At 44.0% G+C, this 125,590-nt stretch overlaps 3 protein-coding genes across 5 annotated transcripts; 1 reads left to right on the plus strand and 2 right to left on the minus strand.

Annotated features, from left to right (window-relative positions):
• Nucleotides 1-1,130: 1,130 nt before the first annotated feature.
• On the minus strand, nt 1,131-42,533 carry LOC104258862 (sodium- and chloride-dependent GABA transporter 2). 3 transcript variants are annotated; one of them, XM_059817226.1, is made up of 16 exons: nt 42,195-42,533; nt 34,080-34,148; nt 32,287-32,505; nt 27,559-27,693; nt 26,381-26,521; nt 25,687-25,771; nt 22,560-22,692; nt 18,345-18,479; nt 9,008-9,111; nt 5,995-6,119; nt 5,287-5,399; nt 5,003-5,140; nt 3,780-3,882; nt 3,040-3,140; nt 2,427-2,597; nt 1,131-1,250 (listed from the first exon to the last, which is right to left on the minus strand). In XM_059817226.1, the coding sequence occupies exons 3-16, from the start codon at nt 32,498-32,500 to the stop codon at nt 1,131-1,133; spliced, it is 1,818 nt and encodes a 605-aa protein (XP_059673209.1). In that variant the 5' UTR covers nt 32,501-32,505; nt 34,080-34,148; nt 42,195-42,533. The 3 variants fall into 3 exon arrangements, with proteins under 3 accessions (XP_059673209.1, XP_059673211.1, XP_059673210.1); XM_059817228.1 differs by lacking the exon at nt 42,195-42,533 and adding an exon at nt 34,251-34,285; XM_059817227.1 differs by lacking the exons at nt 26,381-26,521; nt 27,559-27,693; nt 34,080-34,148; nt 42,195-42,533 and having other exon boundaries at nt 32,287-32,500.
• A 5,450-nt stretch (nt 42,534-47,983) lies between these two features.
• On the minus strand, nt 47,984-100,263 carry KDM5A (lysine demethylase 5A). Its single transcript, XM_059817326.1, has 28 exons — nt 100,099-100,263; nt 98,072-98,149; nt 96,904-97,026; nt 94,524-94,694; nt 93,632-93,766; nt 88,248-88,353; nt 87,609-87,697; nt 84,392-84,550; nt 81,866-81,985; nt 80,663-80,821; nt 78,883-79,064; nt 76,926-77,088; nt 75,962-76,081; nt 73,654-73,848; nt 73,369-73,550; nt 72,972-73,096; nt 72,572-72,722; nt 69,337-69,451; nt 65,684-66,039; nt 65,029-65,167; nt 63,907-64,086; nt 62,232-62,393; nt 60,626-61,177; nt 59,686-59,829; nt 56,157-56,316; nt 55,643-55,863; nt 52,689-53,099; nt 47,984-50,494 (listed from the first exon to the last, which is right to left on the minus strand). Exons 1-28 carry the CDS (start codon nt 100,261-100,263, stop codon nt 50,282-50,284), a joined length of 5,076 nt encoding a protein of 1,691 aa, XP_059673309.1. The 3' UTR covers nt 47,984-50,281.
• A 3,658-nt stretch (nt 100,264-103,921) lies between these two features.
• CCDC77 (coiled-coil domain containing 77) lies at nt 103,922-116,721 on the plus strand. Its single transcript, XM_009816091.2, has 11 exons — nt 103,922-103,968; nt 105,387-105,603; nt 106,887-107,029; nt 109,141-109,237; nt 110,559-110,625; nt 111,395-111,489; nt 112,801-112,949; nt 113,302-113,545; nt 114,416-114,541; nt 114,627-114,779; nt 116,568-116,721. The coding sequence occupies exons 1-11, from the start codon at nt 103,922-103,924 to the stop codon at nt 116,712-116,714; spliced, it is 1,485 nt and encodes a 494-aa protein (XP_009814393.2). The 3' UTR covers nt 116,715-116,721.
• Nucleotides 116,722-125,590: the final 8,869 nt, after the last annotated feature.

The following is a 125,590-nucleotide window of genomic DNA, read 5'->3' on the forward strand; positions in this document are numbered from 1 at the left end:
TGCGCTTGGGGAAGCCGAGCACCTCCGGCCGCTCGCTCAGCTCTGCCCGGGCTCCAGCTTCCTCAGGGTTTCCTGGGAGCCATCCAGCTTCCTGGGGTTACGTGTCTTCTGGCTGCCCTCCTCGGATGCTGGGGCTACAGCACTTAAAACACAAGCTCTTTGATTTTTGTTGGTTTTTTTTTTTTCCCTACCCAAACAGCCTGGAAACAAGGGGACCTGTTTGTTGACATAACATGCAGATCCCACTTCAACCACGCAGCCCTTCTTCCCTACACAGGAAAACCAAAACGACTGACTTTAGACCACCTGGAAGGCAGTCAGCACAAAAAAGACATAGACCTGCAGAGATGAGGGAGAGTTTCCCATGATCCTTCACTTGCACAAAAGAAAAACGCAAACCCACGCACTTCCCTCAGACCCCTGGAATAGCCCAGTGACTCATCAGCCGGATGACTCTCTTGGCTGGGAGCTAGCAGTGGCTCCAGCAGAAAGTGGCATTGCACTCTCCACTTCACCTAGGTACCCCAGGCCTACCACTTATGGGGCCTTCCAAACCAGCATTCCCTGCTTTCCTTCCTATCCTAACCAAGCTTCCTCTCCTGTGGCCACCCTCCCATACCAATGTGCCAGTGCAACAGAGATCCAGACCTCAATGCCCAGCACAGCTCCGCTAACACACACCCCACCTAACACACTGTGAGTAAGGGATGCTGGTGAGACAAAACTGAGACAGAGAGGATCTCGAGGGGAAAAACAAGGATTTAATGGAATGAATGGAGAAGCTCCCAAAGTCCACACCGGAGCCACACCTCTGAGACTCTCTGACACTCCCCGTTCCAGAATCAGTCCTTCCTTTCTGCCCACCAGAAGGCTGGGGATGCTCAGGAATACCAGTGCTTGATCTGCCCCGTCAGAGCCCTCTCCAGAGAGAGGATTAAGGTGCATTGCTAACTCCATGCAGACCATCTCCACAGCAGCCTCTTCCTCAGCCCTTCAAATCTTCCAGGGAAGGGAGCTCAGCCCACAAATCCCTCTCTCCTTGGTGAGTGAAGAATCCTTGTGTTATCCAACAGGTGGTAAAGGCTGTACAGAAACCATCCTGGGGGGAGAGAGGGAGAGCCACACTGGTCCTAGCAATGAGATTCAAGATCTGTCAGCATCAGGAGGCCAGCTCTGGTGGAGGGAAGGGGCTGTCCCGTGCCCGGCATGGAAGGCAAGTCCTCAAGTGGGCAGGTGAGTTGGCGGAGCCTCTGGAAGGCAAAGGCAGGCATTGAACACAGCCGCAAGGACAAAAGGTGACCTGGGCCCTCCCCTTCCTCTCATGGGTATCATTCAGCCCGCCAGGCAGAGCTGCAGGTCTGGTCCCTAAGTGCCAGAGATGTCCCAGATTAGGACAGTCGGCACTTCAGAGACTGAGGGGATAAACTCATCTTTGAACCACTTGTCCCAAGACAAGCACTGAGCCCATGAGAGACCTGAGACATGGTAGGAAAGCTCTGTCCTCCATTTGCTCCAGGCCAGGTCTAGAAAGCAGTCCAAAGAAAGGTTGGTACCCAAGTACCTACAGGTCGTCCCCTCCATCAGCACAGACTGCAAAGGGAGAGCCTGTGCACACAGGTCTGGCTTTAACTGGGACAGCAAGTGCTGAAGGGGCTACTCTCCATGTCATGCAACATGGCCCAAGCCATGCTCCTGCAGCTGTGCCCACTCCGCCCTGTCTGTGCTGGACACAGGGGTCGGGGCCCATTGCTGTCACAACCCATTCTTGAGCACTTGTGGGAGGCAGGGAACGGGTAGGATCCTGGGGTTTCAGGACTGTCTGTGAAACCTCCTCCTGAAACCACGAGCCATGGCAGGGACAGGATGCCTGTCGGGAGCAAGGTCTGTTTTGCCAGGTCCCTGCCCTCCCAACGCACATCCAGGGCAGCCAGCAAAGGGTCACAGCAGCTCTGGGAGCTGGGCAGGCCCAGGCCACTGAGGCTGCAATGCAAACTCCAAACTCCTGACGATCCCCTACGCCCATCCCTATAGCCTCAGCATAGACTGGGGAACTCAGCTGCCCACAACACTCATGGGATCTGGAGCTTTCTCGGAGCAAGTCCCCAAGCCTCAGTCAAGGGCAGCCTCCAAACTGATTTGAGGCACTGTAGATCATCTTTATCCTCTCCATCTAATGAACTTTTTCCTAATGGCGCTTGCAAAGAGACAGAAGCAATAAACAAAGGGCACCAAGAGGTAACAGCCAGCTTGGAGCAGCCCTCCAGAACTTAATAAAACCAACAGTCAGTTATAGCAATGGACTCATTCAATCAATTTATTCTAGGCTCCCTGCTTATTAACCTGCAACACACAAATGATCCCCCTGAAAGGCTGGACTTCAACACCAAGGCACAGCCCATGCCCTGATCCCAGAGCACCAGTCTCACCTCTCTGAGGGAGCCTTTGATGGTGGAGAGTTTGTAGACGATCCAGAGAGGGATGCACACCATGGAGGAGAGGGCCAGCAGCCAGCCCAGGGTGTCTCCCCACCATGGGTACACGTACTTCTTGTTGTAGGTCAGCGGAGTGTATTTGATCAGAGAAAACAGAAAGGTTGCCTGGCAAGGTGGAAGAGACCAAGAGAAAAAAAGGAAGAAAATCAACACCATTAGCCAAGAGAGATCTTCCTGGCGAGTCCACACCTGCACAGAGTCTCACGGTAACAAAGAGCTCCCCAGGACAGCAACAGAGGAGACACCAGTCAAGCAAGCTTTGCTAGGACAGCCCCCATGTGCAGCACTGGGCATGGCAGCAAGGAGCTCGCTCCACCAGCAGACACTGTTATCACTACTGAGCCAGGCTCCTCTCCTTGTTGTTTAGCCCCACACCTGGCCCCCAAAGCTACACACACAGAGAACAACAGGCTCCCAAAGTATAGGCCACACAACCCCCTATACATATGCACATCCCTCTGTATATATGTAGGTATCGCTATCTCAGAGGCACCCAGCTCTGCCTGTCTCCCTCCCCACAGCCGCTCCTCCTCCTGTGGGCTCTCACCATGCAAACCGCTGGGGTGATGAAAAGCCAGCAGTATTTGATGATGGGCCATGGCCGGTAGCCAATCATATCTTCAATGTTATCATAGAAACGCTCGGCACCTGCAGAAGAGGGGAAGGATGCCTCACTGCTACCAGGGAAGGAGGGCAGCAACATCTGCATGTCTGGGGGAGGATGGCGAGCAGGGCCCTGCTTCACCACCGTTCGGGTGCTCTCCAGATTCAGCATAGCCAACAGCCCAGTCGGGGAGCTCACCAGGAGTGTGGAAGCTTCAGTCTTTATCCTGGATTAACATCCTATTGCCCCCCAAAACAGTGTGGTGGGTCAGCAGGGCCAGCCCCTCAGCTGGCATCTCTCAGGCTAGGACCTAAACACAGGTGTTACCCATTCCTTGTGAATGTCAAGGCTGAGAGATAGCTCTCAAAAATGTTTCAGGCTCTCAGACGTCTCTATACACAGGCTGGGAAAAGATTTCCCAGCCAGCTCCAAGTCCCAAGGAAGCAGGGCCTCAAAAGCAGAACATAGGAACATGCTGGGGACACCTGCCAAGTAGATCCCGCAGGGCATTACTGTGAGGAAGCCTCCACCAGCTGAGTCCATGGGCACCAAAGCAAGGGTTTTAGAGGTCTGCCTTGCACTGCGAAGCGATTGCCAAGAGAAGCTATGGACCAGCATTTTTAGGATGGACCAAGCGAGAGCCTGAGAGACCAGAGCTGGGGACTCCCCTGGTTCATACTCACCATAGACCCAGGCGATGCAGAGAGTCTCGAAGATGGCCACAAAGAGCAGGCACATGCCACTGGCAGCATAGTAATCAAAGAGCTGGAAGACATACATCCCACCCTGGGAAGAGCCAAGCGGGCAGTGAGGCAAGGTGGGGAGGGAGAGAGGAGAGAGGAATCAGGCACAGGCAAAGAGCTCCAGCCAGAGCAGGAAACAAACTAACTCAACATCTTCCCCAGCGCTGGAGGCACCTTCCTCTCTCCAGGGCAGGGGTTTAGCCAACAGCAAAGGCCACATCCCTAGTGCTCAAGGCTTGATGGAGACATGTAGCAGCCCTGCTCTTTGGAGTCTCTGCCACCCTTCATTCCAGGGCAGGGCAGGGGAGGGCAATGACTGCCAGGGATCGTGGGGATATTTTAGGACAAGACAAAAATGAAGCAACTCTCGTAGCTAGAAGTGAGGGTGGAAACCCCCTTAAGAGACACAATGCATCTGACTTAATGCAGCCTCCTAATTTGCAGAGAGAAGTAGCTGTGCATGCAATTTTGCAAGCACCTGTTGCTGTGGGCCCACAGGCTGGCAGCCTGGCTATTTCACTGCCCAGGTCTGCAAGGCTGTCTACAAAATGGGCCTGCAGGTACAACACCGAAGGCAGCTTTTGCAAAATTATGCCCAAATGAAAACAGAAGATGCAAACAGCATTATGGCAGCATCAATCCCCACACAAATACTGCTAGGAGGAGTTAAAGGTTTTAAACCAGAACAGTTTAACTCCCAGGCAATTAATCACAACAAGGGGAATATATAGGAAATCAGTGTAACAGATATGGGGCACACTCAGCCCCACCAAGTTTCCTTACACCGAGTGTTCATGTAGCTCCATCCAGGAGGAAAGAGGATAAAGGGACTCCCCTCACCATGCAACAGGCTACAGCTGTAAAGGTTTGGCTCATGTAAAGATAAATCTATAACCAAACTATGGGCTGTCCAGAGCTCCAATTATCAGTCTTGGCAGGAGAGGTGTGCGGACTGTGACTGGCACAAGGGGTGAGGGCTGGAAGGGAAAAAGCGAACACCACAGAGAGGGAAGGGCAGCCTCCCCCAGGCACTGTGCAGCAGGATGGGGCTCACCAGCAAGCTCTCAGCCCCAGCACTGACCCCACCATCCGCCACGCCCCCCTCTGTCAGGGGGGCACTCAGACCCAGCAAGCACTGTGCAGGTGGTCTGAGCCCAAAATACCTCTGTGAGCATCACCAACCCAACCAGATAGGAGAGGACGGAGACCAGCAGGATGAGGGTCTCCCGGCGGTTCTTCTTGCGGAAGATGGTGGGGTACATGTCCACAAGAGCTGTGACGAGGCTCTCCACGCAGACAAACTGCAAAGAGCAGAGATCCCACCTCCGTCATCCTGTCCTGACCAGGTCCCCAGCCCCGCTGCCCCCCACTCAGCCAAATTCAAGCCTGTCCCGAAGGGACGGTGGCTTTTGTCTGACAGGGAATTGCCCTGCACCTGTGTCTTTACCTGGCTATCCAGTCCCAGCAAAACAACCATCAGGAAGAAAAAGCACGCCCAGAGCGGGGAGAAGGGCAGCATGACCACAGCCCGAGGGTAGGCGATGAATGCCAGGCCAGGCCCTGCGGGGAGAAGGGCTTTCAGAGCGGGCAGCGGCATGGCAGTGGGAGCAGCATGGCACAGTTGATGCAGACCCGCCTGAGGCAGCCACCCGGCCAAGACACAGCCTGCAGCTATGCAGCCTCTCGCTCCAGTTATACCAGCACTGTGCATGAAACCCAGGCTTCTCGAAGGGTGGAGGAGCCCAGCAGGATGCGAGGGAAAGGGGGCACAGCAAGCTCTGCCTGCATCGCGGACGCGAAGGCTGGGAGCCAGGGAAAGCCTCTGAGCCCAGGGGAGCACAGCACAAGCCTGGGTGTATGCCATGCAGGCACCTCAAACCCCATCGAGAGACAGCAGCTGCCTAACCCTAACTCTGACCCTTATAGTGACTTATATTGACCTCAAGACATGGCCATTGCATCATAACTTTTCACGAGCGTGCATTTGTTTCTCCCTGGTTTTTGGAGGCAGAAAGCAGAGCTACCCGCCAGGATGGGAACCTGCAGCTGCAATACCGTTTGCCCCAGGGTGGGTATCCTGTGGGCATGCTCCCCTTGCTGAGGGGGGGCAAACAGCAGCACCCCCGTGGCCCCGTCCCACCACAGCCCCACTCACCCGACTCGGCCACCTCAGCAATGGGCACGCCCTGCTCCCCTGCCATGAAGCCCAGGATGGAGAAGATGGCAAAGCCGGCCACAAAGCTGGTGCCGCTGTTGAGGAAGCAGAGGGCCACGCAGTCCCTGGGAGGAGGGGGCACAGCATCAGCCAGGTAGGGGGTTCAGGTATGACCCACATCCCAAGGCAGCCCCTCTGGGCAGCACCTGCTCTCCTGCCCCAGCCACTGTGCCCACAGCAGGGCCTCTCTCCCAGCACCCTCACGTCTCAGCTCAGCACCAGGAGCTGCAGGAGGATGCCCCAGGGTGGGCAACATAGCAGGATCTCCCTCAGGCAAAGCCTTCTCCAAGGACAGCATAAAGATGCGTTCCTCACCTAAGCTCCTTGCTCATGAGATAGTCTTGCTACACATCTAAATGCCTGATTTTTTTCTTTTTTCCTCTCTCTCCCCAGGTCCCTCCTGTAGCAGAGTGTACCAGAGATTATTTTTGTCTGAGAAGGGGGCATGGTTTTTTTCCTTAATAGATTTCTCAGACCAGTTATAATCTTCTTGGTTCTCAGCACTACTAGGTATCCCCTGGTCCTTGCAATATGAGAAAAAGTTGAACAGAGCCATCCAATTTATTTTCTCTGATCTATTCCCTTTTGTCTCTGTTTCATCTCATTCTCATCCATCTACTCTTTAAACTAAACATCTCTTATCTATCCAATTCCTTTTCACGCTCCAGTCTCCCTAGTCCTCTTGTGACTGCAACCCTGGGGACAACAATAACATTTGCAGCATCTTTCCAAGATATTCTGAACCAAACTGGACATACCTCTTCTGGCATTTCATGGCCCGCTCTGACTTTAATAAATGATACTCTGCAAAACCAGTGTGATTTTCTGTATCAGTCCTTAGGTATCTAGTGTTTTGGGGGCTTCATGCTCCTCCCTGCACATTAACTAGATCTATTAACGGTCTGCAACCATTTCTAGAGAGAAAGTACAGTTCACGCAGAGCCACTACACAGTACAAATTCAGATTATGCCTTCCAAAGCACAGCTCTTTGCATTGTCAAGGACTGTACAGCACCTAACACCTTTGCTCTGCCTTTGCACTTGGTTTCTAAGGCAGGAGAGACTGAAAGAGGCCTGCAGGGTGAGTCCCCACGAATCTCGTGGCTGGTAAGGAGGGTCACGCTCCACCAAGATCAGCTAACCTAGTGGGAAGCCCACACCAGAACTTCATTTCTCCAGTTGGTATAAACTGTCTGCTCTCCACTCAAATTATATTCTCAGTAATTTTATACAAATTCCCATTTATTTCAAATAGTTCTTCTTCCTTCCTGGTGTTTCTTCCTCTTTCCCCTAGATGTAGGCATGACAGGTCAAACCCTCCTTGGAAAGGCATGGGCTGGGAGGTGCTCTCCAGTCACCTGGCAGGTGGAAAGGGGTGTCGTGGTGGAGGGTAACATGCAGGAAATGGCCAGAGCAATGAGGTCTCTCCAGATTTTCACCCGAAAGGGAGCCAGGGAGTCCTGATGATATCCCTTACTGTCCCAAAAAGCGAGAAATGGTCTATGCCATTTGGCACCATCTTGGACTGCTGCCATACGAACAATGGTTCCTCCTGCCCGCATCCTTTTCTCCTCCAGGTCACCAATGGTTACACCTGGCCTGGGATAACTGAGTGGGTCACCATGCTGGTGTCCCTCTGCCCTGTTAAAGCCTCGTCCTGTCTTCCTAGGCAAACCAAGGCTGCAGAGCACAGGACCGACTCATTAAAACTGGGTCCATGTCTGGGAACAGGTTGATCAGAGGTTTGACACCAAAACTAAGAACAATTTCCCTACCAAAGCCAAATAGTATAAAGGACCTGTGTGCAAACAGACATCTCTCGCCTTTCTACAGCATCTCCCAGCTACAGTTACAGAAGCTCTTAAAAACCTTGCTGCTAAGCAGCCCCTGTCATCATCTTCATGCTACACATCAAGACTGGAGATGCAAAGGGCTAATGCCCAAGGACATGCAGCAGGCCAGAGACAGATCCATTATCTCCTCTTTTCCTAAAGCTTTTTCTCTCAAAACTCCATCTGTGAGAAGGGACATGAAAAGGAAGAGGACTCCCAGCCCAGCTGCTGTTGGAGAGGCATCCCTACAGCAGGAGTGAACTTCTCCTAAGGTGAAGAGAGAGAAAGATGCCGAGCAAGGACCATGTAGCCAGTGGTCTGACTGGACCTTCCATGGCAACAACCACAATTTTGAATTTAAAAGATGGGGGGAGAACCCAGTGCCAGGAGCAACATGGTCAGCAGAGAAAGGGAGGGAACTGAGGTGGGTAGTTTTACCTAGAGGTGGCCTCTTCCACCCACCCTAGCTTTTTACCCCTGGGGATGCAGCCCCAGATGCTAGATACATCTACAGCAAAATGAGTTTATTTTCAGCTGACCACTTCACCTTGACAGCCTGATTCTATTTGGCAACTTGGCCTATCTCTGTTCAAGGGCAGTCCAGCACGGGAAGAGTACGCAAGAAACGGAAGTCATATCTGCAGGCTTATATGTAGACCATAGATAGCACATAGGAACGCAGAGCACTGACAACTGTGCAAACCACTAGGTCCAAATGAACCAAGGAAGGATAAATTACAAGGTGAAAGGACTCCAGTCTAGAGCCATTAGATCTCACAGCTCTGCTTCCCCTATGGCTACTCATGCACCCATGTAATAGGGGAGGTTGGGGTGTCAGCTGGGGTCACAAAGCTAGTGAAGAGGATCTGACTTTGCTGGGTTTCAGCTGATAAGGAAGAGGGGATTTGTCATCCATGACATGGACAGAAAGTTCCCTTGGGTAGAAAGCACAGAGAGCTGGATTTGAAGAGAAAACACCTGGAAAGAGTTTTCTTACACCTTGGGTAGAAACAGAAAACACGACACTTCAAAAAGCCAGTAGCCTCCAGCAGTTCACCAGCCTATGTGCACTGATGTTCAGGGAGGGGAAGGCTCTAGGCAGCAGAGCCATGCTCAGTTACCTGTAGCAGTTGTTATGGTATTTGTTATAGCTGCCCAGAGCTGTCAGGCATCCCAGGCAAATTGCATATGAAAAGAAGATTTGAGTGCCTGCGTCCATCCAGACCTGCAAGGGAGATGCAAACACAGGTGAGAAGACAAGGTCAGCACAGAGCGCAGACACTGCACGGATGCGAAGAGACAGAGCCCCAGAGGCTGCTGTAACCAACAGAAAGGCCAGCGATCAGGAGGTCAGCAATACCCAGCATTTAGACAAGCCTTTTCTAGGGGCAGGTTATATAGTGCCAGGAATTACAGTGTTCAGTGAGGCACCCACGGGGTGCTAAGAGTGCTAAAGGGAAGGGAAGGGATGTGCCGGGAGTCTTGCAAACCCACAGCACGTATAGCTCTTCATCATCATCTGTTTCTTCCTTGGACAAATCTGCAGAACCCTGTGACTCTGCAGAGCCTCCCAGCAGTGAGAGACCAAATGAACACTTTCCACAAGAGCTGAAGGAGCCCTCTGCTAGCAGAGGAGGGAGACTTGATTTGGGCAAGCCTGGTCTCCCACTGGGTGGCACAGCTTCTGGTGGTGGCCCTTTTCTCCAAGACCTATTTTAAAGGCTCCAAAACTTAAAAGAAAATTAACTCAGGAGGAGAGGAGTACTAGAAATAAGCAGAGTTGTTTGCAAAAGACAGCTCCTAAAAGAAAATACAAGAACACTGTTAGTCCCAGGAGGCGCCTTTGAACTCCACTTCACTCTCACTGTCAATAACATGTCCCAGTGCTCCGAGGCTGACATTTGTCAATGCCAAATTTGGTCGGAAAGCCTAGCTGTGTGCAGTCGCCAATGCAGCCACTGACACTGCCTTCTGCAGAGAACAGCAAAAGCAGGAACCAAGTGAGGAATGAAGTAATGACAAAGATTATTAATTAAACGCTGTTTTCTAAGATCTTTCTTCCTAAGGGGTTTATAAAATAGAGATAAGACAATCATTCAACCAATGCTGAAGGGCAGCCACATTCTAGAGACAAAAGAGAAGTTAGTCAGGAAAGAAAAGCAGAAGAAAAGTGTTACTGGGAGAACTTTAATGAGAAAAGCCTCCATTTGGCTATACCCTCCTTCCCCAGAGTAGCAGTGCTGGCGAGCTCTCGGACAAATACTAGCCTTGCCCCAGGATCCCCTCCGAGAAGAACAGAAGTCAATGGAAAGCACCACAGCGGTTTTGATGATTCCAAATCACACCTTTACCTGTCAGCCAAGACCTCATGTCCTGAGGCAATGGTCAGCTGGGCAGCACCTGCCCAACCACCCCTGCTGCTGAGGCCACCCTCACCAATGCATGGTTCTGCCTTTCCTCTTCCTTACTGGCCAAAGAGCAATCATGTGGTCAGAGGTTTTGTTTCATATTTACTTCTCCTTCCTAAGTCAATGGGTCTTACAAAGGAATGTTACGATCCCATTAGCTGTGATTTTCTGGAGGAAATTCTGCTTTTAGCTCAAGGGACAGCTGCACAGAACAAATCATCTCCCTGCCCACCGCTGCAACACCCAGCAGCGCGGTCCGCAGGGAGATAAAGCGAAGTGCTGCTAGGGCTAGCTAGGGCTACATCTGGTGAAACTGCTCTCCCTGACTGTCCTGCAAGCAACTCTGCTAATGTGCAGCCCCACCACTTTCTCTTAGGGCCATGGAAGCCCCGTTCACAATTTCACAGGAAGTCAGATCAAATCTCTGATTTGTAGAATGTGAAGGGACAAGCGGTGAGGTGGGACTGGGACAGCTAGTTTGAGGCAATGGGACATTGGAAAAGTAATTAACCTTGGTGTATTTTACTCTTTTTGGAGGACCTGCGTGGGGAGGTGGGTTTAGAGAGTAGGGTATTAGTCCATTTTTGCATTTCAAAAAGATTAGAAAAAAAACAAAGCCCTTTTTCTAATTAATTCCTAAAGCATCACTGTGTTTGTGAGCAGTAAGGGTACAACCTTCACTTCTCCGTTGCTTTTTAGGCACAGCAAGGCACTGAGGTGAGCTGGATGAGCTGACACCTTTGTATCAATAATGTCAGCATCTTTGCACAGATTGGGGTGAAATGTTTTGTTAGGTTTGCCTTTTATTTTGCTGTTCATTGTTAGAGGTCTGGTTTTTCATCAAATCTGAGCTTGAATCACACCCTCTCATGGGTTTTGGAGCCCTTTTAGTTCAATTTGTCAAGATAACAAGACTGCCTACCCCATGCTTGCCATAACATTGGACCCACCTGGCAAGTTTCAACCAGATTTAACAGTTGGTAGAATCCTCAAGGATATGAACTACCTACGGATTTCACAACAACCAGGGAACAGGAGAAAGACAGGAACTCAGCATCCCCCACTGAGTGGAAAGCTACAGGGAGAAAGAGTCAACCAGTGTTAAATATCAGATAAATCACACAAGCAAGAGACATGAGAAATGTCCCAGGGGCAGGAAAAGAACTGGTGTTTTACCAGCCATTGGTAGAAGCCAAATATCAAGACACCAAGCTTCATTAGCTCTGTGGCTTATGAAGTGGCTCATTTCTAAAACCCAGTGATACCCTTGGCTGTATAGCAGAGACCAACGTGGGGTCTGTGGGGTCCCTGCTCTGCTGCCTGCTCTGCCCAACACAACACCCGTGGGGTGCACACTGGGCTGTGTGGGAGCCCAACCCCAAAGGGGTCTCTTTAGGGAATATAGGACCTGCCTTACTATATGCTCCCATTTGAAGCAAGGCAGCCTGTGGCTGAAACTGTAAATAAAGCTAAGATTGGCTTGCAGAGCTTATGATCCTACTTAGTCAGCATGACTGTGAGCACCAGCTCAGGCTGCATGCACTTTATTTCCCATTTTAAAAGGTTACTGCAGCTCTTGGGCCAAAGACCAAGCCACCTTTGTGTCCTTCCCAGCCCCCTGGCAGTTCCCAAATTGCTTGGGGGTCAATGGAATGCAATGCAACAAGACTGATGCCGTGGGTGCTCCTGACCCACTAGTGATGGAGCCGAGCAGCAGCAGCAAATCCCAGGACTGCAGGATCACTGAGGTCGGAAGGGGCCTCAGCCCATCTGTGATCCACCCTCCTCCTCAAGCCCCTCACAAGAAGCACCACTGCCCACCCAGCCCTGCGGGCTCCTGGGGGCTACACAGACCACTCGTTTCAGGAAAGAACAACCCAAATCTTCCTCCCCAACCTGCTGCCTCTGCTCATTTCTCTCCCTGCGGTGACTCAGAGAAATATTTTTTTCAGCCCTTCCAAGACCCCCCTTTCCCCCCTGTGCTGCTGATCAACAGCCTCTCATTATTTTAATATTTCCACTCTGACTAAAGGGGCTCGCTGGGGTCGGGCAGGGTTCTCTTTCCCCTGCAGATAAATGTGTGCTGCTGTTCTCCGGCCACTGCTCCCAAAGAGACTGGTAAAGTTTATCCTATTCAGATTTCACTGGCACATTGGCAGCATGGGTATTTTGATTTGATTGTTGTCTGCAGTTTTCTAAGCCATCCAGTTTATTTAGTTCATAATTCAATTTCCTTGAACATGTTGTTTACTCCAGTTTGTAATAACCTCCTACTCTCTGTTTTTAGCCAAAGCCTTCACACCTGAGCTGCAGTTATCCAAGATGGTTATGGCCTATAAGAGGACATATCCCTTTGCCCCTTAATTTTCTCAGCAATGTTCGTTTTATTACATGTACTGGAATTTAATAGTCCCCTGTACTGAAACAGAGCCTTCCTTAGGAAGATCTCAAAGCACTTAGAAATAACAGTAAAGACCATTTTCGAGCACAATGTTATTGAACTCCAGTGCATGCCATACATCAAATACAGGTGCCACGCTGAGAAGCACCGAACTGTCCCCATCAGCAAGCAGAGATGATACAGCACGGAGCTGGTACATGCTGCATGGAGGTTTACGCTCGGCGTAATGCAGAGCAGAGAGCAAAAACCGCTCAAGTCTTGAGCTACAGTTCAACCAGCATTTCTTTCGCACCCACCATCATGGCTCACAGCTCAGCCTGGGGCACTGGTGCTACCCACCAGCCACCCACTGCACCATACAAACACGTCGCTTCAGCCCAGCCTTAAAAGGGGAGATCTTGATTCCTAAGATTTCACCTCAAGACGCCCAGGGCACCATTTCCAGATTATTGTCTTTCTCCCTTCATTCAGGACTGGCCCACTGGCCCCAGCCCAGAGACCCAGTCCATGTCCCACAGCACTACAACAGCGCAGTGCTGTGCGGCCCTGGGCTCTGCTACAAAGAGCCCACCGCCATGCTGCACAGCCCAGGCCAATGCTTTCCCTCATCCTCATTTATCCCGGGAGACAGGAGGCAGGAAACGAGCCACTGACATTTCCATAAATTGTTCCTGGTCCTTCTGCCCGCCCTATGCCCAGCCAAGCGTCACGTTCCCAGCTCCAAGCCCCAGCAGCTTGGAAAATACGTCCTTGGGCTCCTTAAGAATCAGGGATGGAGTCTTTGTTTCCCAGTGCCAGCACTCAAGGGCCCCTCGATGCCCTGCCAGTGAGCACCGACCTCATGTAACCCCCACACCTTGGGGCACCCACCGACCCACAGGGACGGTTTACACGCGGGGAGCCCTCCCACCGCTGGGTTTCTGTAAACACCACAAGAAAACAAACAGGTTTCTGGTTCGTCCTGAAGAGCACAGCTGCCTGCCCCAGGGCGGTGCGGAGGGGTGAGGGATGCTCCTCGCTGCCCGGGAAGCCAGGCTTTACAGTCCCCCTTGCCCCACGGACTGCGGGCGGACAGCAAGACGGCTTTATTCCTCCCTGCTATGTCAGCGCTGAGATCAGACTCAGCAGGGCTGCGCGGCCGCGGCGGGCTGGCCACCCGTGTCCCACGCCGGCAGGGCTGCTGAGAGGCCTGGCAGGGGGAGGAGGAGGTAAATACAGCTGTGGCTCACCCCACGCAGATGCACTGGAGGAGAGGGCGCCGGCACCGAGCCCCTCCGACGCGCTGCGGGAGCTGCCAGCGCTCCCTCCCTGCTGCCCGGCGCCCGCCCTCCGCCCCCCCGGCAAGGACAGCAGCGGTGCCCGCGCGCGCAGACCCTCTGCCGGGGCGGGGGGGGGCGCGGGGCCCCGCGGCGGGAGCGCGCGCAGCGTGCCAGCAGCAGCCCTGCCAGCACAGGCATCCGCGCACCGGCGCAGCGGGTTGCCCTCCGGCACGACAACAAACAGGCTCGCCTTCAGAAAGGGGAAGCGGGGGGCCGGCGACAGCGCAAACGGAGCGCGCGGGGTCAAGTCAAAGGCTTGCTGGGAAGAAAATAAATAAGGGGAACAAATAATATTTAGCAGACCCACAGTCGCCCTCCCCTCTTGCTGGGTAGCAGCAGCTCTCACTGGCCATGGAGCAGCAGCAGGAGGGGCCTGAATTTGGAGAGGATGTGGGGGCTCTGTCCCCCTCCCCAGCGTGGCTACGGGGGCCCACGGTTAGCCCAGCAGGTCACAGCCCTGCAAGATGCACGCACCTCCCGTCCTCCCTGCGGTGGCCCGAGGGGCTTATCCTCAGCACAGCTTGGGCAGCAAGAGCTGCTCGGGTGCAAACCATGAGCCGGACCCCGGCAGCCTCCCTCTCCAGCCGCAGGCACAGCAGACAGCCCCCTGAAGAGCTGGGGGCACCTTCATCTCTTGCCTCCCCTTCCTGCCGCATCCATCGGGAAGCAGGAGCCTGTGGGGACTCTGCAGGGCCAAATGCTGCTCCAAAAAGCAACCGCCAGGGAAATGGGTGAAAGAAAGTAAGAGGGATGTAGGGAAGGTTATTTAAAAAGTAGTGCAGATGAGAGAGGGAGACACAACAAGAAGCAGAGGTTCAACGAAGGTAATGCTCGGAATTTAGCCGCGCAGAGCAAGTCAAGGTGTCCCAGCACGGTGCTGTGCAGGGTCGGGTGTCCGGTGCAGCGGTGGGGACTGCTTACAGGGTGTCCCCAGGGCTGCATGTCCTCTGCCGGTCCTCGGCACCACCAGTGCTTCTCTGCCCCCAGGACCAGGGGCACAGCCCCCGCCGGGGCCTTTGGCTAGCCTGGACCAGATAGAAAGCAGCTCATCACAAAAAGTTCTTCCTTTATGTAAAGGCTGGATAAAGTACAAGCACATACAGCAAGGTGGTGGGTTTTCTGGAAATTTCAAGAGGAAAACAGGAGTAGGAGGTTTTAAGAAACATTTGCTGCTTTTCCAGAGAGGGATATGCTCAGAGGCTGCTGAATTTAACTCATTCTCCATTCTCACTCATTAAATCTAATGAAATTTAGCTAAAATTGCTTGCGACTTGATACCAGAGTAAAAGGAGACCATTACATTTCTTCTTTTTAAAGCAAACCCAAACACACAGCCGGCACCTTCTGCATCAAGCCCATCAGTCCTCTCTTTAAATCTGTCTATTAAAACGGTGCCTCTTTGTTGTATGAAAGCATCAAGCAACAGAGAGCCTGCCAGGGCCTGAGAAAAGTTCTTCTAATGACAAGTTTCCCACACTTAAACCTTATTTCTACTCTGAATTCCTCTCATCTCAGCTTCCCGCTAGTGGATCACACTGTGCATCCATCTCCTTAATCATATCTTTAAATCCCCATCGTTATCTACTGAAATAAACAATTGATAAAATTGCTGCAAAGATAATTGCAAAGGGCAGAGTGATCAAAAGTGGAGATGGTGAACAACCCCGAGACCCCCTTTCAGCTAAAGTACAACCCGTGCTATGAAATAAGTAGGAACCTTCTGGAGCACAGAAAATGCAATCAAGGAGGGGGAAAAAAAATTGGGCCTAGTAATGGTTGGCATGCTAACAACATAATACCAAATATTATACAAATAAAAAACAAACTGTAGGGTTGCTTTTTTGGATTTTTTAGTTTGGGGGCACACAGTTCAAAACAGATGATCTCTTCAACAGTTTTGCTGCTATCTGCTTGTATTTGAGCAGAACTGGACTTCATTATTCAAAACTTTTATTTGGCAGTTTCTCTGTATAGTCTGATCTACCTATCAAATGCATTTTATTTACCATTTTAATTATAAGCATTTAATAGATTTAGCAAATGAAGGTGCAGGAAGATTTAGGGCATTGTAGACTTCATGACCAAAAGAGACCACCGTCAATCAGCTAGCCTGAGCTCTCGTAGGCAGGATTTCCCAGTTCTGTCCAAGGTCATTTGGCAGGTGAAAAGCAATGATTTCCACATACCAGTCTGATATTCTGACACTTCATCACATCTCGGCTGCTGCTGCTTCTCTGGTAGAATCTGCTAAATAATTCATCCCCTTTTTTCACCTAGTTTTTCATAGACTTTAAAGGAGTTTTGATTTTGTCTCCTTGTATGTGGTTTGCCCTTTGTTTAAACCTCCCCTTGAGATGCCTTATCATAAGGCTTAGATTGGAGAGGGTATTTTAAAATTTTTTTTTAATTTCCAGAATCCTTTCCCAGGCATTAAAGAATCTTCCATCTTTCTGGGCAGTGAAGGATTGCGGGTAAACAATTACAGCTTGCCGTCCTCTAAGCACAAATCAATTATAATTGACTTGGCCCCGATGGGCTGGCAGGACTCACGCTGTCCCTCCACAGAGAGAGGGGGGCACAGCCACGAACGTCAGGGGCTTGGGGCACTAACCCTTCCCTTCCCTCTCTGATGGGAAAACAGAAGAGAAACCTCAAGCCCTGCTACCCAGTTCACTAGGAAGGTTAAAGCACGCTGGAGGAAGGCAACCACTGTTACCAACTCCTGCTTTTCTCCCGCAGAAGTGAAGCATTCATTGGGGAATGATGGAGTGGGGAGGGAGAAGCAAGTTTTCCTCCCCCCGTTGAGGATAAGCCATCCTCTTGCTCTGAAGGGTTACTCTCCCTTTCCACCAGCACATTAGCATTTTCCAGGCTGCAAGGAAGCTGCGCTTCTAAAGCTCAAGCTGTAATTGGAAAAGTTTGCCAGGATAGACCTAATGAGGACATAGCTAGTACCAGCAAAACCATGCCATGCCTGAAGTGGTTTAATTCAGTCCCCTGGGCGACACAACCACAGTAACAACAGGACTTTTCATAAGTGAATGAGCACCATTCGAAAATGTTATTTCATTTTGTAAGTCTCTTGCACCTCATGAGCACGAATGGAGCCACAAACACTGCAAACGCAGACCTGTCCTCACTTTGCAATCCGCTGCACCCTCACACTGAGGCAGCAGCTGTCCTACCCACCTCCTGTCCACAGGCAAACCAAGAGAGCAAGAGAGCAGCCGACGCTGTAAAACGAGGTTTTTCACCCCCTGCTCAGGCGCAGCCTTGACCAGAGAGTGACTTCCAGAAAGCTGAGCAGGAACTGAGTCCTTCCCATGATAAACACCAGACTGCCTAGAGCTGGAAACTGGACACTCGTGTTTAGCTCCCCAGATCGGAAGCCATAAGTCAAACTGACTTGCACAGAGCCACACCGCACCAGTGGCACAGGCGGGTCCCAGGGATGCCCTGACACGCTGCTACCCACCCCCCCAGGGAACAGGGATCCTTTCTTCTCCATCGGGGGGGCAGGATCAGCCAGAGCTGTTCCTCTCCCAGCATTTATGCCCCCGTTTGCAAAATTAATAACCGAAGCAGCACTGGGGCTAGACCAGAAAGAGTTAATGGGGTTACAAAGGGGTTTTGCTGGCCTATTTTCCAGGCAGGCACCCTTTAATCTCCTTTGGAAACACCTTCACACAAAGGCTGGTACAGCAGCTCAGCTGGAGCCAGGATTTAACGTGGAAGAACTTGTCCCAAAGAGATTAAAAGCAGCAGTCGGGCGCTGACCCTCCTGTCAGACAGGCAGGAATTTCTCACCAGGGACGGGAAGCGAGGAGTGCAGCCAGGTCCTGGGGACTGCTGCTGCAGTATGCCACAGCTCCCGCCATCCATACGCCTGGCATGCTTTCCAGAGAAGCCAGAACAAGTACGCCAGGAGCAGGGCTCATCCCCGCGAGCTGCCGGCATGGTGCAGAGTGGCACTCCATGCACCGGCTGCCTCCGCGGCAGAGGAGTCTCCCCAAGAAAGCAGGGGGACAGCTGGCGCCACTCGTGATGAAGGGTTAAATCCCACTTCCCACGCCGCTGGGCAACTCAGACTCAACTCAGACTAGAAAATACAGTAACAGCACAGGTGAAGGCCAAGGCTGAGAGAGCACGGGGACCGTCAGAGTACACACCAATATCACAGCCCTGCCTTATGCCCACAGAAGGGAAAAAGAGGAGACAGAAAGAAGAAATTGGAAGAAAGAGAGTGAGAAAAGGAAAAGGAGAGAGAGACGACAGCCACAGGCACCCATGCAAGCACAGCTCAGCCATTCGGTGCCCCCCTCCACCTTACCTGGGGGTCCCCAAGGCGACTGAGGTCTGGATAAAGGTAAAACAGGATTCCCTGGGACGCCCCAGGCAGGGAAACTCCCCTGATCAGCAGAACGACCAGCATGAGGTATGGGAACGTAGCTGTGAAATACACCACCTGGGAGGAGGATGAAGGGACAAGCGTGAGCAAGCAGCACGGGCCAGAGCACATAGTGCCGTCCGGCAGCACAGCACTGACCCCCGGGCTCGGGGAGATGGGCAGCAGCGGGGGACAGGTCAGGCTGCCTCGCCAAGCACCTTGTTGTCCTCTGCGGTAGAAAGAAATGCATTTTAAAATGCGCCCAGGAAACTTGTGACGTGCCATGGCATGTCTAGAGCCAGAGAAAACCTTCCTAGTCCTAAGAGACCCTGAGCCAGGCTGTCACCAGGTTGGAGTCAGAGTAGCTCTACTGAAGCCAGTGGGGTAATATCTATGTGCATCAGAGAAGAAGATGCCCCCAGTATCCATCTGCACATCCCTACCCCAAATAGAGGTCTGAGTCACACACAGAAAGTCTCTTCTCCGCAGCATTTAGTGGCAAAGGTGAAGGCGTGTGCTAAGAGATGCACACTGAAACATGATTGCTACCGAAGGACCACCAGGGAAAAGAGTGGGGGTCCCCCACTCAGGGCTGGCACTGGCAACTGGCTTGTGTCCACCGCTCCCCGCTGCGGTGGCTCGCAGCCGCTGCCTCTGACTGACCCCTGTTCAAATACCCAACACGGGCATTTCAGGCAGAGCAGGGCAGCACATCCCAGACTTGCCACCAGGACGCAGACCCAAACAGGACCTTTAACCTGTTTCCACTTGCTTTTTACGCCCCTAGCCCCATGAGCAATGCAGACATACTCAGGTAGGGTTAAAATCCCTCCCTCTAGCAAAGGAGCCACATCCCTTGGGGGAATGCTACAGGCCAGTAACAGCTGATTTTTTCAGGGGCTCCACTCTGGCAAATATAACATTCAGTCTGGGGTTTACCAGGGTACTTTCAGGACTGTTCAGGCTAATTGCTATAGTATGCCACAACAACAACACATTGTAGTCTGTTTCCTATGCAAACAAACTGATATCAAGGGCTCATGCAGCCTCCCCAGCAATTCAAGTAGTGTCATTAATCCCTTTGCATTGCTTCCACACCTTCAAGACTTATTGACCACCTTGAAAAAAAGTTGTTCAGTCCGTTGTATCATGCTAGGCCAAAAAAGAAATGTTGCTCCTTCAGGTTTTTCCTGTGCGGACGTGCTGAATGAGGATTCGCATCAGCACGCTTCACCTGAATGCTACCCTACAGCTCTTTTCTCAGCTTTGGCAGTTACGTACCAGAGACCTAAAGCTCACCTCTGGAGGAACTACAAAATGTAATGATGTGAAATTATCTATTTCTCACCCCTGCCCATCCATCTAGAATGAGTTGTTTCAAAATCCACCTGAAGCCCACCATCCCTGAGCAGGGATCTTAGGCTCTGCCACAGGTATAGGAGTTTCTGCATTAGAGGAGGTCCTACTAAGAATGAGCGTATGGTTTCCATAGACAGTACGATCACCTTCGCTCTGCCCCTGGATAATCCTTAGGATCTGAGTAGTGATTCAAAAGGAGATTTCATAGAATCATAGAATCGTTTATGTTGGAAAAGACCTTTAAAGATCATCAAGTCCAACTGTTAACCTAGCACTGCCTTTTCTTCTGGATCTACCCTGATATACTCCATCTGAATAATGCAATGTCCAAAGCACCTGACACTGCAATGATAGTTCTCCTTTAAGTTGAGATACATACTCTTTGGTGATTCAGTTTTGTAATGCAAGAAGGACAGAAGGATTTGAGAGATATCCCATCCTTGAAAAACCACACTACTAGATTATCATCTCTGCCTGCAGCTCCAGGTTTTCTATGCATTTCATGTGCCCTGCTCTATATATCACGGCAGTGTTGGGTAATGCCACAGGGGCTGGTGAAAAACACTTCCTTGCTGGGGCTCATGATTGCCTGAGATGTGAGCAGATCCATCCCTCTCCCTCTGAATCTGCATCCTGAACATTGAAGGAACCCGGGGACAGCATCCTTCAACACAGGCAAACACCATCATTCATTTCATTCTCAATTTTTCAAGGAGTCTCTGATATAGAGCTTTTCAGTGACAGTTAATCAAACCTGTAGGTCCCGTGAGTTTAACAATCATCCCTGTATTTACCACGCAACCAAATTCTTCCTTCAGGAAATGACAGGATGCAAAATCTAATCTTTCTCAGCTCATGAAAGCAAGATTAAAAACAAAAATCATAAACTCAACACATTGCTTTTGAACCCTTACGCACGTTCTTCCAGGATGCCAGGTTGCGCATTCTTGATTCTTGGCTGGATCTCTAAATAACATCAGTTTTAGGAGCTCAGAACACAAACTGGTAGTTGTCTGGCATACGATTTGCATTCAGATTTTGGTAACATCTTATGTGCTTTACAGCCTGCACGCACTAGCGTGTTAAGCTTTTCACTCAAGAGCCCCTCACATGTGCACTGAGACCAGAGGCCTGAATTTGGAGAATGTTTTGCAGGATTAAGAGTGCCAAACTTCTATGTAACAACAGGAACATCTGGATTCAATGAGATATTACTCAGTGCTTGGCTCAGACCCAATCTTTTTATTTCTCGGGCATTGTTAGCACTAACTACATCACTAGGAACCTTGCCGGGATCAGTGTGATCGTTCTGTCACATGCTGGTCAACAACATCCAGGGTTTTATTTGAATCTGATCCACATGCCTCGGCAAAGTGGTTCCATCTGTGACAACCTCCTGCATCTGCGAGCGCTCCTCAGGGACAGGCAGTCCCCCCATTGGAGGTTGCGAACCACTGCCGCTGTTCCAAGTGGGATAATTTCAGCTCATGGTGTTTGTCCCTCCGCAGGCAAATCCCCAGAACTAAGGTACATGTCTTCCCCAGTGGGACTGTGTTCCCACAGACATCATTTTAACTGGATTATTAAATATGCAGAGGGTTGATAAACCTATGGACACTGTTGCTTCACTGGAAGATGGTTTCTGTTTTCAAGAAGATTTCACAGTCACTAGTCCTTTTTGCTAAAAAGCACTTGCATTTAACCTAGAACTTGTATCTAAAATAGATTGAATTTGTTCTCAGCACTTCCCACACTATGTTTGCTGTATCTCCGTGTCATATTTGCTGTTATTAGACTGCCTCTGCCTTCTTTCACCAGGCCACCACAGCAAGCAGTTGCTCTTTTCTTCTAATTTTACTCCATGGAAACCAGGAAACATCATCTCAGTAAGCTGCTTGATTTCCCTGTCATGTTTCATAATCCCAGACCATTCTGGAAGCCGGAGAAACTGCTAACATCCAGGCCATCAACTTGATGGAAATAGATGCAGCTAAAATTTGTACCCCATCACACATGATGTCTTATTCAAAGCATGCAGAAAAGACACCATTTAGATAACATACTAAACCTTTTCATTTCCATCTATTCTTGCTGGCTCCAGACAAAGCTGTCTGGGAATGGGTCAGTAGCAGAAACTAAGTAATGGGGTCAGTGCAAATGACAGTGGCACACTGCAACAGAGGGAGCATGGGATGGAGCTGGACAGTCACACCAACCCTTCCCAGAAGCATTCAAAGAAATACCTCTGTGGTGACTAGTGTGGGGAAGAAAAGAGACCTTTATTGCCTGGGAATGCAAGCAACTGTAGGAAGAGCTGGGATGAACAAAAAGAAAAAAAGAAGATCCCCATGGTGATGAGGCAGAGAGGGCTTTAAGGCCATCAGGTTTACCTTTGTTACTATCTAATCAATTTGAAGATTTTCCAGCTGCACTTGCCAGCAGAGGCAAAAAGATGCTGCTTGCTCACACTGTGGTGGGAGGGAAGGGAACATGCAACCACCCCATAAATAGGAAGACTGCAGGGTCTCCTGGGCCTGTGGATGAAGAGGGACCAGATGGGGATATACATCTTGGAAATTAATGCTTTGAGACGTCTCAGTGCTCCCATCCTTTCCTACCCAAAACACAGAGCCTGGCTCATGCTCCTGCTACAAGTTGAGCCCCACAGGCTCCTGCCAACTTAATCAGAAGGTGGTTCCCAGGGGATCCCTAGGACCTCTCTGAACTTACAAAAGGTGGGTAGATAAAGCGCTCCAGCTATGATCAAGGGAAAAGGCTTGATCTGAACCAAGGACTCACCTTGCCTGTGGACTTGACCCCTTTCCAAATGCAGAAGTAACAGATGATCCACGCCAGCAAGAGACACAGAGCCAGCTCCCAGCGCAGGCTGCCCAGGTGCTGGATGCCATCAGAAATCTTTAGCACTCTTCTCCTGCATTGGGGCGAAGCAAAGGAACATCCAAGTGTCACTGATGTTGGCCACCAACGTTCCCAACACCACGCTAATTCTCACCACACCTCCACAGCACCTGATGGCTTTGAGGAGAAGAGCTGTCTTACTAACAAGGCCCAGGTCTGAGGCCCTCAGAGGAATCAAGCAGTGCTTCCCTCTTAAAAGTACTACCAGCCTGGCAGATCACACATGGACACTTGCTTCTACACTCACTCCAGTGCTGGCCTGTTGGGCCAAGACATATCTTCTCCTGTCCTCCTCCGACCCTCATCTGCCCCGTCCTCTACGGTAAGAGCTCTCTCTCTGCAAGAATATGCAGCACTTTGCACACACAGGCTCTTCCCAGGCCTTTTTCATGCACGTTACAAAGTCCATCTACATTTCTGACATGGTTCAAACCTCAAAGTGAATGGTACATTGCACTTACCATGCAGAATCCGTCAGGACCACCCAAGAAGTAATGCTGTCCAACCCATTCTCCACAGCACAATTCTGTCTTTAGGAGCATCTACGTATTTCACCTCAGGACCCAGAGCAGCATAACATCCCATACCATGACTAAGACCCAACCAAGACTGCAATAATCCCCATTGCACAGACAGAAGAGGCCACCTTGGGCATCCTCTTTCAGCCAGTGTGGAGATAGGATCCTGGGCTTGATGGACCTTGGTTCAGCTAAGGTCTTACAGTCTCACCCTGGCCATATAGCAGCTTTCCATGTCATGTGTATTGCAAATCTTCCTCATCACTTGCAGAAGTAAGGACTCACCTTCCTCCATCTCCTACACCACACAGATGGATCTCAGCATGAAACACCATGGTGCTGTCCCAAAACCCAAAGCCTGAGGCAGGCAGAGAGGCACATGCACTACCCTGGAGCCCAGCAGCAATGCCCGCCCTGCTGCAAAAGACAGCCATTATCCCAAAATAAAGATCACACTCCTGGAGAACCACAGTCTAAGACACACTGCCTCCTTTCCTGCTCCACAGCCTCGCAGCGGATTGAGATGATGAGAGGGGGCTCAGAAAAATCATGCTGCTCTGCCAGATACTTTTTGACATGTTGCTCTTTGCCTGCTTCTAAGGACGTGGACTCTGTAACCAGTGAAGAAAGGGTGCCAGCCGACTGTAACTAACTCGGCACTGTACTTCAGCCAGAAGGGTTCTCAGAAACGTGCCATCAGTCCACTGGCAGGTCAGCGCTTCTCGAGGAAACAGTGGCCTACTACTTCCCCACCCAAAGAGGGCAGAAACAGATGTCGCATCAGAAGCAAGGGACAGTGGAAATTTCCAGTCCTGTGTGTTTATTCCCCAGTAACACAGACATGGTCACAGCAGTGATGGGAACATCACCTTTCCCAGCAGCCAGCCTCAAGAAGAGCAGTCTAAGGCAGGCCACCATCTAATCACGTGTGAGCAGCAGGCAGAGGGAAAGTGCAGGCTCAGAGAGCACACAGGAGACAAAGAAAATTTAAAAACTTAAGAACTTTGATGTTCAAAAACAGCATGCCTGTGCTGAGTCGGGAATGCCCTGGAGGTACTGTGCACTCCGCGTGTTGACAGCATCCAGCAGTGCTGCTGGGGGCAGGGAGGGCAGAGCCCTCCATCCATCTAAACCCACAAGAGAAATTCACAGTGGCAGCAGAGGGGTAACTTGCACGGTCTATTAGCCAGGGCTTAGTGCTCAACGAGGCCTGTTTTCCCAGGAGATGCTGAGGAGCATCAGAGATACCAAGCCAACAGGCCTATGCCTTCATGCCAGAAATAAAGCTGCTCTGTACCTCAGGGTAACTAACACAAAGGGAGAAAACAATGAAAATATTAGGAAGAAAATTTCAGCGTGAAGTAAGCTGACCCTAGCACTTCATTTCAATTGTGGTGAGCTTCTCTCCTCAGGACAGCTTACATATTAGTCACTCTAAAGTGAAAACATCACCTCTTTTTCTATTTTTAAGATGAAGTCTAGCCCACATATAAAAGTCACCACCCACCATGCCAGAGCCTCCTGGGAACATGCTGGTATCACACAGTAGCACGGATTCAAAGGAAAGAGATCACCTACTGCATCACCGGCATGGACTCCTGCAGTACATCACAGAGCTTTAAGGTCGCCTCTTCAACAGCTGGACACACTACAGCTTGCAAAACATGCAGACAAAAACCCATTGCAGAGCTCCTGCTTTGTGGATCACCACAGATTTCATCCCACTCCCACCTATACTCTTGGCATCTGTGTCCTGAGCATAGTTACACTGGATGCAGCCACCAGGCAGATCGACTGCATGGGGCAGACTGCTCCGAACAGAACAAGAGCAATGGATAATCCAGCAGATATATAAACTGTAGGGTAATGGCCACTATACCCTGAGGGAGTGCCACTAATTTTGTTGAGGTTTGCACCCTAGGTAAGTCTGAACCAAAGCTTCGGGATGGGGAACATGCAGCCAATTCACATATGTTGCAGGAGGAAACAACTGTATAAGGAAGTTCACATCTGGCAATGAAGAACAAGGGAGGAGGCAGGGAGAGGAGCAGCACAAATGGAGAAAAGGAGAGTGCAACAGCAGAGGAGGAATAGGGGAGAAAAGGACAATAAACAAAATATCAAGGACCAGAGGAGGCAAAGCATCAGTGAGGTAAGGTCTTGCACAGTCAGCTAGCCATCACCAAGGTCAATGAGACCAAGAAGCCCAAAAGGTCCACAGGGACAGGAATATGGCATCAGAGAAGAACAAAGTCAGATGACTCTGAGTCATGCCAGCACAGCTCCAGACAAACACCACGAGCCCAGCGATGTTACCCTTGACTGATGGTGCTGCCCCTGAGAGCCTTCACTCTGACCTGCTCAGCTTCCTCTCCTGTGTCCTCTTCTGGCAAGGATGGGTTAATAGGACATGCCACTGCAGGGTTTGTTCCTTGCCCAGGGAAGGTATGTCCCAGAGGAAAGGGGGTACAGGCCTGTCCTTTACTTACTCCCAGAACTCGATGACAGGGGAGGTGGCATTTTCGTTGGTCACATTGAGCGTTGTGTTCGCCTTCTGTAGCTCCATGCAGTTCCCTGTGGGAGAGGCCCAGGGAGAGAGGGAGCGTAAGCAGCAGTCGTTGGAGTACCGGAGGATCAAAAATCTCTCCCTTTCCACCCACAGTGTCAACACTCATTGACATTGACTGAGACAAATTTTGTATAGTCCCAAAGATGCACAAAAGGAGTCCCTCCAGCGTAAGGCTGGCAAGAAACCTAGGACAATTAAGATGATGGCATTTAGTTTTTCCTTCCAGTGGGCACGGTGAGCAGTCCCGACCAGCACTGGGTCTGTAGCTAACACACAGCACAGGATGACTGGAAGATGCCAAGAAGCAAGGTGCCCACATGGCTGGAGCCCAGAGCCGGAGCCACCAGGGAGGTCACCACTGCACAGCACTGGCCAGGTGCTGCAAGTGGTTGGGCAGTGCCAGCACTGGTGCTCTCTAGCAAAGACCCAGATCAGCTGAGCTCCTTCCCCAAAAAGTGCCAGCAGCACTGCAGTGACCCGGCACTCCCCACCCCTATGAACAGCGGTCCCACCCAAGCAGGGACAAGCCACTCTCCTGAGGTTTGGCCCTGAGCAGCAGCAGGTCTCCCTCAGCCAGGATCCAGTGGGGGATTGGGAGGGGGCTCCACACCCACCTGTGTTCCACTCGTGGTCACAGCTGCCCCAGGGGAGGTCGATGGTGAACGAACTGAAGAGATAAAACAAGGCCCAGGCCAGGACAATGATGTAGTAGAAGTTCAGCAGTATGACGATGACCTGTGAGGCGTAGCCAATTCCTGCAGAAAGCGAGCCCCGAAGGCAGGTGACCCACGCGCCGGGGGACAGACACAGGACTCCTCTTGGGAGGTGCTCACCCAGCATTTTCATCTGCTGCTCTGCATTTTGACCGTGCTGCCAGATGAATGCCAGTGCAGCAGCTGCCAGAGCCATCATCCCCTCCCTGAAGCCCACCGTGCCACATCATCGGGGGTCCAAGCAGGGGCCTCAGGGACCCCCTCTTCCTACCACCTCACCGCAGCCTTCCCTGGTGAAAGGGTAGCAATGGGAGGGAGTCTGGGCAGGGGATGGGCAGATTATGGTTGGAAAGTCACCAAAAGAGACAGAAACATAATGACAGTGCTCCACCTGCTAAATAGCACCTCTTCTACCAAAATTCACTGTTTATTTTGTTCACTCATCCCTTTTCACTTTTGTTTGGGAAGCTTTTGTTTTAACACCACATACCTTCTCTGGGAGGTGCTGGAGGAGCATGTGAAGGTTTTGGTACGTGGCGAAGAGGCAACTGAAACTTCCAGAGAAATCACAAAAAGTGGCTTGAGACTGGATGATTGTGCTGAAATCACACCAGAATTGGATCTGACAGCTAACAATTTATTTTAAGTCAGCTGATACCTCTCACCACTATGGTTTTAAACCATCTGCAAACTCTGACATATCTATCTGACATAGCATTGACTTAAAAAAAAAATAGTAGTATGTTCATAACCACCAGAAGTATCTTCACCATTTAGCTCTTGGAGGACAACCTTGATTGGGCGCAAAGCTCCTGGCCAGAGCCATGGCCATGAAGAAGGAAACCAGGATGCAACATAATGAAGGGAACCGTTTGGTGAGGAAGGCGATCAATTTTTGCAGCGTGATTTTGGAAAGGGGACAAGCGGTGGCCCTCCCAGGCTGGTATCCCCAGGGATGGGCAACAGATGTGTGGAGGTATGTAATGATCCAGGCTGTGGGGAGAGGCATCACCGCTCGTCCCCCCAGGGCCCCGCAGTCCCCCTGCCTTGCCATGCCCTCCTGGGCTCACCCCACTCACCTTCGAAGAGGGGACAGATCCTGCGCCAGGCCGTCACCCCTCCCTGGCTGGTGTACTGCCCCAGCGCCGTCTCCAGGAAGAAGACAGGGATCCCGCAGGTGAAGAGGAAGATGAGGTAGGGGATGAAGAAGGCACCTGGCAGATTCAAGCAGCAGATGACAGGAAAAATAAGCCCTGTGGGGTGACTGGGATCAAGCTGTCTCCAACCTGATACCGGGCAGATCCCTCGTGGGTGGGGAACAGCCTAGGAGGGATGGGGGCTGCAGGGGTGGGAAGACCACAGATGGGATGCCAGGAAAAAGGGATTTTCTTCGCGTTTCATCTCCCAGAGTGATGTGATTGCATGAAAAACTCAACACTTAGAAAAGATGGAGAGGAAAGGAAAGTTTCTTGCCTGACTTTTGTGCAGAAAAGGGTGAACCAAGTTCTCATTAGCTATATAGAAATACAGGAGAACACCCTGCTGTAAAACCATTGTGACTTTTAATCAAGTTGGTCATTCCTTTCACATTGATTATCCTGACTGAATAAGCTGACAAGCCCATGGATGACTGAGGAGCACATAGAGACTGACACCTTCACCCTGTCTGTGGGTTTGCTCAATCATTTGCTCACCAAAAAGCAGCAGACACGCAAATGAAAAGCAAGTAGTGCAGGAAAGAATGTACCACACGCCAGCAGCCAGGGCTGCCCTCCTGTTCAAGCCCTGTCATGAAACCAGGTGGGGACAGATAAAATGCATTAGGCTTTTGATTACCCCAGGCTAATGTTAAGTGCAGTAATGGCTTTTACTCCACAGAGCACAGGAGACAGCCCTACAAGATCCACATTCCCTGCTGCACTCAAGTGCCACTGAAGCTGCTCGAGCCCTGCTGCAAAGGCAAGGACACAGGGCAGGACGGGGAGCTGGAGTGGAAAGGGGTAGCCCCGAGTGGAGAGTGGCAGCTGGGCTGCGGCAGGCTCAGAGAGGCACGCAGGGTCGCAGGTGGCAACCCAGCCAGCCACTAACCGCATTTTCCCTGGATAGGCCTCTTCTGTGCCGGTGAGATGCTCACTGGCTCTGGGGTTGGGTAGGTGGGGGTGTACGGGAAATAACAATCCCGGTGCACAAGTAAACTCAAAAACCAAGAGATTTCATTAAGAAGCTTAGCTAGGATGCAGGGGCAGGGAGATGAAAGGGGGGCTTTAGGGACTGCCCAGAAGTCCCAGCCCACGCTTATCTCGGTAGGGTACAGAGCCACAGCCCTCCCCTTCTTGCAAAAAAATGCAATCAGCAAGATAGACAGGTAGAGCATCTTGGCAGCTCCCTGTGGGCAAACAGCAGCTGAAGGGATGCTGATACCTGGCAGCCCTGGGGGAACAACGAGCATTTGCCCACATGCTCTCCCTCTACCAGTAAATAGAAGTTGGTGAGAGCAAAGGGCAGGGGAAATGGTTCTATCAACACCATCCCCTCAACTCCCAGCTTGCATGCAATCGTATTATCACAAACGTGGAGCCTGTTTCCAAGGGAGATTATTCTCGTATAAAAGTTTGTATTTAACTAAACTGTAGCCAGGGGACCCCGGGGAGGTGTCTGAGGTGGCAGGTCGAGCTCTCCAGCCTGGGTTTCCCTTATTTGCAGCCTGTGGTCTGGCCTGTCACCTTCCTCAGCACCTCCGGTTATCTCAGATTTTAGGCAGGTTTCATGCTCTGGAAGTCTAACTGGAGGGTCCTGGCATGCGAGCTGTGAATTAAGGCAAAATTGTGGTGGGGTGAAGGAGGGATTTGCAGAGACACGTTTGGGCCAGGGGCTGTGATCTGCCCGGCTTCCCTCACCCCCAAGGTGGGGGGACAGGCGGGGAGGGACGGCCCCGACGCCAGCCCCACCGCTACTCCCCATCTCATTTCAGCTGGCAGCGGGCTGGCTGCTGCTTGCCCGCGCAGGCAGGAAAGGGCGGCAGACAGGGTGGCCTTCAAGGCAGAGCCGCCCTGCACAATGGCTCTGGTGAGGGGGGCAGCAGGGAGGGCGGCCCGTGGCGGGGGGCTGCGGCACAGAAGAGGGTCCGTCAGCGCAGCAAGCAGCCCCCCAGCACCGGCTGACGTCCCTCCGGCCCAGCCCCATCCGCCCTTCCCGCGGGTGAACCCCATTGAAGGCGAAGGGCAATATGCTGCCGCACATGTCTTCCACCATGGCCCCTTCCCCCTCCGCGTGTGCAGGGGCGGCAGTGGGCCCATGGGCCTGGCCGGTTTGGGGAGCGCTGGGGAGGGGGTGCGGCACCGGCAGCCACACCACCAGACAGGCTTCCCCAGTATTTCCCAACCGGCGGGGCCAGCCTGCCCAGGCAGGGCCTGACCCTGTCACGGGAGGCGAAAGCAAGAGCGAACAAGAGAAAAAGAACTTTTTTTGCTCTTCTTTTTTTTTTTTCCTCCACTATGTAGGACCTTGATATCAGACACGGAGCGCTAAATACTCACTACTCTTTCTTTGTTATGTGGAAATATCCCTGAAGAAAAGTGACCGGCTGCCTCTCTTTGCATAACTCAGATTTTGCAGATAGCTTTTTTGTGAAGAGCCTGATATTTAGGCAAGCCAAGCAAGAGCTGAGAGTTGTTATCACCACTGCCTACACACAATTCAGCTGCGGGAGAAAGAGTCATTCAGCGGGGCAGAGCTATTTCAGCTGGACAGTAATGTTGGCACAAGAGCTAATGGTTGTAGGCTAGCCAGAATTGACCTGGAGCTGGAAATTAAAGGTCCCTCACCTTTATTGAAGTACCAGAGAAGCAAGTGCCTGGACCAGCCTTCCCAAAGGAGTACAGGACAAAACCTCTGGCAGCTTTTAAAATTAATCTTGAGGCATTACAAGGGATTTGATACAGCACCAGCTGGGATAGGCTGGGCTCCACAAGGCAGGAGGGAGCCTCGAGTCCTCCACAGCCTCATCACACTGCCCTGTCACAGGAGAAGCCATATAGGAAACGCTTTCCTCTCCGCACGGGAGTCTCGTGCGCCATCTTTTCTCTAACCTCATAGGAAGGGGGCCAGAGATGAAAAATTTGCCTGAGACTTGGAACTCCTCATAGCCTCTGCCGCTTCACGGGGCTTTGCTTCAGGCCCATTTCTCAGGGGATAAAAGGCTGAGAAATCCCTTTGTGTCTTGCCTCTGCTGTCCAGCCACACACAGCAGCTCCCCTTTCCCCAGGGCCCTCCCTAAGCTCTCCCCTAGCACCCAAGGCAAGGGGTGCCAGGACAGGGTCCCAGGTCCCGCTCCCTCCGACAGGATGCCACCCGGGAAGGTTGCAGCAGTGGGGGCAGACACAGCTCAGCAAGCAGCCAAGAAATGATCCCCGTGGAAAAAGAAAACATGAAAAAATACTCCTTTTTCAACAGGGAAAGAAAATGCCTGACCACCTGGTGAAAAGAAACAAGCGCTGAGCAAAGCACGGCGTGAAAATAGCTAAACAGTGGTTAATCCTCTTTTGTGCCACTGGGATGAAAACAGTTTAGTGAGGCCCATGAGACTACCCCAAGCTCAAGCCAGGGGATTTCAGCCCCAGGTCCCCAGCACTCACTCCCCACCAGCTCCCAGCCAAGCACCATTTCCCCTCTTCCCTGCCCTTCTGGAAAGCCCAATTAGCAATTAATCACCAGACAGGGAAAGCAACTCCCTCTCTCCACATGCCACTGAGCCAAACTTGAGAAAAGTTTCAGGCTTTCATATTTTTTTTAAACAGTTTTCTCCCTTAAAAGGCAGCCACAAACTAAAAGCAGGCACACAAACACCTGTAAAAGCCCACGGCAACCCTACGCCCGCAAAAGTGAGCCCAGCTCTGCCGCCAAGCTCTGGGGCAGCCCTGCCTCGCAGGGGATCAGCCACCGGTCACTGCCGAGCACAGCCTGAGCAGCACCGATGTGCCAGCACTTTGCCAGTAACAGCAACTCCCCGCTCCCTCTCTCTCCATCAAGCACGTCCATCCATACACCTCATAGCCCTGCTGTGTGGCTCAGAGGCAGGGGTCCGCTCTCCCACGCACTCACAGCTCGGGCAGATGCCGGGGGGCACCGTGGGGTGCAGGAAGGGTGCTGTGCTTCTGCACCAAGGCCAGGAAAATCCCCTCACTCTGCCCTGTCCTTGCCACCTGGCTCGAGCACCCAGGGGACATCCCTCCATGGTCAGACCAGGATCTGTGGCTGAGAGCCCCTTGGAGGCCTCCTGAGACTCCAGGAAATGCTGCAGTTCCTCACAGCGCCTGCAAAGAGATCAGTGCCCCATGGCCTCCCACACCGCTCCCTGCTATGCTGCCGGGACCCACCGTCTTATTTGCACAGGGTGCCCAGTGCTCCTCAAGGAAGAGGTGCCTGGAGTGAGTCACGCTGCTCAGAGAGCCGAGCCCCCATCCTGCTCCTCCTGCCTGCCCCTGCAGATGGCCACCCACCCCACCAGCAGGACCAGGGCTCTGCACACCTCAGGGGAACATAGCTACAGCCACCAGAAACACTAGGATATTGCTGCTCGGTCACCCACATCCTACTGGGTCAAAACAACCCTGGCTCGTGGCCCGGATGGCGACACGATGCTGGCAAGTTGGCATCCTCTCTTCAGACTCATGACTTGGGCATTGCTGAGAAGCTGCTGCCAGGGGTGAGCAGGGTCAGACAGAGATGTTGTAGAGGCAGGAGGGACCGCAAAGGGACGCTGGTGACCAGGCGCTCCTGGGGCTGGCCGGGGCCAGGGCTGCACTTACCTCCACCGTTCTTGTAGCAGAGGTAGGGGAAGCGCCAGACATTTCCCAGGCCAATGATCTCCCCAGCCACAGAGAGGACGTACTCCAGCTTGTTGTTCCACTGCCCTCGCTCCAGGGTCTGGTCCTCCTCCTCCTCCTCCTTCTCCTTTTCCATGCCAGGGTGTGCAGGCACCGTTTCGCCATTGCTGACGGCGCCAGGGACTCTGTAATCCATCCCACCTTCAGAAGGAGATTCCTCTATTACATTCAGCACAAGCCACGCAACGAGGCAGAAATTTGGGCTATGGGAGGCAAGAGAGGGGAGAGAACATGCACGCGCACACACACACACGCACCCCCCACAAACCGTTCCTCTCTTTCTCCGTATACCAATTCCTGCTGGCAGCAAGGCGCTAAGAGCACGCATGCGCTTTCATTGCTTAGTCCAAAACTAGTCCTTAAAAGCCACTATCAAGGTTCCTTATTTTTAATTTACTCATCTCAAAACATTCCTGCTTCTGGAAGCCCATCCTTTAAGCACAGCATTACACAGAAGACCCAACAGCTCAGCCAGGCTGGAGCTCCCACCATGACAAATACTAGGAACAGACATAGGGCTGGAGAGGGGTGAGAGCAGGATCAAGTACTTGACAAGATATTTTATAAGGGTTTCTCTTCTCCCTTGTTGTTGCTTACCAAGGTCTGGTTTTACAGACCATGTAAGGAAAGCCACAGAAAGCACAGAAGTCATAGATGTGGGAAAAAGACAAACCAAAATAAGAGGGAAACAAGTTTCTGCTTTCGGTGGTGGCAACTGTTGCTGGCAATCTCTCAGGCTACGAGAAAAGGCGATTTTTCAGGATGGTGCTATCCTTCTACTAGCAGGAAATGAAAGGGTGCAGATGCCATGCCCCGCTGGGATCTCTCCTCTCCCAGGGTCTGCCCCTCCAAACATCTGCCTGTTGCCTGCACAGGCTCCCCACAGTACTGCTCTCGGGAAGCTTTGACACCCCGCAAGAGCTTCTCCCATCTCTAAACAGATCACTGCTAAGTAGAAGATTGGCACAGAGCAGGTGGCACCTCTCCCACTGTCACACCTTCCCCCAAAAACCTCCGAGAGGACACCTCTCCTCCCAGGAAAGCCAGGGCATAGCGTGACTGCTGGTGCACAGCTGGTGCCTCAGAGCACAGCGAGGTGACAGGCACAGGGTAGCATGGGTGGCACCAGCGCTGCTGCAGCCATTTAGGAGGCTCAGGGGGTGTTTGAGGCTGTTCCTTGTGGCCTGGATGCCCTCCTGGCCACCAAGCCCTGTGGGGCAAAGGGTGAAGACTGCAGTTCCCACCAATGCCCAGTGCCAAAGCCGGGATCACTGAGGACCTCGTGCCAAAGAAGGCACCTTCCTCCGGCCCTTGAACCCACTCGTGCCCTGCAGAGGCAGCTCCCCCAGCCCCAGCCTAATGCTGCCATTCATTCTCGCCTGCAATTCCCTTGCAAGGAGAGCAGGAAAAGGCACTGACAGCAAATGACACTCTCCCCTATCTGGGGAAAGAAAAAAAAAAAAGGCAAAGCAGCACTTTCAACCTCTCCCGTCCCCCTATGTAATCCCCTATAAAACACTCGGGGACACGAAGAGGAGCAAGAAACACTGGCAGGCGTTTGACAGCAGCCGAAGGAAGGACTGGGAGGACCCCTCCACGCTAGAAAATGATTAAACAGGCAGAAAGCGCACCATGACTTCTCATCCACAACAGACCCGGGTGGGTGCGGGGCGCGGGGGGAGCAAGGCAGAAGAAAACAGGGGCAGAGGTGTTACCTTGTGGACGGCGCTGTCGGGGCGCGAGCCGACGAAGTGAGACGCGAAAGCAGGACCGAAAGGTGCTGGCTATTTAAAGTGTGGAAAGAAAAAATTCAGCAGTGGTGTAATCCTAGACTTCGCCCAACCCACATTCCTTCCCCCACCCCCCAGGGCTGGACAAAAACCTACACATGACTGATTTCATGGCCAGTGCAAAGGGGCTCATTCCCCCCTGGCCTGCGAAAAGGGCTCACACCGCCTCTGCCAGTGCTCTCCCTCCCAGGCCAGGGGCTGCTTGACTCCCGCTCTTCATCTTCTCTCTGCCCAACGCTGTCCCAGGAGGTGCAGGAGAAAGGGGAGACCACCACACACAGGTGCCTTTGCAGCCCTGCCTGAGGGAGCCGAAGCCCTGAGACCTGCTGGGAAGAGGTAAGAGATGAAATACGCGTTCATGTTGAATTCCCATCACGGGGTCTCTCCTCGGCGGGGAGGACACAGGCACAGGGCAAGGTCCTGCATCACAGCCTGACCCGCAGTGCCCGAGGGGCAGCCGGGTTGTTCCACAGCTGGGAGCAGCGGCAGGCAGCAGAGCTCTGAGCTGGAAATAAACTCCGCTAAACTCTCTGCTGCTTCTTCCTAAGCGCCCAAAACAGCCTCATTCAGAAATTTGGCAGGTTACAAACTCTCTTCCTCATACACAGGGATCTTTGCCACTGGTCTTTCCCAGGAGCAGCACTGCCCATCCCAGGACATCACTGCAGAAGCCACAATGGGAGTGGGCAATCAAGCAGCAGATGAAAAATCACGCAGCAGGGAGAAAAACAGCCCCAGTTGTACATACCCAACACTGGGCTGCAAAATTTGCTGTGGCTGCTTGGGAAGGAGGTCTTAGGATTATTGCAGGTAGTTACCTGACAACACTAGCTCCATGCTTTGAGGCCATAAAAAAGGCAAAGAGAATGGAATATTGTTCATGGTAGATGTGTTACAGCTGTGATGATCCAAGGATGTAAGTGAGGCAAGGTTTTTAAAATATCTGGGGCAAGAGAGAACAAAAAAAAACCAAAAAAAACCCCCCAAAAAATCACACTTTTGCATTCAGTGTCCTGGTATCAGGCCTGCAAAGCAGCAGCAAAACCTGAGCTGTGTACAGGCAGTTTGAGAAGGTATTAGGAGAACAACAGGAACAAAGCAGCAAACACTGTGGTGTCACCACATTAATCTATGGTGTATCCACACAGCACCAGACTTCCTACACGAGAAACAGGGGAAGGGAAGAGGGACAAGCAGAAGTAAGGAACGGATTCAACCAAGGAGTGATCAAATACACGACCACTCCTTGTCTCAGGAAGAGATACGTAGGATAAAAGGAGGGTGACAACAAAGGTCTAGGAAACAAGGAAAAGACAGAGAAGATTAATATATCGTCTGCCGCATCTCATAGTGCAACAACTAATGGCACGCGATGAAATATTCAGATTTAAAACAAAAGGAAATACTTTCTCCTCCCACTATGCATAATTAATTAAACATTGTACCTGTGGCCACTGCCACAGAATATTGTTCGGAAAGGAACCAGGCAAATTCACAAAAGGCAGCTCCTCCACAGCAGCGTTAAAGAGGATGGTCCAAATAAAACAGTCAGCTCCAGTCCTCAAATCAGTGGTTGCTGGAAACCAGGGAATATGTTCCAAAGGAGGAATTACGCGAGATGGTGAGAAGCGGAGGACATCCCTGTGGAGAAACCATCTCACAGTAAATAGTGTAGTTGTTAAATAGTTAGGGTAAGGATATAGGGATTAAAAAACAACATCAAAGTCAAATAATACCTTGCCTTGTGCAACAGATTGGTGTAAGGAGAGAGGAGATTGAATAAGGAAACATTTCTAGAGATTCTCAAAACTACTGTGTGCATCAGCATCGCTGCTCAAATATCCCTGGATAACCACAATCACTACAGCGCACCGATGGCAATTATCTTATCAACAAGGCGACAAGCTAATTGGCAGGAACTAATAGACTGTGATAGAAAACTGTGTACTCAATAAGAAACTATTTGACTTCCGCCCAGTGAGATAAGACTGCGCTGAACACAACAATAAGTTGAAAATGGAAACAAATTTTCAGCGTAAACACAACCCGCAAAGGGAAGTATTAAATCTACAAGTGCAAAAGCAAGCTGGAAAATCCCAAGCGAAGCATATTTAAAGTAAAACGTCACTTTACACATCTTCTGGGGTGAAACAAGAAAAAGTCCATATGGTTTGGGGAGATGTTACTTGAGAGATTTAAAAAAAAAAAAAAAAAAAAACCAAACCGATCTTTTTACTCTAGATAGGAAGAGAACTAACAAATATCACAAAGGATCAGTTAAGACTACAGAAAAAGATGTTTTCAATATGCATTTTTGAAATTGCAGAAAGCAAAGAAACTGGGAGGGACTTTTAATCAGCCCATCAGAGGCAATGAAAATCTAAAGGGAAAAATGCAAAGGATGAAATCTCGATGTCTAGGATTTTGAGTCTGTAACCATATCTCAGACAAGTGGAAGAAGGGGGACAGTCAGAAAGAAAACCTTAGGAAACAGATTTGCAAGACACAAATAAGAGAGATGGAAGAATGTGAATCTTTTTCAAAAAAAAAAAAAAAGGAACAAGCCTAGATAACATGCACACTGTAGTAACAGGAGAACAATTTCATCCTGAGATAATGCCATTTAAAAATATTTGGACAGATACACATATGTGTATTTTATTTATATGAATAAGGAGAATGGCCATGGAAGGGCTTTTGCAGCCGTGTTTGCCACCTGGAGTGGTGCAAGCTGAACCTCACCGGGCAGCTGCAGAGCATCTTTCTCCCAATGCTACAAGTTCTGGCAAGTGGCAGCGCTGATGCTGGCACCTGTCCCGCGTGCATTGCGCTCACGCCACCCCCCAGGATGGCACAAGGGGATAATTTTGTGGGTGGCCTCACCTGTCAGAGGTACAAAATGGGAGGCTGCCTATTTAGGAACCTCCCAGAGCACAGGGCTGAAGACGGTGCCAGCCGGAGCAGCCACGCTCCTCCCAGCCCTGCCACACGTGGCAGGGCCGTAACCCACCATTTATCGGGCCAGCTCGTGCTGGAGCGATGCCTCCCCAAGCAGGTCCTGAAGCAGGTTCCAGGTCCAGGGAGGCTGCCAAGCTGTCTTTGCTGGCACAGAGCAGCGCAGCGTTGGTGCACGTGGCATGAGTGGTGCACAGCTGGCTTAGCCACTTCTCCCCAACACCCGTTTTTGAGAAGATCAAGAGTGCTGGACCAGGGGGGTCTCTGTCAGCATACCTCACACCTCAGCCAGGATGAGGGCTGGAAAATCCTGATCCTAATGGCTATTGATTCCTCTCTTGAAATTTATGTTGTGTTTTGCTCATCTTTCTCTTTACCTTACAACATTTGCCAAGATATCTGCCTGCAGCTTGGTCCCAGTCTTCCACCGGCAGCTGAGGCTGCACTCCTGGGGAACTGCTCATAGCCCGAACAAAGCAAGCCTGGAATGAGCTTCCTCTGGAGATAACGAGGTACTTCGATATTTTCTGGGTCATGCGTGCACAAGAACTGGCCCCAGCCCACCCCATCCTGCACAGCGAGCACACACAAGCACTGGCCCTGCGTGCTCTAGTAGGAACCACAGGACTTACTCCCAGGTCTGGTCTTGCTTCACACCTACATCCAGCTGAGCAGGGAACGAGCGTTAATTAGATTTCTTTCCTCTGAAGCACCCAGCCATCTCCAGCCACTTGGAGAGGGGGCTCAAATATAAAAGAAGGAGGAATTCAAAGGCACTTGCTTAGAGGGATGACGAGGGGAAAAGAGGAGAGGGAAATGGTTACACAATCTCTTAAAGCTCTGCAAGTAGCAGCAACTTTCAAATGAACTTATGCTCCTAACCCACCCAAGCACTTTTAGGAGAGTGGCCAGAGCACAATTGCTGCTGTTGCTTCAGTGTTCCCGAGGTGAAGAAGCCATCAGCTGTGTCTGACCTTTGCTGAGCACCAAGATCAGCTACACTCTTCATTTCAACCTCCCCCTCCGTTCCTCTGCCACACGTGACAAACTGCCTCCACACGTTTCGGGGCCATGTAATCTTGCAAGCCACCTCCCAGCTTCCAGGAACACAATTTGCCGTTATATTATCTGGGAACCAAAGGCCAGAACAAATATGATACATTTTCTCTATCTGATAACCACCCTGCTACTGGCCTTTTCAGCCTGAAAATGTTATTCAGCTTAAGTGACCATGGCTGTAGTAAGAAAATTGTCAGAAATATGCAGAGAAAGAGGATAAATAGAGGCTGATACTGGCTGGCACATATCAGGAACCTGGAGACCGCTCAGCAGAGAAAGAAGGCAAAGCACAAAGGATTGGCTCCTGTTTGAGCCACTAAGGTCCCCCCCAGAAAGGCACATGTATTTTGAAACTACAATGGCAGGAGCCAAAAGCCATTGCAAGAGCCTGCAGTTCCCACAGTGACAGAAGATCCTACTGCAGCCATTTGGACAGCCTCATTCAGATGCAGTCTCCCTAGCAAATACCTGCTTCCAAATAATGACCCGAATGACCAGAATCCCGAGGCAAGAAAAACCCTGTCTCCACTGGACGCCTGCAGAGCTGCAGCGGCCTCACTTTTGTACCCAGGCTGTTTGTGGGGCAAGATACGTCTGTCTGTGGACACTGTGCTCTGCATACAGGAGATAAACGGACGACACTCCTGTGTTAGCCAGAGCTCAGGGACCAGCTTGAACACAGGACAGCATGCTCAGAGCACGTACAGCGCTGGAGAACCCTCACCTGCAGATATCGCTGCCATACCCCCCCGCTCCTCTGCACGCAGAAGCTAAGGGTGATGCTTGCACTGCGCTTGGTGTGAGGCTGACAGCGTGCTGGCGAGTCCCTCTCTATGCACCTCTGATCAAAGGTCAAATGTGGTAGAGCATAGAGGGAGATAAGTTGAGACCAAAAGGACTGTGCCCCCAGACCTGCTTTGGCCTTATTATGAGTTCCCAGCTGCGTAAGGGAGGGGCAGCAACAGAGCTGCTGATTCCCATTGCCGCTATCTCAGCTACGTTCAGTGCTGGTGGTTTCTCCCCCAGAAAAGGATGGAAACAGCAGTGCTTCTTGGATGTGCACTTGTCCATCCGGAACAGCAAACCCAAGACTAAGGCAGGAATGCGCAGGCACTTGTATTACAAGCACAAGCGCAGCAGGTGTGCCCAGGCAGGCAGATCTGCAGTGCTTCGCATCTTACCTCTGCTTTGACTTCTGCTTAGTAGTAGCTTGTATCTGTTAAACACTGGCCCTTTGCACAGAGGAGCAAAGAACAGGGTTTTTTCTGCTGAGAATTCAAGTGTCATTTATGGACAAACACAAAAGCACTGCAAGGTTATGCAGTTATAAGCACATACGTATAGATACTTACATATATGCTTATAATATATAATATAAACAAGAGTTGAGTAGCAAGCAAAGATTCCTGAGTCTGGAGTCCAATCTTTTTAGCATCTCCTTCTGCTTTCCTCCCAACTCCATCAGGTACCACCAGTTCCTCAGGGCTCTTCCCTAGTTCCACTTCGCCAGCAACTGGGCAGCCTGAACAAACCCTTGCAGAGTAACTGTGGGAACAGAGCCTGAGCACATTTTAGGGAGAGGGCAGGAATCACCACCCTTCCGAAGACTAGTCATCGACCTCCTGATGTGAAAATTGATAGTTTGCATCAAGAAAATAGAACTCACTGGTTTGTTCTTGCAGCCAAGGAGCTAATTAGAGGGCATTTTCATATCAAGAACCATATGCCAAAAGGAATTCATAATTTCAGGCTAGTAACAATAGCAGTATTGCTTAAGTGGCCCAGAAGTGAGAAGTATGAGATCAGCAGATTGATTAGGTACAGGGTAGATTGTGGGGTAGAGAAGGACCTGTATATTGGGACCATCGCGATGATGGTCTTTCCTTATGCTCTGCACATCCTACTCCTCTGAGGTGAAGATATAAATCTGAAACAGACTGTCTCAGAAAGAATGAAATCAAAGCCTTTGATAGGGCTAGGATTTACATGCCCCTGCACCCTGTCTGCCTGCAAGGAGGATGTTCCGGCAGGAAAAAGGAAAAGCTTTTCTCAGAGGTGAGACAGGGTTGCACCCACTTAACTGATCTTCCACAGAAAACCTGTAATCTGGTTTTAAACAGGCAAGGTTTAGGCAGTGTTCTCAGACAATCTGTTCATACTTATTTACACACTCTAAAAAAAGTAAAAGGATACTTTGTCATTCAGGAGACCTACTGAGCTGGTAACTACTCAGAATACAAAGTTTCCATTCTGGAAGAAAATCCAACAGTCAGATAGTCATTGGTGGACAGAATGAGAGAAAGTTTTTAAAAGTTTCTCAGAAACAAGTTTTCTAAGAGATGTAAAAACGAAAACTTTGGCATTTCAAAAAAGGTCAATAAGAAACAAAACATGGGCTCAGTTTTTCCGGCTTCCAAAAATCAGAAATACAGCAGATTTTAGAAAGTCCCTGTGCTGCCAGGAGACTACCTCTTCAAAACGTGGCAGGCAGCCCTCATCTCAGCACAAGGAGTGCCCCAGCTGAGCTCCTGGGCCAGCGCAGCACACAGGGATGCTGTGCTTGGAGAGGCACCACCTGGGAGTCCGGAGCCCATCCCTGACATGCCCCCGGTCACAAGCATCCCTGCAAGGCTCCGGAGAGCTTGCCAGCTCCCAGCTGCTGCTCATCAGAAGGAGTTTGTGTCTCTTGTTTTGCTTCTTGTCTTTCTTTCAGACTTAGACACTTTTTCCTCAAAAATACGGGTAGAGTCAATCTTATTTTTCTGTTGGTGAGTGTCAGAGATGAGAAAGCTAAGTCTCAAATTAGATCCACCTGATGACTGAAGAAAGCTAACCCTTCCAGTCAAGAGGAGGAATGGCAGTGGCACAGGGGCTTGGTGCCCAGGCACTAGGCACAGAGATATTAGCAAAGCCACGTGTGTGTTGGGTCTGGCTGGGTCAACCCACCACACACGTGCTAAATGGAGAAGGTAGCTTCTTGGCACTGCTTAAGAGCAGCCTTCTCCAGAGGGAATGAAAGAGGCGCTGTTGCTCACGTCCTTCACTCTTTGTCATTTTTGAATACCAAATTCCAAGCCATGTTACCCTCTTGCCACCATGAATTCAAACACTGATGCCCACCTGAAATAAAACACACAGGGGCTGACCTGACCAAGAGGTCAGAGGGGGAAATACACACAAATGCAAGGTATTTCCACCATGAACATTAATTAATTTATTTCCTTCAGCCAGACAGGCTCAGAGCATTGCTGGTCTTTTTGGTAGAAGACACTTCATTCCTGGCCACTGCAAGCTAAGGCAGAGGGTCAGGTATTGCTTGCCAATCATCTGACAAGTGCTGGAAATGTGGTTTCATTAAGTCAATCACAGCCCAGATGTGAAGTTTTCATAGCGATCAGAGAAAACAATGCAAGCATCCATGGTGATGTGTCCAGATGGTGGAAATAATTTAGAATATGGAACCAATTAAACCTTTAATCTTGGTATACACCATAACTGGGATCTAGGGGGAAAATGAAACTGGTCTTTGATATTCTTATTTACCCTGCAAGTTTCCTACAGCAACGTTTGAACTGCATAGCAGTACCAGCATACACCCTTCTGCTAGAAGAGAAGATGTGGATTTACACTGGAGCAAACCAGAAAACAGCCCTTTTTTATTGCAGTCCAAATCTGGTCCTACTGATGTTAATGGACATGGACGTAGCACTTTGCTCACTGAGGAGGAAAGAGAGGGACTTCAGGAGGGAGCAACTTCCTGGAGAGAGAAAACTGGGCTTTGACCGTGCAGCCGCAGCGAGGAACCCTAGCGATGCCCCACACAGCCTGTTGACTATGACAGCACAGATAATACCTCACACCACTGTCAAAAGTAGTCTGAGGATGCACATGCCTCCGTGCTGTTCCCAAGCTCAGCTCAGGGCTGCCTGGAAGGCTGAGCTGCAGAGCCTCTCCGCTTCCAGCAACCAGTTGATGGAGAAGCTGGAGTATCAGCCAGGGCTGACAGGACAGCAGCAAGGTGCTAGCCTGCATGGAGGATGCTCTGTCTTGGAGGTAGGGAATGGCAGCTCCGCAATTCTCCAGAGTGGGATAAGGAAATACTGAGCTGCAAGGTAGGAAAAGCTCTGGAGAGGCAGTTTGCAGTCTCAGAGCTTCTCTGAAAGCAGACAGGCAGCCCTAGAAGGGTGGGAGGTGAGATGTCCCCTGCTGGGAAGGCAAAGCAGCTGAGGAGGAGCAAAAAGAGCCTGTAAAGGGAATTTGTCCTGATTTCCTTTGGCCTCACTTCCCTCAGGGATTTCCCAAGGTGCAATGGGAAGGCCTGAGGGAAGAAAGCAAAAAACACATGAAGCAATTGTGTTTCTTTGAGATCACGGGAGCTGAGAAAGAAACAGGGACTTAGAACAGCTGTTTCCTAGGACAAAGCAAAGCAAGTTTCTTCTTGCAGAAATCTTGGGTGTTACTTGTGCAGCAGCACTCTCTGCACACTCTGTAAACAGGAGTTACAAAAAAAAAAAAGTGCTGCCTTTCTGCTCCAAACAGGAATCTGACCCATCAGCTTCCTAGAATTGCCTTACTCAGCAAGAAAAAAAGAAAAAAAAAAACAACCAACCTTTAAGTTGTGAATACTTTTCTGTTGCTGTGTATTCTCTTCCATTATTTTTTATTTGTTCAGTTTTGTGTATTCTCTAATTTTCTAACACCCCTAAATGCTGGGGTGTCACCATTCCAAGTGTATTCCTACCAGAAGCCAGGGAAAATCAGTACTCCAGCCTTCAATTCCCTGTGTGCGCATTCAGGAACAGGGCAGGATCCTTTCAGAGCACTATATTGCATCTTTACTAATTCATAACCTGTCATCCATTCCCTTCTAACAAATGCAGCTTGCAAAAATACGGGAGACATGAAAGGCCACTAAAGCATCATAAACATGGGAAGCACTCTCCTAAACTCCTTAATTCTTCTGAAAACCACTTACAATCCACTTTCTTCTGCACTTACATTCCCCGCAGACACAGTGAGTGGTAGTCCAGGGCTTAGGGCATCAGCGCTGGACTATGTCAGCTTCTTCCCTCCTTCACATTCAGTAGGCTTTCCAGACATGTTGATTACCAGGGAAGTCTGTCCACCCCTCAAGGGCAAAGACTCTGCTTTCCCTCTGGCAAGCTACTCCACGGTTTACTTTCATACAGCAGTAATTTTGAAAAAAGGACTGATGATCTGCCAATCTTGGTTAAAAACTATGGAAAAGGCCATAGTGTAACACCCAGAAAGCAAGCAACCCAGCTGTCTTTAAAGCTTATAAGGAGGGATGCAAACCTGGATAATGGTTTACAGCTGCACCATCTTCTAGCAATAGGTGAAGAGCAGAAGTACCATGCACTCACCTGGGGGTTCCATCAGCATTAGGTAGGGTTGCTACCAGATGATTCCACTTCTTTACCAGGTATTCTCAGACACTGGTGTGCAGTGATTGTCTCTCCCAAGAATGTTTCTAGGCAAAGCTAAGATACTTATCTCCTGCCTCCCTCCTGCATAAGAGACTATCAGGAAGGTTGGCAAGGAAATAATGGGATGCGATGCTATCAATACACTGATAATGTCTAGATTTTTATCTTTCCAGCATTTCACTCTGATAATGCCATTGCAAAGACACACACCAGACCTGGCTAGCTGAATTTCCAGCTGAAAAAAGGGAAAAGTTAAACCATTAGCTGACAGAAGTAAACAGAATGTGCTACTCATCTCACATTCCACTAAAATCTGAGCTATTCCTCAAATTCATGATTTGGATTTGTGTAGGCCCTACTGCTACTATCATAGAACAACAGTAAAAACCACCTTATTTCTCCGCAGAGCAACATAGTGTGCCCATTGCCTGATGAGTGACTTGAGTTGCTGCAAGACTCAGCATCAACCTGGAAACGGATGCAGCAGTTTGATCTGCTGGCACATCACCCATCCATTAAAGGCAGATGCCAGGCTGGCTAGTGACAGCAACCGTCTCAGGACCTGCGTGTTCAGACACGGCTGCTCTCCTCGGATATTAATACCCACAGCAGTTCCCTCTGGCACCTGGCTTTAAATGACTTTTTTTGAGGGAGTGGGGGGTGATAGACAAGACTGCCAAAAATTGGCCTTTGAAAAGCCTCCAGCTGAGACACAATGCCCCATCTAGGATTAAAACTACTCACTGCAGCAGGGCTTTTGTTTCAAAGGCATTCATCAGAGCATGCCTCCTTACAAATATTTCTGTTTTTCAATAAATCCTTGCTACATTCATTGCCTTTACCTTGCAACTTAACATTTATTTGTACCAAGCCATCTAATTACATAAGGCTCAATGCTCTCAATCTCTTGCTGTGCAGTTTCCAGCTGTCCTACACACTTATCACCCACCCAAAGCCAGCATGGCTAGAATTTCGATAAGGGCTGGATTTATTGCATCTCCCCACTGCCTCGGTGCTCCAAGCAGAGTTCCTGTTTGGTTCAGGCAGGCTGACCAAACACATTCTTAGTGACCGCAGCTGGAGAGGATTTGAAGGAGTTCCCTGCTTTTCATTTTCGTCTAACTCAAGGAAGCCTCAAATCTTGCTTTTAGCAGATTACAGTTCTCAACTACTTACTGGGGCATTAACAGTGATTTCAGGAATGATTTTAAGAAACTTTTTGCACCCTTTCAAAATCTTTCGTTTCCAACATACAAAATGACTGTTAACGTACAGCAGTTCTTTCAACCAGTCATTATTTTTAAAGGTATGCAACACGTAGAATGACAGCAAGGCAGTTGATGAATATCTGAATATTTTTTGCTTTACTTTGCTACAACTCTGTGTTGCACTTGTTCTAATCACAGTTATTAGAACAACACAAAATAAAGGTGATAGCTATCCTTGGACATCTGCCTAGTAAACAGCCCACTGTTGAATGAACAAGGCTGTAGAGTGTTTCGTTTCTCCTAGATCAGATGCCCCCATTCATGCTTATTTGTATTATGCTTTTCTTCCAGTGTGAAGAACTGTGTGCAAAAGAACCATGCATCAATAACACTGACTTCAACCAGATGAGCTTGGACTTGTATCTAGAGGTAGGGGACTGACATAACTGCTCACTAGCCCACATGGAGTTTAGGTATGAGCAGCACTTGAAAAAGCTGGTTCTGCCATTTAGTTTTCCATGCATCTTACAAACAGCAGTTCAAACAGGTTGTTGGTGGTTTTTTTTTTTCTTCTTCAAATCTTATATGCCACAATGATGAACGAAACCTAGGAAAATGTCTGCATGGAGGATCATTTTCTTGATGGATTGTGATGAACCCTTCTGCACATCACGCCTGTTCAATGAAGAAGAGGAAATGAGGAGTATGCAGACAACTACAGGGCAGCTAGCCTCACTCTGGTCCCTGGGAAGATTACGGAACAAATCGTCCTTAAAGCCACATCCCGGCCCATGAAGGATAAAGTGACTGGTAATAATCACCACTATAGTGCTAGCCCAATCTGGTTGTCATCTGTGATGAGTCCTATGGACAAAGGGAGAGCAGTGGTTGTTTACTCTGACTTACAGCAAAAAACAGAGTGGACAGACAACCTACAACAGGGGTGAAAAATGGGGTGGACTGCTGTGCTCAGAGTTTAGTAGTCAACGATTTGAGATCTAGGAGGTGGCCAGCTGCAAGTGGAGTACCTCAGAGGTTGGTACTGGAGACAATACTGTTTTATGTCTTACCCACCTGGGTGATGGGATAGAGTGAACCCTCATCAAGTTTGCAGATGACGCCAAACTGAATGATGGGGGGAGGATGGGAGCAGGACAACCCAAAACATGGGAGAAGGCTCCCATTCAGTTGAATCTTGACTGGCTGGAGTGATGGTCTGATGGAAAATTTGTTCATCAGTCCTGCACCTGAGAAATAATAAATCAAGGGACCTGGGGCTAACGGTGGACACACTGAATAGGAGTCAGTAGTGTGCCCCCTTGCAGCTATAAAGGCCAACGCTGTACCAGGCTGCATAGTAAGACCATAGCCAGCAGGTTAAAAGGAAGTTATTTTTCCCCCTGTATTCAACACTTGTAAGCTGCATCTGGTGTAAAATATCCAGGTTTGGGCTCCTCAGTATAAAACCAGACACTGAAAAACCTGGAACAAGTCCAGCTGAGGACCACCAAGATTGTTAGAAGGCTGCAGCACATGACATGGCTCAATGGAGGCTGAGCTGGGTTTGTTCAGCTTGGAAATTAAGGCTGCAGGACCTGCAGTCTTCAACTACCTAATGGATTGTTACAGAAGATATGGAGCCAGGCAACAGGCAAGCTACAGCAAGTGAGTATCTGACTGTACATCAGACAAAAGTTTGCACTGAAGATGCTACAAAACCAGAACAGGAAGCCAGAGAGGTTGTTGAATGCCCATCTCTGGAAACACTCAAAATGCGATTGGACACAGCCCTGAAAAACTTGACCTACTCTCAAAGTCAGCCCTGCTTTGGTCAGGTGGTTGACCCAGATGACCTCCAGAAGTCCCCCCAACATAAATTACTCTATGATTCTAAAAGCTGAAAAGATCAATGCAAGCTTCACAGTGTGGCTAACAAAACACACAGACATCTGTTTATCTTATGCTGTGTGACTGGACTGTATTGCAATCCCTTAAGATAATTTTCATAGTATCATCAATTTTACCTTAAGCTCTCATTATCAAATAGACGAGTCTGCACAAGCATTCAGGTACAGATGATGTGTCAAAAGCACGAATCCTAAAAGTAATGGTACTGAAGTTCAGCAGTGATGTTTATCTCTATGCAAATAATAAAGCTGCCCAATTCCGGGCCCTGGTTCTTAAAAAAAAAAACAAACCTTGAAACTACATGGTTTGGATAAGATATACAGCTCAAGTCCTGGCCATTTTTAGTTCCTCACAACAGTTCAGGTCATTTCTTTGACCTTTTGTGTCAGACACATTAAGAGAAATAACATGAACAGTGGCTAGCATCCTTTGCAGAATAGTGTTGACATGTACCTTTCTCGATACACAAGCTAAGATTTTGTGTATACTGAGATTTTGTCCCCAAAGCATGACAGATTTTTCCTACAGCTGTAGCAGACATGTAAGAAAATTATTTCCTTAGCTTAACTTTGGCTTGCTTATTTGCATATGTTTTTCTAAAAATTCAGAACTCTAAGATCTGGAGACAATACCACAGCCGTAGCTTTAGGTTTTTCAACCACTAACTACATATCTACAGATTTTTCCAAAAGTTAACATTTATTCGTAAGTTCATACTATCAGCAATCCTTTGAGAGGAATTATGCTCTTAAAAAATAAGCTTAAACAATAAGATGTAAAGCTAATAATGGTATTCGGTTTATGAACACCTTACCCGAAAGCAGATGAGACATCTGTAACTAGAAAAAGTGTGGCAACCTCTCCTTTTGACAGTGTAATAAAGAGCCATGCAATAATATGAAAAACAGCTACTAAAAATGTGACCTTTTGCACATTATTTGCACATTTCTTTCTGTTTACTTTTTTCTATGCTTGTTACAAGCAGAATGATTGACCGTTGCATCATATAGCTGTTTGTTTCCTTCTCGTTGTAACTAGTGCTACTGTTAACATTCTCCAGCACACCTTCTACTCAGGGAAACAGGAACATTCAATGCAAATTTACTAAAAGATCTCTTTTCCAGTTGATGATAATTACATATAACAATGACTTTATTGCGACAGAGAACGTAGGAATGGTTAAGAGGATATGCTCAGTGGCTAACAGGATATGCTAACCATATTTTCCCTGTTGTGTCACGGATTCTAGGAGTCAGGAAAGAATACAGAACACTGGGATTCTTTAAGAAATCTTGTACTAGTCTACTTCTGGAACGATTAAACATCTGTGACAGATAGTCTATCCACTCCATATAGGGAAACATTTATGTAGTACCATCAGTTAAAGCTTGAAGGAAAGTAACATCTGTTTAAACCAGTTTACCAAAACTAAGCATACATTAAGAAAAAAAAATGTAACTGGAGGCAAAAAGAGGGTATGTCTAGCTATAGCATAGACTCCTTCATAAATAAGTAAACAAATAATACTCTTAAGTTTGCTAGGGTGCCCGTTCAGCCACATGCTTAACCACAGCTTGTTTCTGCTTTTAACACCATATTAGTCTTTAAGGAGCAGGAATTAGAAGTCTGTGCCCAATTTGTACTCAAAGCTCCCAAGACTCTGTATCTTCTGCCCTCCATCTTAGCTCTTTTTCTTTCGCATATCTTCCTCTTCCCAGGCAGCAGGCACAAATAAAACAAACCAATAAAGTTCGTCTACCTGAGCTGAATTTTTTTTGGATGGATAATTCTGCCAGATAAATAAACTTCCAAATATTAGAGAACAAGAGAAGGGACACAGAACAGTCAAGACAGAACACTTTTGGTTTTGTCAATATTTCTTTAAATCCCAATCCAGCTCCTAGTAAGACTGGACACTACTTACAACACTCCTAGAACTGCAGAAGAATGGAAACACAATAGGGAGCGAGTGGAGAGGGGGACAAGACAGCCCAGTGGCTGGCTTCAGACATTCACATACACAAAGCCAGCATCCACTGGAGTCGTTAAGGCCCAGATGCCCCACTAATAGGAACAAACCCAAACACAAAGGTAGCACATGAAATGTATTTACCTATTTAAACACAGGCAGCTGGTCAGGCTAGAATGGGGAAGGTAACTGCTAATTCCTTGTACTACAAGGAAGGAATGGAGTAAAAAAACCCAAGCCCACGGGCAGGTTTTTGCTTTGTGAACCTCTGTCTGTGCTGCTGGTTAACAGTGGTAAGTATAAAAAAATCAAAGAAAAATAATCTATTTATAGAACAAGTCAGTAGTCTGAGACATTTAGAAAAAAGTAAAAACAAGTCCTTCTTTAAAAATGGATTTACTAAAACAACTGTCACCCAGGATGACCCCAAGCCCTCTGGTCCTCTGGCAAAGCCAGGGGCAACTTCAAACAAGAACTGTTGCTGATTGTACACTGGTACACATCCAGCAAAGCCAGCAGGGAGGGGGATTTGCGCTGCCAACAGTATCTGCAGACTGCTTGCTGGTATCGCTTGAGGCCATGCCCGTAGCCTGGTGATACTGGAAATAGTTGTGAGTGAAACTTTTCACAGAAGTACATGTCAGTGTAACCTCTGAGGTAAGTGGGCTGTCTTCTTTCCTTCCCATCCCTGGGTACAGATCACAGAAGCTGGTGCCGTGGGTGCTGTACCTCCTTGCCAGCTCCATCCTGCATGAGACAACTTTAATGTGCAGGAGTGCAGAACTCTAAGCAAAGCCTAGAACAGGAGAGGGCACCCCTGTGGAAAAGGAAGCACTCTGCTCTTCCCAAGCTCTGGTCTAGCTAGACATCATCAATATTTTCTGGCCCTCCTCAGGACAGGAAGATCAGCTGTTCCCCACTAAGGCAAAAATTTTGTCTAGTGGAGTAGAGTTGGGTTTTCTTTTTTGGTAAACAGAACCTTTGCTGATTTCTGAGATCATGAGCTCCTCTGCCCTTTAGCTACAAAAGAGAAATTAAAAGAAATTCATCCACTTGCTCCCATCCTTATAGTGTAGTGCTAGCTGCCTGGATATGGAGGCAACTTAACTCTCCCAAGACACTGCCCTACTCAGTGGGTTGGCACGGCGAGGCAAAAGGTAACTTCCGAAGTCACCTCCTTAGGGTAACCTGGTAGGCATAAAAGCTCCAGCCTATGCCCACCAATTCCAGGGCAGCTCCACTGCCAACATATACTTCTAACACCCTGAAGTGTCTGATCTAACAGCCTCAGGTTTGCTCAGTCTCTAAGAGCAACAGCCACACTCAAAGATGGAAATACTCAAGTCAAAAAACACTGGCTGGAGCTCCTAATCAGGCGGTGTCTGCATAGATGAGTCGGTACCACTGTGCCTTGACGTCCCCATTGTATGAAGGAAGTCAGCTGTAAGGAAGGGACCAACTCTGCTGCAGGTCTGTACATCCTTGGAAGTGAAGCTCAGTGGCTACATTAGCTTCAAACCCTCTCTTTCTGAAGGGTTTCAGAGGTCCATTTCCCAACAAGTTCCAGGCATCGAGTAGTTGCTAACTCGTCTCCTTTAGATCTTCCATTGGTAGTTTGTAGCTCAATAAGAACGGAGGAGGTGGTGCATGAGCAGGGCTACCTGGTCCCTGCATTGGCTTCTTTGCACAGTTTATACAGATGTAATCCTCATTCTCAGCCATTTCCGGAGAGACACCAACACAAATTTGGTGAAACCACTCATCACAGCCACCGTCACACTGCACCCAGTCTACCTGCAAGAGATCAGATCAGCAACACATAGCACATTACATGGAAAGACAGAAAGGCATAGTTCCTATGAAGAAAATACCTTCTATTAAACCCACATGAAATACCTAGAACACAAAAGCTTTTAGGCACAAATTAATGCCCTATAGAGCTTGTTTTAACAAGCTGCTTCAGATTAATAAAAAAATATCACTCTTCGAACAAACCTTGCCCCTTTGCATCCTTAGATCTTCACAATACAAACACACACTGCTACGGAAGATGACACTCAGCTCTCCTCAAATGAAAGCTACATATGCAAGAACACATTTAAAATAGGAGCGTGCTCAGGGACAGTTACTACAGCATAGATGAGAGTCTACAAATGCACATCCTAAATTATATATATCCCCTTAGACTGCAATATCAAATGGTAGCTTTTGCAACTTAAAAATTACAGAAAACAGAAGGACTGGATTAGTGCTTTTGGCTAAAACCCCACATGACACCAGCAGCTTTAATACTTTTCTACCAGCTAGGTACTGGGTATACGGCTGGCCACCAAATGCCAAAAAATGCACACAAACTATAACTCCAAAGTGTCAGAACATTTAAGCTAAAATATTTCAAACTTTGAGCTGAAGTTGCTACAGAACAATTATAAAAAGGCATAAAGAGTAAATTAAAACTTAGGAAAGAAAAAAAGATTAGATTTCTGTCATTCCCTGAGTAAAAATACATGTTAATTTGAGTCAGTGGCCAGAAACTGAGATCTGCAGGATAAGGAACACAGATTCTTAATTTTAATGGGATGCACTGGTATAAAAATTGTTACTGCTGTAGTTCTGCTTTCACCTTACATGGGAATGTGAAAATGAAAATATATTAGAAAAATAACAATAGTGGCAACCTATATAAAATGAAGAAACATTATCAGCTCAAGATTTTACTTTAATTTGTAGGAAAACTGTTCCTGAACAAATTTTTAAAAATTACTAGTAATGGACACTAAGAGCTGCAGCTTCAGTCATTACATTCCTGTATCTGCCATTTTTCACTTATATGGCACTCACCTGTTGAATGTACAAAAACATGTCCAACCTTACGGAAAGACAGTCACTCTATTAAAAGCTTTGATTATACAATCAGGAATTTTACTCAGTTTAATTTATGAAAGTTTGAAAAATTTAGTACAACCTTCTTTATAATATGAACTTTAAGGCACTCTCCTCCCTCTTGCAATCTCAATTTCTGTAAAAATGTACTAATATAAGCTAATTATCATCTGTAAAGTAAAGAGATCAGTGGTACAAAGACTGTATCATCTTTTGAGTGACTGTGTGTAATTTCTAACCTTGGTCTAAGTTTAAGACTTCAAAAATGGTCTTTTAACTGGTCTTTTTAAGTGTTCAAATGATCACTTGAATTCCATGTTTCAATTTTGCAAAACAAGAAATAGGTTCTTGGCATTTGTATTTGTTTCTACTCTCTCTTGTGCAAGCCAGTGCAGTATAGTATCAATCCCACAGTTATTACTGGGAGCCGTTTTTTTCTTCTTTCTAAAATGCAGAAAAAAACATTCCGAAAAAGCCATTTTTTGATCATCAATTAGTCAGTGTTAAAAGCTGACAGTTAGGACAGGCAGTACCATAGAGGGAGGCAGATCAACTTGCTTTTTTAATAATCCAGTCAGGTCTAAAATCACTGATTATTTATCTCCACAAGAAAAATAAAGCACTGCAGTTTGTAGATCCCTCAGCCTGCAGCATCACTGTCCACAGACTGTATGCAAGAAACACAGAAAATTTACTTCATTTAGGAACGTCACACATCCCACTTCTGCTCAGAAACGCACTGAAGTCAGGAACATTTCTAGCTGAGTCGAAGAATTAATCCTTTGAATCAGACAATGTGTGTTGCACATAGCCAGCAAAAAATTACACAGCTTGAAGAAGTTAAACTTCTCAACCAAGACAAGAGTACCTTTTCTAAGATTCTAATTTTCCATCACCTTCTCCTGTTTTAAAGTACCTAAGAGAATAAGGAAGTTCTATAGTTTTATCTACTACACCTGTGTACCTACCCAAGTGCTACTCTATCCTCTCACATTTCTAATCATACCACTTTTGTTGCTCACGCTGTTCAACCTAATTACTAAATTGCACTGGAGTTTTTGATTTCACATGGAATTGCCTATGACAGAACTAAGTGAAAACTCACCTTGTCCTTGCAGGGCCTCTGGCAGTTTTGCGCAGCACATACAGCGTTCTCATCATCCGACTCTTCTGCTCCTGACCAGTCATACTTAGAAGGAATATCTAGAACTTTCTTCTCTCTTTTTTTCTCTGTGCTCTCCTTTGCTAGTTCCACCTTTGCGACAACTGCTTTCTCTCGCTTCTTCTTCCGCTCCTCTTCCTTAGCCAGTTTCTTTGCCAGCTTGTTTAGCTCCTTTGTCTTATCCATGGTGAGTTTTAGCTTCTTCTTCTTGGGTTTTTCCAGTTTTTTCAGCTCTTTGGATTTTTGCTTCATATCGCCAAAGAACTGCTCTGCTCTCTCCAGCTTTCGTTTCCGTTTCCTCTCAGAAGAGTCTCTCCCTCTCATTTTCAGTGGTTTCTCATCCATGCTGTCATCCTTCACAGAAAGGGTGAAAAGAGATTTTTTTTCAAATGCAAATTTCCATATACTGCAAACCTGTGGTTTGAGAGATGTACTTACCTCCACCATTACCCCAACATGGTATGAAGAAACCTATTCAACAACATACTGTTACAAATTCTAAACAAAAAGGGGCTCAACTTTATTTTCAGCATAGGAAAAAAAACCAGTAAGTGGTATCAACTGTGTCAAAGTACAATGAATCAAAAATGTCCAGTGGAAAAAGTAAATCATCAGCAAGGGTAAGGAGGTAGAATAGCCATTATTACAACTCCCTTCTGACATTGCTTCTTAATAAAAGTTGAGAAGATTAATCAATTTGTTAGATGCTCTTGCTTATTTTTCATCCTAGGTCAGTCTTGCCTGTAATTATTTTTGAGAGAAAGCAATTGCTATTCTGGAGATTAAGAAAGAGCAACTGGTGAATTCTTAAGGTGTATCATCAACTCAAGCAAGAGAAGAAAGTAACAGAACCATTATTTGTAAAGCTTTCAAACTGGCACACATTGTAAATATCCTGGTGTTATTAACAAATCTTGAACAGCAGATTCACATCAGAAGCAAGGCTTAAAATTTGCAAACTCTGTCACTGCAGGTAGCATCCAAAGTGACAAGTCCTATTTATATCTGAAAGGTTCACATGTATAGCTCCTTTGTACAAACAGGACTGACTCAATTTCAGTTAATCCAGCTACGTACTTTAACCTTAATAATTATTAATAAATTAAGGACATATTATAAACCAGTAAAAGACTGTTTACTGTACATTACTTAATATAGCTATTCCACCCAAAAACAGGTCCTCTGAAGAATATTTTAGAAAAGTCTACCTATTTTTCATGTAAATAGACATAGAAAAGTATTCAATTCTAAACTGTAGTTCTGGTCAAACAAGTATTCGTAAGGGTTAACCAGAAAATGTTGTAACACACACCTTAGCACCCCACCCCACACCCCCAGAAAAAGCTGTGCTTAACTATAGTGTAACAGTCTGGCATACTATTTATAAATTGCTATTTGCTGGCATGCAAACTGTTCTTCAATCAATTCCATGCCAAAACCATTACATTAAAAGAACATTAAGCTGATGAAGTGAAGTGCTTGGGTCAAACCATGGTAAAGCAGTACTTCTTTGGAGGCAGAGTCTGCTTTGTACTGCTGTCCTAACTGATGTCAGTTTGGCAACACTTTGACTTATCCATTGTATATGGACGGCACTCAGAAAATGAGACAACTGGTTAATATGCTCATCTAACATCACTGCTCACACCATGTAACCTTCCATCTTATATTATTATTAGTGACAGGACTAGAGGAAATGGCCTCAAGTTGCGACAGGGGAGGTTCAGGCTAGACATTAGGAAAAAGTTCTTCACAGAGAGTGGTGAAACACTGGAATAGGCTGCCCAGGGAGGTGGTAGAGTCACCCTCCCTGGAGGTATTCAAGGAGCGTGTGGATGTGGCATTGTGGGATGTAGCTTGATGGACATGGTGCTGTGTGGTGTTGGGTGGGTTGTGGCTTGTTATTGTTGTTGTGTGGCGTGGGTTTTGTGGGTTTTTTTTTTTTTTCTTTTCTTTTGTGGGTTTTTTGATGTTGTGTGTTTTTTTACCTTTTTTTTTTTTTTTTTTTTCCCCCCAGGTTGGACTTGATGATCTTACAGGTCTTTTCCAACCGTACTGATTCTGTGATTCTGTGATTACTGTACACTACCAAGAAGTCAAGAAAGAACCATCTTCAATATATTTCCTGTGCAGTTCAGTAACCCAAAAAGCAATAATATACTCCATAACTACACATGGTCAAACTGACCCCTAACTTCAGCACTTGACAAAGAATGAGCTCCCGTACAGCTCTGCAAAACAAGAGTTTACCTTCTCTTCCAGCACACATCCCTTACCCACTGCATGAATGAGGCTAAGTGATTTGGACTAGACCTCGGAATCAGCAAATAAACCTGCCTCATTCAATGTCAGCTGAGCAAAGTGATGAGCACATATTCACAGTATATTAATAAAAAAATTGCTATGCCTATGTTATTCTGAGGAAGAACAGGAATCAAACCACGTTTTATTACAAAAAGTGTTCTTTCCCCAGTAACAACAAAAGTTCAGCAACATACAAGTATCAAGTTATACAAGCTAAATGTAGACTTTCCATCTTTCTAAATGTTTCTTGTAATTCTTTTGCAGACCAGTTCTGATTCCAAGCATAATCAAGAACAGCGTTTCCTTCCCTAACCTCGTATTTTCTAAAATAAAGTTTGCATATGGAACTGCCTGAGAAAATTGTTCTAAATATGGTTAATTGTGGAGGACAGTGCTACGGCATAAGTGATCAAGAACTGGATTTTTGGATCTCTTATTCTGTTATTTTCTGGAATCTACTACTCCCCAGTTGAAATCCAAACATGTAAAGTAACTAAGCACTATACTACCCAAAATTATACTTTTAAAAAACCCACCAAAATAATGTGGTGCATTTTTTTTTCCATACCAGAATATTTCTTCAAGTTCCATACCTCCATGACATGAAGGAACCTGTCCTCAGAGGGTGGATGAGTAGCCTGCAAAATCCGCCAGATGTGCTGAGTCTCATCCAGTGATACCTCTAGTAGATCTCCTACCATCATTAGATCTTCTAGCTGAGCTTTCGCTCCAGGTGACAGCTCCAATACAGGGGGTTCCAAACTGCGAGGTACCAGTGGACTCTTCCGAGGCTGCTTCCTTGGAGTGCTAGAACCTTTCAGACAGGAGGCAAATCATATAAGGATAAAAGGAAGAGATCAAAACCGAAATAAATTACATACTTTTTACAACAACAATCTAAAAAGGGAGACAATCCCAAGCAAGAAACATTGACACAGGCTTATATATCAGACATCAGGAAATGAACTGCAATGTAACTCTACTGCACCTTCTTACAGACAACATAACCTCTACAACTATCACAGGTATAGAGCAGTTCCCCTCCTTACTGACTGCTCATCCCAGCTATCTGTTCAATTTTATCTCAATGTATACAAAAGCAAATACCTTGAGAGCAGCTTTTAGAAGCAGACGAATACGCGTGTTCAGCACAGAATGAGGGAGCAGTCCACATGTGTGTCACCACTTCCTCTGATTTAATGGGGATTTCCTCATCACAAAACAAATTGGGCTCCAAGCTGCTAGAAGATTTTACACTGGCATTGTCCTGAAAAAGACCCATAGAAAACATGCAACATCTGGATCCAGAAAATACTTAAGACTGAACAGTCTGTTGTTCCTAAAACCCTACTTTGAAGCACCCCACCAGAGACACCAAGACCATATGCAAAAGATACAAGTTACATCCCAACTTAAATAGTGGATAAACACAGCAACTATGGAGATAGGTCAATAGATTTATAGTTAGTGCATGAGAAACACTTGACAAGTTTCCTCACTCAGCAGCCCCTCAAGTATGGTCTTCAGAAGTCAACATTATGAGAAGAGGCTTACTCTTAGCCTACACAATTTTCTTTTTGCTTGAAAAATTTGACTGCAAGACCATAAAGACTGGCATCTTTAGAAAAGCAGGCGTATGCTGAGTAAATAATGGTTACTACAGAAAGAAATGATTAAAGATCTTACAGGTGAGGAAAAAACAGGGTGTTCCAGCACAGCAACAAATATCAACATAATGGCAAACAATCAAACATTGCCCTGGGATTGGGACTTTTATGACAGGCTTGAACCATTTTAAGATAGGACCAAACACTGAAAGGAAGAGGGCTGTAATACTTGAGACTGTTGTGAATATTTCCATTAACAGAATAACAATGGAATTGGCTTGTGCTCAGCTCAATGCATTGTGTAAGACACTCAATACGCTCAATGTATTTTGTAGGATGGATGCTTGACTTTTTAGATACATCACACTCTGAAATGGGATGAATGCCTTCAGGTGCAGGTGGATCCATTAAGAGAAGAGAGATTAGGACTCTCTTAGCAGTAGGAGAAGCTTTGTCTGACTTTGCATTACATCAGGCAGAGAATCCAAAGAAGGCACAAGCCGTCTCAGTAATTCCCTAATGCCCCCTAGTACTAACTTCTCTCTCTTCTTACTTACCCCTGCAGGTGAAATTAATAAAGATAATCTCCTCAACCAGCTGTCTATTTCCACAGCACTTTCCAGAACTTAGCTACCCTGTCACATTTGTGATGAAACTGGACAACAGGTTAAACATACCTAGCATGCCATGTAAGACTGAAATCTTTCAGAAAACAATAAAAACCAAGAAGCTGGCTTCAAAGAAAAGAAAGGCTGTAGAGCAGTTATTGACAATATTTACCTGAAGATTAGCTGTGTCAGTCCCAAAATGGCCAACTCGGGAAATTGTACCACCCAGACACTGTCATTTCATGACATAAAAAGGGAGTTTAAGAATGGTAATCTCTCTCTGGCTTTCAGTTACACGTTTAAAAGGAAGTGAAGTGCACACTAATGATTTCAGTACAGAACTAGAAGTGGGAAATTCAGATTTAAATTGCCCAGATGAAAAGGTAGAATCAATATTTAGTCAAAGAGGAATATATTTCTCCCTACATAGTAAAGGTTATGTCTCGTACAGTATCTTGTTCTGGATATCATATTATACTACATTAAAGAAAGTTCAGGGGCAATAGAGAGATTAATAAAAATATATCAACATTTGTTGGCCAAAGGCAACACAGTTGCAAAGGAATGTGATAAAATACATGAGACAAAAATGAAGGAAATTAAAGGTGAAGAAAATTTACAGTAAATTTGACCAGTCAATCAGTCTGCTTGCAACAAATCTTAAAACAAGTCTAGCTATTGCACTCAAATGAAGTATTTGCTGGCAAGAAGCACGTTTTAATTAGAAGAAGCACAATATAATCAAACAGGCCTTTTCACATCTGTTTTTGTAACCACTGTTGTACCTGAGATGTCTGAGACCATGGTTTTCGAAATAAAGTCTATGGGCCCTCAGGGATGCAAGGATTACTTCTACAGGGTCCACAAGAAGTTATTAAGAGCAAATTCATACATGATGCATCATGATCTATACACTTTTTTTTTTTTAAACACTCCACTGGAAAAACGTTTATAGATCATAAACTGAAAAAAACCAACCCTTGAAAGCCAACAGTATAAAAATAATGAAGCTCTGAGCAACTTTGCTATTTCTTTTTAACTTTGCTGCTTCTAGTTTAGACCTGAAGGATTTGGTTGCCTGAAAATTTGTCTCATATTCCAACCATGTTAGTTGACCTAACAAAAGACATTTCTGGTCCCTATCAGCTTTGCTTCAACAAATTTTTTACTTTTAGGTTTTTACAATTTCATATAGTGATGGACATCCAAATCAAAAGTGTTCAGTAACAGATTTTGAAATCGTGACAACAGAATCATTAAACAAATGAAATTACACTCCTGCAAAACCCTCAGATCCTGACAAGCATATGCCATCTTTCTTGACATATGCTTTATCACAGTCTCAGAAAATGCCACGTTTCAGAAATGCCTTAGTATGACTCCTGATGCAAAGAACAGTTTGGAAATTTTTTTTTTAATATAATAAAACTAATTTAATTAAAAGCTGTAACACCCAATTGCAATGTACTCTTGATGGCATTTCAAATGGGACTGTAAGACAAATGTATGTATTTGCATAAAGCTGCTTAGAAACAAAATACTAAAAATAAAGAGATTGAGGCAAATCATACCTGGAAAATTTGCTGTCCCTTTATAAACCAGAAAATCTGCCTTAGAAGAATTTACATGACCAGACTGTCTTTTAAGGTAGATATGACACTATCGCTAAAAAGAAAACACTGCACAAGAAGAAAACAGTGGCATTGCTTTTGCCTCTACATATATCAAAACGACATTTCAGAAGTTCTGAAGTGAAATACATGACATTGAAAACACTTGGCTATCTCTACAATTGCCTTTTCTCTTGACAGTTCTTCTCTAGTTAAAACGTATTAAAAATTTAACTGCAGTTACAATTTCTGAACTGAATCCAGACACTGATTTTACAACATGATCCAGACATCTACTCCTGAATACTTCCACACATCCAAAATTGAACACATGTACCTCCTTTATATGAGGGTTGAATGAAGAGAAAGGTATATAAAATGTGAAAGAAGCTCTGGCATCAGAAACTTATAGGGCATGCAGTTTTCAAAGACTAATTTTTTGCTGTAGCAAAAACTGATGAAGAGCTCTCCATATAGACAGTTAACTCATTTACGATTCATGGTATCTCTGAATGGGGCATAAAGACAATGTTCATCCTCCATGGTATTATAAATACAAATCCCTTGAGAAGTGTCTTTTTCCTTAGCACTAAAAAGCAGTTGGAAATTTTGAGTAAAAACATTACAAAACTTCCCAATAATCCAGAACTGAGACATTCAGATAAAATCAAGAAGTACTTCTTCTACAATAGGAGCCAGGGCAGAATGTACATAGCTTAAGATACAAAAAATACTCTGAAATAAATTTAATTAATAAAACACAGGTGTTCTGGATTAATTCCATGCAGACAAGCCACACTGGATTACTTACCTTTATGTCATAGCCATACGTCTCCCTGATGTCTTCATCAGAGTCTGTCTCTTCATCATCGTAATCCAAAGTCTGCCGTGGGGACGAGGACACACTCCCTATCACTCTGTTAAAGGCTGATTGCTGGAAACTAGTCAAGTGACCCTAGAAGAAAAATGGAATACGGGAGTGAAACAATAAAATTTCCAGAAAAATCTATAAAAAAAGCTAGAGTTACTGACAAAGAAAACAATGGTTCTTTTGGCCTGAGGATAACTGCCTGGACAGTCCCAGAAAAGCCTAGTTACAGCAAGATGCGAAGAAAGATAGGGAAATACCCAAGAAAAAGGTTCTATTAGATTGTATTTCCACGTTTTTTGAGTAATAGTGACTAGAAATATCTAGATACTGCTGTTCAGTGCTACCAAATTATAGCCTGTGGTTGTACAAACTTCTTCACCACAGCATCATCTTATCTCAATCTCAAGATGATGAGGTCAGCTGTAAAAGTACCAGTGTTTGCCTATAGTCCTTGCTGAAATGTACTAATAAAACACCAAATGCCTAACTAAGAATAACAATCCATGAGAAATTATAAATATTGAGACCTTTGATTCTGTCAAAAGAGATACAGAATTTGGACACCAAAATCACCACTGCTTTACACATCTTCAGGCCCTTAGCCAGCTGTTATATCTGAACTGATGTTTCTTACAAACACCTTCAGCAGTTGCTGACAATGAGTACAAAGCAACAGACCTGTTCCTGGAGCTGCATGTAACTGACTGAAGCCAGCCATAGCCTGAGACTGAGTAGCACAGAACTAGGTAATTTTGGTATGTCTGCTTCTCAGCTTTTAACTGCCCTCTAGTCTCCCCTAAGCTTCACCAAGAAAGATTAGGTATTTTGACACAATGAAGAAGGACAAACACGGTAAAGAGCAAGATATTCACATCTGTACCTGTAGGTCTGGGTTAGCTGCTGCTTTCTGTAGCTCTGCACTGATTATTTTCTCTGTTTTCTCCCGTGCTGCCTGCTCCACCATTCGCTGGCTGAGGACAGAAAGCTTAGCCAAAGCAGAGGACAACTCGTCAGTGGCCAAAGCCTGACGTGCTCGGTCCTGCCAACTCATGGCACGCTCTGTCAAGCACTGCAATGCCTCTCCTTCCGGCAGCCGTACAGGCAGCTTCTGCAGGGACACCAGCAGAGACAGTATTGTCTCAAGCCGTGGCCTTCGAGAACGCATGCAAAGTGGGCACAGAAACTTCACTTCCTTGGCCTGCCAACTAGAGCCCTTCTTCTGAGAACTTGTTTTGGGAAGGGGCACGCAGCCACTATGAAACCAGTCTTTGCACAGCTCACACTGTAGCATGAATCCACTAGCTGTTTTGCGGCAGATACAGAATTTGACTTCTTCGATTCGATCCACCATAGTCATCTTGGCCAGGTTAGCTGTCCTGAGAGCATGCATGGCTTCAATCTCCTTCTGTTCCCGCTCCTTGAATATAGCCACCTAGCCAGCAAAGACAAAAAACAGTTCATGACCTTCACAGCTAAGAGAGATTACGTTTTATTAGCCGTGCAGGAAAAGAAAAAAAAACCAAACCCACAAAACACATCAAGAGATTTTCCTAGTTAAACTAGCCAAAAATTTCAGAATTGTGTGATCTAATTAAAACTTCAGCTAAAACACCTCTTGCTCAATTATGCATTACTCCCCTGAGTCCTTCTGACAGAGATGCTATGTAAACTTTAGATAACTTTCTTCATATCTACAAAATTTCTGAAGTTCATAATTAAATCTGGTCTTAAATAAAGCCACCAGAAGAACAGGTTTTGACTCCAGAAAAGAAGTCAGAATCTGTTCCATTCTTCTGTCTACCAAGACTAAATGCAGCTGAGCATTGTTTCAATGTTGACTCAGCACCAGGAGCATCTGAGTGACCACGTATCTTCCTGAAGCAACTTGCATTTCCTCAATGTCTCCACTCAAGTAACTGTAACAAAGCATACTAAGGTAAAACAGACTATGTACAAGCCACATTAATGAGCCTGCGTGTATTTTCTTTCTTCCTGGAGAAAAAGCAGCCAGATGACAGCAAATTCTTCTGATAAGCTGCATCAATATCCTCCCAACAAGGAGGAATCAAATATAACATTCCCCACAGCCCAGTTTCTATGACCAAGCATTTACAGGCTGCCCTCAAAATCAACCTAACCAAATATGCCTGGGTACTGTTTTAAGGTAGAGCTGTGCCTCATTCCACGTTTTTTTGATGGGATTTCAATCAATGTTAACATTAGACGAGCAGCCACAGATATTAACCCAAGTGCATTTAAGTCTTAGACATAGCCCAATACATATTAAATACCAGCACTTATACTTTGAACTGTACTTCCCTCTACTTTCACTGCAATGAAAGCTGAACTATATTCTTGTGTCAAACATATTATGAGATATTAGTTTCCGTGAGATTCATTTATTAGTTCTTCCATAAGATATCTGCACAGATTAGAGACAAATTAAACCCACGTATCAGAAGACACTAACTTTCACTGCTCCTTACCACAGCTGCAGTGTCCCTGGCCTCCTCCAGCCCATCCTCCAGTTCACTCAGGGATTCCAAGTCAAGATCTTTCTCCTTTTCCTTCTCCATCAACTCCTTCGCCCTCTTCCGCCTGTTCTTACTACTCCCATAAACTCCAATATCAGTCCGAGGGCTCAGAACCTGTAACCACCAAGAAAGCTTACACTGTCAGAGCCAAGGATGCCAAGAACAGAAAAAAACCCTAATCTATAATGTTATGATTTCAGGGACATACATGAGAACATCTAATAAAGGAATTACAACAGAGTCACCAGAGAGCAAAAAATACTCAGCAATCTAACACCTTTGATATCTGTCAATTAATGCTAGGAAGAGGAGAAATAAACAGAAAAGGATACAAGTATTTCATGCATATGGAATTTGCATGTAATCAGCATCACAGTGATGTGGCAGGTCAACTTGAATGTCACTGTGTTTTCATGATTAAATTACAAAATCTATTCAGATTAAGTTATCATACATATAGCTAACCAAAATACTGTAGCAGTCAGATATCAGTATTTTAACATTCACTTCAAGCACCTTTATCAATTGCAAGTCAAAGATCTGCCATGATTTCATATTTCCATCAGCAATTTGGTGGCTGAAAAAAAACTAAAAAATATGCTATAAGCATTTTAATATCAAACATGAGAGGCTGCAAAGCACTTTTTAGGACAAGAATTAAATTTTAAGTAATCTTGATTAGCGGGAAGGCATACTTAAATATAAAATCTAGCAAATTACAAAATATAGTAAAGTTCAAATTGATACATTTAGAAAAAGAGTCAAATGCAAAACCAGAACATATTAAATAACTAGTTAGGCAGAAGAATATAGAGAAAAAAGTTTGAACCTAGAGTGCATCATAAACTGAACCGAAATCAGTGGGATGTTGCAATAGGGGCAGATCCCACTGGGAAACACTAAACAGCAGTATCCCCTTTGAGACACAAGATGTAATTATTGCACTTCACGTGGCACTAGGGAGGCCATAGGGAGGGGATTCTGTCTGGTTTTGGACATCACACTAAAAGTGAAGACAAACCACAGAGAATAGCAACAAGGTAAGAGTATGAAAAATACAGCCTACAAGAGAGTGTTGAAAGAACTGGAATTGTTTTCCCTAGAAGAGGGAAGCCTATCAAGTAGATAAGATAAATCTTCAAACACATGAATTATTTTTATTAAAACAAAGACAGTGACTACATTTATTGAAGTGAAATAAACAGTAGCCGACTTAGTTTTTCTTATAGTTAAACAGCTTATAAAATTAATCTATTTTCTTAGAATTTAAGCAGTGAAACAAGTTAAAACATTCATCAATTAAAGACAGCTTCTATGTCCATTTCAGGCCTACATTTCTACAATTACACAAAAAGAGACATCCTTGTCTTCCCCTCCCAAACAGGAGAGTTTTAATCTGTTTCTTCAGAAGTAACAGCTGAGGTTGTCTACACATAAAACAAGACTAGTCAAACAGACTTTTTGCGTTTTGCATTCTTTTCACCTGAGAACAGCTGAAGTTTTTAATTACAGTCTATTCTCAAAAGGAGCTGCAATCTCTTGTAATTGAACAAGCTGCTCCCTCCAGACTACAGAGGGCCATCAGGATCAGTTTCTGAAGGCTGACACAGAAGTGTCTGCTGCTCACCTGCAACAGACTGTAACTTGAGTTCTTCTTCAGGAAGGTCCTTCCTGTGCGCTCTCTCCAGGCACGTGCTGCAGCTACCTGTGACTCCAGCTGTGGCAGGGCATCAAGACGCACTGGTATTGGGCGGCCCTTGGCAGACAAGCTCTCCAGTTGCTCCAGGTAGGCATAGTTGCTCCCATTCTGCGGTAAAAGAAATTTTTCTAAGGCAATGATTCCACCATTATGTCAGTGAGCACCTTAATTTCAAGACACACACTATTTTGTCACTGACTAAAATAGAGTTCCATAGGAAAGGAAAGGAGGGCAGGGTTTCAATCTTACTGATAGTTTTAAAAATACCTCATACAGTTTTTAGCAGCCATTCTGACATGGCCAGCTGGCTTATGGAGTAAGAAAACGTTTCCTTTCTAGATGGTTGTCTTAAATGCTGTCTGCTTAACAGCAAGCTAATATAACTGAGAGTTGTGCAGGGGCTGATGTGATATCAGTTGGGATTCTCAGTTCAGTTCCCAACAAAAATCTGATAGAAGAATAGCAGTTGCAGTCCAGAGATCTATACCTAGAAGTATCACAGAAGCCATGTCCCCTTTGGATCAAGCTATGTGGGTAGAAAAATAGAAGTGGGGACTGCTGAACTAACAATGTCATAACTTCATCTGTTTCAGCTAGAAAATTTCAGCCATCAGTGCCATTAAATCTTACACCATTTTGGGGAGAACAAACAAACAAAAAACCCATTTCCATAGCCAGCTCCAAAACTGAAGACCCATAAGCAGAACATCTTCCGCTGTGGCTAAGTATTTCTGGTGACAGTATGCAGAACAGTTTCAATACCAAGTAAGGCCCTTTGAGAGTTACATTTGTATCATAATGAATTTGACGACTTTTACATCCCCCACAAAATGCATGAAAGGAAGGGAAATAGAAATTGGATAGCCAATGGGGAAACAGCAACACAGAAAGAAAAATAAATTCAAGCACACAAGCTACGGTAAGCACATTTAACAGCTATAGTAAAGTTTCCCTTCAGGTCACCTTTGTCGGTAGAGGGGCTAGGAATAAAGAACATGTCTAAATAAAAGTATGCAATCAGAAGATTGCAGTCCATGCTGTAACCCCTACCTGAATGGCCTCCACTTTGGCTGTCCAGTCTCTAGCCCGCTGCAGGGCTTCTTTCAGTGCCAGCACATTGGGCAGGTAAGCAGGGATGTTCTTTGCTTCATTCACAATGCCCTCCAGAGCCATCATACTTTGGCGTGGTCTAGAATAAGAAAAACCCAATTCCAGTCTTCTCTCAAAATGCCAGTCAACTAAAGACATAGATGTGACAGGCTGGTGATGCAACTTCATCACTACACTGCAGTGTAAGGTAAACCACGGCTCTGTTCTTGGAGGGTGCTACTGGCTACCAAATAACAGGAGAGGTGAAAAAGCTGATGGAGTTTGCACAATCAAGTTCAAAAGGGCACAGCATCAGAACTCCTTAATATCGAGGAAGCTGTCTTGCGTAGCATACTCAGTGCTTTTTATTGAGGGGGATGAACAGCAAAGACAGTGGCAATTCACAGCCTCCTGCCACTGTGCAACATGACAGGGAATCAAGTCTTCTGCAATTCATCAACAACCTCAAATCCAACTCCTGAGCAATCAAACTGCTGGGACGTAAAAGAAATGCACCACAGCTTCAAAGCCCCTACTTTTCACCATACTCCTCAACAGAGGCTGAGAATCTCTGAAGTGTGTGACCTGTAAGAACAGTTTGCAAAGGAACACTCACCTGGCCTGCAGGCAGACCTTGGCCTTCTCCTCCCACCTCTCCGAGACCGTAAGCAGCTCCTGCAGCTCAGCCATGGCTTTCTCCACAGCATGGTGTGGTGCCAAGCCCACACCCGAGTCAATCAGCTTCTTCATCACATCTAGGGTGACCCTCTGGGGATCCAAGAGGGTGGACCTCACCTCATCCAGCCACCGTGCCTGCTGCAGTTCTTGCTTCAGCCTTGGCAGTTCAGGAAGTTCTACATAAAGTCCAGAGCCCATGTCTATCAACTCCTGCAGCTTGGAAGAGTCTGGGATCTCATCCATCATAGCTTCTTGAGCACGCTCATGAAATTCTTCCACGTCATCAAGCAGATTCTGAAGTAACATACAGTACAAATCATTTAGGAAATAATGCCCATAGAATCAAAAGCGAAAGTTGACTGAGGGATCAGTCAGCTGTGAATTTGTATACGATCATCACATAAGCAGTCCGAGCTTCTACACACACTGCCAGCTAGTTTGTCACAAGCCATCAAGTCTGACAAATATTAAGTAACAGACCGCCTAAACTCATTTGGCCTAATGTTTCATACACTATGCGTATCGGGTGGATGAATCTCTGCATCTAAAATAGTACAACTGCAACTAACTACAGCTGCCAACAAAACAGAATATTAAGCACTGCCCAGTCAACATTAGTTTTAAAATAGTGGGGGGGGAAGGGGATGTTTGCAAAGAGATCATCCTTTCAATCTACTGTCAGAGGTATCACAGGAATGATGGTAATACGTAACAGAACACAACATGCTGAGGAAAAAGAACAAGCCAGAGTTGTATGAGGACATGAATACCAAAAGATTATTAAAATAACAATGGTCAGGTTTTAAAGTACTATTTCCCAAAGCAGGCTCCTAAACACACCTGGGTTTTATCTCAAAAAGGAAAGGAATAAAAATGCAAAACCCTCTAACTAAAGGAGACAATTTCACAGAAATCCAACTGCACTGCTGCAGTTGTCCTCATCCTCATGCTTGGACGCTGCAACAAAAAAATAATCAAAGAAAGCAAACAGACAGGAAAGAATCTCTGCAGGAGATTCATTCAAGGACATTCAACCAGTATATTCAATTGATTCACTCCTGAGTCTTACAAAAAGACAGGTGTTTCTAACAGCAAGTCGGTGGCACAACAAGAGGCAAAACTTGCATTTCCTAACCCTTAGCTTACTGCCCTTTTGTCTTACGCTGCTTTTCACGACTGTCTGGAAACCAGAAGGCATTTACAAAAAAGAACAAGATCCACATCATAAGAATTTTGAGTTAGGGAATATATGCTGAATGCTTCACAGTGACAACAGTAAATTATTACAGTTTAATAATTATAATGCCTTTTGTGTTAGAAAATACTCATCATCCAAGATGACAATTATTTTGCAATTCATTACGATAGATAATTGCATTCAAATGCCCTGCTGAAAGTTAGTGAGTGTTTATGCATAACTGATCATTACCTGACTTCATTCAGAAGCTAAGAGACTATGGTTCGTAACCAGTAAAATTATAATATTTATTTTATTGGTTAGTGATTATGTTGAAGCTTCAAAAACATACACATGCACAGACAGAGGACTTTAACAGAACCAGTTTCCCAAGGCTGGGGGTGCGGGGAAGAGAGACACTAGGTGGGTGAAAACGTTTAGACAAAAATATGAATTAAAACTGTTAAGAGTTTATTGTATGCCCTCAGCTCTGCCATCTACAAATTATGTCTTAATTAGAAGCAGGTTTTAAATACACTAGAAACAAAGAACTCCTTTGAGAACAACGTTATATGTCTATTAATAGATGATGATAAAATTTCATTAATAAACATTAGTAAATATTTCTGGTTTGTATTTGGAAAGAACTATAGTAAAATCTTCCTATCATATGAGGATGATAATGTACTTTCCACTCTATTAGCTGCTGGGAAACACATTAATAACATCTTTGAAGGATAAAGATTAGAGTCAACAGGCCTGGAGAATCTGTATTCTGGAGTTCTATATTTTTCTGAAGGTACCTGTTTTCAGCAACAACATGCCAATATCAAAGATGAGAAGAAAGCCCAATATAAAGTCTCTCCATGGTATCAGCAGTGAACTACCACGGAAAAGTTAATACAGAATTCATGAATGAAGCGTGACATAACCAACACTAGGAAATACTTATGGAAGAGAGGCCTTCTCAAACAAGATTAATTATTATATGTTTGGTTATGTAAGGGTAGCTGCACATATGGTAATGTTTAGAATTTTAGGACGTCAATCTAGCACTATAGAACATTTTTCTTAAAACTGTATCAACAGAGAATACATGGGTTAATAAATGGTTAACATACATCTCAAGAACCATTTCTCAAGGTGAAAAAAATCTTTATTAAGGATGTTTCTTAAAGGAGTTTGCCAGAAGTTGGTTAGTAGGCGAAACACTATTTAACATTTCATCATCAGTGACACAGAAACAAATTAAGATTACTGCTGAAAACACTTGCTATGATACAGACTGCCAGAGTGATAAATGATAACAGCAGCCAGGGGAATCGGTATGATCTGGATTACTTATTAGGCTAGATTCATTCAAAGACAGGCACAAAGATATATATGAACAACAAGAAATGCAGGCCATGCATACAGATTAAGGGGGCTGTAACCTGGAAAGCAAGACTGAGAAGTATTTACTGAACAATTGTCAATGTAGTACTGCTTTCCCTCTCCCCTGAAGAAGCACACCAATATAACCTTCAGAAGTTTCTACCAAAACATATAAAGGGTAGGATTTAACTGGAAATTCCACCACTACAGATAGCATTAAAAATGCTGGAATAAGAGTAACTGGTTCAGAGAGATAAAACTAGGCCACCTGGACAGTGACAGGTGGGAAGGATCTTTTATCTTGATTTAGCTGCAGTGAGACCAGCACATCTGACCATGCCCACTGCAACAGGCACCTTAAAAGGTGTATGCATAGTCAAGTGAAGTGTTCTGTTCAGTTGCCTAAACACTGACCGCCATGTGCAATACCTGACACTGTCTGAGACTGCCACACAAGAGAGCTAAGGTATTCTTCCAGAATGGCAATGGAGGCCGGGTGGAGTATTTTAGAGCATCTCACCAGTCACGAGATATCCATGCTTAGGCTCCCAAATTGAGCTGTACATATTCGGCTGCTATGACTACACTAGCATAAAAGTACAAATGCCATCATTGCCCACTTAGAGACATGCTTGCAAATGAGCAGGAAATACATGTTACCGTTCCATTATGGACAGACAGTAACATGCCATCAGCAAAACTTGAATGACAACAGCACGATTACCCAGTAAAGCAGGGAGACACTGAGCTAGGTTTATCCAGAGTATTTTACTTCCTTTCTTGAGGCCACAGATATCATTGCAAAGCAGCTACTTGCTTTATATTAGAAGCTAGAAATGAAACTCCCCATTCAATCCATCTCCACCAGTACAGGACTGATTCTTTAAAAAAAAAAAAACAAACCAAAAAAAACCCCTTCATCCTTTACATCAGGCAGTATTATCTGTTTAAAAAAACCAAACAAACAAACCACAAACAAAACAGAACAAAGCAAAAAGCACAACACTTAAGATATATCCGAGGAGCAGATGCAAACTTACCTTTACTTGTCGGGCCTGGCTGATAACACAGGGCAGGCTAAACAACTGCTGTACAAATGCTTTAAGCTCTTCCATAGTTAGCTTGGTCCGTGTCCTTCCACTATCTTGGTTTTGTCTGCTGTATGAATGGACATAATTAAACAGCATTACGTGAGAGAGATGATGATGATGCCTGGATTTACTCCCAGTGACAGAAAGCTATCAGGAATACTGAGAAGTTATAAAAAAAATTCCACCACCTGAGAACTCAAAAAACCCAAACTCCGCAAGAATTCCAAATCTTGAAAACTAAATTTAATGTAATTCCTCTAAGCATTTTAAAGAGAATTTACTCCGCTCTTCTGAGATACAAATGTCTAGATGAATTTCAAATTGGGTTTGTTCCAAATAGGTAAAAGAATATAGCCCCCAAAAGCTTGCTTAGGCAGCTCAAGAAGTTGACTGCCATGACAGGCACTGACAAGAATTCTCAGGTATGTAACAGCAACAAGCTCTGAAAAGAAGTCTTATTTTCTAGAGCACGCTTTCTTGTAGCCAGAGAACTGTTGAAATTGGCCTTGCAACAGGAAAAGACTGCTACTGAGTAAGACATGTTCTGCAAAGACATTTCCATTAAGTATCACTTGCAGCAAGTATCACAAGCCTGCTGAATGCAGTAAAAGACTTAAGTGACACACCGCACAAATTAAACACTTGGTATACATACCACTGACACGACAGGCACAACAATTTCACAAGCAGGACGTATTTTAAACACTGAAGAGTTGTTCCCTGCTAATGAATCTACATTTTACTACTACAGAAACATTTAAAAAACCACACCTCAATCTTTCAAACCTATGGACTTAAATATAATTGTAAAACTAAAATTGAGATTAATGATCAAATATAATTACACACTATGTAAAACGGGGTGGGGGGGAGGGAAGAACACTGGAGGCTTTGACTAGCTACAACAGACAGTGAGAAGGAGCAGTGGCTGCCACTGGACCTGCTGTGCCTCCAACACTCCTGCACGAGAGTGAATGGGGTGCGGCGCTCCAAGAGACACCACCGCAGGAGGGCACACTCTGAAACATCGCACTGGCATTCTGTCCCTAGTCCAACCATGGACTGCCACAGCACAAGATGCTGCATGAAAAGATACAACTATCCCTGCCTATGGAAACTCAGAACTTTCAACAGCAGGGAGAGATATAGGATTGGAATATTGGACACATCTTTACAACTACACGTTACCCATTTTTCAGGTTTATATATGGTCAGATGCATAAAGGATAATTTTCTTTTGCTACATCTGACCACGAGTTTATTGCTGCTTTAATCTCTGCCAAATCGTTCTGTTTGAGCACTCATTTTTAATTTGCTTTTTTTATAATTTTATCCTCTGTGTAAATATGATCCTTCTAAATGTATTAAATATGAACATAAACGTTAAAGAAGCTGAACATAACCTCTGTATTTAAATTTCCTAACACTGTTCATCAAAGAGGTTTCAAAAAAAAAAAAATCTTTCTCAAACCTCAATTTTGTAACATATTGCTATTTAGCATACAACAGCCCTCAGACATATACACAAGTCTTTTTTTTGCCCCACGGAATTCCTTTCAGCTTTAGATCAGACACACCATTGAAAGTTGTCAAATCTTTCTACCCCTTGTGTTTCTTGGGATAGTGCTGGAAAGCCACCAAATAATTAACTGAAGGCAGGTCTGTTGAGAGAAGGCTGGCACGCTCCAACAGTGGGAGGAGGAGGAAGCAGCAGACCAGGAACAGCCGGGAGCTACCAAAATAATTAAACTTCACTACAAACAGGGCAATGCAACCCCTGTAGCATCGCTTCCCTCATCCAGACCAGAGTTCTAAGAGACCATACCCTCTCTGTAGTAGTGGGATTCTACAAGCAATAAAAACCAAAACAAGAGAGCCTTCTTTCCCCTTCAAATACACCAAAAATGCTTCCCTATTTTCTAATAGCCTTCCAATTACATCAGGTATGATACTTGGATCTGTGGTGTAACTCTAACATTTCAGTGTTCAAATTCAAGCAATTATGATACGCATTATGTTCTGTGTAGTAAAGTTGGGTATTATAATTAAAAAAGTATCTACTTTTTAGTTCCTCCCTTGAAAAGTCTCAAGTTATACACAAAAACTACACATGCAAAAACCCAACCAACTATAAAGCCAAGTCTTATACCCAACAAAGGAAATGCAAGCTATAGAAGTTTACCATGCAACCGCTGGCACAAGAATTACAGTCACCTGATCAAATTCTTTTCTGAAGGACTTTTATTCAGTGCACAGAATGCACAGGAGAGAAGGAAGAACACGTTGCTGAAGGCTCATGACAGCAGAACAAGGGGACACATTCAGCAGATTGCTGAGGTAGGGCCAGAGGACAGAGTATCTCTGAGGTGGCCACAGGCAAGGCAAGCAACAGAAAGAATGAAGGGAGTCTAAACTGCTGGAAGTCAGAGGCAAGCCACTACTTTTCAGCTACACATCAGGCTTCCATGGTCCTTCCCAAGATGTAAAAGACTGGCTCCAACTATAGACTGCTTTTGCTCTCTGCACTGCTCTGCTCCCCAAGATCCTTTGGTCCCAGTCAATGCTGGCAAGACACATTTCCTTTGCATATTCCAGTAACTCCACCAGAACCACAACACATTCTGCAACTTGAGAACAGCTGGAAAAATTATAAATATTTTTGAGCAATGCTCTACCAGAAGATAGAACTGTACTTGCCTCACCAACTGTAATTAGCATTTCCTACTTTTCAAGCATTTTGCTTTGCAATCTAATGTTTTAACACATTTTCTTTCCATAGCTTTAAGCTATGTACTTAGCCATGCTACCTAAAATACAAACATTTCATGTCAAGACTTACTTTCATCACATTTTTTCCTCTAGTTGTATTCCCCTACAACTCTCCCACACATTCAGAGAAATATCTGATCAGTGATCAAACACACAACTTCTCCAAAGGATTTCACATTTCAGTACATAAGTCAGCTGAAACCAGTATGTTTAACACATTCCAACCAGGTCTGCTTTTTTGGCCCTTTGTGTCACTTTATCTGCCTCCCCTACCTCTCAATAAGTCACAGCACTAAGGGCAGGAAACACTGAAAGAACTGAGCACACAGTGAGAACTCAGGGTTCTTACATTTCCAGGTCCAATCACAGAACAAAACAGACAGATGGAAGCTGTTGAAAAAAATGCCTGACATACCTGTGTTTTTGCTTTTTGCTCAGAAGCAGCTGTGCTACTGAAGCACAAGTCTCTGCTTCTTTCACAGCATCTCTGAGCCTCCGGAAAAGATCATTCTCTGGATATTTCCTGTCTTCAGCATCCTCCAACATGACTCTCAGCTCAATCACGTCTGTATTAACAGTATATGAATAATTTGTATACAAAACAAAAGAGATTTTAGACTCTTTCAAAGGCCTTCAATCAAGGTTCCAACAGGCTAGTTGAATTTGGAATGCACAATGATGAGTTGCATTACACTCTCAGATTACCTCATTTCTTTTTTCCACTAAACAATACAGACAGTTTCTCTCATTTAATAAGAACATAAAACAAATGTAGGAGTTTCAGGACATCCTACTATGAACAATAGAAGTCTGACCTTTCTTGTGGCTGAGACTGGCAGACAGAGCCTCTGTAACTCTACTGACCCAAGTGTCATAAGACTGTGCTCTAACTTTCACTCCGTACAGCAAAGAAGGAAGGTCTTCTAGTGGGTATCGGTACCTGGAAATATGGAAGGAAAATACAGAAAGAGTATTAAGGCCCATACAAAAGCCAGGATATTGCTTATATTGAGTTTTTCCAGCTACAACAAGGCCAGAAAGACAGAACATGTATTATACCTGCTGCCTTGGAACCAAGAAACAAGCAAAGAGGATAAAAATACTTCTTAAATAAAGGAAGAGAAAAGTGTTGCCAAATGTTGCATTTGGTCATTAGTCTCCAGCAAACCATTGGATATGGAAGAAAAGTGGGGAAAAATAAATCCTGTGTACCTTAGACACTTCTTCTGCATGGGACATGGACATAAATCAGACGGATGGTATAAGCATACCAGACGCTCAGGATTACAGGAACATGTAAGAGCTGACAAGAAGCACGTGGTTCTGCAAGCTGTGCACTGACGCTCATCATCTGGAACCAGTTCAAACACCTCTTCTTCAGACATCAACACTCCCTAACAAGAAAATTAAACACTTGCTAAAAACTCTAATCCAGGCCGGGGGATGGGGGAAGCAAAAGTTCTTTTGCAAGCAAAGTAAGAGAGTTGTCTTACTCACCATCTGTACAACAGACTCCCTTAATCGTGTCTCTTCCTCTATCATTAGAGTCATCTCCTTGCAGACCATGGCAGCCAGCCCAACGTCCAAGCACTCTGGATCTGCAGCCATCTTGAAGATCAGCTCTTCATGGGAGAAAACACAATGACGTCCTAGCCTTCGGTAATGACTCACACACTGACGTCCAATAGGAAGCTACACAAAAACGACATCTATCATTCTGGGAAAAGACATTTTCAAGATGATCTCTTAGCTCCCACTTTCCTTCCTTTGACAAAACCTGGGAAAAGACTGAGACTAAGAGTGTTGTATCTTATGGGACAGAGCCAATTATAGCAACCTTAAATCATGTCACAGATGAGGACAAAGAGGATATCCATGTTGAAGGGGCATCTGCCTTAACTTTATGTGCCTAACTTTCAGACACAAGTTTAAGAGCTCTCCTAAGCTCTTTTTACTTCCAGTGAAAAGAAACTGGCACCAAAAAGAGGTCATCTGGTCTACGCTAAGGTGAATAGTTCAACAAGGCCAAGTGCCGGGCTCTGCACTTTGGCCACAACAACCCCATGCAACGCCACAGGCTTGGGGACGAGTGGCTGGAAAGCTGCCCTGCAGAAAAGGACTTGGGGGTGTTGGTTGACAGCCGGCTGAAGATGAGCCAGCAGTGTGCCCAGGTGGCCAAGAAGGCCAACGGCATCCTGGCCTGTATCAGCAATAGTGTGGCCAGCAGGAGTAGGGAGGTGATCATGCCTCTGTACTCGGCCCTGGTGAGGCCGCACCGCGAATACGGTGTTCGATTTTGGGCCCCTCCCTACAAGAAGGACACTGAGGTGCTGGAGCGTGTCCAGAGAAGGGCAACAAAGCTGGTGAGGGGTCTGGAGCACAAGTCTTATGAGGAGCGGCTGAGGGAGCTGGGGTTGTTTAGTCTGGAGAAGAGGAGGCTGAGGGGAGACCTCATCGCTCTCTACAACTACCTGAAAGGAGGTTGCAGAGAGGTGGGTGTTGGCCTCTTCTCCCAAGTGATGAGTGACAACACAAGAGGAAATGGCCTCAAGTTGCGCCAGGGGAGATTCAGACTCGATATTAGGAAAAATTTCTTTACTGAGAGAGTGGTAACATAATGGAACAGGCTGCCCAGGGAGGTGGTGGAGTCACCCTTCCTGGAGGTATTCGAGGAGTGTGTGGACATGGCACTGTGGGACATGGCTTGATGGGCATGGTGGTGTGCGCTGTGTTTTGGGGTTTTTTTGGTTTTGTTTTTTTCGTTGTTGTTGTTGTTTTGGTTTTTTGTTTTTGTTTGTTTGTGTGGTGTTGTCTGGTGTTTTTTTTTTTTTTATGGTTGGACTTGATGATCTTACAGGTCTTTTCCAACCTTAGTGATTCTGTGAATGCATTGCCCTCTGGATATTACTATGCTCGGACATAGATATTTAACACAAGATGCCTAGAGTTAACCAAAATTGTTATTGTTCATTTTGTGCCTTTTAAAGCAAAAAATATAAAATGCTAGATGAATTTGCTACACAGATTTCTGGTTACATTTTGCATAAGCAAAGGAAATTTCACAGGGCTGGTGTAAGTTTAGCATTTTTTAACAGAGGCTATACACAGATTACATCATGAGCACAGGAGAAAAGAAGAGCCCTGACACACTGTCAATCCTGCAGACAATTTCTCTGATGAATTAATAAAATTATCTGATTAAGGACTAAAATTCCTATTTGAAGGTAACAAAAAAGAAGTTAGAGATAGATAAATTACAGATGGGGTCGTAACTTCCAACTGTAAACCCTGGATAGTGATAGGACACACTTTTGACAACTTACTGAAGAATCCATGTAAGCTATGCTCTGGTGTGGCATGGGTATTAGAACATGCACTAATATGATTCAAAGGTGCAATGAGCTGGCACAAAAGGAGAACAAAAGACTGTTATATGCCTACCTCCAATATTCCAATGACAACAGCTGTTCAAGAAAGTACATCAATCGGTATCAAATTCAGAAAGAGGCATCACAGAAATACTAGCTAAAGGTACTGTGAGATGTCACTTTTTGGTTAGATCAACACTTGAAAAGGAAGACTATGTGCCAGAGTTTCAGTTTGAAGCTGCTTAAAACTATGTGCTAATCAAAATTATTTTGTGTAATGGAAACCCATGTCAGTCTTTAACTGTTGTACCAGGAACTATAACCATAAAACATACTATGTAACAGAAAAGACTGCTTTTCAGGTAAGGAAGTTACTAACACTTTCCTTGCAAAGATGACCTAGCAGAGACATAGCAAACATATATAGAACAACAGACCCAGTCAGCAGTGCAGAAGTTCACAGCTTCAGCAAAGTTATATCCCTGGTTAAATCCAGAATGATAGGCACGAGGAAAGGTCACAACAAACTCGCCAGCACACTGATTGGTCCTGTATACCTAATACAAGTGAGGAAAAAGGAAAAAAAAAAAAAAAAGAAAAATATGAAACTTGCAATTATGTGTCTTAAACTCTTTTGCAAGACATTTGAACACCACTTTCTTTACCTATAGAACACCACAGGCAACGTAGCTACCACAAAAGTGGTAAGGATTGGTTCTGTCTTTTCAAAGTGAATCCTCAATTTATAACCTTACTCAAAAAAGCTGAATATATAAGCTATTAAGAAGTTGAAAACTCTCTTTATGAATCCCAAAAGGGATGTTTCTCTATCATCATTTAATCCATTGCACCACAAAGTGCAAAAGCTGGAAACAGTTTATGGTTTGCTTTGTTGGGTTATTTGCCAGGGAAACAATTTATCCTAAGACAAAAGCAAATGATAGTGACTGCTGCTTAAAGGTCTGCAGTCAATTATGTTTGGTCAAAAAAGCATTTTGTAATGCTGAGATTTCTACTGAACATAAGACAAATATTGTACTGTCAAAAGATATTAAAAGCATTTCACAGACAAACTGGCTGCTACGGCAAGGTGGGTTTGTTCTTTTTTAATTAAAAATGAAATGTAACACAATGTACACTTGTTCTATAAGATATTTTATGGAAGAAGTTGGGCACACTCAATTCTGAGGTAAGATAATTTAAATTTCATGGTGAGTCTAGAGAAGTTTCTAGAAAATAGCTTTAAAAAACACCCTATAACTAATGAATTTAGTATGTAAATGTCCACTATAAAAATTCTTCAGAGTTAATGCCAAAACATTGTTACACAAATCTGGCATAGAATGAAAAAAGGGAGCACATAGGAGGACTTATGTAAAAAACACTCATGGTGCTACTCACTGGCACACCATGTTCCATCAGCACATTGGGGTTCATAATAGTGACCAGCTGATGCAGGAGATCAGGCTGGGATTCAAACAGCTCAGGAGCCAATTCTTTCATCACATCCTCTAGCTGCTCTGCCGCATGAGAGGGCACGCCATACCATGTCTTTGGCTCTCCCCTAACAAAAAAAAAACCACAGTAATAAACACGTTACTTAAAGGAAAGCAACAGTGCCATCCAACTGCAAAATATACCTCAAATCTAGCACCACTGTCCACACAAGCCAAATATTTTGTATATAGACACAAAAACGTCTTTAATCATCAACCAACTTCTTCACGATGTATCGTTCCAATCTGAAAAATCAATTACACTACAACATAATTCTCAACATATCTGACAGCAGATTTGCCATGACAAGCCTAACGTGGAAGATAGTTGTCATTTACCATGCTCTAAAGGGACAAAATGGGCAATTATTTTCCTTTAGGAAGAAAGTAAGTTTAACAAACAAAACCTTGGCCATCACAGCTAATGTTTAAGAGAAAAGAGATCACGGTGGTACTCCACTCACTTAATTAAGCTTGGAGTAGTCCTGTTCCTGAAACAAATGGAATAGTACACCAGCTAAGCAGAAGTAGAAGGAATAAAAACACCAGACAGTGCAATGAAATATAAGCAATCCTTCTAATGTACATAACCAATTGCTGAAAAACAGTGGTCCACTGGACTCTTAAGATAAAAAAATGCCTAATAACATGAATTAGTTATGTATGAGGGAAGAAAGAGATTAACAAGACCAAAACTAAACAGACAACTACTTGAGAACATATTATCCCAGTCCTTCCAGACCTGTCTTAACCAAAATAAACTGTAATGATCTAGTATCTATAGTGCTGAGGTTTATCTTTTAATTTAATTTTATTAAGAAGTACAAGCAGTAGTCTGCCGAAATATCTGAAACCGTTTACATAGCACTATTTAACTGTATTAATAATCTTGTCACCCACCATACCAAAAGTTAGATAAGGCAGAGTGCAGCATTTTCTGTGGTTCCTACAGACTTCAGTGACACCTGCTGGTAGGACACAGCTAGTAAACCCCAGTAAATACTACTCTGCATCTGGGCTTCTGGAATTCACCAGCTGACACAAAACCCTCACATACTGATCTAGTTAATAGCATGCTGAGGACAATAACTGAACTTGAAACAAAATGAGTCCCCCTCCTGCGCCTGCGGATCACATCTTACTAGCAAACATGCTTCTCCAGAAATGTGCAATCACAGTCTAAAGGCTGTCAACTCATCCTTACCAGATGTACAACAAACTTTCTATTCTGATGGGGTGCTTCCCATAGCTTCCCCCTCCTTTCCCCCTGCGCCATCCACTGTGACTGAGGCCGATGAACTGGGAAGACTGCAATGCAAATAGTTGATCTGTCACGATTCTTCTTGTCAAACACAAAACCTGAACACTAGAACACTTCTAGGATTGTTCTGAAAGTTAGAATTACTTTCAAATATCTCTTCTCTTGAATAGGAGTATTTCTGTGTGTACATAGATCTGCGGCTGAACCATCAGCTCTGACGCCTGTGTAAGCCACTAGGCAGCAGCCTCCATTTCCAGCATAGGCGCATACAAACTTTGAATTGTAAAGCAGAGAAATGTAACTCAGTCAAAACCAAAAGCTTTCTAAGAAGAGATGTAAGCCTGTAAAGCATGATTTTACAGTGACACTGAATTTTTGGCAAAAAAGAATATGTAACCAGTTGATGAAAAACACTAAAGTGCTTAAAACAGTATCTGTATTCACTTTTAATCAGCCTCAACTAAGAATACGGACCCCTCATCACATTTAGCTTTTTGGTTAAAAATGTCATCAGCGTGCATAGGCATTTTCAAGTAGAACTACAAGTTTACTGACAGCAAACAGGGCAGTGTAAGGTATATGCACAAAGGAGAGCCCATACCAATGCAGGTAGTTGATGGAATAGCTCCAGTGATCTTCAATATGCCAGCAAAATGAGGAGAAGCACATCCCTACATACAACCAAGGTACCTTCATGCCAGAGATATCTGCATTGATGTGAGCAAGGACTGATTGTTCTAGAATTGGCATGTTATTCAAGTTCCAACCAGAAAGCGCATAATCCTGCCAAAAAATGGAGAAACAAATCAGAAGAACACAAGGACACCAACTCCAGAAAAGGAAAGTACAAAGGAAGGGGATCATCCTATTCATTTCTATAGTAGACAGCAGGTGATATTTGGCAACAATGAAGCATCAGAACTAGGAAATAAGTCCTTAAATACCTTAGTCAGCAATTAATCAGACTAAGGTTTAAGGCCAGTCCTAGTATTTCAACATATATAGCCCACCTTCTTTGGATCAAGGTTCATATACTCAGGCTTTGATTCCCCCCCGCCCCAAGTTTATACGTTTCATATGCTTTTCTGGTGGAACAAAATACCAGCACCACAAACAGAAGAACAAAAGATAGAAGTCTTGAATAAAATAGGATAACTTAAGATTGTAAACAATGCAGTGAATCTTATGTTATTATTTCAGCTTTTTTAAGGCCTGCTTTACTGCACTGCAGTTTATCTTCCTTAGATATAGTTTTCTCTAGAGAAGAAATTCCTACACTCATTTCTGAGACGACAGCATCACCTGTTAAGCAATCCCACCTTTACTTTCAAATACACACAATTTGTACAAAAAATTAGAATCCAAACAGACTGCCTTAAAAGCTCACTACTGTGCTTTAACATTAGTCTACTTTCCATCTTAAAAAAAACTGTTAGTACAGATTCACAGTCATTTTAGGCATATCCCATAGTTGCTGAAAGGATTGGTCACACCCTCAGCTCAGCCCCACATTTCCGCTGTTTCCTTTGCTCTGACACTATAAAGACAATGCAGTAAACCAGATGACTTAAATGATCTGGCTAGAAAATATTTTTTTAGATTTCTACTTTCCTACAAATAGATCAACAAGCAGTTCTGACTCACTAAGCAGCTACGCAATCACTGCACAGCCAACAAAGATACATGTAGGAAGTTGCAGGTATGGGTGGAAGACAATTGTGAGCAGGACTACATCTTCCAGTGAGCAGAATAAATTGATTTGGGGCTATGTAATCATGAAACCACACCTTTACTCTCATTTCCTCTGAATTTAAACATATAAGCAGCCAGAAAATTGATATGCTACAGTAAGGTCGGAGGGAAAATAGGTAATATACTTACCAGATGTTCTTTATAAAATTTTCTATAAACAGGATGCTGTATCTACATCTTTTCATTCTTACAGTATGCACAGTCAGAGAAACAAGCTAAATTCAATTAGTTTGTTTTACCTATTATGAACCTCCTAAGGAGGTTAGAGTTATGTTTCTGTAGCTAACTCTGTAACAAAAAGGTTCAGAACAAGAAAGAAAAAAATCTTATCAGTCTCCTCATACTTGGACATGCTGTAACAACTTACACATCTTTGCTTGCTAAGATTAAATGATACAAAACAGGTGTGACTTAGATCATGAAAAGCAGCTTAGCTTTCAGCAACCAGATCTATAAAAGAACCTAAAATATCAGATTAATGCCCTGCTCAAAAGGAGTGTTAAGTGCACACAAAAGCCTTAAACTATTTCTTCATCAAAAAAATCCATGCTGATTTCTGACCTAAATTCTTAATGTGAAATCTTATCCAGAACAAAGAATGGGGTTAGTTTGCATATCCTGTTCCTCACCTCCTCCTCTGGCATCAGCTTTCGTCGGCCATCCTTCACAGGGAAGCCACTTCCAAAGTCCTTGGATGAGATATCAGCCCCATATTCCACAATGACGTCTTCTTCTATGCTGCTCACCAATCGCCAGAATTCTTTTTCTACAAGCTCAGTGGGAACCATCTGAAAGCAGAAAAGATGTTAGGGTATGTGAAGATAAGACCCAACATAAAAGTTATCATTCAAATAATAAATCATCACTAATCCCCCATGAATTTTCAAACACCAAGGCCACTCCCTTTCTCCCCTCCATCTCTTTAAAGTCATACAGTTTGGTCTGTAGTGGCTGCAATGTACCAGAAGCACAGCTAAAAAAAGAGGGAGAAGGAGACAGGCGGCAGAAGCCAAGCAGCAAACTGAATGAACAGCATGCAAAGACCAAACTATTTCAGAGGATAATGACCAGAACTTCTGAGTAACAGTAAGAAAATTCAGATAAAGAATTCCATTCAAGAGTGTAGTCTTCATATAGCTCATTACAACTCCTACTTACATGCATTTATTTATGAAGCTTATTTGTAAAATCAGCTTTGTTCCTTACTTTGCTCCCAAAGTTGTATCATAAATTGGAGTCCTTAAAAAGTGGAAGCTTTAGCAAGAATGCCCATAAATTACCAAAGAACGCTAAGAGGAGAAGGAGCTTGGTACTGCATGCAGTCTACAGAACAGTGGAATTGTGGAAGTGTGCCAAAGCAGAAAAGCCAGTTTTAAAAATGCTGCTGAGATGCAGAACAAAAAACCACCCTGATTATCAGACAGACTCAGTCTATTGACTTGTCTACAAGAAAAGACTGTAACAGGGAAGAAAACAAATGATTAATCCTCTGAACAAACTAAACCAAGACAGAAGCCATAGGAAGGGCAGGAGAAAGACCCCTTTCCCAAACAAGAACAAGATACTTTGTTCAATTAATCAAAAAGGGGAAGAACTTAACTAGAGTATGGCAAATAAGATATACCCTACAAGTAATAAAACTATCTATCCGTCACAGGAAAAGGGTGAAATGAAGTTGAAATGAGACCAGAAAGCTAAATCATTTGTTTACATGTTTAAAGCTTATGGTGCCTCCTTAAACAAAGCTAAGATGCCTCAGCAAAAATTCAGTATCAGCTGAAACCTCTTTTCTTTTTCCCCTGCAAGGAATCACAACAAAAGTTGAAACTCACATGGACCGGCATGTTGAAATAATCAGACTTGAAGTTATCAGCCATTTCACCAAAGCTCTGGAGAGTATATTCCCTGACAGCTTGTTCAAATCCAAAGGCTTCACGGGGTTTGTTGCATTCCTAGGAGACAGAACATAAAAATATTGTTCCCTGCAGCAGATTATGACACAGTTACATTTTTAGCAAAAAAACCTAGTGTCCATCTGAGTCCTTACCAAACACAATAAGCTATCAGTTTTGAGTGCTTTTCTCAGCTGAGGAAGTCCTACCACAACGGAAACAGAACAGAATTAATTGTACAGAAGCTAATCTAACACGGTAAACCCCAATGCTACATACTTCTGCTTTCCTGTCCAAAACTAAGTTTCATCATCTACTGCTGCCAGCCACAAAGTAACACAGTGCACAAGAAGCTTAGACAGCCATAAGACATTTTTTAGACACACTGGATTCAAGCACCTGCAGAATAACTGCACAGACACAAATCCTGCTAGCACTTCAGTTTTATCAAGTCAGCAAATCGTCAAATGATTTGGTGCTGTGAAAGTATACAGAAGGAAAGAGGAAGAAGGAAATTAAAACAATGCAACACAGCTAACAACAGACGTGGTCCATCTGACAGAAAATCTTCAAGTCTTCCACTGTTCTATCCCCATTCATCTCAAGAGTGCAAGAAATAACCATTTTACATTTCAGCTACTCTCCCCACCCACTTGTACAATGTTTTTTTCAGCCCCTTTGTATCTGACACAACATTTATATATGCAAGACATATTCGAACACAAACATGACATAGAACTATCTGATAGTCAGCTGTTCAGTCATAAAGAAACAGGACTGGAAAGGAATTCAAGAGATCAGTAGTTTCTTTTTCTTCAAGAGGAACTATCCTTAGACTATGCCCAACATTCAAAGTAGTTCTTAAATGGAGCCTGCAACAGAGAATCTACAACATCTGTAAACACTGTCAAACAATGTTAGCCTGAATACGTACAAAGAGCCCTTATCGTATTCTTCCCAGCTTCTGTTCCAGCACCCTGCTGTTAATATTACATTAAGCATCTGTGCACAATTAACATTTAAAGTAAAAACAGGCAAAAGCGCTACTGAGCATTTCAAACATCTTTCTGCTGTTGTTTACACTCCATTACATAATATAGCGGGTTTTTTCCCTTCTTCCTCTTATTTTCAATGTATTTGCAGAATTTTTGATGTACTTTCTGCATCGTTTGCTAGTAACAACTTATTTGGCACTTTAACTTTCCTGAGTTTGTCCCTACACGCGTATTTTTTCCTTGGGAACAACATATCCTTGGTTTTACTAGCAGCAGTAGTACTGAAATTTCTTGTGAGTTTCCACATTCTTAAACCACGGCAGTCACTGTATTTACTACTATATTCTCTAAATTTCCTCCACGTTGGATTGCTGTAGTTTACTAATACTGCTTTATTGCTCTCTCTTAAGGGAACAATAAACAAGCAGCTTAATCCACTCTGTGAGCAGCAGCCCAAAGGGTTGGTTGCATCTTTTCCCTTGCTTATAACTATGAATTTCCACTTCTCTCACAACAGCATTTGCCCGAGTTTATCTGACAATCTCATCTCTCTTGGTGAAGGGTTAGAATGTGATGAGCTGATCCACCTCATTATGTGGCTGCACAACTATTCATACACCACCATAAAGAAAACACCAGAAACATACAGCCGGCAAAGGTGTGGGGGTTGTGGAGGGAAACAGGCATACACATGTGTGTGTGTGACTGCCCTTTTTGGAAAAAACACAGTCTAAAAAGTTAAAGCCAGTCACAAAATTACAGATTTAAAACCAGTAAGCTTTCTTCCTCTGAATCCTACATCTACCAATTTCCTGAGCTTGCGAAATTTGTTTTCTTAAGACAAATATCAAGCCAATCAAATGATGTTCACTGCCTTTAGGCTGTTGATCGGTCATCTCTTGGAACTTGGTAGCTCTTCTTTTCTGAACAATGAAATTCAACTAGTTTCCACTTTCGGATCCTCAGTAGTTCCTTTTCTAGTCTAAACCAAATCTAAAATAGTTACAAATTTTTCAATTAGTTCTTTCATTTTCTGCTACAAGCTATTCTGAGCAATGCCATAATGACTTCCCAATAATCAAAACTCCCTATTATGCCCAAATCGCATACTTTGGTTACTTCACAGTTTACAAAATGTCTCATCATTATGCTGAAACGCCTATCACAACCCTACTTTCTCACCCTAATTTCCCACTACCAGCTTATCAAATTGAGTTTCAGCTCTTAGCATACAAAGGCCAGTTTTAGCTGTCACATGGCTGTATAATAAACAAAGGTTATGCCCAAGCTCTAGAAGGAATGTTTCTCTCACCTTATAGCTCATCAACCAAGAACAGCTCATGTTGACAATATTCTAAACAAAACTACAGCTTCTACCGAGATGGAACAGCATTGAGCTGACCTGCTCGTCTTCTGATCTTTCCAGGAACACAAGTATACATACAAAGCTTGAGTATTTCTTGAACTGTACCTCGGCAACACACTTTGGACACCTCCAGTCACCCTTAGGTACATCAGGTAAAGGAGGAATCAAGCAAAAAGTGTGATAGCTGTCATCACATCCATCACACAGTAGCAGTTTGTCCTCATTATTTCCTCTGCCACAGAATAAGCAAACATACAGATCAACCTGTGGAGAAAAAAAAAGAAAAAAGGAAAAAGTTACAAGAAGTTTCCTCATCCAGAACCCGCCTTCCTTAAACTAAGGAACAAAGGATGTAATCCTCAAGTCCGTTGTATGAACACCAACGCAGCCTCCTCTGGTTTTTAAGAAGCATTGATAATGAATGATTATGCTTCAATTTCCTAAAGCAGTAATATGTGGGGGGCAGGGGGACTTTGGGTGCTGAAAAATAACTATCCAGTTCAGTTGGACAATTATTTTCTATATAACTCAAAGTAGCACCTCATTTAAGTTATTCTAAGGCAAAAGAGTAGGTTACAGTTTTTAGAACCTCATGCTCTCCCTCCCTTTAGGCCTCTATCATGGAAAACAATTCAAACTAAATGCCTACAAAGAGCTCATGGCTGAGGAATATCTCCAGAAACTATTTCAGAAACATACATGCCATCACTTGCAACAGTACAAGGATTACCTTTGCAAAGGAAAAGAGATAACAAAACCCACAAACCTACAGGTTTCAATCTAAAAATCCAAGGGGAAGGGAAGGAAACTGCATGTAAAGATATCAACTTCTTTCTCATTTTCTCCAAAATAAAGGATAAAAACTCCAAATGATAAGAGAGAATCCCAATACAATAGCAAACAATTTTTGCAGGTGTCTGTCCAAGATAATCTCTTAACAATACCAACACTCACTGGGACATAGTCTCAGGGACCAAAGAGAAAACCGTATCAACAGGTTTCAAGTTTTCTTTGCTGTTGCTTCCTGTATTGTCCAAAGGCCTTTTAATTTAATATAAACATTTAATATAGTACTGAAGATCTGTAACATAATCTAAATGAAGAAACTGTGTATTACTTTGTCACAGCTAAAAAATTACCTTATGTATAAATTTTTAGTAACAACATGAACTTCATGAATAACACTCCAAATTGTGCTACAACTCCCATCAGTCACTGGGCAACTCAGGCTCTACATGTTTTCTTCACACAGCTCAAAATAACACCAGAAGTGGTGGGGTTGTTTTTTGGGGGTTTGTTATTTTCATCAAGATGTCACAAAAACATGTGCTGATTAGGTTCACACAGTTGTGTTTAATACTTGATGTCAACCCCATCTTGGTTACACCAGCCTAGTTAAGTATGCAACTTCCTAGCTATGCAATAATATACTAAAGAATACTGCTAAGGTTTCTTAAGAAACAATTCTAAAAAATAATGCAGTTCCATTAAGAGACATATAGTTTTCCCCTTTTTAAAAAAAATCCATGCACTCAGCCTCATGGAATATCATGTCTAAAACAGCAAACTACTTGCTTTTGTTGCAGTATACAAAACAGGGAGGGTACCTTCGCAGACATTTCCAGGTTCTCTTCCCAAAACTAAAAACGCAGTAAAATGGCAATCATAAGAGGAGGCTATTCTATGATACTCACTAGTTACCTATCACTGATAATACCTTCCTCTCTCCAAATTCATATTAACATATACGATCTTTTTTATGTCAGCCCAAGTGATGATTTGTCAGATACAAAGACTGCATTGAAATACAGCATCATGCTTACACAATAACCACAAATAAGCCTCCTAGCCATGTAATAAAACACAGTAAGATATGATGATATATAACTATATTTATGAGGGGGGGAGGGGATAAAAAGAAAAAGGTGTATTTTATTTCACAGGTAGCATTTCACAAAAAGATAAATGAATGAGGGAGAAGTATAGACAAAACTGCAGCATAGTATTTTTCTGACAAAAGTTATATAAGGCTAACGTGTCACCTGTGCTCTTCAAAGACTGCTTTCCTTGAAGTTCTCTTATCCAAGTATAAAAAAGTGTAGAACCAAATAGTACTAAGTCACAGAATTTCAAAAGATTACAGTTACAGCAATACAGTTCCAAAATAGCAGCTCTGCTGCTACAGTATTTTCATTTTCTCTTATAAATAGGAGTAAATGGAAAGAGTAAGCAAATATAGTTTTCTATAAAGAAACAGAGACTAGATAAAGTAGCTTTAATTTAAAGCATATTTAAACAAAATGGTCACAACACTTACACAGCCTAGGAATACCATATACTCAGAAGCAGTAGTACAATTAAAAAATAATCAGGTCACACCAATTCTAATTTAGCTGCAATGGCACAATGATCTGTTTTTTAAATATCCAACTTCACAGAATCACAGAATCACTAAGGTTGGAAAAGACCTGTAAGATCATCAACCCCAACCATCAACCCAACACCACAATGCCCACTAAAACATGCCCCACAATGCCACAAACTTCTCCCATATTTTTTTTCCCCAGGAGGCATTTCTACATATAAAAATATGATTACTAGAGACTTTCAGTTGCTTTGGCCTTCTATGGTTGAAATTTAAAATAAACTCTTGCAAGTGTTCTCAGGCTAATAAAAAAAGAACAGCTGAGTTATTAGTGAATAGTCTAATTCTTAAGACATTAAAAGCATGCATCTTCATTCATGGTTGCGTACACATGCTAAATTATGACACTTTAAAAGTAAAAAAATCATGTGCTATGAAAAACATTAAGGACAGCTATACACTGCTTTTCCATGGTCAAACATCAGAGCACCAAATATTTCATTTTTCCCCTTAGGGGTTTCTCTTGCATGGACTTCTATAATGACTAGTTTAAACTCAGAAAAGACACGAAAGCTGAAATTGCTAAAAAACAAACTCCTGAAGTACTGGAGCACCTCAAAATACCTTTTAAGGAAGAGAAGTAGTATTATAAAGGGGAGCTCAAATAGAAAGTGAGCTACTAAAGGCATGCAAGAAGTGTGTGGCAAAGCAAGCACTCAAACCCATGGTCAGCAAGTACCTTCATGTTGCAACATTCTTCCTGCCCAAAAGATTAGAACAGAAACCTAGAGCATAGATTATTTTTCAAAATACTGTTCATTCTTCCCATAACAGTATCATCTGCTGCAGCATCCATCCATTCATCTACTGGGCAGGAGTGTTGTTTTAGAAAAAAAAATCTTAGTAAATCTATGAATTTCCTATTATCAGAAATCACAGCAAAGGAATCAAACTTACAAAGTTGACAGAAAGAGTTCCTTTGCGTTGCCTCATCTGCATTCCAAATGCTTCTGATCTGGTTCCCTTGCGTCTTCGTGTCACCTCATCTTGAAGTAAAAAAGTTAAATGTTATTAATATCACATCAAGATAGATTTAACTTGCAAAAAAGCCACAGATGTCTAGCCTGGTACCCTGCCTTTCATATCAGAAACTACCTGACAGTCCAAAGAAAACAAAAATGCCCTGTTATACCTGGCCAATCTAAAACAAACAGGGATTAGGAAAACATATTTTGCTTATCCTCACAGGTGATCCCAATTGCATCATGGAACAGACTGAATTATACTCATAATTTGTGCACTTAGCTGGTAAGATCAGTTTCAGGACTGTCAAATCCTGTTTTCCCTTCCAGTTACTCAGTTCATGCAACAGCTGCTTAATTGTTATTGTTACTACATAATACATAAAGAGCTGAAACTATGCCAAGTTACATGAAGCACCCTGTAAATCTCTTTCATGAATGTAATCTTAGTATACTTAGCTTTCTTTCTCCAGTTATAATGATTTGCTTACTTTTTAATGTTGTCTCTAGAGACATGCAGAAAGATTTAACAGCCTCGGTACTTTACAAAGCTATGAGCTCAAGATTTAATTACCCTCTTTATCTTTTGCTCCCAATGCCAGTCCCATCATCTTGGGTCCAGCTCCGAAGATCTGCAGCTTCTTCAGTTCAGTATTTCTACTCATTTCTCCTGCCTCCACCTAAAAATAAAGACCACATCAGCACAAACCATTAATATTTCCTCTCCAGGTCTCTTCATCATTTGTTTATATTCCACTCTCTCACAACGTCAAAAGAAAGGAAACAGAGGCATGAAAAGACATGATTTTCTGTTCCTACAGCCAATGAACAAATGTAAATGGAATAGAAGTCAGCATTTTTGTCCCAACTTTCCAATTATTTCCCATTTAGAATTACGGATAAGCTACAGAAAGTCACCTATACAGCAAATAAGAGAACTAGGTTTGACATTTAGCAAAAAAATAAGAATAGTACAGCAGTATGTTCCAAAATCACCATGATTCAGTCAAGTGCTTGGATGTTAACACATACACTGTTTCAACAGGATTTTTTCATCTGCTTCCTTGAGTAGACACATACACATGACACTAATGAGTTCCAACCTACTTCCTTAAGCTTGGCTGCTCCTGGGTTTATTTGTGATGAAATGTTACAAGTACAACTCTTGAAATCACAGCTACTCGTGGTGCCCTTGCAACCTCAAAATCAGAGATAAAAAGACCCATTAGGAGACAACTCCATGCCCCTGCCAGTGGTGTTTTCCTGAAGTGTTCTGTTCAGCTGAACTTCTTCCTGTTTCCTATTACTCACCTATCTTATTTTCCCACATCACTGCCACTAACCTAACAGCAAAAAGAACTTCCATAGTCTGTTTTTATCTGCAATGCAATCACCTTGGTATTTTTCTTTATGTTGCCTCCTTATACTTTGAAAACCCTTTTAAGCTGATATAGAAGGCCACTAAATTCGCTTAATTTGCAATCTTCCTCCTGAAATTCACTCATCTTAACAGACCTCTACAAATCTAATTCCAACAAGGTTATCTTCAAGTAACTTACTGATGATACTTCACCTGTTATTTTCCACAAAAGTATGGCCTGTTATAACATGCATACAGTAATTCCCATGGGGTGACATGCATTCAGTTTTTAATCAATAAACAAAAAAAACAAGTTCAAATGCAGCTGCAATAAAGCTAAAAGAAAGAAGATAATTTCTGTTTATTCAGTCTAAATCAGGTTTTTTTCTTGCTTCCCGAACACATTAAAAGAGCTATAATTTCCTAGGCATTATTACTCTAAAGAATTTTTAGTGATATTTGGAGTCCCTGTTCACACTGAACTGTGTATGCAGTATGCTAACCAGCATCGTTCCAAACTGATTATTGCTGATACTGTAATTTTGAACATTTATGAATTCTATGATGCTATTAAATTATTTTCATTTTAGATGTATGTTACCAACTTCGTAAGCCCAGCCTGAAATTGCATGCTAACTGGCAACTTTTTCTCATAAAAGCCTCACTTTTTGGCTAACAAGCCATAAGGAAACACCGACTTTTTTGCTGTACGAGAGAGCCTACTACCTGGAGACTTCACAGTCCCTCAGTTCCCATTTGAAATTCATTAACAGCTCATCCATTCTCTCAACTGATAGAGCCTGACAGAATCAACCCACGTTACATTTCTCAGCACAGTACAATTTTCCATCATTTCAGCACTTATGAACGATCTCCACAATTTCTCCCTCCTGCTATTGTGACCTGAGATAATTTTCTCAACGATACCTGAAAAATAATTTTACTATCGTATTTTCTAAAAGTAAATCATTAACATGCAGCAACCTCTCTTCAGTTTTATACTTTGTTTAAAAATGCATTGCCTAAATATATCTTCATAACTCCATCACCCAGATTTACTTGGATTCCACTAAACCTAAGTGGATGCAATCCATTCATGCTCAGGTGGAAAAAGCTACAGTTTTCAAAAAGAACAGGTTGAATATTGAAATGGAAATGGTTTTTAAAAATCAGATTCCTAAATAACCTTATGAACACAGCCAGGATATTAATAGTTTAAGGTGTGAATACCAAAAGCATTCAGAAGCCTCAATGAGTAGTCTTTCTGCGATGTCCTTTAAGACTGTATAAAAATACCAAACTCAAAACTGTGAATGCATGGAAGCAGAAATCTTGGATTTCTTGCCATTTTCTCATTGCTAACAACACAAAACTCCGTCACACTTTTGCATTATATTTTTTCCATCTAAGCGAAATGAACTTGATTAAACTGTGATTCTATTCTCAGCTCCTCTCTTTCCTGAAGGATGCAGACATATTTTTGTTTCTTTCACCTTTTCAACTGAAAGTACAATGCAAAGGCTTTTCTTGGATATAGGCAAATCCTAACAACATGATCCAGTTACACTGGATTCATACACTATCTTTTTCTGTTGCCCTACCCTCATCAACTTGAAACATTTGCATCCCCACCCCTCCACCCGCAATGTGCAAGACCAGAACAGTTACAATGAAGAATCAAAATATTTACGTGCTTTGTGCATTTATCAGCATCTCCCAGAGTTCTTTTGTTTCACACAATTATTCCCATGGAGGGAAATCTTTCAAATTAACAAACACGGAAGCTTATTTTATTAATTCTGTTATTCTGCCATCAACCAAATTTGTAAAAGAAACCTGAAAGCAGATATACTACTTAGAATTGGTTTTGATTTGTCACAAAATTCTCTGGGTGTTAAGTTAATATCCTTTGAAAAGACACCACTTCATTATCTTTTTTCCCAGCACTGCATTTCTCTAGCAGAAATCATCATGATGTAACCTCATTAGACAAATCCCTTGTCAGTTACAATACACCCTAACAGATCATCTGTGAAGCTATACTACCCTTTTCTAAGAAAGAAGTATTCTCCTAAATTTAACCTTTCCTTAAGGATATTCTCTTTTCCTAATCGGAATTCATTCTACTTTTTGTTGTCCTTTTCTTTACAAGCCTTTAGTAATTTAGTTGCCCTTCTCCCATTCTTATTTGTGATAGCTTTCTTCAGAGACAAGGGAAAGAGAACGAAGCATTAAGTTTATTTTTCAGCAGAATCTCTCATCACTGAATTATCCTCTTCCTATTCAGAAACAACGTGTGCAACTGACATTTGATTGTAGTATCCAAAGATTCCCAAGTCATCTTTCACAAAGGAGAATTCTCATTCCCTATTTTCCTTCATTTTTCACTTTCTCTAAAAATTCAAAAATTTGCTTTTTGAAAGTCTGCCACCTGCTTTTACTGCTGAGGATCTTCATTTATTTCAGTAATTTCTAATGACTATCTTTATGCTTTACTATTAATCACCCATTCTTAGGTAACTTATCCACAAGAAGATGCAGAGCATTTTTGGAAAGTACTTTTAGCACTTGGAATAAATCTACTGAGATGCAGAGGTCAGTATAGTTATCCATGCTCACTACCCAGGCATTGGACTACTCTGCACACTACACAAATCATTCAGATGTTTCAGCTAGAGTAAAATGGTGTTTATTTATCAGGTTTTTACATTACTTGCATATTACCTGTTCTCTGAAGACTATCTAGACAATCTCTGGTACAATTCCAGGTAAGCACTTCAAACAATAAACAGAGTCCTGACTACAATAAGGAGGTGCACTGAAATCTGGAACAATTTCTCAGCATTCCCCAGATATTTACACTTCTACCATTTGGGGCTACTGAGGACAAATCTCTGTTTCTAAACACAGTTCCAGACTTGACTTAAGAGAGTTATACATAGCTTCCAACACAGGCAAAAAATACTTCTCCTGGCTATGCAAGTAGGTTGAGTTTTTCCTGCATTAAAGAACTAATTTCAGCCATTTTAATAACTGTAATGTTTAGGACAGCGTGGCTACATGCCTAATGAAAGGCATTTAAATATATACGTATGTATTTACTTTTTGCAAATGATCCAAGTAAAATCACCTCTCATTTCTGAAATGCAGCCCCTTTAAATGAAATGAAGCAGCTATACTATGCCAAGATCACCACAGAATATTTTTTTCCAACAAGGATAAATGAGAAGTACCATTATTCTACCGAAATTAGCAGGAGAAAAATCCCACAGGAACTTAAAAACACAGTGACACTTTTATACCATGTATGAGAAAAAGGTCATAGTGGCATTATCCCACAAGATTTTCTCAAATCCAAAGCAGAATTCCACGTAACAAATGACCGCTTCAGTTCCTGCAGGATTCTCAGTTTTTCTGGATAGCTCACTAACAATACATGATTCAAGAGATCTGGTAAGATCACAGCCTGGGACTGCTTGTGTGATGCATTGTTATATGGCTACAATAAATAACATCAAGTCAGCTTCAGTAAGTTGAGAAAACAGACTAAAAAAGACAATTTAGTCTAAATCAATCATGACAGCAGAGAAAAATATGAAATTTTATAAAGGATACTCAAATATCTCAGTGACAAGAAAGGTGGATTTGGAAACAGCAGTTCAAGAGCATTTGAAAAAACCTTGTGGTGCTTAAAATAAGTCAAGAATGGCATCAAGCAAGTAGTAAGTTTGTTGCATATAAAACCAGCTTTTGCCCATGTTCCACTGACTGGCCAGCAGGGAGCCACTAGACCTGCTGTGAAGAGCCTTAGGATGACACCTGCAATAGAAATCTTTGTCAAAAGGTGAAGGCCTGCTTTAAATAGTGCAATAGAAGCAATGGAACCATCAGGACAAACCTCCACGATTACTTCTAATTATATAGTATTTAAAATGGTGGTGATTCAGTTTGAATTGAGATTTACTGGGGAGTACTCCCAGGATTTAATATCACCTAGTAGAATACCAGCAGTTCCTATAACACCACTAATACAGAAAAAAAGAAATTGCATTTCAGTAGAAAAATTGTAGAAATCCTATACAGTTCCAGCCATCACTGCGCATCTCCCCACATATCTGTTTCACTTCACTTCAGAAAAGTCTGTCTAGCTTGTGATAATTAGTCCCAAGTGCAATTTCCACAATTAGCAAAGACTTACCTACACATATTTGCATTCGTGTAACTAAAGGACATACTTGAAAAAGTTTTAAAAACTTCTCGAACTTTGCACAAGCAGAAGCTTCAACACCATTTCACATATGGCATTTTATCTATTGAGTTTTCACAGATAAATTCACTACAAAAGTACCTAAGGCCACTTGTCAGTTAAAAAAAAAAGCAGCTTTTAAAAGGTTTCAGATAAAGAGTACAGCTACCATAAGCAAACCAGGCCTCAGAGAGACATCATTCTCCGGATTTTATTTAAACAAAGACTGCTTCCTGGTGGTGCTTTTGAGCAGGCTCCCACAGCAAGACAAAGGCTGTTGCACTGCCAATGCTGCTGCGCTGGTGGAAAGAGTAAGTGTTCTCTGTCCGTAAGAGCCAATTAACAGGGGTACCTGGGATTTGACGCGCCTGGTTCTCTTCAGCACAACATTCATTCTTGAAGCCTGCTTTGGGGAAGCCTGGGCATCTGAGTTGAGGTCCTCAGCCTCCACTTTTTCCTTAAGGTCCAGGTTTGGCTTTTGGATGCCCTAGAGGATCAGAGCACAGGACACCAGGTTGATTGATCAGGCAGTGCTGATGATTGGAATAGGCTGCCCAGGGAGGTGGTAGAGTCACCCTCCCTGGAGGTATTCAAGGAGCGTGTGGATGTGGCATTGTGGGATGTAGCTTGATGGACATGGTGCTGTGTGGTGTTGGGTGGGTTGTGGCTTGTTGTTGTTGTTGTGTGGCGTGGGTTTTGTGTTGTGGTTTTTTTTTGGGGTTTGGTTTTTTTTTTTTTTTTTTTCAGGTTGGACTCGATGATCTTACAGGTCTTTTCCAACCGTACTGATTCTGTGAGTCTGTGATTCTATGGTCTGTGAATCATTCTGTTTGCTAAGAAACAGGATGAGTGAAATCACACAGCATTACATATGCCATTTGCACAAGAGGCCAGTTAATCCACACACCCTTCAAATAAGGAAACTGAATCTCAACTGCCAGCTTATCAAGCGAGAAAGACATGTTTCCAATTAATGGTATCATCTTTTGCCCTGTTTTCCTTCCCAATAGGGTTGGCCTCAGTCCTATAAAGAAATAGCTATCAGAAAATAACTACACAAGGTCATGTTACAACTTCTAGCACTATTCTATCACAGGTAAGTATGAAGGTGGTTCTAGGTTTGTTTACATAGCTAAAGCTTCTAAAAGCGTAGACCCTATGTCCTAGTTTTGTATGCAGTAACAAGTAGCATTCTATGTGCAGTTTGGGTCTCCTCTTCATATCGTGTAAGAGAAGCGTCTCACCATAAGGCTGACCCCAGACTGGAAGAGCTCATAGGGGTATAAGATCCGTTCATAATGAGACTTGAGTAACGACCCTGTGCCTTTTCCTGGCAGGTAGCCAAGCCGACTCGCCACTTTAGACCATTTCTTCTCTTTAGTGACTACTTCAAAGCCTCCTTTGCTGGCAACAATCTGAAACGCATAAATAAAAAAGTTAAGGGTTTTGTGCTGCTCTCACCACCTTGCATAAAGCAAGAATCAATTAAAAACTATTAAAAAGTGACAGAACCCTGAATTTATTTTTTGTTTCCTGAAAGACTAGTACTTTAATAACTAAGCACTTACTTATCCACACTACTTAATACATTTAACATGACAATTTTCCTAGTAATGTAAATTGCATACTGTCCTAGACAGGAGTCGTCCAGCAGTTAAGATTTATGAAGTGTTGGAAAGAATACAAACCCCACCATCAGAACAAACTGAAAAGTTAACTCTCACCAGACTTGTACTCTGATGCAAAACACAAGTCTGGCCAGAAGTGGAGCCCATTCTAAGAGACCCCAAGCAGAAGGGAGCGTTGGAACTCACAACTTCAGAGTTACAGAAACTCTCATAAAACCCTGAGCAGAAGAGAGACTACTGTAAAAACAGGAGGAGAAACTGAATTTACCTTCTAATTAACTCAGTACAGTTTTCACACCTGACTTCAACTGGTTTGAGTCTAGTAATTCACATACAGAACTATCGCTGCTTACAGGTAACTTATATGTACATAGAATGAAAAACGACAGACCATTTGCCTCCAAGCAATGATCATAACAGTATATGAGTTGCTTCCTCAGAAACACTGGCCACATTTCCACTGCCTCCATTCCCTTTACAGTTTCACTGCCAAGCAGCTTAAAACCCAAATGGCTTGTAATTTCTTTTATATTTTGTAAGACTAATAGCATTTCTACAACAGTGTAGTTTTGCATTACATTTCTTTACACGAGGACCAAATACTTAATGTTTCCAAGACTGTTAGAAACCTCAATGCAAAAACATTTTGTTACTGGAGTGAAATTTATGGTTTACTCTTGAGGCTGAGGTAAATTCAAAAGCCTAACTGTGACAGTGACAAAAAAACCCAGTTAATTCTGGTTCTTCCTATAAACAGAGATAGCTACACTTAGATAAAACAGTATTATTGATCATTATTTTTCCTCATATTTACAGAAATGTACTAGAAAAGCCATTTTAAATGAAACGATTCCTAAATTTCATCTTATATTCAAAATGTCCATGAAAAATTGATTTCTAAATTTACCTATACATGCACAATGGCTAGAGAAGCCACTAAGTAACTTAATAAGCTTAGACCTGCATATCTGCAGTCAACTGAAGTGTTCCAGCTCATAACAGTGACCCAGATATTTGCCAGTACCACTATGATATTCTGCATATCCCAGCAAACCACCACAGACATGAAAAGAAAAAAAACCAAATACTGAAAGACATTTTATCAGCAATTCCACACTGTCCAAAAGACTATGACTCCTTTCCTTAAAAATAAAATCTATTCAGATCTTTACATTTTTACTTACCTAAGAGAAAGAAATCTTGATGGGGAATGGAAACTGATGCTCTAACTAGAAGCACTAGAACTACCTTATCTTAATTCCTTACTTCTACTACTATATCTTTATTCCTTACCTTGCAAGAAGAAATCTACCTGTTTATATTAACAATCCATCCTTAGCAGGTAAGTTTGTAACAGTACATATATTTTACCAATGCAAAAGCAAATTCCAACAGAGATTTTATTTGTGTGCAAACTTTGAAAAAAACACACCAAACACAACTATAGTAGTACAAATTTCTAGCCAGCCTTAAGCCTAGCCTGTTTTGGAATGTAATTAAAATGATTATTCCAGAAATTGACTTTGTAAACTCTCAAAGATTCATGTTTATGTCATATGGAGAACCTCTCTCAGGAGAGAGGAGGGAGTAATTACAACAACAATTCATTACAGAATTGCTAGGTCAGGAGCTGAACTGCATGCAAGTATACCGCTGCCTTCTCAAAACTACCTCAAACTCCTGCAGCTCTACCATATGTAAAAAAGGAGAATTAAAAAGCAGGTGGCCAGCTGACATCAGGGTATTCAAGCTGTATACAAGGTAACACACACTCTATAGAATCCAACCAAAGGCAATTGATTTAACTGCGCTTGACATGTCTGCTACAACCATTCAATTTAAAAATTCTCTTTCACTGTATTTTTCCCCTCTCATATTTAATCTCTGTATTAGTGAGATTAATGCTGTAAAACAAGCCCTCCCTGTTGCTCGGCTTCTTGAGCTTGAATGAAAAACGAAGTCCCAGTCAGACCAAGGCCTAAAATTGCTTACTCACCTTGCTCAGAGCATAGAGATCTAGTATTTTTCTCTCCACCACAGGGATTTTTAAATTGGATCCTTGAAGTTCCCAAAATTTTGCTAACTGATCCAAGAAGTCCAGCTTCACTCTTGTCATTGCCTGCAATCAATAAAGGAAGACAAACGTGTATGGCCCAAAACAAGCATGACAATACCTTACAGTCCTGAGAAAAACCATGACAAGTTTTTACAGTGCTTACACTTTCAAAGTGCAACTTGGCAAGTCAGGTATTTCTTAGTCATGTAAAAAAAACCCTAGCAATAGAAATATTGATAAAAAGAAAGATCTTCACAAACATAAAATTGTATATGCTTTTCTCTCTGCATTCAAGAGCCTATAAACCAAACTCCTACCTAACAATTTCTTGGTTTGAAACCAAAAGGCATACTTACGAAAAATCAGCACTCCAAGAAGAAACACAAGAGCAATTATTAAAATATACATTGGGGGGGAGGGGGAGACTTACAAACAGTTTTTATACGTGCCTTAACCATGCAGAAGGGCCTCCTCCCTTGTGTATTTTTGGAGTACTCAAATCACTTTCCATAAGGAGACCCATTTACAAGCCAAATGATACATGACATTTTGGTGTATGAACAGAGCAAGACTTTGAGAAATGTTGTAGAGAAAAGGAAAAATCAGGACAGAATGGGACTCATACTGCTTTCAAGAAAGTTCCCATACATTTCTGAATGGTAAAATTAACCAACTATAATAAGCCTACAAAAAACCAGTTCATTTTAAGGCTTAAAAGGCATTAGCAAGACAGTATAAGGTAACCAGGGGCTTCAGAACAGCAGTAAATATTTTAAGAAAAAAAATTAATTGACTGTGGAGCTCTGAAGGCTAGACACTGGCTGCTCTTACTACACAACATGGTATTTGGCATTCATTTTAGACATTTCCAGTTGAATGTGAAAAACTCTTGTGGTTATTTTGGGTAATAGAATAAAGACCAGACTTTTCTCAAAGCCATGGAGAGTTATTTTATATGAACTCTGCCACTGCCAAATATAAACACTGATGTGGTCTATGGGTTTCTAAAGCCTCCACCATCCAGAAACCTGCCAAGATGCAAATCTCAAGCAAGGAGACCTACTGCTTTCAGTGCAAACACAAAATTATCAACAGTGGAAAAGCTCACCTCCAGTTCATTCAGGCGCTGAATTCGTGGAGTGAAACGAAAACTTTGTACTTCACATGCAAATGGAGGCTGCCAGTCCTAAACAGAGACAGAAAGACATTTTATTGCTTCAAGAAATTTCTTTTAAAATGCACAAAACAGAAGAGCCTAACAATGCCTGAGTAAACAAGCTTCCCAATAGTAAATGAGTTTCTCAGTACAACGGGTGATATAATTTTCCAATTTTATTACATTCTTGTGCTTTTAAAATAATGTTCTTCCCACAATATTTTAGTTCAAAGAAAGAGATCCTCACAGAACTAAAAATATAAAAGAAAATAAGGTTCAAAGCATTTCAGTATGCATTACCTCATACCGAGTTTAAATATGAGAGATATCCTGCAACCTGTTGGTTATTTATTTACATTTTTAGAAGTTCCATATATCCTGCACATTGCAAAATGTCACCATCAACAGTGACAAACACTAAATAAAGCACATTATTATGCATCCAACTTTTTTCATGTTTGTCTACAGTTACTTCAATAAAGGTAAGACCACCAGCCGGGAGTCCAATTCTTTAACAGAAATGCATCCTTAAATAACGACTTTCTCAACACAGACAGCAGTCGGTTCAACCACACATGCCTCCTAGCCCCGTCTCTCAAAACTGTGTTACGACACCAAAACAAGTATTAATTCAGCTTTTTAGTACATTTTAAGAAAACTGAAGTTATAGCAGATTGTCTACCTGGCAGTAAATACAACAGAGTAAGGACACCCCATTCCAGGTGGACAAGCCATACTAAATATTTATTATTTGCACTGCTGCAGCATATAAAGGCCTCAAGCACAATCGTAAAATATTTACAGCTTCTGATAATGGAAAAGAATAATAAATCAGTAAGGTTAGTATAAAGTGTCTGATTTAGTCATTATTGCAGGTTGCAAGTCAACCTGACGCATGCATCCTGCAAAACCCTGCAATGCAAACAGCTAAGCAATCATGGAGAAATACAAATGCGCTCAACGGCCTGGAAAGTTCTAGTTATTCTCAATGACCAGGATCTGGATCACTTTCTTGTGGCCTCTCAACCTAAGCCATTCTGCTTATTTTAGAAAGGGCAGCCCCTTGGAGGTCAAGTTTTCACCACGTCATTAAACCAACTAAACAGATTCCAGCAACACAGACAGGTCAGAAGGAAAGGAAGGATCATGAAATCTAATCAGGAACCCCCATATCCAAGTTGTTCTCAGTTACATGCTCTCTTTTCAGTTTTTTTTCATCCTCTCAGTACTTTCAACTCCCTTATTTTACAGCTGTATTTAAAGTTTATTTGTATTTTAGTTATGAAGTGATCTAATCGCCTTTTGCCAAACTGCCTGATGTTCTCATCTAAACGACTTACCAGGTCGCAGGGCAAGGCATTATAAAATAATGATCGAGTCATTGGAGATATTAAGATACTAGAAGGTTGGCTTTCTAAACTGCTATGCATAAACATAATTCCCCTGCACAAACAGGTTGGCCCCACTTCTATTAACAGTTTAAAGATTATGTTTATAAACAACGATCCATTAAAAACAAATACCCTCTCTCCTCCCTCTTCCCCCTCCCGGAGCACACGCCTGATTTCACCTACAATGCCTTCGCAATTTTCACAAGTGGACCGTTGGGTTGTTTTTTTAAAGTAAAAAGAGCGTGAAGTCCCGGACACCGCCATGCACTACTGGCTTCTCACCTGCTCCGAAGCAACCTCTGCAAAACCCAGCTCCGAGGTCAAAGCCTATATAGGTTCCTTCGTGTCCCTAGCACGGACACCGAGGCCTGTGGAAGGCCACACACGAAACCCCAAGCGAGCACCAGGAGTGGGGTAAGCAGCTCCCGGATCCTCACGCCCACCGCTCTGCCACCAAGACCCCGGGCCCGCTGAGACCTCCCGGCGCACCCCAGAGAGCCCAAGGCACCCGGCGAGCCCCTCCCGGCCACCCTGGGCCCAGCCCGGTCCCCCGCCCTGCCCCCACCCCGCGCCCCAGACGGGCGGTACCTTCGGGGGCCGGATCTTGCAGATGCCGGTTTTCTCGGCCAGGCCGCGAATGCGGCCGATGAAGCCGAGCGGGTCGCTGAACTCCTCCCAGCTGGGCTCAAACACGGGGCACTCGGGCGGGGGCACGAACTCGGCCGCATAGCGCGACCCACCACCCCCCGACATGGCCGCAGGGGGAGGGCGCCGCCGACGGGGGGAGCGCACCGAGGGCGCGGCGGGGCAGGGCGGAGAGGTGCGGCGGGGGGGTCCCTCAGGGGCGGCCCTCAGGGGCGGCCGGCGGGGCTGGGCCGGTGGCCGAGGCGCATCCTCCGGCGGCGGCTACCGGGAGGACGGCCGCCGGGGGTTGGGGGGGGCGGGGCGGCCGTGCGGGACGGCGGGGGCGGCTCCTGCCGAGTGTTGTTGTCCCGTCCCCCGGGGCTGCCTCCCCCCGCGCTGAGCCCCTCTCGGTTGCGTTCCAGCTCGCCGGAAGTTACGCGTCTCGCTTTGAGCCCTCCCCCGGAAGCAGAAGCAGCTGTTGCCTTCCGATCCAAAAAGTAGTCCCTCCGCCACCCGTCTGGCGAGGCGGCTCCCAGCGCTGAGGAACCGACCACTTCCCGGGCCCTCCGCTCCCGGCGACACTCCCCCGACAGATCCGAGAGCGAAACTGCTCCGCCCACCCCCCCTCAGGACACCCTACGGCGCGGCTGGGGGAGGAGAGGGCCGGGGGTGGGGGTGCGGGTCGGGGTCGAGGAGGGCGGGGCCGCCTCCACTTCCGCCGCGGAGGAATGTGCGACGAAACTCGAGACATTCACTTCCGGTGCTGAAGGGCCGTTTCGCCCATTGTCTGAGCCGGACGTCAGGAGGAGGGCCGGGAGCCCCGCCCCCCCGCAGGCCCCGCCCCTCCGCGGGCCGCGCCTGCCCTCTATTAGGCCCGGGGAGGGGGAGGGGGAGGGGCGCCCTGCCGTTCCCTCAGGGCCCGTGGGGGCGGGCAGGCGGCCTCCCCGGGAAAGGCTGCCCGAGCCCTCGGATCGCGTCTCCCGGCAGCTGGTGCCCAGCGTCTTACGCGGATTCTTATCTTCTGCTTTCTAACTTCTGCAGAAAATGAGCCCTCAGCCCCGCGGCGCTCAGGGCGGGGCCGCCAGTCGGCCCTGCGGCCGGCACCGGAGGCGTCTGCGGATGCCCGACGTGGAGGCCTGCGCTTGTGGCCCTGCGAGGCCGCTGTTCTGGCCGCTCTTGAGTTTAATCTCGGTTAACCGGTGCTAACGCCAGTCGATACACATTTCTGTAGCAGCTCCACCATCTGTGGCCCAGAGTGATCCTCTGGCTGCTTCTCCATTAAGATCTCAAAAGTCTGGTCAGTAATTAATTACAAGGCTGCGTGAAGTACTCCAAAATCAACCCCCAACCTCTGCGTTGTGTGTAGATACTCTGCTGATCTCCTCCTCCCCATACAGAATGTTTTATTTCCAAAGTCAAGTACTCACAAGTTAGGACTTGCTTGGTACCTCTTTTACCTATCCATTACAACAGTCTTGAAAAAGAATTGCGTGTTTGGGGTTTTTTTAACCAGAACCTTGCCTTCAGTGTTCATCATACTCCACATCTCACTTTATTCTTAACTGTTTATTCCAGCCCTGGTCCTGATGTACTATTTCAGCCTCAGAAAAAGTTAATTTCCTCCTCCCGTTACCAGGAGGCTTTACAAGATCTGCTTCAGACAGACTAATATATTTATCTGCATTGCTTCCCTGCCAGACTGAAGAGGGGTCGCCCACATTTTACATATGGGAAACAAATGGCTCCAAAGTGAACGGTTAATTTTGACGAAAGTTATAGGTAAGAGCAAACTGATCTTATAAAACATTGAGTGAGTTTACCAATGGTTATTGTGTTGTTACAATGTCTTCTTGTATTTTGTAGGGGGTTCCTGACATGGATGCCTGATACTTTTATGACTGTAAAAGCATGTGGAGTGCAGATGTTTCCTTACCAGTATCTAGAAATTATATTTCTACATACTCCTGCCATTTTTTTTCTTTTATTATTCGATTGTGTCTCTCTTCTGATGAGCTGTACCAGATTCTTTTGAGGAAATGTATGTGTATGTAATGTGTATATGCACTCTATTCCCAACAGCAGAATCACCAATGTACCCAATTTCCAAGATAAGCAGTGATTTAGCCAGGAATACTAGAGGGGGAAAACGCTATGCTAGAAAGCACCTAATCCATGCAAAAGCTTTGTTTTGAGAACGAGTCTTTTGCTGATTTCCTTCTAGACTGTTCAAGGTTGTGTCGGTTTTGTGTTAATATGTTTGGGTTAGTGGAGGGCTATGCAAGGTGCTGCTGGGAAGGGTGCAGGTTTTCCTAACAGGGTCAAAAGCTAAAAATCCCAAATAACCTGCGAGGGCCATTTTTTCATTTTATCAGTTCTGCAAGATAAACTTTTTTGAAACAGAATTTTACACTTTTCTCCATTACCCCCTCCGGTTTGGGGTCTGTTGGCCTCTGAAACACTGGGCCATGCTGGGACTTGCGTACCCCACATCAATCTGTCTTCTTCTTGGTCATCTGGAAGTATTTATCACTTCGCTGAGAGAAGACTTCAGCCCCTTGTACCATATATTCAACTGCTTTATGAGAAGTGGAGAGAGCAGCTAGTCTAACCAAGGATAATAGCAGCCTTTCTTCTGGACTTTGTCCAGAAAATTATCTACCCTCCTCTTTTCTGTGTTTATTGAGAAAGCTGATTTGAAGAAGAACCTCACAGTTTTGTTAGCAAGCCTAGATTTTTTTTGTAATACAGAAAGTCCATTTCTTTAAACAAAGTTAAGAAAAAAAGCTGGCTCATTAGCGTGCAGGTTCTTCTCCAGCACACTTAGCAACTAAATTAGGAAGTAGTGTACTGCATGAACTGTGGGAAGAATACTAAGCACTGCTGGGTATGGGAAGATGTAGGGGGGGATGAAAAGGTTGAAAACCACGTAGATGATCTGAAAACGACACGTGCATATTCAGCCAGAATTCGAACCAGTAACTTCTTGTGAGTGCTTCACAACCCCTGCGTTTCGTTCATGTTCAAAGAAAAATGGATGTTTGGGGTGGTTTTTGCCACTGTTGATGAAATGAGTCCCCACTGCAGGTGGCATTTCTCTTGCCCAGAGCCCTCAGCCCTGCCATGGTAAAACGAGGGTTACTAAGCGAAGACGCTATGTTTCTTCCCCAAACACCACCCCCCGCCCCGGTCCGCAGGCCGAGGTGCGGCGCTGCCACCGGCGCTCCCACTGCCCCGCCGGCCGCGCACGCGCAGTGCTCAGCCCCCCCCCCCCCCCCCGGCCGGCGACCCAAGGACTACAACTCCCAGGCGCGCCGGCGCGGAGCCCCTGGCGCCCGTGTCGCGAGCGCTGATTGGTAGAGCCGGTCGGCGCAGCATGGAAGACTGCCTGTGATTGGAGGAGGCGGCGGGCGGCAGGTCGCCTCGCCGTTTAAGTTGTGGAGGGTCGGTTACGGCGGTTATTTTGCCGTTGGGGGCCTCCCTCAGTAGAGGTTTGTGAGGTGCTGGTAGCGGTGGCCGTGTGCGGGTGGTGCTGGCCCCCTCCCGCGCTGCCTCGGGAGCTTGTCCCTGACTTGTTTAGCAGGGCCCCCCCCCCCCCCCAGGGGCTTCTCTGCGCGGTTAGGGCCGTTGCCAGCGGGGCCTGCACCGCGCCTTAGCTCGTGTTTCCGCCGGGCACCCCCACCTCCGCCAGCCTCCCAGGGTACCCGGGGCCGCAGGCGGCCCGGCTGATGCCCGGCTCGAAGCTTCTGTCCCCTACCCGCTGTGAGCCCGGCCCTTCCGCAGGGGCGTCATGAGCGCGACGGACTGCTCTCCGGGGACCTCCCCTCGCTCCAGAAGGTAGTGTGGGGGCTGCCTCCGTAGTCAGCCCGCGCCGAAACTGCACTATGGGTCTGGCCCCGGAGCTCTTCGCTTTCTGTCTGGTAGCGAGCCTTAACGTAGGACACTGTTTTCTCCGCTCTTGTACCTGCTGTACTTCCTTATCCTTAACGCCTTTCCATTTCTACTGTTCTTTAGTTCAGTAATAAAGTATTCACCTTGTCCCTATGTTACCTGTTGTCTTCTGTTGCTGATATTTATTTTTCCAAATGTGTTGCTTAAGACATTCCCGGGCACAGCTGGTGGGAAAGTTCCTACATGAAACAGTCATGTTATTGCATATTTAATACTTTCCTACAATGCCAGGAGTTAAGGAGCTTGACATGTTTTCATGGATGTAGCACATTGGGGTTCTGATCTAAGCAGCTTTGGTGAGCTGGTCCATAAACATCACCACTGCCTCAGCATCACCTGCTGGATCACTTTATGATCAAAGTTTCTGGCACTGGCTCCAGAATCAGGTTCTGGACAGTGTTTTTGTTACAATAAGCAGATCTTCAGTAAAGGGGCTTCTTCGCTTTACTTGTGTTACTCATGGTATCGTAAAAAAAGTTTTTGTCAGATCAACATAAGTAATGGAAAGAACACTTTCCAAGAGAATTTTGAATTCTGTGTGCAGCTCTATTTGCAAATTTGGGGCTTGTTTGAGCAGACTTTGAATGCAGTAAACATTGCTTACAATAAAAAACAGATCTGTAGTTACACATACAAATTCTTGATTTGATTTATGTAATAGTGACATGCTTTCCATCTAGTACTTCAACATGAAATTCAAGAACTTGGAAGCTTCCATTTCACCATCAAGGGTGGACAAGCTATGTGGATAGGAACATCAAGTACACCAGAAAGGAAAGCATGTAGATTTGCAGACCTACACCTTCAATTATGGTGGCTGGTGCTTCAGTTAACCTGAATTATTGTCTTTATTCAACAATCTGTCTTTAGAAAGTGTTTTTCTCTCTGCATATCAGACAGTGACCTCACAGATTATGTCTTCCTGTTTGTCTTACAGTGGCTGCTGCTTCTACTTGCACAACAATGGATTTTTTTGTCCCCTTTTTCTCCTTCTTGCTACCTCTTCCTTTCATGTTCACCCTCCCAAAATAACCCATGAGACTTTCCCTCCATAACGTTTTTCTTTCTCACTTTTCTGTGTAACCCCATCTCCACAATATAGTAACCCTGCAAGTTTTTCTATATCAAAGATTTTGGTTCTCCTAAATGTTGTGATCTCCTGTTAATACGTGGACCACAGACAAGCTAATTTGTGTTTAAAATTGAACCTGTGTTAAAACTGAAAATCTATTTTTAACTATTTTGGAAGGTTTTTTATTTTATTTTCTGAAGCTTACATGTCATTAGAAATTGTTTCTGTCCAGGCTGGCAACCCCCCACGTCTCATCCAGATATGCTAGTTCTCAGTCTCCAAGTCAGGAGGACTTCACTCCTCTCCCTTCAATCAATGAGCGCTTGGCCTTTCTCCGTCCCTCCCGGGAACTGCTGGAATACTACCGCAAGAAGATTGCTGACTTTGATGAGGAACATGAGGATTTGGTAAAAAGGCTGGAGAGATACAAAGAAACGTATGATGAGCAGGTTAGGAAAAGAGTTTTTGAATGATGATGTACTACGTATCCTTATAAAAACTTAGTATTTTTCTTCAGTTGAAAACTCGGCACAGATGGTCTTAAGATTTAGTGGTAATGTGGTAGAACGGAGCTAAGAAGAAATAAGTAGATTTCAGGGTTTGATTGTAAAATCTAGCTGTCTGTCCTCTGTCAAAGCAAACAGAAACATGCCTGTAGGATAGTCTTCTTAAGTTATAGTTTGGTTATATCTTCACAGTGCGTTGTTTGTTTCTGGTTTGTTTCTTTTAAATTAAAGCCTGGGTTTAGATGTTCAGTTCCCATGTTGTCCAACTTCTTGCCCTTGTTTCTCGTAGTGAAGAATGAGTGCTCTTTTGTCCAAATGTAATGGTCTTTGAAATATGGTTATAATTTGTATTTACTGCAGTGGAATTCATAAGCTTGGCCATAGGCTATTAAGCAGTATGGTACACAGCAAGTAAATAGGAATTTAAAAGAAACTCCAAAACCTAAAAATCTTTGCCTTTTAAGAGGAAGAAATTTTTCAGAATATCTCTAAGATATTCAGTGCTCTGATATGCCTTATAGCATACATCTGTCTAGCAGTCATCTTTGTAATTGTGAATGACCCTTTGGGAATAGAATGATCACTTCTGAGGTGATAGAGGTGCCTCCTCAAATACTGGAAATGAAGCATCCTGAAAGCCCTTGGGAAATATGTAGTGTAGAAGTTACTTTCATTCAACATATGGGGAAAAAAAGGTCAGGTTCCAAAACAGTGCCTTTTCTCCTATGGGAATGATTTTCTGAAAGGTTTGTTAGTTTTCCACACCAGGTAGGAAATCATTAATGAGACTTAGTAACTAGCTAGATTTGTCACTACTAAACCATATGGATATTTTAATGTTTATTCTTCAGTAATTTCTTTTAAGAGTAAGTGCTATTACAGAGACTTTGCTAGGTTTTTGCTGATGTCAGGCTCCCCATACCTGTGCCACTCTGACTGCCAGTGCAGAAGTGCAACCACTGGAAGCTGGAGACCCTAGCTTAGGCCTTATTTGGCTGTTGTATAGTGACAATGATTCTCAGGGCTCTGAACTCCCTGATGAAATGTTTTTAATAATTTTTCCAATACTGCCCTCATCTGGTCAAATTTTGCAAAAGAATAAAATAATTCATTTGAATTGGCAGTTGTTCTATACCAGTTACAGGCTCAGGGCACAAGCAGTTTGAAGTTTGTAAGTGTTGCCCAATGCTCTGTATCATTTAAAGTACCTCATTCTCTCTACCTAGCACAAATTGCAATGGGAAGTACGTCAGCGAGAAGAGGAGATTGCAGAGTTGCAAAAGGCTTTGAGTGATATGCAAGTCTACCTCTTCCAGGAGAGGGAGCATGTCCTTCGTCTTTACTCAGAGAATGACCGGCTGAAAATCAGGTATGCTGTCGTAGATGGTAGGCTGGGTCACGGGCAGTAGCCACTGCATGCATTATGTTCTAGTTCTCATCCAGATCCAGAGTCTTCAGAGAAGCGATTATGCCACGCTTCCCAGGGAGGGCTCCTATGAAATCGTACCAATCTTGGAGGTAGAATGCGATCTGTTGGGCTGCTAATATGTTTCCACTTACTATTCCTTCTGTTCTGGTAGTAGAAGGAAGAGCAGAAGTTGAACAGAGATTTCAATTATGAGTTGCAAGTTTGAATGTAGAGGTTCTGGTTTAAGCAGACTGTGGTGGGTTGACCTTGGCTGGATGCCAGGTGCCCACCAAGCTGCTCTATCCCTCCCCCTCCTCAACTGGACAGGGGGAGAAAAAACATGACAAAAGGCTCATGGGTCAAGATAGGACAGGGAGGGAGATCACTCACCAGTTACTGTCAGGGGCAAAACAGGCTCAACTTGGGGAAATTAATTTATTACCAATCAAATCAGAGTAGGATAATGAGAAATAAAAATAAATCTTAAAACACCTCCCCCCCACCCTTCCGTCCTTCCTTGGCTCAACTTCACTCCCACATTTTCTGTCTCCTCCCTGCCAGCGGCACAGTGGGAAGGGGAATGGGGGTTGCAGTCAGTTCATCACATGTTGTCTCTGCCGCTCCTTCCTCCTCACACTCTTCCCCTGGTCCAGCGTGGGGTCCCACCCATGGGTGATAGTTCTCCATGAACTTTTCCAACATGGGTCCTTCCCATGGTTATAGTTCTTCATGAACTGCTCCAGCATGGGCCCTTTCCATGGGGTGCAGTCCTACAGGAGCAGACTGCTCCAGCGTGGGTTCCCCACGGGGTCACAAGTCTTGCCAGCAAACCTGCTCCAGCGTGGGCTCCTTTCTCCATGGGGCCACAGGTCCTGCCAGGAGTCTGCTCCAGTGCAGGCTCTCCATGGGGTCACAGCCTCCTTTGGGTGCATCCATCTGCTCTGTTGTGGGGTCCTCCACAGGCTGCAGGTGGATATCTGCTCCACCATGGACCTCCATGGGCTGCAGGGGAACAGCCTGCCTCACCATGGTCTTCACAGACTGCAGGGGAATCTCTGCTCCAGCGCCTGGAGCTCCTCTTCCCCCCTCCTTCTTCTCACTGACCTTGGTGTCTGCAGAGTTGTTTCTCTCATGTATTCTTACTCCTCTCTCTTCCAGCTGCTGTTGTGCAGCAGTTTTTTCCCCTTCTTAAATATGTTATCACAGAGGCTCTGCCACTGTTGCCGATTGGCTCAGCCTTGGCCAGCATTGGGTCTGTCTTGGAACCAACTGGTGTTGACTCTGTTGGACAGAGGGGAAGCTTCTAGCAGCTTCTCACAGAAGCCACCCCTGTAGCCCTGCCGCTACCAAAACCTTGCCACACAAACCAAATACACAGACCTTGCAACTGCCTGGTAAAACTTCCTCCCTCAGCCCTAAAAACACTTAAGCTCAAATAGAAAAAACAGACCAAAGCAAATAGTTTCCTCTCACTCGATGAAATCATGCTGACAGCCACTCCTTTTTAAAGCCATTTAGTTGGTGAACTGGAATATAACTTGCTGTACCAGACTAGCTGCTAGTGGCAAAGGAGTTCCCAACCTTCTTCAGACTTTTGTTGGTGATAATGTCAAGGTTTCTGTTCAAGTTTTAAGAACTTAAGTCAAAACGTCTGTTGGTGTGCTTTGGCACTTCTCAAGAGCGTGACAAAAGTCTGATACAGCCCTTAATGTAGTTTGCTTTAAAAACAATGGACACTACAATATGCTGAATGAAGTATCTGAAAGGATTTTAGGTAATTCATAACTCTGGAATAGAAACTCTTTTCTACCATGTGCTGTTGCTGTATCAGCCTATGCAGTATTGTCATTTGAAAAGAGGAATGCTCCCCAATGCCAGTGGAATTGGTGGTGGTGTTCTTATGTTGGCAACATCAGTAGTGTCTTTGGGAGTTTGTTTTTAAAGCAGTATTCTCAAGAACTGCAACAGTTTGGAAAACTTGTAAGCATTAACAAGTAACCTAGAAGATCAGTGTGTCACAATGTCTTGTACTTAAAAATAGCAGTGTGCTGACCACTTTTTTTGAATTCCAGGGAACTGGAGGATAGAAAAAAAATTCAACATCTCCTGGCTTTAGTGGGAACAGACAAAGGAGAAGTTACATATTTTCACAAGGAGCCTCCACATAAGGCAAGTTCCATTTTTCTGTAGAACTCTGCTTTTGATTGTAATGTGAATATCTGTACCTCAGAGGCTGACCACAGACCAGATCTGTCCTGCAAGTCTAAAGTTGCTAAATGAGCCCAAAGCAGGAGGGATCTGTAGCAACATCAGGTTTTAGTATAGCTGCTGACAGATAAATAGGAACAAGCACACTGGAAGTAGGTCCTTTTAGCATCAGTCCCCTTCTACCTTCAAAGCATACCTCTAGATCAGCCTCCTAAATGTCTCATAGGAGTCTGAAGCCATCTGGCAAATGATCATTGAGAAGTTGGAGAGAACACCACAAAGAGAAAAAGAAAAAAAGGAAGTGCAGGAAATGATCAGGTGCAGTGTTTGAAGATCAGCTGTCTGAGTGCTGATCTCTTAGGGCCTCAGTAAAGAATAAAGCAGTGTTGAGGTTGCTGCAGCAGTTTCCTGGGCAGGAGAATGCAGAATAGCCATCCCCTCTAGGCAATATTATATCACATATTTCAGAAATAATGTCAAATTGATTAAATGGCAGTGCATATGAAGTACAGTGTAGTTGAACCTACTCAAGAAAGTAATGAATCATGAATGATTCGGACATACAGACACTATGATGGAATATAGGATTTACCTTGGAATAAGGTGCAGAAAAAGGCTGAAATATGCTGCGTTGTTTGTGGTTGCTCAGCACTGCTCAAGCAGTTCAAAAATCTTGCAGAAGCTTTAAAATTCCCTGATACAGGGTAGCTCAAAAATTAGGCCTATTATATAGCATCGACCTCAAGATAAGCATTGGGGTTATAACCTGCTCCCTTATGGCCTCCTGTTTTTAAGTGAGTTTCAGTTCAACAGTCAATAGTTTTATCAGTTAGCTTTTATCCCAGGCTTGTTCGTTAGCTTGATTGAATGTGCTGATAAATCAAGCTTCATGTTTCTCTGTCTTGCTAAGCAAGAAGGAGTATGAAAGAAGGAAGTAACATCATCTTCATCTTCACCTTCCTCTTCTCCTCTCTGTCCACAAAATGCTCCTTTTCCTGCTGAGGGTGCTGATTCTCATCCTAATGAAGCCACCAAAGGCAGGATTACTTTCCAGTTGTTTCGGTGAAAAAACAATAGAGGCAGAAATGGCAAAACTCAGCCATGATAAAGAAAACTTTTCAACATGGACATTACACTTGTGAATGTCTTCCTTGTCTTGTGGTAGAAGTAAGGTAATGCTGTTCTTTCAGGTATCTCATTTTACTCTTTAAGATCTGTTCTTGACCATTGCAACTCTGGAGAAGTCAGATGTTCAGTGCAGATATCTGATCTTTTTCTATAGGTTACTATTTTGCAAAGGCCAGCTAAATCCAGGGAGTCACATGAACAAAATGATACTTCTGGAACAGGTACCACACCAAGCTGATTAACAGCATTTCAGCTATTGATACTTGTTTCTCTATGTTTGTGTCTGGTATACCAAAATAATTCCTTACTCTGAATACTTCCGTATATTTCCATTGAGTTCCCTAAATGTATCCATGTGTGTGTACATGTACATGCAGTACTCTTGGCTTCCCTTCAAGATCTTTTAAAATAACCTGAGCTAGCTCTCATGTCCATGATCTGCTCAGCTAAGGAAGAGGCTGGTATGACCATGGAATGGCTGTTCTGGAACTATGCACATACCAACTGGAGAGGCACCCTTAGCCACAGCCGTTCCAAGGTGTGAGGTTCTGCCTGCCTTTAGTGTAGACTGTGTGGGTCTGTATGCCTACTTACTGATTTTCTCTTTTGAAAGAACTGCCTCTTCCAAGTTCACTGAAATTAGCCAACAAGCTCAAAACTCATTCAAGGCTTGATGCTTGTGCAGCTGTGTCATCTGCCTATTCATCATTTATTTAAGAAAATTTAAGTTTGCTTTCTATATATGCCAAGAAAATTAGTAGGTTGCCTAAATATTGTGGTGTGATAGTGTGGGATAAAGGTATGCGGTCACTGTAAGTTCTGAAACTCTGTTCTTCCAGCTAGACCTCCTAGAAGTCCTTGTGACTGTAGCAGTGGCAAGCTTTTTCCTGTTCTTGTAGGCCTGCAAGAACATGCAATATTTCATGCTTGGAAATGTACTGCAGGTAGACTGGAAAACCCTTTGCTACTTCTGTTAAATTTCTGCAATAGGCACCAAGAGGAGCACTTCAAAACCAGCAGCAAAAGGAGAGAAACCAGAAAGTCCTGAGAGATATCAGAGAGATAATCAAACACTCCTACTTCAGGTAAAAACATTTTCTAAGCAATGGACATGATTCCTGGCTGTCCAGGAAGTTATGATAGACAAATATGCTGTCTGCTTAGATAAGATGTAGACATACCAATTTTATCAGTCCCCACATGTTACTATGGATTCCCACTTTCTATCAGTTTACTTAGCTGTTTCTTTGCAGTGAATGTAGGCTTAGATTTAAGAACTTCTGTCTGATTCTGGAAGCTTTACATAAGCAGATCTTCCAGTAATGTCAACTGGAATGTGTTGCCTTTAAATACAGAATGTGTAACTGATGTTATCTGACGTAATTTGACTGTGGCTATGAATTTACATTAAACCCACAGGAGATCTGCAGGGTTGGGTATTTTGTGGAAGTCTGACAAAAGCTATGTGTCTGAGATGGAATTAGGCAGCCCTGATAAGATGCACTAGTACAATGAAATGTTCCCTTTGCTAGACTTCAGTGAAAGATAGGGTGTAGCTAGTATGATAGAATGAAAGATAAAATGTACAGAATCATGAATTCACAAAGATACCAGAAGCTGTATGTAAAGCATGAGGAAGGATGAGTCAAGAAAAGCAAATTAGAGAGCAAACTTGTACAACAGATAGATTTCTTTATTTTTTTAGTGGTTTTTTTTGTTTAAGGGCAGTGGTGACTGACCTAGTGGCCAGTTAGCTGTATAACAACATTTATTCTGAAGCAAAAGCATCATAAAAAATTGTCATAAAAATAAGTGATCTAAATACATGCCAAGTTTTTTTCCAATAATTTCTTACACATAGGCCAGATGCACATTTTTCAATTACTTGTTCCAATTTGTCTTCCTGACTATGTGCCCTAGATCAAGATTTTTGCATCCCTCTCCTTCACTCATTATCCCGTTTACATGTAGTAATTCATTCTGGTTGAATAATTTCTTTTGTTCAAGACATGGACTTGCTGCCTTCCTAGAATTTAGGTATTTTTATATCACCATTTCTTTGGAAGATGGTAGCATAGGGACAGAATTGTCTCTGCATATTCCACAGGATTTGTCACATCCTGTGTGCAATTTAAATCTTTCCAATATCTTCAATCTATTGTTGCTGCTTATAATATGCCTGTCTTGCCTATAGCATGATTTTTTTCTTAGAATGTTTTAGTTGTTTGAAATACTTAGCATTAAAACAAAAATAAAAATATGAGAAATTAGAACTCTCAAAGGTGTTATCGGGTAGAGTCTTTGATCTGAATCTTGGAATTTAAGAGAGACTTGCAAAGACAGGAGCAGAGCTGCTGTGAGGTCTTACTCAGTAATGTCTGTGCTTGCTTTTTCAGGTGGAGGCCCTGCAAGCTCAGATAGAAGAACAGACACGACTGTCCAAGGAACAGGTTGAGGCACTACTGGAGGACAGGCAGATTCACATGGAGGAAGCCCAGGTCCAGCATCAGAGGGACCAAGACAAGATCAAAATTATAACAGATAAGTGAGTGTGAGAGAATGACCGTGATGTAGTCATGAGATGAGAAGAGAGAGGAAGAATAGAAATATTTTGGCTTTCAGTATGTTGCTTCCTGCAGCAGGCAGAAAAGCAAATTATGCAGCCATTGGTTTGGTAGTATGTGTGGAAGAAGACGAATGGAGTAATCTGCATATTAAAAATCCTACTTCACATTGGAAGACTATCACTTCTTTCATTAGATGAGAAGAGCTAAACTTGTTAGGGAAGTACCTGTCTTTTCCCTCCATGCTTCTTCCAATTTGCAATGATGACTGAGGAAAATAAGGTAGGAACAAGGAAAGATGTTGATTAACTCCACTGGGATCCCTTTTTACAGACTCCATAAGACCCAAAATCTTTTATATGAGAGTACCCGTGACTTTCTCCAGCTCAAGTTTGATGCCCGAGCCAATGAGAAAGCATGGATGGCAGAGAAGGACAGTCTGTTGAGGAAACTTGACAAAGATCTGGATCAGCTTATTATCAGCAAGGAGCCAGGGAGAGAGAAGAAGCAGAGAGATACCAAGAAGATGCTTCGAGCAGATGATAGAGCTTGGAAACTCCACAGCAGAGAAATAAAGGTAATTTTTTTGTCCCAGGTAGAGGCTCTTTAACAGTTTTTGATTAGAAAATTGCAAGCATCTGGGTTTTGCCAAGATAGGCAGTAGCTAGCAGCTGTTTCAAAGCTGTACTGGCTTGCCATAAGTTATGTTGTTGTTTGCACTAATGTAAAAAAACTTCTCCTGCCTCAAAATCAGCATTGCTTGCAAATTTCAGATGAAATGTATAGTTAGGATTTATGGTAGCACTTCACTGTCAATTTCTTTTATGCCCAGAGCAAATCCCTACTTCTGCAAGCCACGTGATATGTGGGCCAGCAGTTTTTAACCTGATAGTTGCACATGCCTTTCTTTTAGTGTAAATGCTCTCAGCTAATGGACTCAGAATGCAGTGTCTATATCTTCGTTGCTGCTGTCAGGAGTAAGTCCTTTCAACTGATGTCCCCCAGCTCTTCTACAGTAGTCAGGACTTTTCTTCCACTTCTGGTATACTTCCAATGAGAAGCTGGGAGATCTGAAGTGGGTAAACAGGCAATAGGGAAATATTTTCATCTACCACTGAATGCAGATGTTTCTGAAATGCAGTACTGGGCAAGCAGCTGTGAAAAGGGGAATTACAGCATTAGTTGAATATTATTTTTAAGGAGGAGAGAGTTCTTTAACTAATGATGAGGAGTCATGCAGAACTGATAACCTAATTAAAAGTTCTTGGTAGTGGAAGTGCTGTTAGAATATTGTCCTTACCTAGTGATTTCATTATCTGTAGCTCCAGTTGTTAATTTTTATTTGCGTGGCATATTGTCAGTCTGTCACACTTGCTTTTCCAGAGCAGGGGAAATTTTGTGAGCACTGGCTTTTGAGTTGATTCTTTCTGTTCCTCCTATGTCCTAGTCGCTGCAAGAACAGCTAATGCAGGAACAGCACCTATCAAACATGTATAGAGAGCAGTGTGTCACCCTGGAAGGCGAGCTGGCTAGGATTCGTGAGGAGGGAGATGTTGGCAGAGAACTCTTTAAGGTAATTAGTTTGTAATCATCTGCTAGCTATGCGATGATCTTGCAGCCTTTATTTTGTGTACCCTATTGAGTTTTCATCTCCATAGGAACGCTCAGAAAAGATGGGGAAGCGCCTGAAACTGATGACTCAGCGATATGAGGCCTTGGAAAAACGTCGTAATATGGAAGTGGAAGGCTTCAAGAATGACATTAAACAGCTTCGGCAGAAGCTGAAAGATGTAGAGAAGCAGCTTTTTAAGGTAATAGCTAAGCATTTCTGAGGCAGGCTATTATGGGCTTACCCTATAGAGGTGTATTCTCAGTATTTAAATGCAATATTTGCCTAGAGTTAAGGAAATAATTTCTTTCCTAAGTGCGTGCTCCTTTAGATATTAATATTTGACAAAACTTGCCCTCTTACGTATTTTATGAAGCAAAAAAGATTTGTCTTTGTTAATCAGTCAGGCATCAAGTTTGCTAGGAACTGTCCTGATTATAGATTAGCTGTGTATTTTTGTTGCAACTTTGAAAGTTCTTACCTGATACCTGTAGCTCACTTAGCTGTCTCAAAATTGCAAGGCAGTAAAGTAGTTTGTTTCAGAAGTATATACTGCAAGAAAATTATGATTCATTTTTTTTCTGGGGGCCATAGTGTTTGGCTTTGTTGCAGTAAGAGGGAGATAATTGACTTAAGTATTGTGAATATTCTATTTATTGCTTTGTTAATATCTCCTTTGTAACTCTGCAAAAATCACTGCAGAAACAATGCTGGAAGTTGAAGCTGTGTACTCTGTAGTAGCTTCCAGATGTGTAGATGAACATCAGAACAGCTTAGAAGGGAAGCCACAGCCTTGATGTTGTTTGGAGTTTAGGATGGGATATTTGCCTAAGATGTGCTTGAGAGCTTTTGTCCAACTGACTCTCTTTCGGGAGTCTGGCAGGGCCACCAATTAATTTGTTTTCCATATTTTTGTCGCACAGTTCAGTTTACTTAGACTAACACATTTGTCTTCACTAAAGGCTTCGATTTTTTTTTTTTGTTGGGCTGCGGGTTTTTAAACTTTATTCTTTAAGGAATAAACAGCATATGTGAATAGGGGGAAAAATTGTCTATTATACCTTAACTACAGACCTGTATGTTTTGTAACTGTGGGCGTGCTCTTAATTGTATTCTTAATTTCTTTACACTTTTAACCACAAGAGGGCAGAGGAACAAAATACTTGCTAGAAGTCTCCAGAGTGATCTTTAAATCCTTCTCATCACTTGAGGTCAAAATGACTACAGATGACTAAATTTCCTGATTTGCATATTAAAATCTTTGACCAAGAACTACATGATGACAATGAGACACCTTAAACGATGGAGAGAAAAGAGGGCTGTGAGAGCAGCTGCCAAGTCTGTGCTGCTCTGCTATTGAAAGTGACAGGTCTGGCATGCTATCCAGTTCCAGGGTGACGGGAAATGGCAGCCCTGGCTAGCTTGCCATCAGGAATTCTGATTATCCAGCAGCCCTTGTTCAGCTTGGTATGGGCCATATGGCATGGCCTGAGACTAGGTGTTGTACTTGAACTGCTCTTAAATCGTATGCAGTTCAGAAGGCAGCAGGTTGGCCGCAGCAGTTAAACCACCTCTAGTTCTAGTAGCAAAAGATGACAAAATGTCATCATATCAGGTGAGGTACTTAAAACTAGATAAAAGTTAGTTGATAAATATTTTAACTTGCCTCTTTTTGTGGGTCTCTAAACAATACAGGAATTAGAAGTGAGTCAACAGGTGATGGGTAAACTTGGTTATATTCTGTCCAGCTTTCTTCCTCAACAGTAATATAACACCATAATGTATGAAAGCTTTGTTCTTTATTTTTGGTTCTGGAGCACCTTTCTATTGGTGATATGTATTGGCCTAGTGGTATTAGCTTAAGCATCCTCTTTGCTAGCTACAAGGGTCTCCTTTAGAGTTCTCTCCCTCATATCCTTATCATAATACTCTCTAGATTGTATTCTGTACAGCTTTGTTTTTCTTAATTTGTTTTTCTTTTCCTTTTTAGGTGACTCTAAATATTGGACCAGACCAGGATCTTGCAATTCTACATGAGGTCCGCCAAGGAAACAGACTAACTCGTAAAATTCAAGGAGAACTAAAAAACTTGAAAGCAAAAATCTATTGCTTAGAGAATGAACTACGGGTCTGCTGAAGCTGAGGTATTAGCTGGCATCCTAGTTTTAGGAACGGGACATTGCTGGAATAGTCATATGTGAGAGCAGCTCCTGCCTGTCTGTTTGCTCGCATCCAGTGACAGAGGGCTTGAGGCAATCTGCAGTTAATGTATGACATTGTACATGAGCCATTCCTAACATGCCAGATTATACTGCTGCATCAGCTGAGAGATGGCACCTGGTAAGACTGACATAGAAAGTACATGATGACTGATGTATCAGGAATATACTTATGACTGCATCTTACCTTCGTATCTGTGATAGGGGTCAGTGTATACTGGCCTTCACCTTTATTTGGAGCATATTATAAACCACATATATGGTTATAATGAAATTAATAATCATGGAAGAATCTAGTTCAAGATCTGAATAGCTTGACTGACCTTTTCCTATGTGAGAAGCAGCTTTTAAAATGGTTTAAATGATTACTGGTTTGGTGCTTAGGCACTTCAGGATGTAACTGGAAATTTTCTTTGAAAAAGACCACATATAGAAAGTATGTACTAAAGTGTATTACATCTGACTCTCCCCTTGACAGTGTAACTATTTTAAAATGGCTTCCCTTTGCTTGGTTCTAACCTCCTTGGGACAAACCTGACTGATCTAATACGGTGGAAAAAGATAACCTCATCTGCAAGAACCAGCAACATCTGCACTTGTTTTGAGTGTTTGGTGGGAGGGAAATACTACACTATCGAGTGTCATCTTCTCATCCCCTTCCTCCCAGTTTATCTTAACACATAGCAGAAGCCCATAATAAAAGGCATCTAGTAACTTCCTTCACCATATGATCTATCTTTGTAGCCTTAAACAATGTCATTGTTATGTACCAAGAAATCATGGTCAACTTTTGCTACAGCAGTTGTTGCTACTCAACTGAAATTGGGGCGGAAGAGCAGGTGCCTAGTTTGCCACATGATAAATATAACTCTAGCTATATGATGTTTATCTTCATACCAGACATCAGGACATGGCAATTCTAGAACACAGATGAAATCATGAAAAGGGTTACAACATGGCTTCAGCACAGTTTATAATTGCGGGTATTCATGCTTTTACTGTAGCATCAGCAAATCTTGTCGACTGAGAGCAGATCTGTGTTGGAAAAGGGATTTGAGTGCCTCTGTTTCCTACTGTACCTTTCCTACCTTGTTAAATGTGACAGAAGCAGAATAATATCTTTCTCAGGTATACACCTATAGGCTACCAGCACTTCCTTTCCCACTGAAAACAACTTAGTGTGTGAAAGCAGGCATTTTCTTTTGGATGTGGTAGTGACAAGAAGATTCTCATTCAGTGTTTGGGAGAGGTGGAGATGCAAAAGATATTTTTGTGCTGTCAAGATTTAGAGAAAGCATTGTTTTTATAGCATCGGCTAAAGCAATGCAGGAGGGGAAATTCCCTTAAGAAGTCATGGCCCACTTCAATTCTGTATCCTTTTTGTGACAAGCTTGCTGTCCCTTATGGTCCTGTACTGTGGCTTTTATTTTGTATGTGTTCTTGAAGTCAAATTCATCACAAACAGACTTTAGTGTGGGTGGCTGACAGTCTGTACCTAGATGCTCAACTACTACTACAACTTACAAGAGGCTGTTTTAAATTATGTTGCACTGATTAGTTTAGCTGAAAATGCTGAACTGTTCAGAGGCTGATTCATGAACAAGTTGGGTGCTGATGCTATGTGGACAGTAGAGGAAGGTTATTAAATAATGCTATCCATCATTTAGTCTCACTCTTTCTTCTTTGACTAGTACTTTCTCAGATAAGTCTAGCTAATTAAAGTGAGCTTGTATTTGAAATAACATGCTACTGGTTTGAAGATAAGATATCGAAGTTATCACAGGTCCTGCTTCTGCAAATTGCTGCATAATGAAGTATTAGCTGCTTATTCAGTAGGATCCATCTACTTAAATTCAGCTGATAGGAAGCTAGCAAAAAGGTCTTTTGAACCTATAGAAATAAATGGGTTTCTGTTTATTTTCAACTCTTACAAGCTAAAGAATTGCCTATGAAATTAAATTTTCCTTACTTGAAAGCCATGAAGCATGTCTGGATAAAGACTGTAGGCTTTGACATTCAGGTTTGTAAGATTGGGAGGAAGTATTGGGGGAAGAAGGATGTAAATGTTTAATTTCTTGTCTTCCTTACCAGTATTCCTTATTACTTGAAAGACTGAACAGAATAAAATGACAACATTCCTAATAGATGTGCTGGTGTGTCAAAATCAAAGTGCAGCTTGAACTTTATTCTTAATTTGTCACTAGGCTATGAACCCTTCCTACTCGAGGGGGTGGTGATGGGCGAAACTACAGTAGTGCTGATCTGTAAATCCATTTTATTTGGAAGTGTGAATATTTGTCCAAGGGCAGGAAATGCAAAGTATTGTACATGCTTTTTCTGTGTGACATCATGTGATCATGTGAAATGTTGCTTTATGTTGCCAAAACAAATGTGGACCTTCAAGCCAAGAACTGCTTTAAAAAGCCAAGTGCTTTCTACCACTGACAACTACCCTTTAAGATGTCAGTAAAGAATTATTGGCATTTCCAAAAGGGTTTCCTGGGAAAAGTTCCAAGACCTATATTAGTCAATTTTCTTCCACAATTTTTGCGTAGAAAACAAAAAATGGCTTTTACTCCAAAGTCTGATTAGGTTTTTTAGCTAATTTTTAAGTTAGTAATGTGTGACTTGCATCATTTCAATACAACTAAATGCCAGGTTATGTATGTAGGAGCACAGAATTTGAAAGATCTCCAAAATGGCTGATTATAGGAATACAGAGACTGTCCTACAGAGGATTAAAGGTTAGAACTAGACAAATGTTCTTATTGTGAGCCAAGATAAGAAAATGTTTCGTGCGTAAATAGGAGAAAAATGAGCAATAGGGGAAAACTTTATTGTTGTGTAGCCTTATTTAGGTAAGGAAGGAGTGCATACATTTCAGAAAGGATGTTGAAATATTGGGTAAGGCACTGAACCACAGATGATTCAGCAGAAGAGAAAAGGTTGTGCAAGAGCTCATGTTGTATTACATTAAGAAGACTGATGAATATACATGTATCTTGAAGATGAAAAACTACCAAAGACCTTTCTATCCAGCAGAGACAGGCTGAGCAAGAACCAACAATCTGAACCTGAAGTTAATAAAAAAGTGCATACATTTTTAACAGAAAGATTGTGCGTTTTCCTTTATTATAAGAAACTTTGTGGAGGTTACAAATTCTCCATCTCTATCTTCAAATCAAAAAATGATTGCACCTCTGGAGAAGGTAGCTTGTTTTAATAAGTTACTGGGTTTGACACATTAGAACTTAATGAAATATAATGATGTGAACTAACAGGAAGTCATTTAATGGTTCCTTCTGGCTTTAAACCTATGATTTATTTATATGCAATATTTGTAGGAGTTTTTCAGCACTCATGCAGTTGCCTTAATTATAGGAATGTATGCTGTGTCAGCTCACCCTATACAGCAAGGTTACACAAGGTAAAAAAAAAAAAAAAAAATCTGTCATGATCTTCCTATGCCACAACTTGCAGTAATTCCCAAATTAGTTGACACTGTGACTGTACTTAGAAAGGCAGATTAACAGTAGCCACAGCTCTGATAGTTGTCAGAATAAATCTAAATAATAATATGGTATATACTTGTATTCAATGGCTGTACTTAAGTTGCTTTTATTAGTAGTAGTATCAATTCAGAAACATGCAAGTTTTACCAGTATGGGTGGACTCTGTGGGCAGCCTAATATTCTGGAATTTTAATGTCCCTGTATGTAAGCCAGGAAGTAATTCTCTGATAATCAGATACTTTTTTGAGACTAGCTGGGAGCAACATCCCTGTGTACTTTGTTCTGGTAGATTTGTTCATGTTTGTGAAAAGTTGTCGTTCACGAAAAGCTGTAACTTTTGATTACAGCTCACAAACATTTAATTCTGCTTCACTAGAATGTATTTGTGCATGCTCTGTCAAAATCCTAATAAAGATGTCTCATTTTTCCCCATTCAAAGTGGCATCATAGGTCATTTGTATAAGGGACATTTTAAGATTTTTCTTTGTAATTTTTCCACAATATTTTGCTTTTATATTCCCAAGTTGCTTTGAATTGTAAGAAATATCCCCTTTACTCCCTAAACAGTTATTCATAAATTTGCAGGTCTAGCTGTAGAAGTATATGCATTTTTTAGCATGTGGACTGGGATTATGTACCAAAGCAGACTTGGACACAGTGTAGAAGGCGTCAGAGGTGAAAGCTGCTATGATTCCCCTTGGCTGCTGTATTCATAGGGTTTAGGCACAAAGAACAAAGTTTGTTTCAATTCTTATGCTGCATCAAAAGTTTAGGAACTTCTGTCTGAAACAAGCCATTGGAGGTAACTGGAATTTAACCCACTAGCAGGAAACATTTCTGCTATGACTGAAGTATTTGGGAAGAGTGGGGTGTACGTCTGGTACTTCCCATTTAGCACCAAACGAGCTGTCTGGAGAAAGGGCATCTTTGAATATGAGTTAGAGTGTCTGCCCTTCAAGTAAGCGCCAAAAATATAGCTTTATAAACAGAGCCCTCAATGGGGTTGACTATTCACTTGTCCGGACTAAATAGCATGTTTTAAGAATTGCGATGCTGTTGGATTGTGGACAGATTACAAATGTGTAAATACGGATTACTTGTTTTTACTCAGAAAACCCAGAGAGGCTTTCAAGCAGAGAAGTGTTTCAATGTTAAAGCAAGACAATGATTAACTATGCAGGCATGAAGGGTTTCATTGTTGAAATGAGTTCAATATGAATAAAAAGGTCTGGATTTACCCTGGTGAAGCATGTCCAGGATGTGCTGGATTCTCCTGTATTGATTCAGAGATCAAATTGCCTTTCTTCCCCTGTAAGCATTTATCTCACTATAGAGTCACTTCTAAACTGTCCAGTAAAACAGTTTTTTTTCCTCTTCAGTGCTAGCTTGGGTGGCTAGAAGTCTGCCCGGTGTCGTCACAGGGAGAGCTGCTCAGCTCTGTGTTCTGTAGTGTAATTACCACTATAATGTAATCACAGTAAAATGACTGTGGCACATCTTTGGAACTTTTTGGAACATAAGGATGATAAGCACAGTCACTTAAAATATAAAGGAGAAGGAGAAATTTAGGCGAGACTTTAGTCAGATTTGAAAACATGGATTTCCAAAATTATCAAATACATAGATACATCTTTCATTATGGTAAATGTCTAAACCCTGAAAAGTCTTTTGGCAGTTCTCAGCTTAAAGTATATAAAAACTTTTTTCTGGAAGTGCAAACATGTGCTCTAGATATTGAGAGATTGTTTTGATGTGCAGAAAGCAATTCAGGCCAATTCATGGGGCATGACCTGCAAAGAGGAAGTGCTCCTAGAGGTACTGGGTGAAGTTCATGTAAAAATGTGTCCTCTTCAGAGCTGGAAAGGAAGGGCAGCCATTTCTATTGTACTTTTATCTGGACAGCTAGGGCTTGAGACCTATAAAAAGACTTACACAGTGAAAAGACAGAATCATGAACGAGGCTTTCCACTCCAACAGGTGAGTTGTAGGAGAGCAATGGTGTGACTGCGGTGCTGTCAGTCAGAGTCAGAACGAGGGAGCATAGCCATTGGAACAGTGAAAGCGAGAGGACGTCTCAAACCCTGCCTCAGGCTCGTTCATACAAATATTGGCAACATAACTGTATTGGTAAAAATCACATTGCTGATTAATGTAACCATGTTAGCCAAACCCACCATATCAGCACAACTGAACTGGGCAAGAAGGTCCTTTTGCTAATAGTTTGTTAATTGCAGGACCACACTGATGCCCTTACTCTGACGTTAAACTGCAGCATTGGCAGGGATTTTTCTGGGGTAGCTCCACCAGTAATGCCTTTTAGAGCCCAGTCCAGTCCTGAGGAGCCAATAAAGGGAAATAATGGGGAACTGTGTCTTCAGAGACTGCCTTTTCCTCTTAGAAACACTTCTGCCTTTGAGCAGCTTTGATTATGAATGTTGAGATGAAGTCATTGTTTGTGCTTCGGAGCATGGCTGAGGTCAGGCAGAGGGGTGTGGAGCCACCAGGGTGGTGAAAGCTAGGGACAGTTGGGTGTCTTTGGTGTGGACCTGGTAATTAGTGTTAAAATGAAAATTACACAAGAAGAAAGAAGGGAAGGAGCAAGCGGCAGATAATTGAACCTTTGGGGAGCCTACAGAGAAAAGATGTTGGCACAGAGCTAGAAGTAATTTACAGAACAGAGAAACAGTTGTTAGATAACTAGAAGCAAAAGCATAACAAGAAGAGGCAGGGAGCTAGAGAGGGGAGCCGGGAGGAACAGGAGATGTGCGTCGTTAAGTGCTGCACTTGTATCAAAGGCTGCTTTTATCATGAGGAAACATAGCCAAAATAGAAAACAAACAAAAGCCCAAACAAAGCAAAAAATACTCCAGTTGGCTCATCTGGGAAATAGTGAGTTCCTTTGAAGCGGGTATTCAGGGTAGGCTAGGAGAGATGTATCCTGAAGCGAGCAGCCATCTGTCCGATGTTCAAGGATGGTCCATCAGGGCAATCAGCAGCATTGGCTCCCTGAGTCATCTAAATAGGACACAGACCCTATTCCTGCATCACCTGCTTCCAGGTCACTCACTGTTTCTTTCCCTAATGGGGCTGACCCCAGCGTATGGGATTACTACAAGCTGTAGTTTCCACTGCTACCATATTGCACACAGCGAAGATGAGAGATGTGGAGGTCTGGGCACGCACTTGTGTGAGTTGGGACGCTTGAGAAATACAGGGAATACAGGACTGCTGGTACACTTAGGAGAAAAACATTTATGTGAGGTGTTTTTAAAACATTACTGTAAGTGATAATCTTACTCCTGGGCATCAGTGCTTTCTGCAATGAATAAGTGGCCCAAAATAAGTTACTTTAAGTACAGTGTAGGGCTATTCAAATTCCTCATTTCACTATTTATTACACATGCAGATTGATTTTGTTCCTTAATATTGTTCTATTGTAACTGTATTGTAACAGATAGACATCAACATGCCACACTTATTTCTTTAAGCTTTTTCTCCAGACAAGAGCTTTTCTGTATCTTCATTATAGCATAGTTCTATCAGGAGGAAGATTTTGTTTCTTTACAAGTCAACAATGCTACTGTTAGCCTATAATTTCACTTTCCCCTCCCCTCCATTTTAGTACCATGTTCACAAGAAAAAAATGTACTTATTTATTTTAATATTTCAATATGCAACAAAGTTTCGGTGAGTGCAGTTGTCATTTTTCAAACTTAAGGTTGCTCATTTAAGAAATGCAGACAGCTTCCTGCTAAGAATACATCATTCAATTCTCATTCTTTAAATGGTAAATAAAGTTTAATTTAGACTTGTATTTATTACACATTTTTCCTAGTACTTTCTTTTTTTGAACAAATCTGAAAAACTTGATTTATTTCTCTCATGCTGGAAAAAACCCAAACCAACACAGTACCAAAAAACTTCAACAGTGCCATACCCTTATATGAGATTTCTGCCTTGCCATGATTAAACTGGTGCACAGCTTCACGTTTTCAGTCGTGTGGGTACTGGTGGTGGCTGGGTGTTGGCAGCCCTTTCTGTTTGCACTGGAGGAAGTAGCACCATGATTCAGGCTTGGATCGGTGCCACGAGCATCCGCAGCCTCTAGCGAGGTAGGAAGGAGGAACACAAGCGTTGTGTTCTGGAAAGCTGCAGAATGGACCTTGTCCCCGGGGGAGGCAGGGGAGCCCAAGGGCAGAGGCGTGCAGCAGCCTCCTCCACCGCAGGAGTTGTTTCCGTCTTGGGAAACATCATGTCTTTCCACCTCTGCAATGAGGTGTAAAACTCGCTGGATGCACTTTCCTGAAACAAGAGAAATCTCTCCAACACAGAGCTGAAGGGAGATGGCTCTGAAACCTTTGTGAGACATTCAGAAAAAGGAAACCTATCGTCCATCTGTCCATCCCGATGTGTGACAGGTAATAATAGCAGGGTCTCTAGGTGCTGCCCAGACACTGGTAACATGGTGTTCAGCACTTGTTACCAGGGTCTACAGACGCTGCTTCTGCTCCCAAAGAGTGCAACACTTGGGATGCCAGCACTGTCAATGTCAGCCTGTCCCTGCTGGGACTCACAGCGCTGTGCTGTGGCCCTCCATGCCATTTAGAAGGCCTTTGGCGCATTTTCTAAGGCTAAATAATGGCGTGTGTCCTTTTGCGCAGCCTCCCACTTCAGAAGGCTGCTGTGAAAGGAAGCTGAACCCTCAAAAAAAGGTCTATCATCGTTGCATGCATTTTAAAAATTAACTTCAGCCTGAGGGGTTTTCTTCATGGTTGCACACAGCACAGGGGCTGCATCTGCGCAGGAGCAGCTCTGCAGCAGCAGAGCTATGAAGGGGAATGGTTGGTGCCAATGACCTAACACCCACACCATACATGTTTGGAAAGAGGTTATTCTGGACTAGCTCCCCAGCTGGACGCATTACGTGCATCCCAGACAGCATCTTCCAGTTTACTTTCACCCAGGAGGAATCCAGTTTGCATCCCCTGAGACAGCTTGGCAATGTGAACCAAACCAACAGCTTGGCGGGGTCACACTTCAAAAGTGTGCTTGAGATGTGAAATGAAACACTAAGCACACCCAAGGAAGGTCCCGGTCTTCATGTGGGCCTCCAACGTCCTCCCTCCGGTGGGTCTGAACAGTGTAACATCACACCTAGTCAGCTGCTTCAGAAAGCAGATTTGGAGACTTGGTGAGCCCTGTTCCTCCTGCCTGAGCAAAGCACTGGGATGTAAATACACTTGCTGCACCAGGTGAAAGACACTTTAAAACGGATTCAGCTG

This window comes from Gavia stellata, chromosome 4, assembly GCF_030936135.1.
Source record: "Gavia stellata isolate bGavSte3 chromosome 4, bGavSte3.hap2, whole genome shotgun sequence".
Taxonomy (NCBI): Eukaryota; Metazoa; Chordata; class Aves; order Gaviiformes; family Gaviidae; genus Gavia; species Gavia stellata.

What these genes read in the sequence shown, in the direction of transcription:
- KDM5A (XM_059817326.1), bottom strand. Translation starts at nt 100,263, where the DNA reads ATGTCGGGGGGTGGTGGGTCGCGCTATGCGGCCGAGTTCGTGCCCCCG. An exon ending in AGCGCCTGAATGAACTGGAG is followed by an intron (nt 97,027 to 98,071) that starts GTGAGCTTTTCC and finishes TATTGATTGCAG; the next exon opens with GCAATGACAAGAGTGAAGCT. An exon ending in GGGAGCAAAAGATAAAGAGG is followed by an intron (nt 87,698 to 88,247) that starts GTAATTAAATCT and finishes TTTTACTTCAAG; the next exon opens with ATGAGGTGACACGAAGACGC.
- CCDC77 (XM_009816091.2), top strand. Translation starts at nt 103,922, where the DNA reads ATGAGCGCGACGGACTGCTCTCCGGGGACCTCCCCTCGCTCCAGAAG. An exon ending in ACCTCCCCTCGCTCCAGAAG is followed by an intron (nt 103,969 to 105,386) that starts GTAGTGTGGGGG and finishes GTTTCTGTCCAG; the next exon opens with GCTGGCAACCCCCCACGTCT. An exon ending in ACAAGGAGCCTCCACATAAG is followed by an intron (nt 109,238 to 110,558) that starts GCAAGTTCCATT and finishes CTTTTTCTATAG; the next exon opens with GTTACTATTTTGCAAAGGCC.
- LOC104258862 (XM_059817228.1), bottom strand. An exon ending in GGGTCAAGTCCACAGGCAAG is followed by an intron (nt 18,480 to 22,559) that starts GTGAGTCCTTGG and finishes TCCTCCTCCCAG; the next exon opens with GTGGTGTATTTCACAGCTAC. An exon ending in TGCTGGGACTGGATAGCCAG is followed by an intron (nt 5,141 to 5,286) that starts GTAAAGACACAG and finishes TGCTCTTTGCAG; the next exon opens with TTTGTCTGCGTGGAGAGCCT.